This window comes from Nesoenas mayeri (assembly GCF_963082525.1).
Source record: "Nesoenas mayeri genome assembly, chromosome: 3".
In the NCBI taxonomy this organism is placed as follows: Eukaryota; Metazoa; Chordata; class Aves; order Columbiformes; family Columbidae; genus Nesoenas; species Nesoenas mayeri.
The window spans coordinates 86586636-86720275 of NC_137544.1; the positions used below are offsets into that span (position 1 = coordinate 86586636).

General features: G+C 45.6%; 4 protein-coding genes across 6 annotated transcripts; 1 reads left to right on the forward strand and 3 right to left on the reverse strand.

Moving 5' to 3' along the window:
* Positions 1–5608: 5608 nt before the first annotated feature.
* On the reverse strand, positions 5609–22996 carry FAM98A (family with sequence similarity 98 member A). Of its 3 annotated transcripts, none has more exons than XM_080342711.1 (9): positions 22954–22996; positions 22697–22775; positions 19582–19730; positions 18105–18239; positions 15076–15137; positions 13435–13515; positions 11975–12091; positions 8883–9050; positions 5609–7480 (listed from the first exon to the last, which is right to left on the reverse strand). In XM_080342711.1, exons 2-9 carry the CDS (start codon positions 22747–22749, stop codon positions 6722–6724), a joined length of 1524 nt encoding a protein of 507 aa, XP_080198837.1. In that variant the 5' UTR covers positions 22750–22775; positions 22954–22996; the 3' UTR covers positions 5609–6721. The 3 variants fall into 3 exon arrangements, with proteins under 3 accessions (XP_080198837.1, XP_080198836.1, XP_080198838.1); XM_080342710.1 differs by having other exon boundaries at positions 15076–15260; XM_080342712.1 differs by lacking the exon at positions 19582–19730 and having other exon boundaries at positions 15076–15260; positions 22954–22989.
* Positions 22997–33653: 10657 nt separating this feature from the next.
* ZNF318 (zinc finger protein 318) lies at positions 33654–66298 on the reverse strand. The gene is made up of 10 exons (XM_080341708.1): positions 65902–66298; positions 60570–60715; positions 49434–50067; positions 47403–48827; positions 43654–43753; positions 42557–42843; positions 39513–39716; positions 38932–39031; positions 37765–37883; positions 33654–37333 (listed from the first exon to the last, which is right to left on the reverse strand). Exons 1-10 carry the CDS (start codon positions 66271–66273, stop codon positions 33920–33922), a joined length of 6801 nt encoding a protein of 2266 aa, XP_080197834.1. The 5' UTR covers positions 66274–66298; the 3' UTR covers positions 33654–33919.
* An 8711-nt stretch (positions 66299–75009) lies between these two features.
* On the forward strand, positions 75010–90554 carry ABCC10 (ATP binding cassette subfamily C member 10; the record flags this gene model as incomplete). Its single annotated transcript, XM_080341621.1, has 21 exons — positions 75010–75200; positions 76145–77513; positions 78736–78963; positions 79081–79330; positions 80041–80180; positions 80660–80739; positions 80888–81059; positions 82044–82142; positions 82376–82565; positions 82950–83027; positions 83422–83613; positions 84041–84176; positions 84518–84713; positions 85476–85819; positions 85978–86147; positions 86448–86608; positions 87028–87281; positions 87603–87748; positions 88220–88317; positions 88495–88607; positions 90419–90554. Exons 1-21 carry the CDS (start codon positions 75040–75042, stop codon positions 90552–90554), a joined length of 4713 nt encoding a protein of 1570 aa, XP_080197747.1. The 5' UTR covers positions 75010–75039.
* A 2559-nt stretch (positions 90555–93113) lies between these two features.
* On the reverse strand, positions 93114–104380 carry DLK2 (delta like non-canonical Notch ligand 2; the record flags this gene model as incomplete). Its single annotated transcript, XM_080342067.1, has 6 exons — positions 93114–93891; positions 94429–94573; positions 95245–95375; positions 97340–97403; positions 98998–99099; positions 104308–104380. The coding sequence occupies 6 exons, from the start codon at positions 104378–104380 to the stop codon at positions 93114–93116; spliced, it is 1293 nt and encodes a 430-aa protein (XP_080198193.1).
* Between the last annotated feature and the right edge of the window lie 29260 nt (positions 104381–133640).

Here is a 133640-nt window from a genome sequence, read left to right on the forward strand (position 1 = left end):
CGTTGAGATAAGCCTGCTAGCACTTCATAAATGAAACGTTCACGTGCACCTTCATTGTTAATATCATGAAGGAGTTTTAAGCTGCATTTTATCTGTAGACCTCAGCCTATTTCTTGCAGGCACTTAAAAGTTAGGTGTAATTCTTGCTCTGAAAGGTACCTATTTCTGTCAGGCCCACAAACCATGCCCATCTTCATTTCATTGTTGGATAAGAATGGTTCTTGTACATAGTCTTACCTTCTCACTTACGTACTTCCCAATATACTTACAAGGTTCTTGCTTAAACTGTTTAAAAGGTAGGTGCTCTATATTCTTCAGAGAAAGGCCTTTTCAAGGGTGTTTAGAAAAACAAAAATAATCTCCACACACAAACAAAGCCACCACACAGTGGAAATAAGAAAGACTATATGTAAAATCTTATTTACAACCTCATCTGCAAATGCCAAAGAATACAAACAACAAGAGTAGGTGAAAAATCCACATGCCTGTAGGAGATTATTTGGCTATTTGAGCCAAACCTAATAGGACTTTATGTGCTTGTGTAAAACCTCTACAAAGCCTTGTGTTGCAAATAACAGAGCTTCAGCCTTGCTAACAACTTCACAGAGTAGCCCTGAGTAGTATGCAAGAAGTCAGGGGGACATGCAAAACCAGGTTTGAACTGCAGCTCTCTCCTCTGCTCTAGATCTCCTCAGAGTCTTGCCCCCCTCGTCTTACCGAGCTTTTGGGCTTTAAAAGAGTAATCCCAGCTCTACAAAGAAATGCTTTCCTATACACAAGCCATCTTCTCAGAGTCCTCCTCCCCAGGCAGGTGAAGTCTGAGGGAGGGGAAGTGGGGGAGACAGGGGAGAGTAACATGCTTGCTGAGCACGGATTTTCCCCAGCTGAGAAAAGTAAGCCTTTTGCCTTTTAATACAGAAGAAGATAAAGCTGAGATGCAGAGCAAGTGTAGGGGTCAACTGCTGCCTAAAATGTTACATTTTCCAAAAGGGAGGAGACTGGCTTCTTTCACCTTTGTGGACGATTGCTCAGGGACTCCTCTGTGGAAGCTAAAGGGACAGTGAGCCCTAAACACAGCCCCCAAGGTCTTCCTAATCAGATGCCTTTGGCTGAGACAGCCTGAGCTCCTTGCAGGAGGCTCCTTGCAGCCTGGGACACGAGTTCCAGAAGCTTTGGGTGTCTGTACGGGAAAGAGCTGCACGTGAAGGATCCTGGACACAGGGGAGAGACAAAACAAAACAAACCACACACACACAAAACCCAAACCACACAACAACAAAAAATGGAGAACAAATAACAGACAGATGGGGAGTAAGCGTGGGAAGGAGCATGCTAAGAGAGCTCTCCCTCTCTACGTGACACCAAGAATGGAAGGGGATCCCAATGGAAACCAAGCAGAGGGGGAGGGAAGGAAGGAAGGAAGGAAGCAAGCAGATCTGAATGCAGATTTCATAGAGACACAAGAGGCAGGAGAAACAAGGGCTTGTTGTTTCATGATCATTGTAGCCAAAAAAATCTAACCAAGGTTTGCTTAATTCAGCATCAGCATCAGCCTGCTAACTGATGGGCCTCTGTACAGCACAAAATATAGATCCCAGTACTTCTCAAGAGTGTCTTGACTACAGGCTTGGCTCACCCAGGGACACTGGAGAAATAGATGTAACTTTGGAACAAGTTTTCGAGTTACCAGCACTGATGCGAACTGGATTTTCAAAACAAGCACTGCAGCCAGCAGGCTAAACTTATTGGAAAATCCATGTGCTGAACTCTACAGTGCTGTTTACAGCTGCTGACAATCTGGTTCTAGGAGACAGAAAAGCCATCAGCAAAAGGCTACTGCTGGGGCAGTATGAAAGTTAGCCAAAAAGTCTGCTTTTTCCATGAGTTAAGCCAATGCCGGAAAGTTTAAAGAGTCCTTATCACCTTCATCTCTGCTTTATGTGTGAAAACGAGTTATGACCTTCCACCTGCCCACAGCACAGGCAGACTCCCTCTTTCTTCAGTTGTACAATAGTGTTTTCCTACTTTTTGTACTTGTTTTTCTCTCCTCTGTTGTGGGAAAGACCCACGTGGACAAGAGGGGAAATTACTGGACAATAAAGGGGAAACAATGACACCGACAGCACTCAGATCTGTAAAAAGCACAGAGTAAACACAACAGAAAAATATTTTTTCCCTTCTAGCCTTGTTTGTTAAGCCATTAGAGGTGCAACTTATTTTCAGCCAAAGAGGGGAGAAGGCAATGTTTACAGCTGGTAATAGCACTTGCTTTTTCAGTTTGTGTCCCTTTGAAAAGGCGTAACCCGAAACAAAAAAACACAGGAGTATTTTGAGAGCCTACACAGGGGAAACAGCAGTTCATATCCATCTCAGTGTACTGCTCTCCGATCACAACAATGCTGGTGTGATTCTAACCTCGGGGTATGCTAGGAGGCTGACAAAGCAAGCTTGCAGTCTAGTGTGAGCCAGCTTGTTTGAGACTGCTGATCACACTCAACACCTTAAAAATGTGTACATATTTCTGTAGCATCCCTGTTGTCTGAGGAAAATCAGAAGTTCAGAGAGGAAGCAGGATCACAAGCCTGGCAGTCTTTAGCAGAAGCAGCACCCACACTCTCTACTGCAGTTCTAAGTATGGCAGAACTAAGAATAAATCATGTGAGATGAGCAAACAGGTGAGGGCTTTTGTATGCTGGCCTTCATTAACCTAACAGGGAGCTGAATTGACTCCTAGTACTCTAAGAACTCACACAAGACCCAAACCACTCATCAGATCTTAGTGAGAATCCTCTTACTCCCCATTCAACTCTTCCCACTTCAACAGTTTAATTTTCATTTCCCAGGTGCATAACCCATTACAGGCAATAACTACTCTTAGGCTGCAGGACTTTTCAATCTCCAGCTGCTTCTCATAAATATCTACTGATGTGAATCTTGCTTCCCTTCTTCCCAGTTCTAGCTTAGGTATTTGACTGGTAAGTGTCTGGTTTCTAATTATGCCAGAGGTTGGTTGAGGCACTCACCACTTCCATTAACTCAGGTGCAAATAGCAGTTTAATGGAAACACATAGTCAAAGGCACATTAAAGGAGGTTACTCATATGCTCTGGCTGAGAAGTCTCACTGGTAGCTAGAGGAGCCTGTCTGGGGGCCACCAGCTGTAATAGCACATCACCATGGAGCACACACTTCAGAGCTTTGACCAGAGAAGCAGAGGAATCTCATCAAGTGAGCTGGAGGTTGTAATCTTTAGGATTGGTGTTGGCTGGCAAACTACTTAGGGAACAGCTATAAGCAAAAAGGTTTCCTGGGCTGAGTGATGCTTGGTGAAAGCTCCACTTGATGCACTTTCCCTTGTGCTACTTTTTCACGTACAATAAGGAATAAACTTTTATCCTTAGACCTGCAAGGAAAACCCAGCTGTGACCACAGTGCATATAGATCATGGTATTCTAAGTTACGTACTAATGTGCCTCATGTGAGAAGCAAGTGTGTATACTGCTCTCCACAGTTACTTCCCTACACAATGATGACACTTGAGAGAGGGTGATCCTAATAGATGGCATGGAAGGGCGATGCAAGTGAAGCCTTTAGGAAACAGAAGCTGTTAAAGAAAGACAGATGGGAAAACAAGGAGCCTAAACCTCGTGGAAGAAGAATGGCAAGAACAACCGTGGTTAAAAGGAAGAACAATTTGTTCCCCTCTATAAATGCTTACTTAATTGCTTTTTTGATCTGCTGGTGTTCTGCTTTCAATCGTGATGCACAATGAAATCACGCACATATATCCAATCCACCACAACCCTAATAATCTCCACAACCTATCTCTCTTTTCCCACTTTCGAGTTAAGAGATTCTTTCCAATGCAGCAGGAATCATGTTTGGAAAACAGTAAATAGTGGAGCATCATACAGACCATAACAAAGCAGTGGTTGTTTGCTTTCATTAATCAAAGCTTGTTTTCTCTGGAGAACAAAGAAGTCACAGCACACTAAGAGGAAACAATACAGTAAAGAAAAACAACAACAGCTGGCAGAAGCAAAGTGTTTTCTTTCCTGTTGGAAGAGTAAACGTCCTGTTTTGCCTTATTCTGATTTTTTTTTTAAACTTTGCCCCTCAAACAGCAATGAAGTGGGACTCAAGTTACCCTACGTCCTGAAGAGGGAGGACAAAAGTCATTTTGAGGAGAAAGAGCTAGCTGGAAAAAGGGAGAAGGGAAACTCAGTGCTCCTATCCAACCTCAGCAGCATTTCACCATGTCACAGTGTGCAAAAGTGAGACTATCCACTGCAGCAACAGTCACAGCTTGCAGAGAAACCGGCAGCTCTAACACAGATGTCTCTGAAGGTGCTGATGCAATTCAACCAGAGGCTTTCTTGAAGAACCTTCTGGGTTCCCTCTTGCTAGAAACAAGTTTGCAGCATTCTAATGCAGTGAAGGAAAACACCAGCCTCTTTACAGTGAGGAGTAGTGTGAAGAAAAGCAGAAGCTGTCAACTTGAAGATATTCCATATCCAGCAAAAAGGCTCTTTAACTTTGTCAGTCTCTCTACCTTTACCAGTCCAGGACTGACCAGTTGTAGGAATCTTAATTCTTTAAAAAGCCCACTAATAATTTTTGCACGAGGGCAGCCAGTCACCAGCTAATGCTCATGACAGGATATTGCAAGATAAGGGAGTTATCTCCCCTGGAGCATCCCACTGTAAGAAACCATCTAATACCTTTGTGAAGCAGCAACATTCATTTTTAGAAGTTCATAATTCAAACAGTATTATGCTGAGAGAGATCTGTATCACTGATCCTCAGAGACCTGGATATAATATGGGAAACTTTTCCCTCATCGGGCTTATTAAATTTGTTTGAAAAAATGAAAAAAAAATAGAAGAGACAAAGTGCCTTTCATGGAGACCTTTGCTTCCAACCTGTGAATCACTAGCAGCACCTACTGGCCACAATAAATCAAACAGGAGATTTTCAGGTTGACCATGCAATGAAATACAGGGAAATCAGTTCTTAACAGTGTTTATCAGCTTATTTACATGATTAGCTTGAATTACAGCAATACCACCCCTACACAGATTCTCTGAAATGCTCGTGTTATTTCAGTAATCCAAACAACTGCTCCTGCCTGCATCAACCTGGATTCAGCCCCAAGGGCACTTCAGGTAGCCACAGTTGCCATCTGCAGCCTCTGCTGCAGCGACCCGAGCACAGCAGCAGGAATCTACACGTTCCACAAGGCTGGATAGCATCAGCACAGTTCCCACAAGCAGCATACCATGTTCCCATGGCACGCAAGAGTGTAACCTGGGAGACAGGTGCTCACATAACCCAACAGTAACTTTACACAGTGACTCTCAAGAGAGAGACCATGCTGTGAGACCAGTTCAGGGGGAGGAACAAAACAAAACTCAGAGCAATTGAAGATCAATTCCATCCATCAGCTCCTGTTCTGACAGCTTCTCGGGGGGCAGAACGCACAGTATGGCCGGGATGACTACAAGATCTCAAATGTAAAAGAGATTAAGCAGACAGAAATTCCCACAAATTTCCAGCTACTGTAGCAACTGCTTTTTAATATCGAGAAAAAAAAGAAACTAAGGCAAAAGGAACATACAGATACTTTTATTGCTCACCTTTTATACAACAGCACACCTTCAGCCATTTTCTTTCACAGCTTGACAATGTTTATGTACACAAAAAACCCAGCAAGAAGCGTTATGTGGCTTTCAGTAAAGAAAAAAAAAAAATCAGAACATCAAACTCAGCCAGGCTTTGTTTTCTGCAGCAATAATAAAAGGGCTTTCTCCAGGCAGGAATTAGTCTTTCCAGGCCGTAGTGCATTTCTTTAAAAATACAACCCCCAAAACAAATTGCCCTAGATTTGCTGAGCCAATGGTATTAACTTGCAACTAAAAATAAATCTCATTTTGTCATTTTTTCTAGCTGATTTCAAGTAAAAATTAGGTTTGGAGGAGGAGCAACTTGTTTTGGATGGATGCAGGTCAGTTTGAATTGCTACACCTACCTACAGGCCTACACACACACTCAGTTCACAATTTAGCTTCGTTTTAAATGATCTTTGCAGATTTTGGCGTCAGTCAGTCTTCAGAGTTGAGCAGGTGGGAAAACTTTGTTTAGCAGGAGATAAGGCTACCGAACACGGCATCCACAGTAGAGCTCATATAAAAGACAAAAAACCTGTTTGTCAGAGGCAGTTCACTGTGCATGCATGCACACGGATGTAACACCTTCATGACTAAAACGAGAGGCCAGGAAGCAATACTCAGAACTGGTTTTAGAAAACATAATTGAACAAAGATTAGATGGAAAAATGCAGTTCTACTGTGTACTGTCATAGACAAATTTGACCAGACAGGTCTTGACATTTCTCCAAATCAAAGTGGAAGGCAAACACAGAAGGTAGTTTCAGAACAAAAGTGTTTTGAGCAGAGGGAACCTGTCCAACATCTACAAAGCATGGCTATTAGTTGATGTTTAGAGTGCAGTGGGTAGTGATGATGCATTTGATTCTGACAGGTTGGCAGGGTGGGGAGAGAGGTCTATAGAAAGTTGTACTTTGCTCAGTGCAAAACATCCCACCCAAAGAGCTGCCACCTGCCACGTACAAACCTGTATTAATTCAAGCAGTGATCAAGCCAGGCCTCTGAAACCAGGCTTCCATTATGTGAGCTCTGCTGAAGCGAAAGTTTTTAGCAGCCTCAGCTTGTGAAGTGTCTTCCTTGTCCAAAACCAGATTGATTATACTGATAACCTCCATGCTGGAAGTGCTGCTCAAACTGCCCCCCTTGATTAAAGTTTTGTCCACCTCTGCCCCCCCAGCCTCCTCCCTGACCTCCACGGCCACCACGACCTCCACGGCCACCCCTCCCTCCTCCACGCCCACCCCCTCGGTCACTGTGGGACCCACCATCTTGATATCTGTTGTCTTGCTGGTAGCCACCGCCACCACCCCCTTGGTAGCCACTTCCTGAATATGAAGACGACTGGTAGCCGCCATAGCCTCCTCCTTGGTAGCCACCACCACCGCCGCCACCATGGTAGCCACCCGTTTGAAAACCTGCATCTCTGTAGTTGCTATCCCTGTAGCTGCCATCCTGGTAGCCACCACCTCCACCATCTGTCCAGCCTCCTTGAAGCTTGTTTCCTCTTCCGCCTCCTCTGCCACCATGATCATAACCACCACGTCCTCCTCGTCCCCCTCGATCATGGCTTCCTTGTTCGTGACCTCCTCGCCCTCCATATGATGAGTCATAGCCTCCTCTTGCTCCTCGGTCGTGACCCCCATGGTCATAACCTCCTCGCCCTCCATATGAGGATTCATAGCCACCTCTTCCTCCTCTGCCACCGCCTTGTTGTGGACCAGCCTCTGGTCTTTTCTGCCATGGTGGCATCTCAGGAGGCGGTGGTTCAATTTCATTGGGTCTTCCTCCTCTGTCAGGCACTCTGCCCATTAGCACCTGTCAAGGGAAAGGGAGAACTATCAGAGGAGTTGTAACACCTCACGGAAGAGCTAAACGTACTGATACACATGCAGACTGCTAATCTCAAACAGCCACAAGTAAAGTAGAACACAATCTCTCTCCTAATAGTGCTCTGAATTGCTGTAGAAGCCATTGGCTTGGCAAACTAAGTGCAAATTATTATTTTTCAATAAGGGCACACACAGACAAATTTACACACCAACAAACAGGTGTCAGTGCTGACCAGAGGTGAGCAAGACTCTAAAAGGTCTTTAGCTGTCTAAGGATGCTGTGACATTAAAAATTTAGCAAGACTTAAAATGGGGCAGGACACTTGCATTGTTTCAAATTTTAAAGTGATTTAGCAGAAGAACTTAGACAGAAGCATGTTAATTTGTTACTTTACACTACTATCCTGGAAAATATTTAATATTGATAATGGAGATAAGTTAACAGGATATAGGTCAGCAGTAGGGCAGTATTACATTCCTAGTAAAACACACACGTGGTTCTCATGCCAGTTACACCTCTCTTCTCAATTTCTTTTACATCCCACACTCCAACTACAATAGAAGGTGTAAACATTATTTGGGGTATAGGGAAGGTGGTCAAATCAGCACACCACCATTCCATCCCAAATGAATTAAAATATTACCTAAGATACAATTGGAACCCAAAATGGAGAAAAGCATGCATATACATCCACAAATTTTGAAGTCCCATGTACACTGCTGTACATAGCTACTGAACTTCAAGTTCAGCACATGTACTTTTGTGAGCTTGTTACTCCTGTAAAATCATAATTTTTGAAACACAGGAAATCACTTAGTCTAAATTGTATTCTTATTATTCCTATTGTGTCACTGCTAAAACTACACACTTGGCTATAATCTAACATGTCAGATCCTTGCTTTGTGGTCTTAATACATTCAATTTACATAGACCAGAAAAATTTTTACCTACGTAGGTGTTATTTTAGACACGGTGACAAGAATTAGGTAGGAGTGTAATACCATCACTAATTCTGATACGACAGAGCAGGCCTATTTCCACTGAAAGTAATCAAAGATATTCCAGCCATTTTTTTTTACCGCCCCTAAGAAGGGGCACTCTGAACCTAAAGAGGTGAAATTGCAGTTCCGACAATCACAGAATCACAGAATCGACTGGGTTGGAAAAGACCTCAGAGGTCATCAAGTCCAACCCTTGGTCCAACTTCAGTCCATTTACTAGGTCATGGATTATGCACTGATGCATAATCTGGAGTACATAAACATCAAGTTTCTTATCCTTTATTTCCAAATTCCACTTAAAATCCTAAAAAAAGAGTAGGATTTATTACTACATTCAAACTACTTAAATATTTATAACAGAACAAGCTATTTGTCACCAAAGGTACCTTATTAATGGCACATGCGGTCTTCTCTCGGATGGACCCACTGCTTGTTCTCATAATCTTTGACAGATCCTGCCGAGCTGCCAAGAGATTTGCAACGGAAATAGTGCATTTAGTAGATAAGAGGGCACGTTTTGGCTGGTAGACTTTAGCCAGTTTTTCTGTTTGACTCTGTGGGAGAGAAAACCAAAACCCAGTCAGCTAAAGCAAAAGGAAAGCAATGGGACACCTCACCAAAAGAATCAAATCAACGCTGAAGAACAAGATGCTACTGCAAATAGGAAAAAAATATATATAAAAACAGTGAGAACCACCTTGTAACTAAGGATCACTGCAACAAAGCTAGCACTTGTCAAATTTCTTTAAGTAATACAGGAAACACTGTTCTGACTGAACTGACAAGACACTGATGATCTGGCAATTTTAAGATTAACAGTATATACATACAGATCGTGTTACTTTCAGACAAACAGAACAGAATTGTGTCATATAGTTATATGAATTACTGTTCATGTCTAAAAGACACCGAGAGTGAAACATGTCTGTGTCCAGCCTCCAGACCTCCTCCTACACCCTAACCTACACCCATTCCAGTCAGGCCAGCATCAGTGTATCTCCAACACTGTTTCAGCAGAAAAAGACTCTTCATTCCCATCAGCTTCTTCACAAATGTGATCATGATCCATCAAGAGGCACTGGCAGAACTAAAGTTCTCAAGTGCTTGTTCTCATTCAGTCCTGTATCTCGCACGGGTAGATAGATAATATATAATATTATATATATAAAATATTATATTATATATATTTTATATATAATAATACTATATGATATGTAATAGTATATATTATATAATATTATATATTATGTAATAATATATATTAAAATAATTATATATAATTATATAATATATAATATATAATATTAGATCTCATATATTAGATCTCATATATTAGATCTCATATATTAGATCTCATATATTAGATCTCATATATCATATAAATGAGATCCTACAAAGCCAACTTTGCCTTGTATGCAACCTCTCTTCCACTACTGCCTTTTGGCATTAACCATACCGCTGTTTTTGAACACCTCACAAGTATGACAGCAGTTTTTCAACTGACAGACAGAGCAGAAATCTCTGCTACCAGCCATGAGTTAATACATGAGTTACATCTACCTTTAGTTATCAACAGAGTACAATGTGTGATGCAGTTAGGATAAACCATACTGCAATCTGCACACAGACAGAAGGGCTGCTTTTTGTCTGGACCCCACATGACAGCAGTCAGGACAGGCAAACCAGGTTTTCCAAGAAATCTCTTGACAGGGCAACAATTTAGAAGCAAAATTTAAAATCCTAAAATCCTATTTTCTAAGGACAGAAAACTGGAAGTGGGGAGAATAGAAAGTAAGCATTTCCAAGTGAGTCAGTCGTACATTTTTAGAATCAGAAGCTTCTACTTCCCTATTACAAGTGGAACAGGTTTTATTCCAAATGAAGAAAAACATGCACATCATATACCTGATGTTGGCTAAAGACGGGAGAAGCAACAGTATTCACCTGAGCAGTAGTATATTTTTCCCTGAAGAGTTTTACTGAGCTCTGAGCAAAGTATTTTGGTGTTATGATATCATTCTTTTAGGTGCAACTTGAAATTTTAAAATTTATAGTCTATTATTAGGTTTGGGGTTTTTAAAAAGTTTTTACTGGTGTTTCTGCTATCTGGAGAAGTAACTATTTAGTTATACTACTGTATTCTGATACTTTTCAAATTAAAAAACAAGCAAAAACCATAGTGTATTAAAGCATTGCTGAAAGTTGCTATTAAACTGTATTGCATGTCTGAAATATTACAGCCACATTCTCCAATTTCATATTGTTACAGTCCTAGAAAATTTAGATTTGTGTTTCAATAGATATAAATGCATATATACAATTAATCTTGTTTGTGAAAGGATTTCATGTAGCTAGTCAAGTTCTAAACCATCTGAGAATTCTCCTAGGAAAAAACAAACAAACAAAACCAACAAACATGGATTTGGATGCCAAAGCTATAACACAATTAGAAGTCCCTGGTTTGCAACCTAATCAATACTTTTGCACATTTTCAGTCACTATTAAAATATCCAAACAATGAGACAGTTCTTAAATAATCTACTAAAAAACCTGAAGAATACAAAGTTTAAGAGAGAGAACACCAGTAGAAGTCCTGCTGAGGTGATGAAACAGAAAAGGGGAGAAGTCACAGTTCATTATTAAAATACAGTTGCTTTTTGCACAGATCATTTATCAAGAAAAAACATTTGATGATTCATGTGTCACAGTTTATCACTAATAACTCAGTCACAAACACTGCCAGCAGCACAATTAACAGCATGTTAGCAGATCTGGTCTAGTCCTAGACATAACTGATATGTACTGTTTTTTAAATCTTGTCATTCCTTTTTCACTATGCAATAGAGGATACAGGGAAATCATGTAATTATTTTTAAAAGCAAAATATCTATTACATACTCAAATAAAAGAGATTACATGTCACAGACATTTACACAGTTCAGAGACAAAACAAGCACACAAAATATTATGCTGTCTATGTGGTAAGAACAAGTAGTGCCTTAGCAGCTTTTCTCATGTGCATCTGTCGAGTTGTGTTTGCAGACACACTTTGAGTTAAGGAAATCTAATCAGTGTGGACAGTACAAAGTAAGTTAAGGGATGGTCAACAGGAAGATGCTTTTCTACTATCACACACACACACAGCACTTAAGTAATTCACATTATGGCACTCTGAATGCAAATCAGTAATCTATTACTATTTTTTCCAGTGGTCTATTTAACAGTATGTTTTGGCTTTGCTGTAGAGTTACGGTCTATCTCTTTTTATATACTGTTTCAACATCCAACAAATCAGTTTCAACTAGAATTTTTTAGTCATCTTACATTGTCCTAAACTTCTTCAGAAACTTAAACCAAAACAAGAGAACTCCTGTGGTTATTTCTTACTCATGAAGGATGAAACAATGAAGGAGTTTTGAGAGATACTTATTATAAAGAATTACTACCAAACCAGGACTTCACAGCAAGCTGTTTGTACCTTAGCTCTATCTGACCAGCCAAAGGACTGCACAGTGACATCCAAGCGTTTGACTAACAGTTTTCTTCGGACTTCGTACTCGTTGACTATGGCTTGATTAATTGCTTCAATTTTTTCCTGAAAGAAAAAATTTGCAAACATAATCTACAGGTTATAGATAAAATGTTTCTAATTAAGAGAGCAAACTATGTGGATGGAAGAGAATAAGATACAGAGAGATATTAAGCAGGGCTTAAGCCCACAATTATCTACCTTGTTAGCTGGGCTCACAGCAAGCTATGCCTGCTGACACTATTTTCCTGAAGGCTTCAAAGGCTCTGTTATCCTCACATTCAGCCTTCTACCATTCCTAACAGCACAGCTGTTTATCAGAAGGGACGTAAAAACAGCACACACTGCTGAGGCATTTCTCAACACCCACCAGGACAGAAAAGCGAAAGTGAGAAAACACTACATGCAACAGGCTGAAGGAGATGCAAGGACACAGGTAAGTCCTAGGGACAAGGGTGTCCTTGCCTTCTTAAAAAGTAGTAAGCTTAAGGACAAAGAGCAAATATAGAGGACTAAAAGTAAGTAAAGTACAGTAAGAGGATCTTGATTAAAGCACAAGCTGCATACAGATAAGACAACCAAGTGCCCTATGGGGAAATGCTATCACTAGAAACACACCTGGTGGCAGACAGTGGTCAGAGCAACATTTGAAATATGCACCATTGAAGAAATAATTTATGTATTGACTGAAGCCCAGCTGGGTGGGAGTGGTGGGGCGCACTTTCAGCCTCAACAATACAAACACTGAAGGAAGCAGGGTGCTGGGGGATGAACTTCAACCTTAAGCAAGAGACACTCTCAATCTTACGGCAGTAGCCATAGGTATGTGCTGGTGCAGCAGCAGTATCTAACACAGGCACCATCCTCCTAGAAAAGCAGGTGACAAAAATCCAGCTGGAGATGATTGTGCCTCTGTTGCCTGGTCGTAAAGCCTCTCCCAGCTTCCACCTGCACACTCACTGCTTCTTGGAGAAGAGACTGTGGAGGCAGCAGACCACCCCAACAGGAGTGGAAGAGAGGAGGAAATGATGGGAAGACCCACCTGGAAAGATGCCACAGGAGGGGATGTGACACTATCTCAGCAAGGCCAAGTCACACAGACAGTGCCGGCAAGGGGCAGAAGAGGAAGGCTTAAGCTACCACACAAGCATGCAGGTCAGCACCACCACTGTAAATCTCCTTTATTTTGGAAAGCTTTTGCCCACATCTGGACATACAGATTCATGAGCCCAAGATCTTACCAGTTACCAACCATTTAATGTACAAACATATATGTAAAATACTGCAAGAAATTGTCTTCTCATCTTCAGAAAGAGAAAAATAATTTTGCAACATTACACACAGAATCGAGATCAATACTTTATATACCTGAAAAAGGGAAACAGGCTCTTATACCTGCGACTACTTACCCAGTGAGCTGGTCCCAGCTGTTTCTTTAATAAAGGCTTTCCAACATGATTAGGTGGAACCTTTGCTAGGGTTTCCTTCAGCTGTTAGGAGACATATAAAAATATAAGCATTGGCTAAAAAAAAATATCAGCTTTTCAAGATTCAGATTACAGAAGAGGACTCTTGGACAGCCATAGGCATGACAGAGCAACCTCCAATACCAAATTGTTTCCTCTGGGACAGAGAATCAAGCACATTTATTTTGGAAAGCAACTATTTTCATATGTCTGGTAGTCTTGGCTATAATTATTTAAAAATTAGGAGAAGGGACTATAGAGTAGATGTACAGTTAAAATATAAACATTCCATGAGGCATAGCTCCCCTTGAATACAAAGGGATTGTTCTACACACCATCTCTTTCATTTAGGAAAAAACCAAACAAAACACACTTGTATCAAAAAGGTCGTATTAAGACTATGTGAAATATAAATATGAATAAAATATAACATGACCTAAAGAAGGACCCCTAACTTTGCAAGACAATATAAAAGACAATTAGTAAAACATAAAAGAATTCCCAAAGAAAGAAGATTTTAATCTACTTTGTATATTTTGTATTTTTATAGTCTCTTTCACCAGCAAAGTTTGCTAGCTTTGTTCATTGTTATGAGTATCTTCTACCTTTTTGGAAGCACAGATTTCTTATGTATGTAACTATTTAATACCCATGACAATGCCAAAACCAGAAAACAAAATGCTTCCATTCTACGCCTTGGACTTCTGCTGGAAAAAAACCAGCCTACTCCTCCTCTTAAACAGGTCAATCCAAACTGATTTCTTGCAAAGAAATTAAGCTCTAATTCAGTTGCTCAGATTTGCTTAAGTACAACACAACTAAAAGGCTAGTAAAAAACACTTCTCTGAAAGTATTCGGGGGAGCTTTGTAACCTTATCTGTTCTTTAAATTTCACAAAGGTTCTCTTCTTTCTCTTCTGCTGTTCTGCTGTCCCCTATTCTGCAAGTTAAGTTACTTAATGTAACTTAAAACTTCCTGTCCCCCTCCACTGGACAGTACATTTCACTTAATTTCTCCATTTTGTAAAAATTATTCAAACAAAAGTAAACTTCTAAAAAAACCCAAAACCAACACAACAACCCGGAGAACACATACATGTAAAGGAACAAAAATAAATGGAACCACAAGAATGGATGAAGCCTTAGGGAAAAGGTGTAAACTTGACTTTGATTACAACACCTTTCAACCTAAACATTTTTAAAACAGTAGTCTCCAGCAAAAATTTGTTTAGGTGTATTTCTTGGAATACATTTCTCCTTAATATTCTTCCTGAGGCCTAAGCTCAGTATATTCCATGTCTTCTGCAACAGGTGGTGACATTAAAACCTACGGCAGAGTAAGAAATACCTCACCCCCTAAGGAAATGATAGCAGTAGTCCCTGACCCCGTGCCTTGGCGTGGAAAAAGCCTTTAAATTCATTTTCAAAATCCTTGTGCTTGGCATACTCAGTAACCATGTTAACCCTCCTTCACAATTCAAACACTGGAGTTTCACAAGAGGCAAATCTCTTCTTGGTAGCAGAACTATTTTCCATCAAAACAGTAACATCATAAGTATTCTAGTTTTGTTGCCTTGAATCTTACTTTTTTTTCAATCCCACTGAAGAACTGGAACATCGTTATGTTGGCTGGAGGCTTGGACATGCCTAAAGCAATACATATGCCTTTTAGCTCCTGAAAGACTTCACTGCCACCTCCTTCCTGTGCTTTTTTAGGAGGGGCGTTCACACACAGCATTCTGGCAGCTTCCAGTTCTGAGATGAGGTACGCTGGGATAAGAAAAATTATATTTCATCATTAGATATAGCCAAGTCAAATTATTTCAGAACCAGTGAGAATGCAAGTTCTTACAACCAACAAATGTGCAAATGGTCTGTTTTAGAAAGAGCGAGGGCTATAATTTTGGTATCCACAGAATGCTCACATTTCTAATAAACACTGAGCCAAGTGCCAGAAATACAACAAACGGGAAAAGTTTAGTACAACCAAATAAAGCCTGCAAAAAAATCCCTATGATTCTGACGGGTATTAATCACAGAGTTCAAGAGAGCACAACTCTTTTCCTTCAGGCTTTGCCCAGCAAAGACAGGAGACTAGGAACACGCAAACAAGCAGAATGAGGGAGTGGGATATGCACTTTAAGTGAGACAAGCAAGCACTCTTTGAGGCTTTAGGAAATAGACCAAGAAAATGAATAGAGAGAAGCAAAATGTTTGATGAATCTCCTCTACTTCCCCAGGCAAGATGCAGAGTGAAAAAATAACCTCACTTTAAAGTACTATTGAGAATTCATGTTTATAATAATTCCAAAAAAGCAGGCAGTAACTGATTAAATCAGAGCTAGAATGCCTGCAGTGCCCTTCAACATGAGAACTGCAAGAACCTACCATCAAATTATAACTCCTTTATCAAACAAACAGAAAATTAAAATAACATAATTTCTGAACATGGTCTACACCCAATTTTTCAGCATTAGGTGTAGGCTACAGTGATATAAATTTGGCACACAGCCTTTGCTTGCAATTGTCACAATTTTAAAGTTTGAATTGAAAAAACGCACACGTTTAACAATAGTATCATGAATCATACTGAGTGACCATAACACTATTGTAAATAACTATTTCTAAAAATAAGGATTGAAAAATAGATCCTGCACTGATAAAGACAGACTTGTGAGCAGGGATGTAAACCCATGGCTATACAAAAGCAGCTTACTACTTATAAAATCGGGAGAGATCAAAAGATTAAAAAAAGAACAAAGCATTTTAATGACCTCTAGAATGTCTTCCGCTAAAGACACGAAACACCTTATAAATTATAAAATTCTTAAAATATGCAAAACAGCGAAGAATTCCTTGTAAGTGCTTTCAACAGTACTTTATACTTTATACAGATTTCTCTTATATGCAGCTTTCAATTATTTTATACCCCATTAGGACCTCCTGAGAAAGAAACTAGCAGAATTTTGTTTCAAGAACTGAGAGATTACATTCAAGCTACCTTCAGCCTCCTCTGATAAAGACTGAAATTTTTAAGTCTGTCACTGTAAGACATAAATGTTCTGCAGATAGTGATTCTTTTTTGCAGACTTTTTCTGAACCAAGGTGAAACTTTCATACTTGTTTTTTTTCTAAGATGACAGTACTTAATACTGTATTCTAGTGATGCTGCACACCAAGATAATCCTAACTACCTATGTTTATTTGGTGCCTTCCTCTCCCAGCAACACTGCTACATTTTCCAGTTGACAAACTGTGCCGCATTTCATCAACATGTAAAATACTCTGGTGTTCCACTGAAAAGGGTTACTCTGTTTTTCCTGAAAAAATCTGGTTTGATGGCTCACATACAACAGGATACCTAATAATTCAGCTTAATGTAGATAAAGCAAGCTATGCAACTATCATGGCAGACAAAAAAGGAGTTTGGCACCTATTTCAATTCCACATTTGACAGTAAACATACTATTCCTGCCAGATAGGATACCAGAGTTCAGCTTCCGAACATGGCCTTATATTACCAAAACGTACATCACAGAGGACATCTGGGATAAACTGTGTGTCACAGACAGGCCAAATTTATTAAATGGCTTGGCTTACAGAGAATAAGCTGAAGGGCAGATTGTTTGAGCTACAAAATTTTTAAATGCAATAATTACCTCACTTCATTTGACATTTTTGAACATACTATCAAAACAAATACAGATAAGTTTTACTACTCATCTTTCTCCTACATTCAAACACAAGAACCTAGTCTGCAATTTCTTTCCTACATCTCAGCTGAGGGTAAAACTAAATTTCTGTTTTGAAAGGTTAAAGAATCAGCAGTACCTGACGAAGCAAACAACACACTAATTTAAGATCAGATTAAAATTACTATTAAAATTTCTAAATCTGAGGTGTAAAAATCTTTTTTTCTTCTCAAATTTAACGTGAATCAACGTAATTCACTTTTTCCAAATTTAACTACTATTTTTTCTCCTCTAACATTTCCTAAGCAAGAGTAAAACCAATTTAGGTATCGAAAAAGTAAAGGGAAGACAACACTGTTGCTACAGCTAATTTATTTTCAATTAGCAGAAAGCAACATTCAAGCTATTTACTAAGGGAGACGATCAGAAGAATTTGGAGTTGATATATTTTCTCATTTCACAATAATTCCAGTTGTTGTGAGTGTAGGAAAATGCAAATTTTATTGCACCTTGCCAGTCATCATAGTGGAGGCTCCAAAATGATGATGCATCTGATGCCAGTGGTCATTTTTACAACCCTTCTAAACAAAGGTCAGTGGCTAAATCCTGTCAGAAGTCTTCCAATTATTCCCTCTTCAGAGTACCTTTTGAGAAGTAACAGGGCAGGCTTTTTGCTAGTGAGTGTGAAAAAGGTTAATACTCAGAATATTTTCCATCTTATACTGGCTAAAGAGTGACTGGCAAACTTATGAGGCCCGGAACTATATCCAGACACTGTAAATTACATGGAAAAACAATTCATCATTTTAGGTAGCTGTTTTTATACACTGTGGTAAACAAAACAGTATCTTATTAAGTGTAAGAAACAACACTGCTTTTTGCCCAAAAAAAACACTTGCTTGCAAGCACCCTTTTAACTTACTAAGCAGCAAGAGACAGTTCTTTTGATTATGAAGGCGTTTTGTCACATCTCCTGATGTTAATGATGCATATGGACAGTTCATTTCAGCCAGCAACCCACTCATTTCAAGTTGAAATTCTTCTGCTTCGTTTGGACCTTAGAAGGAAAAGAATAACAATTTGTTTACAGCTAATATGTATCTTTCCAGTTATGATTAGAAGGAATTGGCTCTTTTTAAAAATACGTAATAGCTCCAGTTGCTATTTAACATTAAAATGTGTTCTTTGGGTTTCTCAAAGACACAGCAGAACCTATTTGGAGCCACGATTTTCATCACTACTGTAAAATTACATTTGAATGACTACTTTTCCCCAGCTACAACAGACAGCCACTGGCAACTTCTACAATGAAAAGCACCATTAAAAACATCACAAATTTTACAGGAGCATTTTAAGTATCAAATAACTGTTCCCACTACGAATGTATTAGATAGTTCTGATAAAAGTCATGAATGATATAGTTTATGAGCTCTCATGTTTTACTGCTTTTCTCTGTAAGCTCACATTTGTCAACTGATCTTATTTTGTACCAATATCCTTTAAAAAAATAATGAAGCCATGTAAGCCAAAGCGTAGACTGATATTTGCATCAGAAATTAGTGAAACTAATATGAATTTGTTAAGCCAAGTTATGCAAAAAAAGAGTGATAAATGAGAGCTAATAGCTTTTCTTCTTTTGAAAACAGACTTCAACCCAAAATGTCTGTTATTTATAAACTCAAGTCACACAAAAGATGTGCAGGTAGTGCTTGATGGTACCACAGATAAAATGTGTCTATCCCTGTGTTTAGAGAAGCTCATAAAGGCATTATGAGTTAAGAGTCTAGATATTCAGAAGTAGGAGTTATCACACCAATTTAACCATTTCATCTGTAGAATATGACTAGTTCACTGAAATAACGTTTTTGAAAAACTAAGCTTTGCTTCCTTCACCAAAACAATAAACAAACATTTTCCGGCTCCTTCTCACAGTGTTTCACAAAGGGAAAAGTACATAGTAAGCACAGAGTGAAGGTAATGAACAATAAAAAGAAAATATGATTACTGTAGTCCTAAGAATGTTTCCTTGAACAGTAGGTATCTCTTACATCAAAAGTACAAAATGCAGCATTGAAATAAAAGTATTCTGATGATCTGATTAAAAAAAAAAAAACCCACTGTTTCCTTAAATCCATCTAAAAACTTTAAAAAGAAAGCTCTGTGGTTGAGTAATTAAAAGAAAAAACTAATTTCAGAAGAAGGACTGTTTGATCCTCACTATTATTTCAGCCTCTACTGGCTGTTCATTAGGCAAGTATGAGGTGGAAAATATCCAAAATCTGACAGCGTGCAGAGGATATTGCCTGGTACAACTGATTTAGCAATTGTCAGCCAATTCTTTATGGCATGCAAGAACATTCATTTAAGCGCAAGTTTGTGCTAGAGTTATGGCTACTTACTGTTAGTTGCCTGCACATTTTCCTCTAGTTTACAGAACAGCCGTAACTCAGACACCAACCAAGCACAGAGTTTGGTGAATTCAGGGGAACTGGCTCCACGAGAGACTGCCTGAGCCAGCGCTCCATCATCTAACAATGGACCTTTGTAACTGACAAGTAAAACAAAAGCACAATTTATTAACATTTGCTATGACTGACATCCTGCAATAGATTTATTTTATTCTGTATGCACACTGAGAGCTAGACCCTCGACACATCTGCAGTGCTGAATATCCAAACTGATAAGATTCCTGAACTGTAAGAAAGAGCATATTGAAAACATCTGAGTAAACCCAGTATTTCCATGCACATTAGCTTGCTGACAAAGAGACTGTCACAAAACATCATCATCAAAGGTTTCATCCTGGAGAATGTTACCAAATACAGCTGCAACTTCTCTGCCTCTACCTCTTGAAGATGTTACTTACAATATACCTATCTAGGGCAACTGCAGATCCAAAGTATCATTCTTGAACATTGCTTTACAGTATGTTGAATAATTAGTGCTGAACTAGGGCATCTTTTTCTGTTGTTTCCCACCATATATTAAAGGGTTGCCAAGCAAAACAAAGCCTTTGATACAAATGTTGCAAGAATGATCTGCAAAATAATATCCTGTTTTGAAAAATTACCTTCTTAAATGGGCACAAGAAAAAAAAAAAGTTAGTTTTTGCATAAACAAAATAAGCCAAAATCAGGCCTAGTGTAAGAAAGAGTCTGCAGATCAGGTTTTAGAAGACATCATTTTCAGGACATCTGTGTGCTGATACCCTGTCAGCGGGAAGAGGAAGAATTGAGAGAAGACTGTCTTATTAACCAGGCAGAAGCATAGAGTCAGAGTTTAACAGAGTATTTAAGAAAAAAATGCACAATACTATTTTGATATATTACACTCAAAACAAACATCCAAGAGTGAGCACAATCAACTGAAATACCTCTTTCAAACTTCCAGGTAAAGTTACCCGCTATGTCACAGCAACCCAGTGAGTTAAGTCAACTTTTGCCAAACCTCAGAAGTTAAAAAGAAAAAAGAAAAAAAAAAAAAAAAAAAAGAGGAAAAAAAAAGAAAAAGGAAGATCTCAAAGAGCAAACTAAAATGTTTTCCTCCACACTTAGTTCTTGTGTTAAACATCACACATACAGTGTTTGGTCATCCAACCAAAACGAGGAAGCCACACTCAAAACTAACTTCTGCCTCACAGAGCAGTTCAATGAGCAACGTGGAGTTAATCTACAAGCAGCTGATGGGAAGCTGTAATCTGATGTAGTATATCCCTACCACATCACCACAATGGGGCAGACAATTCCAACAGGCTAATTAAAGTTTAAGTCCCATCCCACAGACGTGCCAGACCTTGTGTATAGGAACATATGGGAACTTGGAACAGAAACATCCAGTTACAGATCAAAGCAACAGGGATGTGATGACAAGCCTTTTGCTTTGGCAGGACATGGATTTAAGTCACTGGTCATGTCAGAGGCCTGTTTTCTATATTTTTTTCTTTGACAGATACAACATCTTGACTGTATTATATCTGATAACTATGACTTAAGCTACACATCTATTTGGCTAGTAATCCAGCTTGCAGATTCCTGACTGCAATCAGCCTTTTCCTTCCATTCCTGCCAATGGCATGTGTTCTATAGCTACACTCCTCTTCCAGTAGCATTATGATGTCCAGTTTGTTTGCTTTTACAACAGTTCAATAAACTGACTTACAAAGGAAGAGGCCACTATTTGAGCACAAACTCAAAAGAAAAATAACTCTTTGACGTGTTATGCTATTAAAAAACAAAACAAAACAAAACCAAAAAACACAACAACAACTAATAAGAAATATCTGCTGTACCTGGTTAGAAAAAATAAGTTGAACTGTGAAAGATCATTGAACCACTGTCAAAGCTTAAAGCCTCAAACACCCCAGTCTCCCCAGACAGAAAGAAATAGAAGTCCTTTCTTGACATGCAGTAGTTTTCCCAGTTGTTACAAATACTGTTGAAGCCCCATGTCTTTTACCCCTCAAATTTTCTTTTCAACCACTGTTGCCAACACTGGTTGATACAACTTATTTTTTGATCTGCTTTCATTGTTCACTTTATTTGAGAACGTCAAAAACCAACAGCAACATTTTCTTTCTATACTTACACAGATAATGAGCCCAAATCACAACTGCTTCAAGCCAGTAATACCCTTTTAAGCATATGGCAGAAAAAAAAGAAGCTGATCATGATAAGTGCGTCATGGCAGAAACTTTGTCACATTTCAGTTGGAGAAATACCTGCCAAAACAGAAGCCTATTTGTCTAGCTTTGGAACTATCATCACCCGCTTAGCCTGGAAATGTAATTGTTGTGGCGAAAGCCATTATGCTCCAAGAAAATGATTTATGAGAATGTGGCCAATGCGAACAAATACAGCTGTTCGCAAGTGATCAGCAGCAGTAAAACTGTAACTGCCTCTAGCCTGAACACTCAAGAGTTTACAGATAAGAAAGTTTATAGCATGGCATGCTCTCTTTGCTGTCCCTTTCATATTTATATAACCTTTACCACCTCTAACAGAGTAGCAGGTTTAAACAAGTTTCCTGTGTTATATCATATTAAAAAAATATATAAAGGGAAAAATACTGTGTCATTTAGGGTTTTTTTTGCTAGTATTTTACACTAAATATGAAGCATAAAAATTCTGCTCTCCCTTGACTCCTCTTGAAAGGTTTTTTTTCTCCTTTGCCCAGGCTCAGCTAGGACCGCTGTGCTGAACAAAGGGTTCACAGATGAGATGGCACCACAAGAGTCACGGCGAAGGAAGACGCGAGACGTTTGCAAAGGATGAACAACCCGCCTGTTTGCCTCGGTGCTTTTCCCCTGCGCGGCCGGCGCCGCCGCCAGCCCCGGCGTGCAGCACCCCCCGTTCTGATGAAAAAGGACCATTCTAGCTGCTGCCCTGGGCCGCGGCGACTGCGGCCCGACCTGCCCGGCGCGGACACCGCCCGCCCGGGGACGCCACGGCCCCGCCAACGGCTGCACATCGGCCCCCTCCCCCCGCCACCACCAGCCCCGGGGCCGCGGGCACCTACCCCAGGTCCTCCAGCGACTCCAGCACGTCGCTCTCCAGGAGCTCGAACTCCATCCTGCGGCGGGACACGGGCGGGGAACCTGCGCGACAGCGAGACTCAGCGCCCCCAGTACCCGCAGCGCCGCCACCCCGGGTCCCCCCTCCCCCACCCCCACGAGGGGGCTCAACGGCCGCAGCCCGCTCCCGCCTCGCGCTGCGAGGGGAGCGCGCAGCCCCCGCGCGCCCGTCTCCTCCCCCCCCGGCGGCGGCCCCACGTACGCGGCTCGCACGCTGCTGCGCCGCCGGCTGCCGGGTTGGCATGTCCGGGCGGGGAGGGAGGGAGGGAGGAGCAGGTTCCCGGCCTGACCCCTCACCCGGCTTCTCTCGGGCTGACCGCCGCCGTGCCTGAGCGGCGCGGCGTCTCTCCGCGGCGGTCCCCGCCTAGCCGTAGCGCCAGGCGGCGTTGCTAAACCAAGAAGCGGATGCGAGAACGGGCGCCGGGGTGTTTCTGAGGGAAGGGAGCCCAGGACGAGCGAAGGATCTCACGTTTCTGTTCAGGCAGTGCTTTCGGCAGGCTCCGCGGAAGGACCCCACCACGCACACGCCTCGGAGCGCACGCTGGAATGTGCTGTGACGCTCCGTGTCGCGGCAACGGGCGGAGGGTGACGGAGCGGCAGAAGGGTCAAACTGCATCAGCGAGCGAGCGCTTCCCTACCGAACAAGACCACAACCCCACCCCGGGCACCACCGGGACCACAACTCCCAGCATGCACGCGCCGCCCCGCAGCCCTCGCGGCCGCCGTAGGGCTGGGGGAGGCCGGGGGCTGCAGGTGGAAATAAAATGAATAAACGGCAAGCGCTGCTCCCGTGGGGTTCCTGCTCCTTGGGTGGGTTCGCACGAACCGGTGGGTGCCGGCCTGTCCCCGTTGGGGCGGCTGCGGGGCCCCAGGCGCCGGTGTCGTCCTGGTGATGTGGCCTGTGGGGGTGCCAGGGCTCTGTCCCGTAGGCGGTGCTCTGGCAGCTTTGTTTAAATCATTTACAATTCGTCCTTAAGGCGGTGCTCTGGCAGCCTCGTTTGAATTATCTATAGCTGCCGGGGAGGTGTAACGCCATTTCTTTCAGTTGCCAGCGTCTGCAGACGGAAAGCCAGGCGCGTGCGTAAAGATGCATCGTTAATAACGGAAAACTGCGCTATGGGGGTTGACTTGGCTCCCTCTAGTTCTCTTGGGCGGCGTTTCCGCGCTGCCCGGGACACAGCGGGCCCGCAGGAAGCACATCGGGACTACAGCACAGATGAGAGAGCGCAGTGTGTCGTAGTGGCTGGGCCGTGCCAGGGAAAGCCAAAAGAGCTCGGGCCCAAAATAACCCCCAGTCCATCGACAGCAGCGGAGTCCCAGCTGCCTGTACTTCATGAAACGGCCTTGGGCAGGCATAAGGAACAGAAGTTGTGGTCAAATAAGGAGGGATCTTGTAGCCTCAGGATAAGTAGGAAGACGAAGAAACAGTGCCTCGAAGGGCTGGAAAGAAGTAATTCTTCGCTGTCTCTGTCACTGATTCTGATATTGTAGACAGGTCAATCTACAAATTATGGGGGAAATGACCTCCTACAGACTAAAAGCTTAATGTGAAAGAAATAGTGTAGGCATTTCTGTTTCTTTATATATGTACTTCTAGTTGTATAGTGGCTGGAAAAGAGTAGCAGTACGCTATTTCAGTTTTTTTAAAAAACAAAAGCAGATTAAAGCTTCTGGCAAGCTGCCATATCACTCTTGGGCTAAACTTGGCTGTAAGAATTTCCTGTCTTGACTTCAGTCCATTCCCTATGGATTCACTCACAGCATCTCGGATGTTCTGCCTGGGAGCCTTGCCTGGGTGGGTGTTCTAAGCTGGAGGTTTGGGGCATTGGATTTTTTCCTCACAGATTCAAAACTGCAGCTGAAGACTTGTGACACTTTTTTGATGTAATGGTTGTGTTCAGCACGGGCAGTATGCCCATAGTCTGACCTTGCTTCTCAGCTGCTGCTGCTTCTGGGCATAATGTTTACCCCTTATTTCTGATTTCCCCCCCCCCCCCCACCTCCTCCATCTGCCTTCTGTTCTTTTTTCTTTTTCAGTCATGCTAGTACAGCCAGATAGGGACAAGATAGAAGGGATCTTCTCCAGTCTGTATCACTCAGTTCTACAACTGCTTTGTTTTCTTCTCTGTGCTGTGGGAACCAGTGATTTCTTGAAAAACATATGGATCTTTTGGCTGAGGGAGAACAGCCCGAGGTGCGATGCTAACCCATAGCAGGCAGGTAACATTTCCCCTGAGCACAGGGAAGGCAGCGTTGCTTTGTCATTCTGTGTCTTGTCAGTTGTGACTTTTTTTTTCCTAGTTACATAGGGGTTTTCATCACCCAGATTTTAGAGGCACAGGAGGTCTGAATGGCAACTGTACAACAGCTTGGCCCCTGTAGAAGAAATTAACCTGGACACTGTACAGTTAGTTTTTGTTTTGCATACAACTGCTTCTCAAACTAATCTAGTTTGCAAGCACACAATGAGATCCATGGCCTTGCAGAAGGGTTACTTCTGGGAGCAGCAGCCCCTCAGGCTGTCACCTCACACTAGGGCTGTAACTGGGGCAGCCGATTTCCATGGGCTACCAAAGGCTCTGCAGAAGACTTGTCACGCTGCAGAACTGAGCTGGGCTCTCCTGGCATGTGTTCTCTCCCTGGTTGGGTTTGTCATGGCCCCTTCCCTCCCCACGCTCACTGGCAGGGGGCTGTAGCTTTGGAAGTCCATGTAGTCCTCAGGCAGCTTCGCTGCAGCGGCCTGGCTGGAGCTGTACGTGACTCCCTACGCTGTACCAGCACTGCAAAAGCTGTGTAGTACCCATTTCCCCTATGGGAAGAACCAAACCAGCCTAGGCTGCTGCTAGCCTGTCCACTGGACTCCTGTAAGCCCTTCCAGCCCCTTTAGTCCTGAAGGGATATGTATGGTAGATTTTGGTCAGGTGCTGTCAGGCTGTGACATATACCTTAAAGAAGTTTGCGGCCTTTACATGGCTTGAGGCTGTGCAGCAGCCAGAAATATTTATTCGGAGAGGTGTGAGGTGCTCTACTGTTCTGATGCCAGTTGTCATTTAACAAAGACAATTCATTTCCTGTGTATTTGCCTTTGTGATTGATTGCTTTGATGTCCAGGGTGAGGTGAGCTTTGAAGATAAAGGGCTTCCTCCTGAGGGGATTATCTCACATCTAATAAAGCGTGACCTGATGTTGCAGCCCCTCCTGCAGCTTTGCACCAAAATGACCTGCCACCAGTGTGGAGGAGGCTTGTTGAACTTGCCTGGAATGGGTCACAGAGTTTGAAGATACATACCCAGATGGTTTAAACCCCACTTCTGTAGGAAACCTGGACAAAGATGACAATGTTAAGGTGGACATTATTTCATTACAGCCAAATTATTTCCATGGTATTTACACAACCTCATCACAAGTCTTTCCTGTTTACTCTGTGGTTGTTAAAAATACCTGTGACAGAGGCATCCTGAAATCTGCACTTGTGGAGCAGCATGAAACACACCTGAGTGTTACAAAGTGCAGAGTGTGCATGTTGAAGTGCTGCTAATCACTTTCGTATCAAAATAAATTTTTTTGCTGATTTCTCCAAGGATGCTGCAGCTTTTACAAAGTGTGCAGATGCAGCAGCATCCAGCCACTGTGTTGCAGATAAAAGCCCACTGCCTGCCAGATGTACAGCTGTACGTACTGGAGGGACCCATGTTGTATGTATGTCTTTGTGTTCCACTGAGGACCTTCATTCCAGACAGAGGAACAGGATGATACATTGGTCCTGCTTCTATTTGCAGAAGCACTGTTTTCTGTTTTTATACGTGTTTATCTGTGTGGCTGGCCACATGTAAACACATAGGGGTGTGTGGGTGTGGTGTGTGTGCCTACTGAGAGGACACACTCAGCCTTGGTCCAGGCTGGATCTGGGGAGACAAGAGCTGCAGGCAGCTTCCCCTCTATGAGGCTACCAGGTTCAGCAATCCAACCACCACCTTCTCTCTTACTGCAGGCAGGGCGTTATTTTTGCTAAAGAATGAGGTTAAAATGCAGCCTTTGTGTAGCAGTTAATTTTTTCACTAGCTATACTGTACCATGTTCCTGAATACCTTACCAGCAGACATGCATGTTTATTTTATTTTCTGGAGTAGTGGGATCTCTGCTACTCTGCCACTTCGGTTACTGAAGAAAGGGATGAAGGTACAGGCAGTTTCTTGTAGACAGGGTATTCAAATCCATCCCTGGATTACACCTCTATTAGCCAAAGGATGTCAGCGCTACAGTAATTAGTTTACCAGTCAGCCTCTGCAGTAGCAAATAAAGGAAGGAGAAAGAGAAAGTTGATCTACGTATAACACAACAGCAACCTGAGAGCTGACAATTCAGTACTTAAGATTATACTGATGGGTAAGATTTATCAGGCATTGCTGCTACAAAACACATTAGAATTGTGTGGAGCTTGTGTGGGGAAAATAAGTATTTCTAAAGTGCTCTCCTTCCCTGAGCAGCAGCAACAAACTAGTTTGTGTTTCTTTACTTCACTACATATAAAGCAGGGTGAGCCTATCTACATACTGTAAAGCAAACTCTCACACATTATTTTCTAGAATAATCAACAGCTGTGATAAATCTGTGCAAAAAAAGCAGGCTGTCTGTTGTTTGCCTTTATTCTTTTACATGCTTGGTAGCTGCTGTCAGGACTTATTTTTTTTGTGAAACACGGCACCATCTCCCTCAGGTGAAATGATTGCAAAAAGAGTTAACATGGGACTTCCGTGAAAAAAAAGTTTGTATGGATAATTTAACATGATAGCCAAGTTAAAAAAAATAGCTGGAAGATTCTGGATTAAGTATAGAGACAGGAGTTTTAAAAAGCCTTTTTCCCCACTTTAAGCAGCTCTTGCAAGAGATACAGAAATGATGTTACTGTAGGGCCATAAGGACCCTATGAATGCAGGAGCTTCAGAATATAGCGCCCTCTATTGCCACTATTAAGAATTTGCACTTTTTAAATCCCCTTTGGAGAACAATTTTTAAACAAACAGCACTCATGATCCAGTGTTCTTTCATAAAAGTTTAATGTTTGTTTTTAACATATACTGTTTAATCAAGAGAAAGGAAGCATCCACACATAGACAGTCTTCTTGGATGCTGGCAAAAAAACTTACATTACAGACATAGCCACGAACAGCATGTTTAACCATTAAGAACATAGAAAAAGCCTCAGTGATAAATCATATTAATTATAATGAAAAGAATGTGCCCTCATACCAAAGATAAGAGAAAATTATACCATCCCATTCATGCAAATCTGCACCCACCTTCTCAGAACAGGGTTCCAGAAGTCCAGCAGTTCCAGGTAACATTTTCTTAGCTCCTGTGGAAATTAACCAAAAGCCAGCAAAGAGAATGGGCTTGTTACAGCAAACTCAATGCTCATCCTAAAATCCTGCTTGCTGAGCATCTGGTGGGTCTAACTGTTACATTCCCAAATCTGAGGCCCTTTTAATTGCTTTTCCCTCTGCATCAAAAGCTTTCAATACCAGAAGCTTTTGATGTAGTCTGGAAGAAATCTAGCAAGCGTAATACAAAATGAAAACAGGTGTAGTTGAACATACTGTGAACGCAGGTAGTTCACTAGAAGAGATTTCTGAAAACTAGGATAACTAAAAGCTATGTTTTGATGCTTTGATCTAGGATGCTTTAGAAGGTCTAAAGCAGAAGATTTCATCTTACAAACCTGAAATAAACTTTCAACATGTAAGCCCTTCTTGGGTTCTGAAACACAAATTCAACTCTCAGCAGAATAATTATGGGTCATTTAGTATCTTGGATGATCCCTCTTCTGTAGACATTGTAGCCACCTTAAAGCAGGCCGCCCACACCTGTATCTTATAACAAATGCTAGATAGATCAAACATGAATCATTAAGTACTGTAGCAAATGCACATAGGGATTTATTTTTCACCTAGGCCAAAATGAATCCTCTGCATGGATTCATGGCACTGAAATACAAGTGTGAATTACTTTTGTAATCCCATTTGGGGTGATATGCCTAGAGACACAATCAAGATACACTGGTTTTGAACCTCTCTCAAACACTTGCTAAAGCAATATAACCTGTGAAACTAACTGGCAGAGGACATAGTGTTTAAACAGTACCTGGAAAGCACCACATTAAATGGGTTTAATTGCATTAAGCCTTCAGTTCTTATGAGAAAAAGCAATGATTGATACTCCTTTGCTAATGGACTTTGTTATTTTTTTTCCCCACTAATGAAGCATTTCTAAATACTCACCTTTCGGGTGCATAGCTACATGTGTCCTTCTTTCATCTAATTATTTGGCATTTACCTTTAATTTGTTTTTTTCCATATCTGACAGGAGATGAATACAGCCTAGTGTGAGTACTGATGTGAGGACCTTCCTTACCATTTCTTTACCAGATTGGTGTTACATGGCTTTTAATACGTTAGTTTCTACATTCATCTAACATTTGTAAACAAATTAGGGTGGTGTCCCAAGTGACTGGTACTAACTTGAGTGTTGCTTAGGTTCTGGCTAAAGCTCCCCCTACAAAAGCAGTTACTTGAAGAAAAATTATATTTGATTAAGAATGGAAAACACTACCTTGTGTGTGTGCTTTCCTGTCTGTAAGACTCTTCAATCAGCTTACTGGAAAAGGGAACTGTTTCCCTGGAAGCAGCTCTGACACAGGTTTTATATCCTGCAGGTATTCAGCTGTTCTCCACCACCCACCTGAGCAACTCCAATGGCTCTGCTCTCTGCATCCCCCACTGCTGTACAGCTTTCATGGGAATTATTACAGCAGCTTGACTCATTTTACTGGAGCATAGAACTGCTAACATATGGTCATCAGCCTTCTCACTGCAAGCAACCAGACAGCCCAAGAAGTGGAGGTGGGATCACAAAACAAAACCCAGAAACCAACATGCTATGTGGAGCCTAAGTTTTCTAATTAAGGCAGAATTTAACAGTCCACAGCTGTCTTATTCTACTCAAGTTGGTTATAGTCAGGAATACAGCCATGCTGGTTGAAAATAGCTAACAGAAAGGATTGTCTAGCAACCATAACTTGCATTGCTCTCTCCTTCATGCTATGTAAAGGTAAACAGGGCAAGTAAAATCAGTTTTATGACTGCTCTATTCTCCCACAGTGGTGGCACACAGGCTGTTGGCACTTACTCTGTGCAGCAGGCAGAAGAGGACTGAATTCTGTCCCAAGGAATAATTTTGCTGCCTTTACCTTTCTGTAATATGCTGAGAGAATAATAAACCAACAGTATTACACCAAGTGCCACATAAAAACCTGCCTCATCTGGTTTCTCTTGCGCTTCATGCAAAAGAAATATAGCTTTATCTTGCTGTGTGATACACTAGTTTGGTGGGTGGTTGTGGGCTTGTTCTTTTTTTAAAGAGACTTCTGCTATCATTGCTTATTTTCAGTTACTATTTCTGAAACTGGAGTTTACTAGGCTAAAAAAGTAATGTCTTTGCCCACTTTCTTACCATCTGTTTCCATGGGCAAAATTTAAGATCTTTGTGCAGCTTCCCTTAGCTAAGAATTAGGCATTTATTTACACCTTTGGCAAGAATTAAGAAATGACAGAGACCTTATATCTTAATCTACTACTTGTACTTTTTACCACTAAGACACAAATGCATTTGGAAAAGAATTAATAACAATGCTGGTTGATGCATTTCTTTCTTACTCACATGCCATTTCAAAGTCCAAAACAAACAAAAGAAATGATCCCCCTGAAAGCCTATCTGCTGCTTAGTTAAAACTTAGTCAAATACAAGATTCCAGTAAGCTAGAAGCAAGATTTACCTGCCCAAGACACTATGCCAGGAAAACAAATTACTGTATTTTGTCTGAAACATTACCTTTGCTTTTAAAGATTTCTGCCAATCGTAAACATCTGAAGGCTGCTTCTCCTTTCCAAATGCACCCACAGATGTTAAAAGAAGCTGGAAGAAGTATTAAAAAAAAACACCTGGACTTAAAACGGACTGACAGAACATCAAAAGCTCTTCCATAGCTTTTCTTGCACTGCCTCTTAATAATGCTTGGTTTTGCAACAAACTTCATCCAGGAGAAGGGCCTTTCTGCCAGCCCCCGTCATGGCAAACTAGAAGTTGCAGCACCAAGTGAAGGCTCAGAGTTAATCCATTGTCCTGTCAACTTACCAGGTATTTGTGCCTGGTTTCAAGTAGTGTAAAGAAAGAAACGTTCAAACTAGGTTTATTTCCTCCCTATCAGCAGCTTTCTAAAAATCAGGAGAAAGGTTAACACCTTATGCCTTATGGAGCTTTTAGAGAACGAGGTTTGGAAGGAGAGGTAATGCTGTACTGCACAATTCAAACACACAAGTAAATCCCCTCCATTAACTCACCCCTCCTCCTGAGGATCTGGAGTCAAGAGTCCAAGGCCAGCCTAGAACTTAAGGCTTCCCAGTCAGTGCACTATGCTACAGCTCTGCCAGCACAGGGGACCAGTACAGTGGATAAATCATTTACTGCATGACTCTGGAAACCACAGCAAACAAAACAAAGGGAAAAAAAGAAAACAAAAAGCACATAAATAAAAATACATGCCATTTCCTGAAATTGCAAGACAGTGTTAAAGCCTGTCTACCAATCCACCCAGATGTCATCATGTACACCAGCTGTTTGCTTCTTGTCCATTCCAGCAGTTCCAGGAGTAAATTTTACTCCTACCTCAAAAAAGACCAAATTCATCTTTCTTCCAGTGTGGATCAGAGAGCCCTACTGCACTCAGGGATAGAAGAACAATTATTTCACGAAAGGGCATGAAGAGAAGCACTAATTAATTTGTACATAGGGAGGTTCAGCTTCTGGAAAGTTGAAGGCAAATCAGTTTCTCATTTGCAAAGCTCTTGCTTCCCCTTGGTGCTAGCTGCTCTCCTCTCAAGGCCAGCCAGGTTCTGCATTGAACACCACCACTACTTGTAGAAGCAACTGTAGAAGAGCCGTTAAAAATAATATTGGATTGATATTCATGTTCTTTCCCCCCAAAATAAAGTTAATCAAGAGGATGTCCCACACAAGTAACACAGCACTGAATAAGCTTGTCTGAAAAAGACGATTGTTCAAACATTTGTTTGCCGTTGCACGCACTGAGACCTTCATGAAAACCAGACTGCAAAAGGAAACTAGCCAGAAAGCACGTCTGCATTTCAAACAAGCACCATCTAAAATGCAGAACTGTGGAAAAAATCAGCTTTCCCTTTAATATCTCCCTTCCCTGCAATGATATCCCTCAATACAAGGTAAGCAAGAAAATCAGTTGACGACTTCTATGGTTTTACAAGGGACCAGGCATGTCACTGAAGAAATTAGAGAGAAAACGGGGAGGGAAAATTTAGCTGTCAAATGTAAACAACTAAACTCATATCTATAATTAAAAAAACATTTACAAGAGAAAACTGAAAAACAACTACAAAGGACTTTTTAATAAACCAGGAATTAATCAATCTCTACTCATTACCCAACTCCATTTAAAAAATATCAAAACATGTCAAACTTTTCTTTCTTTGGTTTTGACAGCAAATGGCTATTTGAAGAAAGTAGGGCAATGATAATAATGAAGACTTCTTATATTCAATGCAGCAACTGCTTAACATCATAAAAACAGTTCAGGGCCTTTCTCAAAACCCTCTTCCCTTAATTACCTTTTTTTTCTTGGTGACTTGACCATTTATACAAGATTCCCAAGTTCAGCTTAGAGCGTTCTTACATTTCTAACATGAAAATGACCATAATGATTCTGAGAAATGTTTCATACCTTCTTCACAGAGTCATGGAAATGGAAGAAAATGGTGATTTCTTTTTTTCCCCCGTCTGGAGGTCCATGTGCTGGTAGTGATTACAGAAAGACAAACTCTTCTTGGGTTCTGCCCCTGGCCCCCTGCCTTGAGCTTTACACATGGCTCAGACCTTCAGACAAACTTCCACTGATGACATTGACAGTAGTTCTTCCATTGACCTCAGCTGGGAAGAAATAATTTTTATATTGAGCAGGCTAACGTTTAATGCCTTCATCGTCTACAGTTTCTCAATTTTATCAGTTACTACAGGAGTTAGAAACTAACTGAAATCAAAAAAAGTCAAGAGGGAAGTTTTGTTGACCATCATATGTTTATTTTTTAAACAATTTACAAATAAAAATGTTATATTTATCCATGCAAACACATTTAATACTTTAGTCTTTAACAAGCTATACAAATGAAAACCATCACAGTAGAGCTTTTGATAGCTCAAGGACCATTCAGGGTGGGCATGCATGTGTCTTATCACATGAAGCGAGTCCAATTCCTGACACCAGGGTTCTCTTCTTCTGCTTCTTCAGAGCTGGTCAGCTGCTAAATGATTTAACACAAATAGTTACTGGATCACAATACAATGAAAGAAAGCCCATTTCAAATCATGTAAGTGACCTCAATATGTCTGGTCCAGGTGTCAGGCCAAAGAGCCTTACCGATTAGTCTTCTTCTCCAAAAGCCAGTCGGACAGATTTTCTCCCCTTGCTTAGTGATGTGGCATCCATACATGTGCTTATACAATACAATGAAACAACGTAGGTACAGATGTAACACAACAGTAATTACAAATCACAGAGACAGATAAACAAAAAACCAACTCTATTCACATTCTTGCATTTCAAACAATGAAAGTAAACAAAACCATGCATTACAGTTTAAAGAAATGTTCAGGTTTAGCTCTTCTGCAAGTCTCCATTTCCTCAAGTTCTAAATTGCTGTTCTCGAGCTTGAGTAGCTGGGCTACTCGTGGTGCTACTGACACAAACAGGGTGAGCTGGAAATCATTCAAGAATGACCAAAGAATAAAAACCCCCAAAATAAACAACAAAGACGCACGCATTATAAATGAGAGATTCCATTTTAATAGCAGAGTGTAGAAAAGAAATTGGCAAAAAACCCACATGAAAAACATTTTACACAATTAATTATGTACAGAATGAAGTATGTGTCTGGTTTCACTTCAGTCAAGTCCTACCACAGGATGCAAAATACACCCCAAACCCTCAACTGGAACAAAAAGAAAAAAAAAACACAAAAAACCCCAAAAACATATACATAATCCCAGCTCTGGCTCCTCAAATATTGGGACTGGCTGGGTTCACTTCAACCCACTGGGCTTTTTGCTAAGCTTTCAGCGATTCCTGAATTTGTAGCTTCCAAACTACTGTCAGCAGTTTCTGTTTGCTCAATCTTCTTGCTCCGAACAGTGCATACTCCCTTGTCTCCTGAGCCACTCTCCTTTTTGTGTGCTTGTTTGAGCCCAGGAGGGAAAGTTTCCATGCAGCCAGCAGCCTGACTTTCAGTGCTGCCTCTGTCACAACTCGGTGACAGCATTTCAACAGTGCCACCTTTACTCTCCTCCACTTGCAGAAGGATCTCAGACGTGGGAGAAATGCCCTGCATTTCTGGAACCGGCATGACCACTTCTGTATTGTCACTATTTAAGGACTGCAATCCAAGCTGTGGCACAGCTGTTTGGGAAACCTGTGTGCAAAATTTATCTTCCCGACTACTAGAAGTCAATGAAGTAAAATCAGTAACCTCTGTTTCATCCACTGTTTTTTCAATGCCCAGCTTCATAAGTTTACTGGACTCCAGCCTAATGGATGCAATAGTTTCTGGTTTTGAGACTTCTTCCATATTCTCATTTAAAAGTCCTGCTGTAAGGATGCTGCAGCATTCAGGTTTTACGTTTGTATGTCCCAAACTGAAATCAGTGCTCTTGGACTCAAGCTCTGCTTTCTGGGAGGGGCCCTTGTTCTGTTTCACATCTTCCGATGTGACTTTCTTGTTATCCACACACACATTTGCAGAGTGACCTTCAGATTGCTCAGCGTTCAATCCTGAGTGAGTGGTATTCAGATGAATGTCATTGGCTGCTGAGGTTCTTACAACCTCATGTTTTGTTTCTGGGGGGTAGACAGCTTCTTCTGAAAGATGCTCCCTATGGAAATCTGCTGATAAAGCAACTACTGACCCTTGGGCAAGATCAGAGTGAGCCCTAGAAAAGCCTCCAGTCTCTACTTTTTTTGCATCTCTCTTGACAAAACCATTATCTAATGTTGCATGAGATCCAGTGTGTTCTAATGACTTTTTTTCAACTTCAACTACTAACTCTACACTGGATCTCAGTTCAACAGGGTTTACAGAGCAGGTGTTGACCGATTCAGCTTCCTGCCTTTGGGTCTGGTTATCTAATACTGCATGGCCTGAAGGTTCAAGATGAACTTTTTCTTGAGCTTCTAATATGCTACTTCTAGTTTCTATGTTGGCAAGACACGTGTCTGTCAATTCTGAAGCACTAACTTCATCAGAACTAGTTTTTATTTCTACATTTGGAGGATCTGATAGATCCTGACCACTTTCAGAACAAGAACGGGTTGTGATGACCTGTTCCCCATTAGTAGCTCTGGAAGTGTCCCGTTCACCAGGATTTCTTGTCAATTCTGAAATCTTATTTTTGGTTTCTGAAATTCGGGAAGTTTTGCCAAGGAGTCCAGGCTGAGATACTTCCAAAGCTACACTTTTCAGTTTTACATCTTTTAAGGAGGCATCAACAGAAATCTGCTCTGTCATTACTGCTACTAAAGCTTTTTCTTTTGAAGTGTTTTGAGAATCACAGAGCAAGTCTGGACTATAAGTTTCTGAGTGAGTTCTACAGTTATCACTTAACTTTTCTTTTAACAAATGGGCATTTCCCAAATTTTGAATTTCAGTCTGTGCTTCAGGTACCAAAGTCTTTGGATGTAAACTAAACTGAGTCTTTACTGCTTTTACTTCCCAGTCTTTCATCTTTGCATCTTTCTTCAAGGTACCAGGAACATTTGTGTTAGTAACCACAGTTTTATTTGCATCTTTCTGTCCAACTTTCTCTTGGACCTCTGTATCCTGTAGATCACAGAACTCCTGAGTGCCTACCTGCTCTCTACCTCCTATATCCACAAGTCCAACTTCTGCAGGCATCTGGACACCAGGAACAGTTTTTGTTCCTGGTAATTCTGTGACTGACATTTCTGACAGCTGCAGCTGATGTGGTTTCTTGACAGCCTGATTCTCACCAAGAATGCAACTCCCCGTTACTTGATTATTACACTGTGGGGAATCTCCTTTCAATTTAGTCTGAACATCTGTTGCAACAGGCATCTGAAATTGTTGACCTACATCTTTCTGAATACCATTTTCAATGTCATGGCTCATCTCAGTATGAAGTATTAAAGTCTCCTGAATATCAGTTTTCTCTAGCTCTGAGCTTCTCTCAGCTGAGTGGGCTTGGTTAACTTCAGTAGCCACCTTCTGAGAATCCTCTTTCAAGGAGGATGAGTTATTATTTGTTTTAGGGTTCACGGATAAGTCTGCAGGTTTTGTTAGGTTAGAGTTTTCTCCATTTGGAATTGTAGAACTTGCAAGCTTGCTGTCAGCTGAACCCTTTCCACCACTACTGTAGAAAATATCATAGAGATCTTTAGCATTGGCTGTGGCCAAGCAAGAGTTCCGTTTCTCTATCTTTTTTGCCTGTTCACTGAAAGCAGTTGAAGGTGGTGGTGGTGGTGGTGGTGGTGGAGGGGGTCTCACAAGCATTGCCAGCATTGTCTGTTCACTTTCAGACACACCTGGAGCTACTTCATCTGCAGGGATGACAGCTGCCTGCTGGACTGCTGGTGGAGGAGGGGGTGGAGGTGGTAAATCAGAAGTCTGAGAAGACTCACTCTTCTCTGTTGCTTTCAAATCCTCCTCTACCCCTTTTAAAATTACTTCTTCTCCTCCAAAAGCTTTTGAGATGATATCCGGAGGCAGCAGAACATCTGCATTGGTTTCTTTTACCACAGGCAGTGGTTTGGTTGTAGTTCCAGAGGATTTAATGGATAAAAAAGTGTTCAAAGGTGCTGGTTTGCTAACTGTTGTAGTAGTAGACTTCCTGAAAATCATGGTGGGGACTGGTAGATTGGGTAGTATTTTTGTTGATGTTGATGTGGAAACAACCGGTGTCCATGGGCTAGTGTGTGGGATAACAGTTTTCCCAGACAGTTTGATTTCAATGGGCTTGACATGTGGCTTCCCAGACTGACACTTGTTCTCCTCTTTGTTTCCTTCTGTACTCTCCTCCTTTGGAATAGTTCCTCCTGCGGTTTTATCCTCTCTCTCAGTCTTTTTCCAGCTGAATTTCCCAAAGGAAGTCTGGCTTGGTGATTCCTTTTTAGACTCTTCTTTCTTTTCTTCTTTTTTCTCCTCCTTTTTCTCTTCCTTCTTCAGCTTAAGCTTGATACCCATTTTTCGTCCAGCAGAATCTGTTTTGCCTTGAGTTTCACCAGTCCCTTCTCCAAGCTCTGGGATGCTCTTTCCTTCTTCTTTCTTTATTATTTTTGGCTTCTTTTCATCCTTCTCTTCCTTCTGTTTCTCGACTAGTTTCCGTTTCAGCTCACTCTGCCGCCTGCGCTCTGTTTCCAGAACTACAGCCAATCCAGCTTGACGGTCTAGATTTCTCCTCTCTTCATAGAGTGGGTTTTCATCTATGTATTTCTGTGGAAAGAAATGGCATAATTTTAGCCACTGTTTCCATGAAAAGTAAATAAATAAATTCAGCTCTGTAACAGTTTTGACTTGATCAGTAAGAGCTATCTCAACACTAAGAGAGCACAGAACTTCTTCCTACCAAGAAATTGAGATGCTACAAACTCCACCTTCTGTAACTTACTGTGAACTGAGTGGTGTCACTTTACAGAAAAGTTTGAAAATCAATACTAGGACTTAAACACCATTTCAACCTCATGCAGACAAAAGATTAGTCTCTATGTAGTGGCAAGTTCTGCTTATTTAGTTTAGTAGAATGTAGTGAAGATAACCAAATACATATACTCTGAGTAGTCAAATGTCATTGTTCAGGAAAGGAAGACAGAACAAGTAGAAACTAACACAAGGAATGACTCATTCCTGGTACACCAGTTACCAACCTTGTATTTCTCATTGTGGGGATGACTTTTCACATGCTGCTCTGCTGAGATTTGATCTCCAAAAAATTCATGACAGAGCTGGCAATAATATCCAGTGATGGGAATCAGAAACTCAGAGCCTGAAAAGGCCGAAGAAAATGATCAGAGAAACAAAACTTAATAAATGCCAAGCTCTTAACAAAGCCAGATAGACATATCAAAGAACAACAGCAAAATCTCCAGCAATGTTCCTTTAGGAACAGTTAATGCTGCTCTCCTTACGCTTACAGTATATGAAACACCACTACCAAGAGCAAACATGTAAAGGGAAGAAGCTTGATTTCTGTGATTCAAGAAATTGTTTTAGTGCCCTCCATCATATCAAGGCTATCCCCTACTCAAGTAGATTAGCTTTTCCTACAGTTTTAATCTATTTTCTATCTTTGTGGTATAGTCTGCTTGAACACTAAACACCTGGTTTATGAAAAGAACACAAGTATTTTCATTGAAGTTCAGCAAGACTACACCCTTGTGCCTACAGAACCAGCTGTGGTTAGCTAACACGCTGCAGATCCTCCTTTAGCAGGCACTGGTAGAAGTATGTACAGATTAACAAACAAGAGATTGATCACTGGCAGGCCTGTTTAGACATTCAGATTTTAAATCTCATATTAATTTTCGTATTACCTACAGCCACATCCATATGGCTTTCTCAGATTCTCTGTATCCACACTCTACCAAGTGCTCATTAGTGATTCTTCAGGGAACCTCTACTAAAAATGTATTGAATGGAAGAGTCTGTTGCAAGACTGTGTGGAACAGTGCACAAGATCTGCCAAAACACAGCAAGCTCTTCTGGTCATGTTCTGAATTCTAATATGTGAGCAAAAATCACTTCAGAACTACAATGGAGAAAAAGTCACCTGGTATTCAAAACTAAAACTAAAACCTAAACTCTAAAAGAGAAGAGAAGGAACCATGCTATGTCTTCCTATGCTCTTGCTTCATTACCTCTTCCATAAAAACAACCAGGAAATAAAATCTTTTGCCTTCTACCTAATAATACAGTATATATATATATGTGCTCCTATAACAAGGTAAAGTTTTGAAATTCCTTTCTCTGAGCAACTGAAACCTGCTGGAGGGCAAAGGGAGATGATACCCAAGTTAAGAAAAAAATCAACCTACCTTTTGCAGGAACAGTTATCTTATCGATGCGTTTTATGGAGTCTTGTTTGGTCTCACTCTGGGTCTTCGAAGCCCAAGGTCTGTTGTAAGGATCCAGGGTCTATTTGCACAGTGACAGAGGTATACAGGCTCATATATTACACTAGCAAGGCAAGTACACTTGTCTTTTTCCTCTTTAACATATTTTCAGAACACTGAACATTAAAATCAACGTGCAAATATTTATAAGAACTATGTTTTCCTCTCTCTCCCCTCCCATTTTGCAATTTATAATGAGAAAACAACCTGTGAAAAGGGTAAAATGTAAATGATAGCAAAGGACGGGTAAACATAGGAAACACAAATACCAAATGCTAGTTCCCAAGAAAAATGAACACAGGCCCCCTTTACACTAGTCAGAACACACTGGTAGCTGCACAAACTGCTCAAGTCACACAACAGGGAAAAAGAATTTGGTAAGCAACTTCCTGGGTTCATTATTACTTCAGGTTCTCTTGTAAAATGTAGTTCTGTGATGTATGTTTTCGTGTTAATATTTACAGCAATATGAAAGCACTTAGTGAAGGAAGCCTGCAACATACCTGTCTGTGTTTCTTATTATGCATGTGTGTGAAAAAGTCAAACATGGTCCCGCAGATGGTATTGCAGTCTTTGCACCAGTGGTTCCCTGCATCATAATATTCATAAATATTGGCCAACTGGAAAGGATGTTTGGAGGACTGTGAAGAGGATTCTGCTGGCTTCGGGCTTCTACCTCTGGATTTTTCATTAGTAGTTTTTGATTCCTAAATTGAACAAAAGGAAACACTTCTCTAAGACAAGGAAGGACAGACATAATGCTCTATAACTCAGAACTCTGCCTCCAGCAGAAGCCACACACACACCAAATAAAAAAGAAAAATAGACCAAAAAACAAAACATCACCTGCTTTTCAGCGCCCAGGCTAATTCCACTGTTTCAGAGAGCTGGTATTGCCGATTAAGATGCTGTGTGGCCACAGTGAAGAGCTTCCAATAAGGCTCCCAGATGTAATGGCTGGATGGTTGTAGGCAATCAAGGAACCAAATGAACAAATTCCCTATAGCATGCACCCTTCCCACTTTATGGGTTTCACATAAAGATCTGAATATTAATTGTTCCAATTTACCATACTAGCCAAACTGCCCCCAGGAGACCTAAAATGGTTCCCCTAGAAGCATTCAGAAGTTACTGTAAAAGTAGCTTGGATGAAATCAGAATTAAAAAGGAAGTAAGAATTAGTGGATTACAAGTATTTAACTCAGTCAGCTTTATCAGACTATTTGAGAGTTCCCGAATTCTCCAGAAGACTCGTTGCTTAGCAATAATAGAAAGGTGGTGTTTTGTTAACTACCTAAGTATATAAGATGAAGTATCTTGTGATTTAAGCACATGATATTTACACTTACATTGATTTGTACAGAAAGACGTCACACAGTGATAAACAGACATTTCAGGACTCTAGCCAAAATTAATACTACACTAACATTGCAAGAAAAACAAAACAAATAATCCCCGGAATAGATAATGAATGAGCCGTGATAATTTAGATTATGATAGTAGTAGATGTATTTTGAGTTACATTTTCCATGGCTGAAAGCCCATTATGTTATCATTTCTAACCTGCATGGCAGTCTGGAAAGAACAGACTCGAGCTGGTTGCATGATTTCCAAGTCATTCACTACTGGTGTTGAACAAATTTACTTAAGCAAATTCAAAATTATTAAATAGCATCTGCCTTACTTGACATTCACTTTTATAAACACGGATGGATTCTCTCCTATGAACACCAGCCCACGCAACACAAACAATGAAGAGACACCCAGGCTACTTCGCACCCTACAGATATCCATATCCCAGTACAACCTGTTTCTTGGTAACAGAATAAGAAGTCACCCAGTGAATATTTGCATATATTCTGTCTGAAAGAACATAGCAAAGCCAACATTCTCTTAATGAGAAGATCAACTTCTGGTCCACAGAAAGTGCATGGAAAGATGTCCATGATGTCTGAAAAGTCTCATTGTTTATGTTATTTACACGCACACACTGAACATACCTTATAAAAATGCTATCTCAATTGGAACTTTAAAAAGACAATGCTTCTCACACAAACAGATGAAAGCCAACTCTTAAGCCCAGTTTGTGCTTAACCCCAGCTCAAAGATGCCTCTATAATTTGCTGTTATTTGGAGCCCAGAAGGGACAATCCATCTGTTCAGTACAACAAGGTTAGCTTCACCTCTGCACTGACAACCTAACTGCAACATGCAGACACAGGTTCAGCAGAAAGGGACCACAAGGTAGCTTGTAAATATGCAGAAAGGCATACAGTTTTGCCCCTAGGTTGGCAGAGTCAACCAATCTCTGTGTCAAAAGGCCTGCACCATCTTTCTTTTCATTAAGAAGAGTTAACAATCAGAATCACAAGGTGAATCTTAGAAACTAAAGGCAGTGTCCTGTGTGCCTACAGATATCTAAAAATATTAAATGTTCCTGGCCAGAACTCAGAATTTTCCATGTTAAAATAAGGAACTATGAAAAGAGGATCAAGTCATTATGAGTTTGGACAATACAAACAATGAAAGTTAAAATAATGAAAAATATATTCACACATGCCATATCTCAAGCAAAGAAAGCAATATAACTTAATGCAATGAAGAACAGACATTGTTGCCTATTTAGATTTACAATGTGGTGACTGAAACAAATTATTCATAAAAGTAAGTGGATAATAAAATGAAAGACATCTAATGAGTTCTCTGAATCAGACCAGGACGAAGCATAAGGGAAAGTTTACAGTATACACAGATTTGAGTCACCTTGGAACCTCTTACCCTACTAACATTTTCCTCTCTGCAAAAAATATACAGTAAGGTCTAAACAAAAAGCATCTACCACCTCTCATCAGCTATTTCAGTTACATATTTGAATAAAAATCTGAAATGCAGAATAATTAATGTCTTGAATACACACATAGCCTTTCAGATGTTACTATCGTACACTATTTCCAAAGTAAAAACTATCTTCTGGAATGCAATAAGCCTGTTTTGGTACATCCAGCACTCAGTAGTATAGACCACGTCAGAGAGACCATACTGATGCATACTGACATTTTTAAAGAGAACATGTGCCATGTACATAATTATCATGTTAGCTGACAATCATACATAAGTCTCGCGATTTGTTAATATCATCACCCAGTGTGAAGACCAACATGCTCCAACCTTGCAGAGAGCTTTGCTGCTACAAACACTCCTCCTTGAGAGGCCGTGCTAGAAACAACGTAGAGAAAAAGGTTTGTCCTCCTGGTGTGGCACTGAGACCAAACAGCTACAAACACTCATGGCACTGTTCAATCCAACCAACACCTCAGCAAAACCAAGATCAAAAACAGTAAATGGAACTGAACCGCACCAACTCTGAGGGAAATTATGAACACTGATACTTTGACTCTCACCTGCATGCACCATCAAAACCAGCATATGAGATGTGGTAACAAATGATATTGAATGGTCCTCTAGTAAGTGTATGGGAGCAGCTGTCTCCCCAGTGTTCTCTTCTCTTAGTGGGAAAATCATTACCATACAAGCCAGAAGACTTTACCTTGTTGGAGGAAGATGTTTTCTCCAGACCTTTTGTGTTTTCTGACTTGCTGTTCTTTTCTGAGGAATCTTTGGTTTCCACAGATGGTTTCCGGGGCTTTTCAAATATGTTAATCCCCAGGATTTGTGCTACTTTGTCAAGCTCAGACTGCTTCTTGTCAGCTGCATCAGATTCTTTATGCAGCTCTGAAATCTCTTTAACAATATTCTCTTGTAGTCTGTTCACCTCAACCAACAGGGGGTCTTTGTGTCCATCTTTCTCACGACGCTTTTTCCTCAACATTTCTCCTGAGCCAATCAAGAAAGCAGAAGAGTTGGAAATGCAACAGGAAAATTATCTTAAGATCTGTACAGCTATTTCAGCAACAAGTAAAATGCTAACACAAAATACTACTGCTAAATATTGACTAGAGAATTGTAAAGATGGAACTGACTCTCAGGTGCAGCATCACTAGATCTGCATGACCCATCTCTGTACAGATTGCCTTAATATACACCCCCAACAGAGGCACCATAATCCTCAAGAGAGAGAATCAGTTTAATAATCACTATTTACCTGTGTGACCAAACAAGAAAAAGTTAATCAAACATTCTAACCTGAAAGTATTCTTTTCCAAAGGTGAGGGAAATTAGTATTTACTAATTAATAACTAGTATTGGTATTTCCTAATTAGTATTTACTAATTAGTATTTACTTGAAGTTAAAAAAAAAGAAGTTAGCTCTGCCTAGAAAGGACTTTCCTTTCTCCAGATCAGATTCATGAAAAATTGAAAGGCATGCTGACATGTCTTCAGTTACTACTTCTCACTTCTTCTAAAGAAGAACTGAAACACACAGTGTCATTTCTTTAACTTATCAAGCTGCTAAAGAATATGCAAGAGCAACTGTTTGCTTCAGTGTAACAGCCAAATTTTAACACAATTAATTTGAATATAGTAAATAGGTCACTGGTTTCTCAAGAGCTCTGCATTGCTTGGAGTATGAAAATATTAGTTTTAAGCCACAGACTATTACTATTTTGGTCTTCACTTCTCCTAGCAGGTACTGGGACTTGTGACACATCTCAACGGAAAAAAAAATGTGGGAATGCACTGTACCTTGCTGTTTACGAAGTCTGTCCAATTCAGTCTTGAGATAGTAAAGTTTCTTTTGCCGTGCTTCTCGTTCATTCTTCAGTTTTTCTCTCTCTTCTATCACCTAAATGGATTGGAAGGGGACTGGATTTTCTTCTCTTCCCAACACAAATTGATCAGTCTTGCAAGAAGGACAGCATGACCTCAGTTTGCTGGTCACAAAACACTGCTCTGAAAATGTTCTTGAGGATTTTAACACCACAAATACACCTCTTCCTCTGCATCTGCAGGTAATTATATCATGTGCCCCCACTTCAACCCTATATGAAGGCAATTCTTTTCTTTTGGGCAATATATTCCCCAAAACTGCTTTGTTTGTTGCGCCATTTCCCAAGCACTTAGGCTGAGCTGTCTTCTACAGAGGTGAGCAAGATCAATGCTAAATGGCTCTTCAAAACTCATGCAGTATCTCTACAGCTGGAATGTTCCACCAGTGATGAAAGACTTCACAGCCCTTCCTGTTACCTCCTGCTTTGACTTTGGCCCATTTTAGCTATTATTTGGGCTCCTGCCTCAATCTGATTGTAACTCTATCACCAAATATATTTTGCAGGCATTACTGTTTGGAATTAAACACCTGTATGAAGTTTGTTTCTTGCTGAATAAGATAAACTCTGGTGTAAGGAGCTCACAAATCCACTTTTCACTAGTTTTTGTTGATTCACAGAATCACAGAATGTTAGGGGTTGGAAGGGACCTCAAAAGATCAGCTAGTCCAATCGCCCTGCTGAAGCAGTAACACCCAAATGAGGCTACACAGGAAGGTGTCCAGGCGGGTTTTGAATGTCTCCAGAGTAGGAGACTCCACAACCCAACTGGGCAGCGTGTTCCAGTGTTCTGATACCCTCACTGTGAAGAGTTTCTTCTCATATTTAAGTGGAACTTCTTTTGTTCCAGTTTGCACCCCTCTTGTCTTACCATTGGTTGTCAAAGAGAAGTGCCTGGCTCCATCCTTGTGACACTCACCCTTTAGATATTTGTAAACATTAATAAGGTCACCCCTCAGTTTCCTCTCCTCCAAGCTAGAGACCCAGCTCCCTCAGCCCTCCCTCATAAGGGAGTTGCTCCACTCCCTTCATCATCTTCATTGCTCTTCGATTCTAACAGAAGGTAACCTGGCAATATGGTAAAACAAAATCTGAAAAGTTCTTTCATTTTCCTTCTCAGCTTAATTTTTCAAGGGATGAATATACTTTTCTTTTTTTACATCCACAATGCTCTTAAAGTTTACTACTGACTTCTCCCTTGAACAAACAGCAACTGACCCAAGGCCTGCCTTGACTTTCCTAGAGAATCACTGCTACTATGGCAACGTAAATGATGGCAGCATGCCTAGATTCTGCCCAGAGTAAGCCCTGGAAGGAGTTCTGCAAACACAGTTAGACCACATCTTAAATGCCACAAGGTGGTTTTTCTTGTACCTTTTTTTTTTTTTCGGTGGTGTTGGTGGTTTGCTGTTATTTTTTAATCACCAAAACACCATTGTCTCATTCTGGGCTTTCTGCCAGCATAGAGGCACCAACTGGAGCATGCAAGTTTTATACTCCAAGCCATCTCAGGAAAAAAAAAAAGGGGGGGACTAAGCCCAAGCCAAAGAAGCCTGTAGTGCAGACGCCCTAGAAGCTCTGCCAAGATGTACAGGTGAGTTACCAGGGTATGTCACAGCAGGAGAAAACCACACACCTTCAGTCAACAGTGCTCCTCCAGAAGTGCCAAGTTTCATTAACAACAAAATGTCAACCATCTCAGCTGAAGAAATTATTATTCCTGCAAGCACTGCAAGCTCCCTTATCTGCTGTTGTAGCATTTTGTGTAAGTACTCCTCTTTAAGTCACTTCAAACAAAATGCATAGTGGTTATCTCAGACCAAAAATTTAAAGTGACTTCTTCTGAGCCTCTCTTGGATTCAGCAGTCCATCTTTCTATTGCCTGATTTGTTCTGAGAAGCGTGATATAAATGGGGAGGCAAGAAGCTTCCAGGCTCTGCCATGTGCTGCTCTTCCACTAGCACATCTACCAACTCAATGTACCATTAGCACAGCTACACCAAAAGAAATGTCTCTAATGTAGATATGCATATGTAGACGAAGAATGGACCGTGCTCAGCAGGTCAAGGGAGGTGATTCTCTGCCTCTACTCCGCTCTCATGAGACCTCACCTGGAGTACTGCATCCAGCTCTGGGGCCCCCAGCACAAGAAAGACATGGACGTGTTGGAGCCATGAAAATGATCAGATGGCTGGGACACCTCTCCTGCAAAGGCTGAGATAGTTGAGCTTGCTCAGCCTGCAGAAGGGAAAGCTCTAAGGAGACCTTATTGTGACCTTTCAATATATAAAGGGGGCTTATCAGAAAGATAGAGAAAGACTTTATACCAAGGCCTGCCGTGACAGCACAAGGGGCAATGTTTTTAAATTAAATAAGGACAGATTAAATTGTACATAAAGAACAAATTTTTTACAACGAGGGTGGTGAGATACTGGAAGAGTTTGCCAAGAGAAGCTGTGGATGCCCCATCCCTGGAAGTGTTCAAGGCCAGACTGGACAGGGCTCTGAGCACCCTCATGTAGTAGAAGATGTCCCTGCTCACTGCAGGGGGGTTGGAACTCGATGAGCTTTAAAGATCCCTTCCAACTCAAACCATTCTATGAATCTATACCCTTATTTCAACAATAAAGTTTGAAAACCCAAACAACTTTGAGGAATCTTCCAGTCCTTTGACAATCATATAACTACGGTTTCCTATTTTAAAATACAGGGTATTTCAAAAAGATGGACCCAAAACACCTTGTGTTGCAGAGTTGCCATCTTGCAAATGACTGAGGCCAAGGGCTGTTTGTGTGCTGGGGGAGACATCTACTGGGAATAATTTGAAACTATGCCACACCCTTTCAAGTGGTAAGAGTTTCATTCATGGGCAGTTTGTGGTTGCAGATATATAGCGATTTCAAATTGGGTCCATCATTTTGAAGCACTCTGTATGTTCTTCCCCACTACTCTTTAGATTACATACAAACCAAGGTAACTACAAGAGGAAAACATTAACGGCCATAACCTAAACTGGTGTTATATGCACCAAGTAAAAACTAGTTTCCTTTTAAGTTCTTTTGATTTTGTGATTCTTAGAAGAGATAATTAATACAAATGTAGAGCAAAAAATGTATGCAGATGTGAATGATGACATCCTTTAGTATGTATTTAAGAACGCATAATATAGGTATAGCCATGGTATTATTGTACCATGTACCATGTTCAGATGGAGCCTCCTGTTTGTGCCCATTACCTTTTCTGCTGCTACTGGACACCACTGAAAAAAAGCCCAGCTCCACCCTCTTTACACCATTCCTTCAAGTATTTATATCTAGATATTTTCAGGTGTTCCAATATCTACGGCTCAGTGGAATAACGCCAAGCTGTGGCCAACATGGAATTTTTCTGCAAGATTTTGGCTGGCCCAAAGAACTTCAACTGTGTGCTTGATTTCATCTGTCCAGCCATAAAAGTACGGGTGTACAACTCTGGGGGATTTTAAATACATTTAATTGTCACAGAGTAATTCAGACAAATGCCTAGAAATCTTTAAAAATGCAAATTTAGTCCAACTGTTTTTAAAGCAGAGCCACTGAGGAAAAAAAAAGCACAGTTGAAGAAAAGCTTCCATCCCAACAAACAAGCAGTTCAACATATTTTGATGTATTTGAATAGATAACATACCTTCTGCTTCTGAGCTGCTCGATTTTTTTCATCTGACATCTTTTCTGTGGTATTTTTGAGAGGATGTGAAGACAGACGAATGGGTACTTTGGAATTAGCAGGAGTGGTAGGGACACGAATGAGTGCAGAACCATCTCTTTTTACATCAGGGACATCCTTTCCCATAGAGACTGTCTCAATCACCCGAAGGTTGGGACGCGCAGGGTTTGCCGACATGGCCACAGTAAGAAGACCATGAGCTTCTGGCAGTGTAGGATTGGGCTGCTGGGCAGGGGGGTACATGGTCCAGCCAGAGGCTGCATAAGCCATATAGTGCCCATATGCATCATATCCTGGAGGAGCCATTGTGGGAGGTGGATAGTTTTGGGGCATCTGAGCAGCAGTGAACTGGGAATAGCTGGGAATTTGGTACTGGGAAACAGAAGTAGGTGTAGGTGGCAAACTAGCAGGAGCTGGTGGAACTGAGGGAATGAGAGAGACAGAAGGAAGAGGCTGTTCTGGTGCACATGGAGGTATATCCTGTCCCACTGGCTGGTTCTTAGTATATTCTGATTTCTGAAGAGAGGATGCATCTTTACACTGCTGGAAAGAGACTGGAGGTGATGCTGAGTGCTGCTGGCCTGACTCAGGAGAACGTGTGTCACTTCGGCTGCGACGCAAGTCCCAAGATTCCAGTCTGCGGTGATCTGAAGAGCGACGATCAGGAGAACGAGATGCCAACTTTTTGCCATGGAGGCGTTCCTGGGTACGAACAGCCAGTTTTCCAATTTCAGCAACACCAATGTCAAGTCCAATGGTTTTGAGTAAGTCATGGATCTTTGCATACTCAGCATTAGGCTCTTCTAAAGGATCCAGCTTGACAGCTGGAGCAGGAGAAGGAGGTGGGCTCACTTTCTGGCTTATTACGTCATTGCCACAACTCAGCAGGGGCTTCTGAACAAGGAGAGATTCAGTTTTGGTGTCTTCATCCTCATCACCATAAAGAAATTTCTCTTCATCCTCAATGTCAGGAAAACTACGCCTCCTTTTCTCCTGAGCACTGACAGAGTCAGCCATCATGCCCAGAATTCGGGAGAAACCACTGCCATCCTGACTAGCCCTCTCATGAGGCAGCAAGAAGTCAGTATGGTGATCAACAGGCTCTGACATGGGTTCTACCTTTTCCTTGTGACTTAAGAAGCTTCCAAACTTATCTTCAAATGTGAAAGCGTCTTTGGGAGCCCCAGCAAGTGGGCTCCACTCATATAAACCATCACGCAACTCCTTGGTTGCAGACTCCACAACAGAGTCTTCGTTAAACCGTTTGAGAAAGTTTTCCACTTCAGAGGCAAAAGGAGCCGTGTTATTGCTCTGGGGCAAAGGTGAACAACTAGAAAGAAGAGGAAGATCCTTGCTGGGAGCTGGACTGCTTGAAAATCCCTCAGGCTGAAAGAGAGAGAAGTTACTATTTACTACAGCACCTTCTGAGGGGACTATGTACCTCACCGAAGAAACAAAGGAACATGTTAATTTCTCCTTGAGTTCACAGTTGAAGAAAAGAGTCAGAAAAGACAATATACAGTTGAAAGAGAACACAGAAAACTACAATACAAGTGGCCTAATGATTCTGGAATGTTATGTCCAGCAATGAATGCTTATCTCAGATAATACACAAAATCACAACTATATTTCAGTAATTTTTGCAAGCATAAGAACTGAAACTTTTAAATTGAAACTCTGTAACATAAAATTGGCTACACTTCAAGTTTAATCACAGATAAATAGGATTTCAACAACTTAAGACAGGTAAAAACAACCACACTGTGGTTATTCCCAGTCACTTCTTCAGATATGCCTAAGTAATACCATGTTAAATAGGATTTCCAATAACAGGTACAGAATGGGATCCTCAGTATTTGAGTACCTCCTGAGATAAACATGTCACTGTCAAACCAACACTGCTTTTCTATTTTGCAAATCAAACTAACATTCTATATCATGAAGTGACGGTTTTGGAGAGTAGAAACATAGACAAACAGACAGAGATCAGACCTGAATAGAAGACTCTACTTCCATCTCCACTCGTTTCTTCAATATAGATTTTTTGGGCATGGATGGGATTTCCTCAGGCCTATATGTATACCGAGGCTCAGAAGTCTGTAGTGTGTTAGTCAAGCCAGGGATCACATAACCACTGCCTGAAACATCATGATTCAAGTTTCTACTACGCTCTTCTTCTTCTCTTTTCCTCCTCGCACGGTCAAGCTCTCGGAATTCTTCACTTAGGTATGATGGGCTTGGGCTTCTACTGCGGCTGTGGCTTCGTCTGCGATAGTTTCGCGTTCCTGACGAGAAACTCTGATGCTCTCCACTCACACCATGCATCTTCTCATCCTTTTCGTACCGTGGACGCTTTATTTCTCGTCCCCTCTCTTCTGGCCTCAATGGGTAGGAGGATTTCCTGAGTTTGTCACCATCTCTGTCAGATCCACGAGGCAGCTCTTCTCGACGACCATAATGCGGACTATAATCAGAACGATGAAGGAAAACATCTCGGTTGCGGTAGTCTTCATCATGTCTCATGATGAAGGGACTTGAAGGCTGATCTTCATGCGATGGGTATCTCTCAAGGCCTCGAGAACATGAGAGGCCTCTAGTGAATATTGGACCATCAGCCACATCATCCCTGTATAAGAGAAGCATAGAATAAACATAAGTACTTGAGTCAGAGTAAACTAAGTCTTACACCTACTCAGGAGTAAGAAATTTCCAAATCAGTTTCAGAACAACATCTCCATCACTAAACTTCACATCACTTTATGTATTTAAAAGGCAAAGGAGAAGGGGAAGACTTATTTGAATGGTAGTATAAATCCCTCCTACGAAGTCACTTGCAAACACAGTGATGTGAACAATACAACTCATACTACAGACGGAGAGCTGAAAAAAAATGATAGGATGGATTTAATTTTGTGAAGAAGAAAGACTACATGTTTAAAAAAAAAACGTTACTATCATATTTCAGATCACAGCCCTTTTCCTCATCTCTCCCAGCAAGATGTTAAGGTCACATTTCATATCACAGAATCACAGAATGTTAGGGGTTGGAAGGGACTTCGAAAGATCATCTAGTCCAATCTCCCTGCCGGAGCAGGAACACCCAAATGAAGCTACACAGGAAGGTGTCCAGGTGGGTTTTGAATGTCTCCAGAGAAGGAGACTCCACAACCCCCCTGGGCAGCCTGTTCCAGTGCTCTGTTACCCTTACTGAGAAGAAGTTTCTTCTCAAATTTAAGTGGAACCTCTTGTGTTCCAGTTTGAAACCACTACCCCTTGTCCTACCATTGGTGGTCAAAGAGAAGAGCCTGGCTCCATCCTCATGACACGCACCCTTTAGATATTTGTAAACATTCATGAGGTCACCCCTCAGTCTCCTCTTCTCCAACCTAAAGAGACCCAGCTCCCTCAGCCTTTCCTCATATGGGAGATGCTCCACTCCCTTAATCATCTTGGTTGCCCTGCGCTGGACTCTATCCAGCAGTTCCCTGTCCTTCTTGAACTGAGGGGCCCAGAACTGGACACGATATTCCACATGTGGTCTCACCAGGGCAGAGTAGAGAGGAAGGAGAACCTCTCTCGAACGACTAACCACCCCCCTTCTAATACACCCCAGGATGCCATTGGCCTCCCTGGCCACAAGGGCACAGTGCTGGCTCATGGTCATCTTGCTGTCCACCAGCGCCCTCAGGTCCCTTTCTCCTACACAGCTCTCTAATACGTCATTCCCCAACTTATACTGGAACCTGGGGTTGTTCCTACCCAGATGCAAGACTCTACACTTTCCCTTGTTATATTTCATTAAATTTTTCCCCACCCAACTCTCCAGCCTGTCCAGGTCTCACTGGATGGCAGCACAGCCTTCTGGCGTGTCAGCCACTCCTCCCAGCTTTGTGTCATCAGCAAACTTGCTGATAGTGCACTCTCTTCCCTCATCCAAATCATTGATGAATATATTGAATAATACAGGCCCCAGTACTGACCCCTGAGTCCAACTAAACTCCACCCCATTGACCACGACTCTCTGGCTTCTTTCCTTCAGCCAGTTCGCAGTTCACCTCACTACTCGGTTGTCCAGACCGCACTCCCTCAGTTTAGCTATAAGGATGCTGTGGGAGACTGTGTCAAATGCCTTACTGAAGTCAAGGCAGACCACATCCACTGCTTTGCCATCATCCATCCATCTTGTTATGTCCTCATCAAAGTCAATGAGGTTGGTCAAGCACGACTTCCCCTTGGTGAAGCCATGTTGCCGGCCCCTAATGACCCTCTTATCCCTGATATGCCTTAAGATGGCACCAAGGATAAGTTGTTCTATCAGTTTCCCAGGGATGGAGGTGAGGCTGACCGGTCTATAGTTACCCAGGTCCTCCTTCTTGACCTTTTTGAAGACTGGAGTGACATTTGCTTTCCTCCAGTCCTCAGGCACCTCTCCCGTTTCCCAAGACTTGGCAAAGATGACGGGGGGCGGTCCAGCAACGACCTCAGCCAGCTCCCTCGGCACCCACAGGTGCATCCCGTCCGGACTCATGGATTTATGGATGTCCAGATTGCCTAACTGCTCCCTAACCCAGTCCTCATCAACCGAGGCAAACTCCTCCATTGTCCTGCCTTCCTCTGGGGCCTCAGTGGTACAAGGCTCCTCAGGACAGCTTCCGGCAGAGTAGATAGAGACAAAGAAGGCATTCAGTAACTCTGCCTTCTCTGCATCTTCTGTCACCAGGGCACCCACCTCATTCATCCGTGGGCCTGTGTTGCCTCTGGTGTTAGTTTTATCTGCCACATAATTGAAAAAGATATTTCTGTTGTCCTTGACCCCTCTTGACAGGTTTACTTCTGAGGAGGCCTTAGCTTTCCTAATTGTCTCCCTACACCCTCTGACAACAGCCTTATATTCTCCCCAAGTGGCCAGCCCCTCCTTCCATGATCTATAAACTCTCCTCTTCCACTTGAATTATTCAAGGTACAATTCAGTTTTACACTGGTGAATGCAACCATCTTCGCATCTTTTTATCTTCAGCTGTGAACAAGGATCACAAATTCTAGCAACATTTTCTGTTGCAACAGATCTGTAGATAGGACTGTCACTAATCATTCAAACCACTACTACTTTTTTATAGGGTATCTACGAACCAGGGATAGTAAATGTAATATGGGTTGATGCAAAAGTAATTGCGGTTTTGGAGTGTGAATTTGAAATAATTGTAACTAGGCTCAAACACATCTTTATTAATCAAAATAGGAACCACCACAATCAATACATTTTTGCCAATGAGAAATAAGTTTCCTTATTCCTGTAGCAAAAAAATTCATGTTTCAGAATTTGACGAACTCTTGGAAAGTGTTTTCTGCCTCCTCCTAGTTGTGGAAGCATTTTCTCTGCAAAAAGTTGTTGAAGTGCTTGAAGAAGTGGTAGTCAGTTGGCAAGAGGTCAGCTGAACATGGCGGATGGGGAAAAAACACTGTAGCCCAATTTGTTTGACTTTTGGAGCATTGGTTGTGCGACGTGCAGTCAGGTGCTGTCATGGAGAAGAATTTGGCCCTTTCTGTTGACCAATGCCACCTGCAGGTGTTGCAGTTTTTGGTGCATCTCATTGATTTCCTGAGCAGACTTCTCAGATGAAATGGTTTCACCGGGATTCGAAGAGCTGTAGTGGATCAGACCAGCAGCAGACTACCAAACACTGACCATGACCTTTTTTTGGTGCAAGTTTGGCTTTGGGAAGTGCTTTTGAGGTTCTCAGTCCAGGCACTGAGCTGGTCATTGCTGGTTGTCACATAAAATCCACTTTATGTCGCATGTCACAATCCGATCGAGAAATGGTTCATTGTTGTTGTGTAGCATAAGAGAAGACGACAATTCAAAATTATTATTTTTTTGATTTTTGGTTGGCTCATGAGGCATGCACTCATTGAACTTTTTCACCTTTCCAATTGACTTTAATTGCTGAATGACCATAGAATGGTCGATATGGAGTTCTTCAGCAACTTCTCGTGTAGTTGCTCTCCACTGGTCGTTGGCAACTTCCGCTGGCCAGCCACTACACTCCTTATCTTCGAGGCTCTCGTCTCCTTTGCAAAACTTCTTGACCCACCACTGCACTCTATGTTCCTGGGCCAAATGTGTTGTTGATGTTGCGAGTTGTCTCCACCGCTTTACGACCCATTTTAAAACATGAATAAGAAAATCACTCGAATTTGCTTTTTGTCTAACATCTTTCCCATAGTCTAACATAAATATAAAATAAACAGCAATAGGTGAATAGTAAAAAAACATAAAGCGAGAAAAACGCATTAAAATGATGTATATCATAACCACATTTATTTAAGAATGTATTCCAATATCAAACAGCAAATTTCAACAATGCAAAAACCGCAATTCCTTTTGCACCAACCTAACAGTATAATTCCTTTGTGCCAGCCTCTGCATTATTACATACAGTGGATGTGCAACTGGCACACCACCAGAATAACTAGCTACATCTCTTGGAGTATCTTCTTTTGGACCAATTCCTGTACACACCTCCAATTACAAGCACCATTTTAACTAAGGCCTTTTTCCTCACCCCTAAAAACTTCTCTGGGACTGTTCTTTAGACCAGGCAGAAACAAACCACACCAGCCCCTGTTTTTACTCACAGGTATTTCAAAAATACAGCAAGATCCTCCAGGAACCGGAAGCAAATATGCTCCTTAAGTTAAATGAATAGGACGGAAACACTAGAGAAATGCCTTGCCCAAGTGATCGAGACATCAACTTGAGATAAACTATGTATTGTTGCCTGAATCCTCAAAAATCACCTCCTCCTATGGAGAAAAGTCCCTCCATAGATCTGAGATGGGACAAAACAAGTCATGCCAGATGACATGTTCAAAAAAATTTGCAGATAAATTGTAGCCCGAGTTTTTAAACTCATCAGACTAAAGAATAACAGACATAAACAGACAGCATCTTTTTCTTGGGTATTTTCATAATTTACATACACATATTTAAGAACAAAACCAACACAAAACTTCACTTTACCTCTAACCAGCATCGTTGCAAAGCATTTCATATGTTATTAGATGCTTTATGAGTTCAACGCATCTTATAAGACAAGCATGGCATACAGAAGTACCCACAGTATTAGATGGCATCTTTCCAGTTTCCAGCAAACTACACATATCCACCATGTCCAATAGCACCAAAATATCTAAAAAGCAGCTAGAATTAAAATTCATATATTAATGTTGCTGTTTACAGCCTACATAAGGGTACATCTAACTCAGTGTCACTCTCTTATGAGAGCCTGTTAAACCTGTACAAACTGCACGAACACACCTGGTGGGTAACTGATGTATTTCACCATACACCTTCAGCTGATTTTTGGGCAAATAATGTGTATGCATGCTTGCCAGGTGTCACCTACAATTCAAATGCTCTGACTGCAGTAACAGAGCAATGGGAATATTTAATTATACTTTGGAAAGAAAGGAACAGCAAACCTACTATACTTAAAACTAGAAAGATGTTCCAAATACACTCTGAACAGCTAAGATGCACATTTTAAACCCAAAGATTAAATACAGGTGTGAGGAAAAGGATTACTTGCCTTACATAAACTAGGATTCTTTGAAATATGTTTTCTGTAAATACAGTCCAACAGAGATATGTCCCTCTTAGCTGGTCTGGGTGCTTTTAGTCAGCAATGTCCACTACAGGCTATTGCATCCATGAGAGAGGACACAAGGTGGTACCACTGTGACCATGCCAGTTCCTTCACCAACACAGAATCCATGATTTACTGGAATCCGCAGTTTCACAGGAGAACAGACCATAGACTACATATACATAATGCCTCAGAGAACTACAACTAGTTTAAAGTAAGTTTACTTATTTGCCACTTTCTTCACATACACAGAAACAGAAATAAATAAAGGTATTTTACTGTCAGCAACCAATAGGACTCCACCTTAACAGACAGTCTTTGAATAGGAAGTCAGATGAGCCGCTCATGCTCAAGCCAACTGTCACTCTTGATATTATGCCAAAAAAAACCCTATTTCAGAGCTCAGCTTAACACAGACTGAGCCTGTGCAGTAGATATGCTCTAACCTTTTGCATTAACCTCAGAAGAATTAGTGGGATGCTCTGTATAGCTTATGCCAACTCAGATAGTAGTAGAATGTCTTAAAAATACTGACAGAAGGAGAGATGGAAGACAGGGAGAGGCATAAGATATATTGACAGACTGAGATTCTGGAGGACAAAAAAATACTATCTGTTGAAGACCAAAGCTGCTTAGGTGACTTTGAAGTCACAGACCAGAAGTATTCAGTATGCTTACTTAAACATGTGCAGGAGGACAGCTAGAAACTCGGGGCAAATTCTTACAGATGCTTTAGGGTGGATCTGAATGTGGACATACACCTTGAGAAATTCTCCTGGGACATCCTGAAAATCCATTGCTGCAGGAGAATGCAAAAGCATCCTTGATTTCCATCCTTTGGTATTTTATTTCCTTTATAAGCTAATGAACCTCTCTACCATCCCATGGTTCTGCAAAAAAACAGGTCAGCAGGAGAGCACCTGAAGAGCAGCACAAAGGAATTCCAGCCACTCCAGCCAGTAAGTCAGCTTCATTTAGGGGCCAACTGAAATGTCTCTATGCAAACTCACACAGGACGGGGAATAACCAAGAGGAGCTAGAGACGTGTGCCTGCCTGCAGGGCTATGATCTCATTGGCATCTTGGAGATGTGGTGGGATGACCGGAGTGTTGGAATGGAAGGATAAAGGCTCTCTAGGAAGGACAGGCAAGGGAAACAAGGAGGATGTGTCTCCCTCTACGTCAATGACCGTCTGGAGTGCATGATGCTCCCTGCCTGGGGATGGATGAGGAGTCAACTGAGAGTTTATGAGTCAGGATTAAAGAGAGGGCAGGGACAAGTGACATTACAGTGGTGGTCTTCCACCCAACCAGAAAAACCAAATGGATGAGGCCTTCTATAGACAGACAGGAGCAGCCTCTCATTCACAACCTCTGATCCTCATGGGGAACTTCAACCAACTCGCTATCTGTTGGAGGGACAACACAGCAGGGCATAAGCAATCCAGGAGGTTCCTGGAATTCCTTGATGATAACTTCATTCTCAATGAGGAGGAGTTGGTGAGGAATGTGAAGCTCAAGAGCAGCTCAGGCTGCAGCAAATATGAAATGGTGGAGTTCAAGATCCTTAGGGCAGCAAGGAGGGTACCCAGCAAGCTCATTACCCTGGACTTCAGGAGAGCAGACTTTGGCCCCTTCAGGGACCTGCTTTGTAGAGTACCATAGGATAAAGCCCTGGAGGCAAGAGGGGCCCAAGAAAGCTGGTTAATATTCCAGGATCATCTCCTCCAACCTCAGTAGCAATGCATGCCAACAAAGAGGAAGTCAGGCAAAAACACCAGGAGGCCTGCATGGATGAACAAGGTGCTCCTGGACAAAGTCAAACACAAAAGGGAAGCCTACAGAGGGTGGAAGCAAGAACAATTAATCTGTGAGGAACACAGAGAAACTGTCTGAGCAGCCAGGGATCAGGTTAGGAAAGCTAATGCCCTGATAGAATTAAATCTGGCCAGGGACATCAAGAGCAAAAAGAAAAGTTTCTATAGGTACACTGATGATAAAAGGAAGACTAAGGAAAATGTGGGCCCTCTCCAGAAGGAAACAAGGGACCTGGTTACCCAGGATATGTAGAAGACGGAGGTACTCAATGACTTTTTTTGCTCCAAGAGCTTTAGCCACATCACCCAAGTTGCAGAAGGCAAAGGCAGGGATTGGGAGAATAAAGAACCATCCACTGTAGAAGATCAGGTTGAGACCATCTAAGGAACCTGTAGGTGCACAAGCCCATTGGACTTGATGAGATGCACCTGTGAGTCCTGAGGGACCAGACAGATGAAGTTGCTAAGCCACGATTCATCAGATTTGAGAAGTTATGGCAGTCCAGTGAAGTTCCCACCAACTGGAAAAGGGGAAACATAAACCCCACTTTTTAAAAGGGAAAAAAGCAATGAACTACAGTCAAGTCAGTCTGACTTCTGTGCCCAGCAAGATAATGTAGCAGATTCTCCTGGAAACTATGCTAAGGAGGTGATGGGTGACATCCAACATGGCTTCACAAAGGGCGAATCATGCCTGACAAATCTGGTGGCCTTCTATGATGAGGTTACAGCACTGGTACATAAGGGAAGAGCAAGTGATATCATCTATCTGGACTTGTGCAAAGCATTGACACTGCCCTGCATGACATCCTTGTCTCTAAATCAGAGAGACATGGATTTGACAGATGGACCACTTAGTCAATAAGGAACTGGCTGGATGATTGCACTCAGAGTTGCAGTCAAAGGCTTCATGTCCATGTGGAGACCAGCAACAAGAGGCATTCCTTAGGCATCCATATTGGGACTGGCGCTGTTTAACATCTTTGTCACCAACATGGACAGTGGGACTGTGTGCACCCTCACCAGGTTTGTTGATGACATCAAGCTGTGTGGTGTAGTCGACACACTGGAGGGAAGGGATATTATTCAGAGGGACGCTGACAGGCTTGATAGGTTAAGTGCACGGTCCTGCACATGGGCCAGGGCAATCCCAAGCATAAATACAGGCTGGGCAGAGAATGGACTGAAAGCAGCCCTGAGGAGAAAGACTTGGGGGTTTTGGTTGATGAGCTCAACATGATCCAGCAATGTGTGCTTGCAGCCCAGAAAGCCAACTGTATCCTGGGCTGCATCAAAAGAAGTGTGACCAACAGATCAAGGGAGGTAATTCTCCCCTTCTACTCCACTCTCATGAGACTCCACCAAGAGTTTCACATTCAGCTCTGGGGTCCCCAATATAAGAAAGACATGGACCTGTTGAAACGAGTCCAGAGGAAGGCTAAGATGGTCAGAGGGCTAGAGCATCTCTCCCGTGAAAACAGGTTGAGAGAGCTGGGGCTGTTCAGCCTGGAGAAGAGAAGGCTCCAGGGAGACCTTAGAGCAGCTTTCCGGTGCCTAAAGGGGACCTACAAGAAAGCTGGAAACAGACTTTTTACAAAGGCATACAGGGATAGGACAAGGGCTAATGGCTTTAAACTGAAAGAGGTTAGATTTAGATTAAAGGAAGAAATTCTTCACCATGAGGGTGGGGAGACATTGGAACAGGCTGCCCAGAGAAGCTGTGGATGCCCCATCCCTGAAAGTGTTCAAGGCCAGGCTGGCTGGGGCTTTGAGCAACCTGGTCGAGTGGAAGGTGTCCCTGCTCATGGCAGTGGAGGTGGAACTTGAAGATCTTTGAGGTCCCTTGTAATTCAAACCATTCTATGATTCCATGAAATTACAGAGAATAATTTGAAAAAGTGATTGCTTGAAATCTCTGAGTAGTTAGCGAAAATAGCTGAGAATAACTACATTAAGAATTATTTGCTCCACTTACTTTGAAATTTGAAGAGCCATCTTCAGAAAATACTTTTAAACTTTTTTTTAAATGAGAATGAGAATACACCATATGTTAAATAAGAATGTGATATGCTAAATATAAAACCCAGTGATGATTCACAATAAGTGGGCAGTGGGCACCACTCAGATAAGTGCAGCCAGCACAAACAGATTAGACCCAAAGGAAAAAAAAAGTAAACGTAACCACATGGAGTTCTGGCACACCTACACTACAAATATATGGGAAGTCACTTAAAAACGGAAGTCTACATGGTCTCACTTTCTCTTATTCTCATTCTGATTCATTTGTTGTTTTTTACACCTTCTCAGGATTCTATTCTGACCATTTTTTTACATCTTTGGGTCCTGTAACTGAGATAAAGTGTTTTTCATCATCTCCACACTTACGTTAAAATAAACTCCACTGTGCCCGATGTTACTTCTAACCATGCATCATAACCACAAAACAGCTTAAATATAAAACCTCACTGGAGAAAAGGAAGCAATGGGAGAAACACCCCCTGCGCCGCATGTTCTTAATTTGCCAGAGCATGCCAGTTCACCTACCTGCTATTTCCTCCTCCTCCAACCACTGTACTCTCCCTGGGCACACGCACTCATTTCATTCAGACGACGGCAAGCTACACAGGGGATTTACAAATCGAACACTGATCCCAGGAGAACTGAGGTAAAGCCCTAAAAGTGACAGTACTGAAAACTAAACATTCGGTTGGTTTTCCGCACCTGCTTACACTTGAGAAAGACAGGAAATTCACTTGTTCTGCTCACTTCCCTCTTTTCTTTTTTTTTTTTTTTAACCGTTGGGGTTATTTGCATAAAAAAATTGAAGTCATGGCAGGGTGGGTTTTTTTTTGTGCTGGATGCTTATCCCTGACCTGAAACTGCAATTGTCTGCACTGGGGCACAAACTATGGCCATCTTTAACTTTGCAATTCCAGACAAAGAACACAATTTTCTTTGCACTAAGTCTTCCGATTTTACTTCTTTTATCAGATTATACCTGTTCTCCTCCTGAAGACAAAGATTCCCAAACAGTATTTACTAGTAGTTATTTCTCTCCAAATTCCATCAAGGGACCCCAAGAATTCTAACTCTTATTTTATCATGTATGAGAGACCGACATCGTCTGATGTCTGACTATGCTCACCTCTCTTCTGCAGTGTTTTTAGAGTAAACGTTGTTTTTTTCTTCAAGCTACAGTAGAGCTTTCTACTGGACTATTCTCAAAAATTGGGAAAGTAGATTATTCCTCCCAATAAATGAAGTTAAAGCCTTATGCTATCCATAACCTTCCTTTTATTCAGGACTAGGTAGGTTCATAGGAAACAGAAGAAGGTGGCTGAAGCTGTGAAATGTCAAAGGAAGCAGCTGCCTCTGGGCATTTTCAGTTTATATGAGTTTCAGAAGCAGCTGACAAAAATCAGAGAAGAAAAATCTGTTTAGAGTTACTATGAAAACAGGCAGTGATTTTTGTTCAGGAATCCACTGCACCACGACTTGCTGGAGGCTGGGGATGTATTCCAGGGAAGCATCACTACATGCTTGCCCTCTTACCCTCATTTCTTAGGAACTCACTGGGCTAACTAGATGTTTGGTCTCACCCAGTACCACCATTCCCACATTCTTACTGTTTCACGCACTCGAATCCCCATCTGCAGAAGACCGTACCTGTCACTCAGGTTATCAATTGGTGAGCCCAGTCTATCAGGCAGCCTCCTTCGTTCTGGTGTGCCAACACAATACCGGTCATTACCAACAGTAATCCGCAAACTCTGTTCCAGTGAAGACTCAAAGCGGAGACTCGGAGAACGCCTCTGTAAATTGAAGAAAGAGTGCAAGCCCATCAATCACCGAACTTTAAACTCAGCTACAGAAAGGCAAGTGACTCTGTTCTGTTTACCATATGAGACTTGGGGTGGACAACTTAATTAAAAAAAAATCAAACTACAAGAACAATTGTTCCAAATATTTCAATTGTCTTCAGTTACTAAAGAAAGGGAAGGGGATTGACTGCATTTTCTTTCTTATCTCAGCTGCCAAAACTACACTCTATATTTACATTATCTAGAAGGGAAATTTCCAGCTCAAAAATAAATTTCATAAAGCACCATTTTGGGAGGTGGAAAAAGAGAGAGAAGCTCAGTAAGTCCCAGATTTGCTGCTGTCTTCCTTTCTTTACAGAGGACAAGCAGCTAAACAAATATTGCTCTAAAAACGGTGCCAGAAATTTATTAATAAAAGTGTCTCAATTTCTGGCCCTTTCCAGCTTCAGTAACAACATGAACCAAAGTGGAAACCAGTGTAAACAAAATTTTTCAAGCAGTGATGGTTACAACAGTTTTCCTCACCTTGTGCTGCTTTCAGCAGATAAACACAAGATAATATTAAAAATGCCAGTGACTATAGAAACACCTTCTATAATAGAATTCCCACTGTTGTTATTACTGGTAGAGCTAAATCAGAGCTAAATAAAGTCACATTTGAAAAGACTACAGCAGAGAAGGCCTGAGCTAACTGCGTCTGCACAGACCTTCCTTTGGACACACACTCAATACAGGAAATGTCATTAGTGTAAGTTATGCTTAACTAGTTATGCCTCACATCATTCTATAGAATATGGCACTAGAATACAGGAACAATCAAAGTAAGAGGAGTTCCATAAGAAACAGATGAAACTACCTGAAGACAGAGACATCTGATTTACTTTTTTAAACCAACATAGTTTAGATTCTGCCTAACAGGAAGCAATGAACCAGCTTCAGTTCTGCCAAACCAGTCATGTACTGCATACTGCTTTCACTGCTGAAATCTGCAGTAGTGAGCAGCAGGTGCACTATGTTGACTGCATCCACCCTGAGAAGACGCAGCAGATTCAGCTCAATCCTCCAACAGACTACAAGAACAGTATGTAATCTTCAACAAGAAAGCAAAAGAATTCCCTTGCAAATTTGCCTGAACAAAATCTAATTGCAAAACAAACTTGCACTGGAATTCATGATGCACATAACCTTGTCCTAAGGTCAAATATTAGTGATTTCTGTTTTGCTCCATTAATCTGAATACTGGCATTTATCAGAACACATTTTAATTACTTCTAAGACCAACTGTGCTGAACAGCACAATACAGTCCTGCAACACCCCGTCTGACATCCAACGTATACAAGGCGCATGTGCCTCATACAAATACACTCTGAAGGCTCACATGTGCCCAGTGTAACACTGACTTTTGAGGGCTGCCTCAAAAAGTAATTATTTTGAAGGGCATCTTCTTGTCATCAAGACTGTTGGCAAGTTGGGCACACACATGACAATCACCTCCAGGAGCTGGAGACAGAGAAGTGATGGTTACATCTCAGAACAAACTTCTGGGCAAAGGAAGGAAATAATTTACATTTAGAAAGTTTGGGATGTTAGAATTGCCTATGACTAACACACAGATTGGCTAGAGACAACAGTACATAATTGAACAGCAGTACATAATTGATCTTCATTTTTTTTCTTTTTTTTTCTTTTCAGTTTGAGCAATTCCAGTTTTAACAGCTTTTTCATTTGGAGCACAGAACACCACCACTAGCCATTCCTATCTATGCACTGCACTGCATATTCCTCTCTTCCTGTTCTGGCGCCTAAACTGCAGTTATCACTGCCATATTAATGCACAGGTTGCATAGCAGCTTTTCTTCTTTATCTGTTGACTCAACATACTCCAGTCGTCTAATTTCAGCCAATTTTCTTACAAGGATGCAAGGAAGCTGAGAGAAACTATAAAAAGCACAAGCATGCAGGTCAGCAGGGACAAATAAAAGCAGCAAGTGTCAGCCTTGCAAGAACAAATAAAGTCTGCCAAAATTTCTCACTTTACAGCCCTGGCCTTCCTCTACTCCATTACATTTTTCAATACTCATCCCAAACCTTTGCTGTCAATACATGCTCTTCCAATTCCCGCTGTTTTCCCCAGCTACTAAGAAACTAACACCATCCATACTTATAATGTCCAATACACAGCTCCGCTAGCAGTCAGCATCCCAGTTAAGCATCAAAAAAATGGGCAACAATACAAATAACCTGGGAAAGCACGCACTCCATCTAACGAACAAACACCAAACCAAACCAACAACAAAACCACAAACAAACACAAAACCCCACACAAACACTCACAGCTCCCAGAATCAAGAAAAGGTAGTAAGAAACCTCTAAGTCTGTTCCTTCCATACTCCAATTCATATGAAGAGTAGAGACAATAACTTAAAGCTTGTACTCAAAACTTTTCTCCATTTCAACCACATGCACCCGTCCAATCAGTGTTTTCATTCCACATCCTGCATCTTCCATCCTTATACATAAACTCGCCTCTTCCAAGTCCTCCTTTCTTCTTGCAGCTTACATTCCCCCTCCTGAGTCTTCTGTCTAATTCATCTCCTTCCAGTCACAGCTCCAAAATGCCGCTAATAACACATTTGTGTAAGTCCCCACATTTCCACACTTTATATCCTCAAACTGCTGGAGAGGAGATCTTAAAATCAAACAAATCTGAAAACTTCATTAAAACTTCACCCAATCATGCTGATCCAACATATCTGCTGTTTGCTTTGTTTTGATCACACTTAGTTCCACTGTTTGGAAAACACCAGCATAATCCTGCCTTTTATATTTTTCTAATTTATGCTAATTTTGTAAACAGTACTTTTAAAAGTAAAATCAACCCGTATATGCATTGTACGCTTTATAACATCACTTTTAAAGGAGAACTAGTGTTTGTCAAACACTTTTTCATGGATAAAAACTTCCATGAAAAAAATGTGCACAATATACACTCCAAGACTTACTTATAATGGCCTTCAGCATATGCAAGAGACAGCACAACACAGGTTAAAGAGCTATACATCATTGCCTTAAGATCCTCCTTATTGTAAGAGCTGCTTCCTAGAGAATGCTTTTCCTTAACTGCAGTTAATATTCTCGTAAATAAACAAACAACCTATTTGGCTCAACAGTTCAGCACTAGCTAACTTGCTAAAGCCCTACTTTATTTGATTAATAATTTTTAATCCTCTGAAATTAGAATAGGCAAGAAAAACATCAAGAATCTGCAACAATTTGCTGAGAGGACTCCTGTAACTTGAGCCAGAAGGGTGCAAAATGATACTGGAAGAATAGCATTTGTCAAGAATAGTGTTTGTATAAAGTGGGGGGTTTTGATGGTGTCCGCCCCTCCCTTCAGGAGGAGTGGGAGGCTTCCAGTCAAAAACTCCTAGTTCAAATTTCTCCAAGTCTGAACCACCAACACATTTGGCACTGGAAGTTTTGTTACAGCCAGCACAGGTTCACAGCCTATTGTGGATTTAGTGAAAGAACAGACTGAGTGATGGTGAAGTCAGTTTAACAAAGTTCTGCTCCTGCATCCCAGTTTGTCATCCCCTCAGTTGTGACCATTTAACTGTCCGTGGAGCCACAACACAAACTGACATTAATCAAATTTAAAATTATCTCCTTTTAAAAGATTACTGATTTTCAATCGGGTTCTTACTAGCAATGCAATTTACAGGGCTACTCCACAGACAGCTTACAGGACTGACAGAACAGTGAAGCAGAGCCTAAAAACAAATGACCAGAAGCAAACTTGTCACCCTGGCTTGGCTTAACTGTCAAATACAACATTATCTTCCCATATCTTCAGGACACCTCACCTTTAAATAACAAACAGCAACAATAGTTGAAATTTTACCTCCACTACAATCACCTGTGATCTCTTCTATAGCTACAACTCCAACAAAATCGAATAACAACCTGTATTGCCATGAGAAAGGGCAATCCTCATTCTCTCTTGGGGTCCCATCATGCAATAAATCACAGCAGACAACATATTTTTGTTGGATTGACTTTCAGTCACATCGTGTCCTCAAATCGGCACACCCTGCAACTTCACAAATGCCAGTGTGAGCACAAGGGAGGGCGGCAGAACATACTGCAGAGTGAGAGGAAAAAGTGAGTGTACCATTTTTTTTAATTGTACACATGCTGGATTGAGTGACCATAGAACCATAGCTTAAAATATCCCTGTATGAAAATCTCTTCTTTCAGCACAATACAATTGCACAATGAACCTATTATATATCACAGGTAACTGTTATCAGACAAGACAACCACTGCACCAAGGATTAACAAGAGAAACCCTAGGTGAGCGAATGTTGCTCAAAAAAAAGTACAGCTACACTTTGATTTAGTAAGAAGGTGTCTCCATCCAAGACAATATCTCTCCAGATGCCAAACCAGAGTTTCATGTGCCCAAATGAGATTTTGCCAAGCCTGAGAGAGAAGACTGGAACACCTTGTGCATAGCTCCAACTACGAAGCAGCACCTATCAAATCATACCTCTCAAAGACATAAATCTGTAACAGAGTCTCTTTTGTATGCCCATGACAGCAGGAAGAACTCAGACAAAGTACTCATTCAATACTCCATGAAAAAAAAGTTCCCATGAATTAAACGATATTTGTACAATAACACAAATCGGTGTTAAAATGAGGAAAACGACTAGCTACATCCTTTGCCTTACCAACAGATAGCATCGTCTTTGAGCCTTATCTAAAATGGCTCCAGCTGATAAGAAAGAAATAAAAATGTAACGGAAACTTAAGAAAAAAAAATTACTTGAATGGAAATCGATGGGTTTATTTGCATTTGCCCAAGGGGCTGGGGGTAGGAATTGCCCTCCTCTCTCCGCACAGGGAGAGCCCGGGACCCCTGAAGTTCTGCCAGCCCTCCCCCGCGCCAAGTTTGGGGCCCGGGCCCCGCTGTCCCCCGCTGACCCCAGGGCGCCACCGGGAGCTGGGGCACCGCCGAGGGGCGGCCGCAGGCGGGACAGACACCCCAGTCAAGGCGCGGGGGGCGGTGGCCGCCGTCGCCGGGAGCCGCCGGGGACCTCCTTGCGATCTGACAGCCCCTACGGGAGAGGGCGAGCCCCGCACCGAGCCCCCGGTAGCGCCCGGCGGTAGTTACCCAGCTGCTGCTGCCGTCTCCGTGCTCGCTCCCCGGGCGGCCCCGTGTCCCCCCGGGCCCCGGTCCTCCCGGCGGCGATGACAACCTCCTGCTGCGGTGCGGTGACGGGGATCTGCGGGAGACGCCGCGGTGGCCTGACGGGGAGCGGTGGCCTGACGGGGAGCGGTGGCGACGCGGCGGGGGACGGGGCGAAGCGGAGCGCGGCGGCGAGGCGGCGGCGGCGGGCAGCGGCGGGGGAAGCCGGCCGCGGCCTGGCCCCGGCCCCGATGTGCTGGAGCGGGAGGCGCGGGACCCCGACGAGCTGCCGTCTTTCAGCCGGTGCGAGTAAGAGGACGACGAGGGGCCGGAGCGGCCGCTGCTGGAACGGTACATGATGGCGCCAGGGGTCCCGGCGGCCTGCGCGGGCGCCCCAGCTCTTCTGACCCGGCCCCCCCCCCGCGACTGCTCCCCCCCCCAACACCCCCCCCTCGGCGTCCCGCGCGTGCGCGCCGCCGACTCTTCCCTACGCGCGCTCCCGAGCGCGGCACCCCCGGCCCGGCGAGGGGGCGGGGTGAGGGGGGCCGGGGGGCGGGAGGCGTTGCTTGGGGCCGCCCGCACAAAATGGCGGCTGCCGGGCTGCGGTCACGTGCGGCGGGGCGGCCCGCAGCCCGGCGGGAGGTGGGTGTTGCTGCTGCCGTTCCCCTCCCCGTTCGGGTCCTCCGTGGCACTGAGGGGGACGCGCTCGGGTGCGCGGAGGCGGCTGCTCCTGCATCCCGTTCGCCTCTCCACCAGGGTGTTCCGCCGCGCCGTCCCGCCTCAACGGGAGCCCTCGCGGTCGGGACAGCGGGCGCGGGGCGAAGGCGGTGGGGAGGGAGAGAAGGGTCTTCGCCTGAGAGGCCGGGGGGGAGACACCGAGGCAGTGGGGCCTTGCAGCTTCGCCGCAGCTTCGTGTGCCAGCAGCCTCCAAGTTGAAGCCAAAAGCAACAGTGCTTTGTGGTTTTGGTGGTTGGTTTTCCCGCACTGGTCTGTGGTGGTTGTTTGGTTTGGGTGTTGTCCTTCAGCAGCGGCGTGTTCAAGCTGTGAAAAATGCAGTTGTGATTCGTGCTGAGATGTTTAATGTTTACAGGTATAGCCAAATGAGGCAGGGACTCTGAACTTGGAAAAGGGAAAGGTGGTTAAGTTCTATGTAAAAAGTTATGAAACTTGTTTAGGAAGTTATATTGATAGAGGGAACTAACATTTTAAGGCTTAAGCAACTATATAATAAGGGCCTACTAACAAGCTAACATTTTTAAACCACATTATTACTATCTAGTTTAGAGCTGTATGTAACTAATAGTGCTTAAAAAAGCAGGACTTCATTAAATGCCGAGATAAGAAGTTTTACAGCACCAGCTGCAACCTTGAGGGGACAAGATAGCCAAGATTTACAGCAAAAAAGGGTGCGCTAGTCTGGTTGCAGTCGGTTTGGTACCTTGGGTTCCAGCCAGTTCCCCCTAATGAGCCAAAGGTAAAAAGTCCACTGTGACGAAGCTGAAAGAGCCTTCATCCAAAGACCCCTAAAGACCCTTCCTCAAATTCACCAAGTGACACTGCGCAGGTGCAACAGGGGAGGGTCAAGGAGGGGAATATGTAAATGGTTATCTGAGACTCGTTTTAATAAAAAGCAGGAAAGGTCATGAATATGTATAGGCGTTTCTGAGGTCATTATGAATATGTAATACTGTGCCGTATTTAAGCACACTTCTTATTGTTAAAAGTGTGCGTGTTGGGCGGAGCGAATGCCCCGCGCACCCAGCGCTGTTTTGCTTATGTTCTAATGAACACATGTTTAAAGAATACAATTAAGGAATTGGATTAAACGTTGCTTCTCCATAGAAAAACCCTAAGTTATTTATTTCAAAGCGCAGCCCTTGGCTGCTCGGTGAGGCGATGCTTTGAGCCCCAGACCCCAGCTCTGGGAATTTCTGAACAAATTTCATTGCCGTGGCTGCCAGGAACTGCGATGCCATGATAAGAAAGGAATCTCTTCCCACCTCCTTCCTCTCTTCACCTCAACACCCGCTAGCGACCGGGCTTAGTGCAGGCAGGTGGGGATGACTGTTTCCATTCTCAACAGTGAAGCATGAAACTTTGCGTTTACTTCATGCTGGGGGCTCTCTCCGGAGAGGAGGAGAAGGAGTGTTTTCAATTTGCTGAAATGGGCTAGCAGTAGAAAGAAATGAAAGCAGAGAATTGAAGGCTCTGATAAAATTCCTGAGCCTTTGTCTTGTTTAGGAACTGGGAGAAGTTTCATGCATTAGATAATATATATATATATATATATATATTTTTTTTTACTAGCTAGATGACATGTGAGGGCTTGTATTTGAAGACCCAGTCAATTTTTGTGGCGTTAGATGAAATGTTGCCTTTTTTGCGAATGTATTTGCTGGAACATAACACATTATTTGAAGCGTACTACTTAGAGCAGTGGCAACAAAGAGCAGCAGACTGATGGGTCCATGTGATACTATAATAAGGTATTTCTGCTGGGAGTGGTTGGGTACAATTGTGTATTAAAACTAACTGCCCCACCTTGACATTTTTTGAGTGCACTGCTACACAGGCTCAGGAAACACGCTCAGTTATACCAATAATCAAAATAAGCATGAGCTATATAAAGACTATCTGATTTTCTGTTACCATTGTCCACTCCTCCCTTTCTCTCCTAAGGCTGATAATGTTCATCAGTGACCTTAATTCAATTACAAGTGTCATGGGATAAGAATTTCATCTTTGAAGATTCCCAGCAGACTGTGGATCTGCTTGTGGTGTGAGCAAAATCTAATGATGGTGGAGGCAATGGATACTTAATCTGTTCCAGCTAACTACCCTAAGCAGTAGACTTGGTGACACTCAGGCAGAGTTGAGCTTTACAATAACTCCAAAACTGATGTGTATCTAGGAGTTTTCTCTTTAGTTTTGTATTGTAGGTCACATCCAAGTAGTTTATCACTATAAGGAATATACTATAATGTGTTTTTCATTAAAAGGAAAAAACCATTTTCATGCATTAGTGTCAGGCATCTGTATCAAGTGCTCCGTTTCACCAAGTGAAATAAGTAAAAACAGCCTAGCAAGAGGAAGAGAATGGACTTGTTTTGGTTTGTGACATCTCTTTCATGCTGTTGCCTCCTTTACTTCAATTTAAAAAAATAGTTTTAAATCACGGTTTGGTTTCAAAACAGTCAAGAGTACAAAGCCACAAATCCAAGAAACCCAGCAATTTTTCTTCTGTCAGAGTTTTATATGAAGATATGCACAGAATGTGTAAAAGCTCTGCAAAATGCCAGGACATGAAAATATTTTAAAAGTTCTTATTGCCTTGTATCCCAAAGAGGTCTATAGGAGATGTTCTGGTGGTAGGTTTCAGTGGCATTTGGAATGTGGAGGAATCCAGATACCAATAACTAATCAGCAAGTTCATTAAAACATATATCTGCACACAAGTAAGTAAAGTGCTCAAGGGAGGAATGGTAAAAAGAAATCACACCACAAACATGCTGTGGTATTGAGTTCAGAAGAGAAAAATTCCATTTGTTGGAGATAAATGCTGGACTGATGAGTGTTCATTAGCATTTCATGGCACCCTGTCATCTTACTGAGCATTTCTTTACAATTGCAGCTTATAAACTAGTGCTGTGCCAGCTGTAGCGTCATCTTTCAATCACAGGCCTGGTTTTAAAGAGGTGGAGCACCCATACTGGGATTCAGTTAAAATATTCCTAAAATCAGTACTGAAAGTTGGGCCCAATGGTGTAGAGCAAATTGAGAGTTTTCATGCCTTTTCAGGAGGAAGTGCTACAGTTTGTCTTGCGGATTGAAAAAGTCAGGCAGAGTCCTTACCTGCCTTGCAGAGGTTTTTGTAATACTCCTGTGACTGGTGATCCAGACTCTCACTGGACAAAGGATGTGCCAGTCAGTCTGCTCTGCTGCAAGTTCAGCTCCCAGACTCCTCCTTGGAATTCCTGAGCTCATCTTTGAACTTGCAATTAGCTGCTGCTTGAAGAGATTTTAGCTAATTGGATGCTGAAGGTAATGCTGGGCTAATAAGGTGTCTCCGAATTCTCATTAGGCCTCAAGTAAGAAGGTCGTAGGAGCAAATGACATTGGGAAAGAACAGAAAAAGTTAGCAGTAGCTCAATATGAACAAGTAAACAGAAATCAGAATTAAAGTTTATTCAAGTTGGATTGTTAGGTTAAAAAGCAGTACAGTAACAGAGAAGAACATAATACCTTAATTATAAGTTTTTACCTTCTTACATCTGACTTGAGACTAGATCCAAGGATGGTGCAGAATGAATTTGTACACAGCTTTGATTTAGCAACAATTTAGGATTTACTGAAGTAGATCACAAGTTTAATATATGATTTCTAATAATTCCTAATCAACAGTTGATTGACAAAGTGATTTAAAACAGTTCAGTGGGATTTGTTATAATCAGTGACATGATTACATATTTGAAAATGACAAGGATCACAGTATAATTACAAAGAGAGAAATCAGATCAGGTAGACATGGACACAGATATATGAATAAAAATACATACAGATGTATAAAACATGCGCACTTGTGCACATTAATCCATGGATACTTGAATATATGTGAACACACATGCACATTAATCCATGGGTAATTAAATATATGTGGAGGTGTACCTGTGTAAAAATTTCCCTTTTGAAATAAGCAAATTATTTACTTTAATGCCTTGGCATTATCAATGGGCGATTTTTGGGTCTCAATAAATATATCTTTGCCTGAAGGCTTTGCAGCATCATTTCATCATGTGGTGACTCTGGGGTGTCCCACCCAGAAGGAGATGGGAGGTGACAGCCTGCTGCCACCCCAGAGAGCTCACCAAGTCTCACTTGGGATCACTGTTTACAGGGTCATGAGATCACTGACTTTAGTCAGTACATTTCTACTCTGGCCATGCTTGGGATGAGTTAATTTATGGTGTTTTCCACCATTTATCTATGTCTAGAACTTCCAGATCATCTGGTTCTGCACCATCCCACTTAGGCTATGATCCAGGTAGCAGGTGCATTAGGTTGCCAGCAGGAGCGGATTGTTGTTACCTTTCTCAAGCGGAAGGGCGTCTTTTCCCATACAGTAGGAGCTCCAAGAGCACTCAGGGAGTGCCTTTAGCTTCTCATCTCACTACACTTGCACAATGGGGATTGTTTTCCCCCACATGCCCTGTTTGCCAGGCTATCCAGGTGCTCCAGTGGCCCAGGGCAGGTTGCAACCATCACAGGGGACGTGTGACAGCCATGCTGCACTCCTAATGTTAAATAGCTAGGCTGCTAGTAAGAACAAAGACAACTCCTGTGGTTTTTGTGCCAAAATTAGTGTTCTTCTAAGAAGGTGCAATGGAAGATATTCCTCTGTCTTCTGAACTTTGTGTTATTTTTTTCCTGGAAAACAGGGCATAATATGTATGTTGTGTCTTCAGGTCCAGGCAAAGCAGCCTGTTCATGAAAAATTTTGGACTGAGCCAGGTAATCAAGCCTTCCTTGGTCATGACATCATGGAATTTGAGGATGGTTCAGCTGATAGCAGAGCCCTGGCTGGGAGCACAGAAAACGCATCCAAACAGACAATTGCTTTCAGAGATTTTACATCTATAATTACAAGGTTGATATTACTGAATTTAAGGCTTGCCTAGGCTGGCTTCTGTTTTAGCTCAATATTTACTTTTAGCTGGGAAGTGGAATGGGCTTGCAGCCTACACTCATTCCGAGTCCTGGGAGGGGTATTAAGTAATCTGTTACAAAATAAACTGGTAAGAAGAGGGGGAGGCCGTCTCACTTTGCCAGATAGCTCTTCCTTCCTGTGGGTAGATCAATCTAGAGCATTAAAAAACTCTGGATAATAGACAATGAATAAAATCTGGCCTGCATTGGCCTGTGGGGGTGGATTAAATTAAACCCGATGTGGTTTTTTTTTCCATTTTGAATGCTCTGATTTTTTTATAAATGTCAGGTGTATGATTATTTATAGTACACTAGGTACTTTGTAAGCAATATATCCATGAGCCTGTACTCCATGTGTCGCACATCTTAAATCAGTCAAATACATAACAGTAAATGTCACAGGCAGCAATATTCAGAGAGAGAGGAATAGCCAAAAGGAAGCACAGAAAGGCAAAACACCGATTTAGATTCTTGCCTTGCTCCTATTTAAATGTACTTATGCAGAACAGGCACCAGTGATTTCAGATCGGTTAGCGTGGATGTGTATTCTCCTAAGGTTCCCTTTTTAAATACCTTTTATGTTTGTTTTCCCATGAGAGTGTGGATAATGCCACCTGGAGCAAAAAGGGATTTGTGGCATATGTAAGCTATCCGTCTTTCAGCTGAAGCAGAAAAGTTTGTGATTTTGAACATGAAGAGGTTTGGAGAGATGAGCAAGGAGAATGCAGTACATGGAAAAGGAGAATGTTAGAACACAATGTGGCTGAAATGGAAAAGCTCTGAGAGAGATTCGCTCAAGGAAGAGAGGATGGTCTTTGTCCTGATATCTGAGAACTTCTCTGGTGTCTTAGTAAGTCAGGAGAAGTAGTTGCTTGTTTTTTGTTTTCATTGGGAGTAAATAAGACATCAGAACCACGAAATATGAAAGTTTCACGTGTGTGCAGCCCATGCTCCAGCCTCACATATCCCTTACTTTCTGTCTGAATAGTTTGCAGCTTACACGGCATTTTTTGAAGGGAAGCTTCCTTGACCAGAGAGGACATAAAACTTTTTATCAAGGCCTCTACAGGAAAGTTTATTCTAATAACCTTTGGATGACCTTTGGAGAAAGAGCAGACTGGCCAAGTACACAGAGTATACAGTATGAGTAGCTACTTGGTCTGGAAAAGGCAGCCTTGCAGCTCTGACACAGGGAAAGATTACTTTCAGGGCTGTGAGAAAACAGAATCCTCAGAGATAAGATTTAAACAAGGCGATATAGATATATATTCATATATAGATTTAGGAAAGCCACTCTATCCTCCTGGACCTTTCAAGGAAGCTGTAATTGTGAGGGTGCTGTGGCCTCCAAGCTATTGCTCTTATCTCTGCTGTTTCCCTCAGCCACATAGCTCTGTTTTCCCAGATGGGAATGTTACTGATATTTTCCTTCCTCAGCACCCCACTGATAACACTTCCAAGCTCAGAGAAAGCTTTATTGTATCTCTGAGGAGCTGTGTGTTGAAAGTAAAGTTTGCTATCTGTGATCAATTATTTACAGGGATATGCTGATTTTGTCTGGCAAGAGAACATACTGAAGTATCTGGATCATCTGCTATAAAATCAAGTAGCAACTAAATTTGCTAGGCAGTGGGGTGGGGATGAGGCTGGATGTCCTCTCGGGTTCATGTCCTCTCAGCTGGAAAGTTGAACATTTATTCACCGCCCAGTGAAACATGCTCTTGGAGTAAAGACCGAGTGTCACATTTGGAGATGCAGTGCATACATGTATGTTGACACTCCAGATAAACACAGTCACTGAGCACAATACAGGTAAAACTCAGTGCATTTGTTTAGCTTGTGTTACTCAGATGGTTGTATTTGGTTAACAATTATGTTGCTTTTATGTGGTTTTAGTGTTACTGTGCTGGGAGAGTTCTGCCGCTTTGCCTTTACTCATCTATTGTTGGCAAAGTGCTCGTGTAGTAGTATCAACAAGCAATTAATGTTGTACCCATAAAAGCACTTTTATACCCCTAGAAGTACTGCCTCGGCAGCGCAGGGGTGTGCATGTGTTTGTGTGCCTGCTGTTTGTGGCCATAAAAATGTTCACAGAGCACCAGCCACTCCACCTCCACACTAGGAGAAGGGATAAATAAGATCACCAGGAAGGAGCTATAGGAATTTGGGGGAAAAAATCATATTCTTTCATAACCGGGGACTGATTTACCTCGAAGTCCGCTGGGTTCGCCATCTACTTGAGGGCGCTCCGGCGGCGGAGCCGGAGCCGCTCGGGAGGCGCCGCCAGCTGCTCCGAGCGCGGGACCCGTGCGCGCCGCCCCCCGGCCGGCCTGCGACCGGGGCCTGGGTGCTCCCGCCTCCGAGCCGCCTCCCTGCTCCACATGGCCTGGTCTGACCGGCCTCCCAGTTTCGCTGCCCGCCGGCTGGTGCTTGGCCCCGGGCCCCTGGGCACCGCGCTGCCCGCCGAACCCTCCCGGCCCGGTGCCAGGGCTGCAACGCGTCCTCCCGCCCCGCAGGGGTCGGCCCTCCGCCCGCCTCCGTCTGCGGGGGGGCGCGGAGGCGGCGGGCGGAGCGAGCCGAGGTACGGCGCGGGCAGGGGCCAAGGTTCGGCGCGGGGGGTAATGGAGCCGCTGCGTGTCGCCCCGCTGGGCGTGGCCGGGGTGTCCCGCCCGCTGCGGGCCGTGTCTCGGCCCCTCTGCCTGCCCCGTGGCCCGGCGGGGCGGTCCCCGCGGTGGGCCGCAGCCAGGGCTGACCGGTACCAGCGCTGGACCGGCGCCGGCCGCCATGCTAGGGCCCATTCCCCCCGGCTCCTGTGGCTCTCAGCCGGCCCCGGGCTGGAGATGGGAGCAGCTGCTGTGAACAAGTGTCTGTAAAGCCGAGGCCTTCGCAGGCAAGGGCTGAGCCCGGCCGGCTCCCCGCTGCCGTGTGGCTTGGGGGTGCCGCCGGCTTTGCTTAGGGGTGTTAGTCCTGCACGCCGTCTGAAGGAGTACCACTGGGAGAACTGTTTTGAAGATGGAAGTACATGTCGTAGATTATTGTTGAAGCAACTAGAAATATTTTTCAGAGCGATCATTAGTCAAATGCTTCCTGATGTTAGTTTCAAAGAATAAACTGGCCTTGGGAAGAAATCACCCTGGAAATAAGCAGAAAGCTTCAAATGCTCAGAGCATTGAGGTCCCAGGGTGACTTTAAAAGGACAAACAATTTGTTTTAAGGTGGATCAAGTAGATGATGTGACAGCAGGTGCATAACAACAGGGCCTGGACTGTGTGACCCAGGAAGTTGGTTCTACCCTATATTCACTTCTTACCGCGGTTCGTGTCAGACGGGGGCTGTAGGTTTTTTGCTTTGTACCTCATGCTGTTTTTTTCTTTTCTACCGTAGGAGCTCACGTCTCTCACATTCAGTTACCAGCAAAAGATGGAGAAGATCCTGGCTGACTTGTGTGGGACCAGCCCAGAAGATCCGCTCCCTGTGTGGGTTCATGGTAGTGTTGGCCATTGCTTTAATCAGCTGACATTAAATGTGATTCCTCATGTGATCCTTGCAGTGGTCAGTGCCTGCTTCCTTGGCACTCCAAGGTATGGCAACTAACTTGTCTAGCTCTTGATTATTGTGCAGGACTGGAGGTGGGCTGGAAAGGTTGGAAATTAGATCTTCCTCTAATGTGTTAAATATGTAATTAAAGAAGGACACAATAATATAATGCTGTTATATTTGTCAGCATCCATCCTAATTCGGAGTATGGTGTACAGCCCTGGTCCATCCATTGCAGAAAGGAATCCAGAAAGAACAGACAATCACATAAAATAATGCAAAATATTTCAGTGAATGGGGATTGGGAAAACTGGGAATCCTCTGGGAGAGGATATCAATCCAAAGTGGCATGGAAGATGTATACAAGGAAGTAAAAGGTTCAGAGAAACCAAAAATTGTTTTTCTGTTTACCCTCTTCTGAAATTTGTAAACATGGCAGTGTTCAGTAATATTGAAAGGCCACAAATGATAATGAGTTAAGTGATAATGAAATATTTTGTTGGGCAATAGATTATGGACTTTACCTACACAGCATCACTAAAACCAACAGCAATAAAGATAATATTTCTGGACAAAATATCAAAAAATAAGAGAAATCAAGGATCAGAGATGTGACACACAGAATTTGATCCTGCAGAATTCGTGCTAAAGAGGTTAATTTTCTTTTTCTTTTTTTTTTAAATCCTCAGGGACTGGAGTCTGATTTGACCACAAATACCACAGTTTGCAAACAAATTTCTGTAGAGAAATGCTATCATTTGGTAGCATCTGAATCTCTGGTTTTGATCAGAAACTGGGCTATATTGACCTGATGTATTTTAGCAATGCCTACAGTCTGAAGAGGTTACAAATCTAGGAAAGTGAATCCAGGAGGTTAAGTAAGCGTGAACAGATAAAGTGGCGAAGAGGGGAGGAAGAAAGGAGAGTACTGACTGAGAGGTGATGGAACTTCAGGTGTAAATTTCTTCTCTGCTCTTTCCTCCTCTAGGTCCGGCTCCGGGGTGCCTTGCAGGCCAGGCTGGGGATGCAGAATCACCACCTCCTTCGTACTTGCTGGTCTATTCCTTGCTGATACCATCCCAGCCACAATTTCTCAGCAGGAGCTGGGCCCTGTATACCTGGAAGTGCTGGCAAATGGCACTGCTGCCCTGACGTGGCTTGTGCATGGCCTTGCACTTCTCATTCTCTTCAGGTCCATTCACAGCTCTACCAGGGGTCCCGTGGCCCTGGCTCTCCTCGTTCTTTTATCCCTACCTTCCTTTGTTATCACACTGATGTGGTACTGCCAAAGTGGGACAGCTTGGTCCCCTGCCCACCCTGCTGCCTCCTCCAGGTTTGCCATTCTCTGTCTGCAGCTGGCCTGTCTGCTTGTGTACGTGATCGGCTACTTCTTACCCACCACTGGCAGGCAAGACTTCCTCTCCATCAATCACTCCTGGCAAGAAGACCAGGTTGTCTCAGAGCCAGGGATCCCAGTGCCTGATCAGCAGAGAGTGGCAGAAGATGGTGAGAGCTGGCTCTCACGCTTCTTTTATGTTTGGATGAACCCTCTTATGAAACGTGGCTATCAGTGGAAGCTGAAGCAGCCACAGGATGTCTATGTCCTTCCTCGTCAGCTCCAGGCTGCCAGGGTCTGTGATCGGTTCTATGCTTGCTGGCACAAGAAGGAAGCTCAGCACCAAGCAGAGGAAGAGACAGTGTCCCTTACTAGCCCAATCATTGCTGGAGGCGATGTGGGTAGTGATGCCCCAGACAGCTCACACCGTGCCCAGGAGGCCGTGCGACTCTCCTCAGTCCTTCATGCAGTCTTTGGGCTTCATTTCTACTCCCTTGGACTTCTCAAGCTGGCTGGCAACCTGCTGGGTTTCACAGGTCCTCTTCTTCTCAACCTGCTGGTAAACTTCATGGAGTCACGGCAGGAGCCCCTGAGCCAGGGGGTGCTCTATGCTCTTGGGCTCTTTGCTGGCTCCTTCCTGGGTGCTCTTTTGCGGAACCAGTTCAGCTACGAGGTGAACAAGGTGTCACTGATGGTGCGAGCAGCTGTCATCTCTGCCATCTACCGCAAGGCTCTGCATGTCAGCAGCTCCAGCCTTTCCCGCTTCACTGTGGGGGAAATTGTCAACTTCATGAGCATGGACACCAGTAGGTTGGTCAACTTCTGCCTCAGCTTCCATGAGGTGTGGAGCCTGCCTTTCCAGTTTGCCATTGCCTTCTACCTGCTCTACCAGCAAGTGGGGATTGCCTCATTGGGAGGCTTGGTCCTAACACTGCTGCTTGTGCCCATCAACAAGGTCATAGCTAACTGCATCGTGATGAACAACAAGGAGATGCTGAAACACAAGGACTCACGAGTCAAGGTGAGGGGCAGCTGGTGGTTCTGAGTTTTTTACTATATTTTCTCGCCATTTGTCCCTACAATATTGGCTTTTTGGCTGCTTGTCATGATCCAAAGCAGATTCATTGAATTACAGCTGTTGGGAAGAATACTAGAGGGGGCACACAGACACACACACACAGAGTTCAAAAGTGTCTCAGAGTGATGCACTTTCATCACCCACAAGATAGTGAACCTCTAGTGCTTCTCTTGTCCCTTGGTCTAATTTAGGTTCCCTTGAGCATTTCTGTGTGTAGTAGTTAAGGTAGGACTCCTGATGACTCCATCTAGAGATGCTTCCATCCTATTGGTCCAGTAGTACTGTCAGTAGTGGGATGGCTTGCAGTCTGGACAAAGGTAGTGATCACGGACATAGTGGTTTTATATCATTCCAGGCTTGGCACCCTCAGTCGTCTTTTCCACTGCCTTTTGCATATTGGCAGTGCCATCTCTCTCCTTGCCATGTGTCAAACATTTGATTCCCACCTTTTAGCCTTGGTGAGGAGATCCCACTTTCCCTCACCAACTCCATGTCAGAACTGTTAAGAGCTTTAAAAACATTTTGCAACAGAAAATGTGTCTTGTGTATGGGGTATCTAGTTGTATGGGGTATGCTGGACTTTCTCCAACTATTGTAAGGCTGATTTGCTGAGTGAACTGCCTCTTGTTAGTTTTCTTTCATGTTGGATACAGACACATCTTGGCTTCCTCTGCACATGCTGATGTGAGAGCAGGAAGGAGAGAGCAGCATGATGCAGGGACACCGGAGCTGCTGGCTGTGAGCCAACCAGGCTCTGGACACAGACTAGTTGTGTCATGGCAGCACCAGGCCTGAGAGTCAGGTGTTATTATCTCAAGGCGCTGTCAGACCAAATCAGGTAAATGGCATCCAGGCTGGAGTTAGTAATTCCACACATGCCTTCATCTGTGTTGCACATCCTTCATTTGGGAAGTAGTATAATATTTTGCCTTTTCCTGAGCCATACATGACACGCATGGCTGAGGAAGCTGATGGGATGAGCAAGAGCAAAGTTCCCAGTAGCCACCACTTGACTGTATGTCTTTGTTAGCAGTAAATGGTTCCTGGTACCTCTAGCCTGGCCCTTAGCAGGAGGTAGCTGCAAACCTGGCCCCAGCCCAGATGCCCAGTTAGGTCCATTAGGCAGTCACTGTTTGCTTTATGTGCTTTTCCTCTTTGCCTGCAGCTAATGGCAGAGTTCCTGCGTGGCATTCGTGTAATCAAGTTTTACACCTGGGAAAAACACTTCAGCACCAGGATAAATGCCTGCCGGGCGAAAGAGCTGCGGAAGTTACGAGCCATCAAGTATTTGGATGCTGTGTGTGTTTATCTGTGGGCAGCACTGCCTGTTGTTGTTTCCATTGCCATCTTCATCACCTATGTCCTCTTGGGTCACCAGCTCACTGCCACAAAGGTAAGTAAGTAGTAGGGAGAGCTTCAGCCTTGTCTTGTGCCAAGGACAAGTTGCATTGGGGCTGCAGTCCTGAGGCATTTTCTCTGGGAAATGAACCCAACCTGTGTTTCCCCACAGCTCTTCGAGCTCTCACTGGTGAAGCTGTTTGTAGAATACAAGGTGCGAGGGAGTTACTGCCTCCAGTTCATGGCTGTTTCCTTAACCATGCAGGTGTTCACAGCACTGGCCCTTGTTGGGATGCTCATTCTTCCCCTCAACAGCTTCCCATGGGTGTTGAATGGGACCTTGGAAGCCAAAGTTTCCTTGGATCGAATTCAGCGTTTCCTTGAACTCATGGACCAGGACCTGGAAGCTTATTATGCCCTAGGTAATGGAGAAGGATGCTGCTGGGCTTCAGACCCTGGGCAGGGGGCACGGAGAGCAGAGAGCTGAGGCATGAGGCCTAGGGGCAGTACTGGAGGGGAGGTGGCTGTCACCCCATGCTTCAAGACATTTGATTGTCAGAGGCAGAGTGAAGGCACTTCATTTCTGTGGAAAACAGGAGACAAGACAGTAACATTCCTCTTTATCAACCATAGGCCATTGCTTGTCACCACAGAGCCTTGCCATTAGTGTCCCTTTAGAAGAAACTGCTCCCTCCTCTATCCAAAGTTCCTCTGACACTGAAGCCATCAACAGCCTTGGTTTTGCCTGGCAGAAAGGCTTGAGTGGGTGCCCCTCTCCTAGGCCATCAGGGCTCCCTTCCCCCCTCGCCTTTTGCTAGCTCCCTGTCATTCTTTCACCTTCAGCAATAATAAAACCAGGTTATCCTCATAGTGTCTCCCAGACAGCCAGCAGGTCACCATGTGTGTCTAGTGGGAGCTAGAGACAGAAGGGTTGGAGGAAAGGAGATATAAGTTTTGGGGCAAGTCAGAAGGCAAGCATCTTATTCTGTAATTGGGTCTAGGGCATCATAGTGGTGTCCTGTCCATGTCACATCCATTTCGGAACAAAGCTGATAGTACTTGTGATGCCAGATGGCTTTCATTTGATGTCCTTCTCATAGTAGTACAATGCTGTGTGGCTTTTCCCTTGCAGATAGCCCTTCAAGTGCTGCTGCTGCCATAGAAATGCGATGTGCAGCCTTCTCATGGGCCCCAGTTGAGGAGGAAAGAACCAGGCAGCCATTACCCACAGGCACTCTGGAACTGCATATTGAGAACCTGTCAGTGAGAAAGGTGAGCAAGGATGCAGGAGTAATGGAGAAGAATGACACTAGAGAAACCAAATAATGGACCAAGGCTGGCATGTTTTCATGTTTTCCTTGTCTTATGCGCCCTGCATCAAAATCTTGTCTTGGTCAAGGGGCACAGGGCACCCATCACATCTCTCACAGCTGAAGGATACTGGAGGAGATCAAGGCATGGCTTGCAGACGAGATGAACCAGCACCCACTGCTTTTCACCACTGTTGCAGCAGAGGCCTGGGCAGGGAACACAGCTGGGCTCCAGAGTTAACACTCCTTGCAGACTTGTGTCCTGCCACATCAGGAGTCTGGTTTACACAACTACTGTACCCGGCTCTGCTGCTGAACCTGTGAGATAGACCTAGTTTAAGACAGCAGTCAGCTTTCTTACAGGCTGTGAGTGGCTCAAAAATCTGGACAAACCATACAGTATTAGCGCATCAGGTTGTTCCTTTTCATTTGGCTTTGCAGGGGATGCTCCTGGGTGTTGTTGGGAAGGTCGGCTCTGGCAAAAGTTCCCTGATATCAGCCATCACTGGAGAGCTCATTAAGTAAGTACCCCAAAGACTTCTCCCTGCCTGGTCCTTCCATGCCGCAGCAGGCAGGGGCTATCCAGTGTTATCGCTATTTGTAGGCCATTTTGATCTGCCAACAGTTCTCTTTTGTTGCACTTTCCACCCACTTCTGGTGTGCTTGCAGACAAGGTGGACGAGTGTATGTTTGTGATCTGGAGCAAGGATTTGGTCTGGCCACTCAGGAGCCTTGGATACAGTTTACCACTGTCCGTGAGAACATCCTTTTTGGGCGGGAATATGATGCCAGGCTGTACAAGGAGGTGGTGGAGGCCTGTGCCCTCACTGAGGACCTGAATGTGAGTGCCTAAAGTATAAACCTACCTGGGCCTTCTTGGCCAGCTTTTGTATCCAGCCTGGTAGCAGTTCTCATTCATTGAGGCTGCAGATTGCTTGTCCAATGTCCCAATCACGCAGCATTACTCTGATTACCAGTCCCAGACCATACCTGGCTCCATGGTTCTTCAAGGTGTGAAGTCACTCTGGTAGCACTTTGGGTGGTTTCTTCTGCTGCTGAGCCAAAAGTTCTTGATCCTGGGGAAAGGAGATGTTCTTCCAGAGCTGAAGACTGCTGAGTTTTTCAAGCAGAACCCATCAGCAGCTGATGCTTTTTTTGATCAGAAGGAACATCCTTGGGATTCGGAAGGGCTGAGTCTATAGTTGTCCTGTCGGTAATACAGATATTCTGGCTTTGAGGCTTATGGCTGTATTAACCAGTAAAGCTGACTGTTACATATGGTAGGAAGCCAGCTGCCTCCTACCAGTTTATAACCTGATGCCCGATTCTTTGAAGTGCCAAGCACTAGGAGCTCTTGTTTGTTTTGGCAGGAGCTATGAATACTCTGTAAAGGCAAGATATTTATTTGAGTAGTAGTAGACTATGCCTATGCTATCAAATCAAGAGGAAACTCCAGTGACTGGAACTCTGTAGTTTTTACTGCTAAACTGCTTGGATGGGCCCTGACATGACTTTGGTGCAGGCACAGCTCTTGCTCTTCCAGAAAATTCCCCAGTGCAATTTCAGAGTTAGACCAGAAGTTGCTCTCAGTGGGTAGTTCAGATGTGGCCACCCTGTTCTGGAGTGCAGGAAAGTTCAGTTGCATAAATGCCAAGCTTGCCACTTGCCTGCAGAACCAGTATATAGACTGTTGCATTGTTTAATTTTTGGTAAAGTGTCACCCTAAGGAATTGCTGCCAGAGGAAGGAGAGGGGCCCTAGTGCTCTGGTTTTGGGTCCCCAGTAGTTTCCTGTCCCTTCTAAACGGATTTTCTTGAATGTTTCAGATTTTACCAGCAGGTGACCAGACAGAGGTGGGTGAAAACGGTGTCACACTCAGTGCAGGACAGAAGGCTCGAATAGCTCTTGCCAGAGCCGTTTACCAGGTAAATAGCAAAGCAGTCATGCTGTGGCAAATTGTGCCTACTGCCAAGTCAGGTGTAAAGAAGCTGGGAGCCCCCAGATGTACAGTGTGCTCTGGCAGCATGTCTTAAACCACGTCATGCTGGCCTAAAGATGCTGGCGGTGTGCTATACAGAGGCACTTGCACTTTTCTCTGCAGCACTGCCTGCTGTGGCAGGGCCAGCACCTGTATCCTTCTCTTTTGTCTCCCTCTCAGGAGAAAGAGCTTTACCTCCTTGATGATCCCCTGGCTGCTGTCGATGCAGATGTAGCCAACCATCTTATGCAGAAATGCATTCTTGGAGTTCTCAAACACAAGACCAGGATTCTTTGCACCCACAGGACGGAGTTTTTGGATAAGGCCGATGCCTTGTTGTTGATAGACAATGGCACTATAATTAAGACAGGTACAGTGGCTGTCTTCTCAGGCATTCATTTGTGCCTGTGTGCTAGTTTTGGAATGGCTTGAGCAAAGATAGAAATAATGGAGTAGGATTAACTAGCAGCAAAGCTGATGATGAAGAGCTTGAGGATGTTGGATGTGGGCGAAGATGCATTGGAAGGGAATGTGCAGATGCACAGATGAAACAGGACAGACCTTGAGGCTGGGAGTTGTTAAGGCAGAAGGCCATAGCTGGTTGTTTGGAGCAGGTCCTTCAAGGGTGCAGGTGCTGTGAGAGAAAATAGGAGATGTTATGAGAACAAAACTGGGCCATTTCATAGCAAGAGGCAGTGAGTAGCGGCATCTGTTCCTCACATGCTCTGAAGCATTTGCATGTCTCTCTTCACAGGCACACCAGCTGATATCCTGCCACTCGTGGAGGCCTTCCCCAAGTTCAAGGATATGGTCAAGAGACAGAAGGATAAAGGTCCATACCTGGCAAGCTTGAGGGTGGCTGGGGCAGCACAGCTCAGCTGAGCACCCAGACAGAACCTGTACCTGATGGCTGCAGGCCTCAGAGCAGAGCTCCCATCACCTTGCTCTGCTGTGGCAGTGCTGATCTGTGGGTAGTGTGTGCACAGAGGGAGAGGAGACTCATATATTGTTGGTTATTGGTCTGGAGCAGTATTTGAATCTGTTGTTCCACTTCTGGTTCAGCTTTGGATGAAGGTATGCCAGGATTGGTGCACCTGACTTGAAACTGGAGAGAGGAAGGAAGAAAAGTCTCCTTCATAGCCTAGGCTTGCTCGATTCACACCAAGGAACAGCTGCAGGAGGAACTTACATTTCACTGACCTTTGCTTTTGCCTCTATTCCCACAGCCCCTGATGAACAGGGCCAAGAAGAGGTTGTAGAGACAGAGGCAGAAGAATCAACCCAAAACAATAATCTCGTCCACAAGGAGGAAGAGAAGAAAGAAGGGGCAGTGGCTTTTCAGGTGTACAAGACATATTGGCTGGCTGTGGGCAGCTGCTTGGCATTATCCATCCTCTTCTCACTGCTCCTGATGCAAGGTGAGGCAGTGGCCCAGCAGCACATCTCCCTTTAGCCATTCCTCTTCTCTCATTCCCTGGTTGTGTGGAGTCCAGGGGAAGAGACTGGGGCTTAATAGCTCTTCCTGCAGCAGGAAGACCCCTTTTCTCATCCCCAAACTAAAACAGTGCTGTTGGGAGGGGGCACATGTGGGAACAAGATCTGGTGTCTTCACTGCTGCAGTCACATGTCTGCTACTCTAGCAGTGCCCTGTCACTGCTGCAGCTCAAGGATATCCTGTTGCTCCTGCCCTAGGACTAACAGTGGAGAATGAAGGCAGGGGAAGACAAGACTGGACAGTGACACAATAACAAAGCTTGTCCAGCAGATTCCCCTCCAGCTTTTCTGCTTCATATTTGCTGATTCAAAACTTGAATCCCTCTTTATGCAGTCTGTCTTTTTCTGTAGCATCCAGAAATGTCTCAGATTGGTGGCTGTCACATTGGATCTCCAGCATATCCCAGACAGCAAATAGCTCTGTGACTGTCAGCTCAGCTTCCTCACCTTCCCCAGAGCTGCTTCTCTTCTCCATCGTTGGGCTTGTGTAAGTGAATGCTGGTCAGAAGTTGCCAAAGGAAGGTGGAGATACACTTCTATTTTGCCCTTAGTGCATTTCCTGTGAAGATCTTTGTTGAAAGCAAGGTAAACCGACCACCCTGCTGCAGGGGATCTGACCTGATGAGGTGCCTAAAGGGCTGATGGAAAACTCCTAGCTGCATAGTGATCAGTGTTTGTCCCAGTATGCCAAAGGAGTGTCTCTTATGGGAATATCAGGTTGAAGTGTCCTAGTTTCCCCTTGAGTAGGCTCCTGAGTTCTCATGACCTGTGAGTTTACTGTCATGGGGACCTCGGCAGATTCACGACCTCTCTCCTTCTGTGTTCCAGCTCCCCCATGCAAGCTCTGGACACCACCCCAGTCCCTTCCAATGGCTCACTAGATGTGAATTTCTACCTGACAGTTTATGGGAGCATTGCGGTGGCCAACTCCCTCTTCACCATTCTTCGAGCCTTTCTCTTTGCTTATGGCACTATCCGTGCTGCCACTGTCATTCACAACCGACTGCTCCAGAGGGCTCTAAAGGTAAAAGTCAGAAAGTCCAGGGCAGGTTGGGGCTACTGCGAGTCACTCTGCCCTGACATTCTTACAGTTGGGAGTAAGGCTTTGAGAGGTGGATTAGGGTTTCTGTTCGTATTAGCTGATGAGCTCCCTGTAGGACTACATCCAGAAAGGACTGCACCACAGCCAGCACAAGAGGACAGTGAGCAGGGGTTGTTTCATTCCATGGAGGGGTCTTTTACAGCTGCTGTCTGCATCTGTTCACTCATTAGGCTTAGATATATAGACAAGATGAAGGCCTATTGAATCAAAGTAGCTTTTGTAGGATCATGAGCTCAGATTCAGATGAGATGGGAAGGAGTCATTCAGCAAGATTTAGGGCCAATGCTGGCATGTATCAGTTAACTTTCTTCAGGATTTGGGCTTCCTTGGGTCCTAGAGTTAGGATTAGAGGATTGTAAGATAGGATTGGAGGCTAGGATTAGAGGATTGTACTGGTGGGCCAGTATGGAATCTGAGTGGCTGGTGTCTTGGTAGCTGCCTGCCATTCGCCACAGAAGGGCTTATTCCTTTTACCATGAGAATAGCACAAGTTGTTTGGCTTTGAGTGGATGCTGGCTTTGGAGTCTGAGATTTCTTCTCCAGATGAGGAAAGGAAGGGGGTTCTGGTGGCCACCCCTTCATGGCCTTATCTGTTCACATTGGTGCTACTCTCCTGGGCACTGTTCTGTGGCTGGATCTTGCCGCAACTGACTGGCTCTTACTTTCTGGTTCCCTTGTTGCCAGGCCACAGTCACCTTCTTTGACACCACGCCAACAGGCCGGATCCTGAACCGCTTCTCCTCAGACCTGTACTGTGTGGATGACAGCCTGCCATTTGTCCTCAACATCTTCCTGGCCAACATGTACGGGCTCCTGGGCATGCTGGTGATAATCACCTATGGCCTCCCTTGGATTGGTCTGGTCTTACTCCCTCTGGCTGCCCTCTACTTCTCCATTCAGCGCTATTACCGTCACACATCCCGGGAGCTCAAGCGCCTTCACAGTGTCAGCCTGTCTCCCATTTACACTCACTTCTCGGAGACTCTCTCGGGATTGAGCAGCATCAGAGCCATGCGGGCAACACAGAGGTGAGTGGAAAGAAAGAGCACCCACAGAGCCAGAGCTTTGGCTTTATAGACCAGGATCTTCCTGATATGAGGCTGCTATAGGGTGGCAGGAATGCCTCTGGTGTGAGGCAGTAGGAGTGGAGGTTGAGTGGTGCAAACCTCTGTTGTACACCTGCCAGGTTTGAGTTGGAGAATCAGCTGCGTCTGGAGCAGAACCAGCGCTGCCTCTTTGCCAGCAACACAGCGGTGCAGTGGCTGGACATCCGCCTGCAGATGATTGGGGTTGCTGTGATTACCACTATCGCAGGATTTGCCATCATCCAGCACCAGAAGCAACTGGGAAATCCAGGTGGGCTGCCAGGGATTGTTATATGCCTGCTCTTAGGCTGTGGCCTAGGGGTCCCTCCTCTCCTAGTCCAGAGCTGCACATCTCCCTACACCAGAGTGGGATCCAGGGCTCCTGCTCCTCTCCCTCTGCAAGTCACCCACAGTGTAGTATTTCAGCTCCTGTCTCTTCCTGTGTGTCCCATCCTAGAGTGGGATCCCAGATTCTGAAGTGCTGACTTCTCCCTTGTTAGTTTGTCCTGCCACCAAGATCCCATCTCCTCCTCTGCCAGTAATGTTCTTGTTTATGCTTTTGTCCTCACAGGAGTAGTGGGCCTCGCACTCTCATATGCTCTGTCTTTCACAAACCTGCTCTCAGGCCTCATTTCCAGCTTCACTCTGACAGAGACCATGATGGTGAGTGTGGAACGGACAGAGGAATACACCACAGACATCCCCATGGAGCCCCAGAATAAACTGGTCCAGGTAAAAGCTCAAATATATTCTCCAGAACTGGCCCATCTTCTGGCTCTGTGCCCTGCACTTGCTTCCTGGGGAGATCACAGGGTTCCAGTGGATGGGTGGAGGGCCCTCACCCACAGAAACCACCTTGATCGCTCATCCTTTACCAGTACCTTCCCTGCAGGGGATGAAACTCTGGCAGGAGTCAGTGAAGTCTGGAATAATGTGAAAGGGTGAGAGTGCAGAACAGGTCCTATGTCCAAGCTGTGAGAGAAAAATAAGCCTACAAGTGGGCTGCAGATGGAGCTGGGCTGTGCATTGGGTCTGCTCAGAAGCCAAGCAACCATCAGAAGGGATGGATGGGACTTGGCCTGTGGGAAGGTGAGGCTGAAGATGACAGTGGGTCACGGTCATACCATGTCTTACCCTGGTATCCCTCTTAGGTTGCTGTGGACTGGCCAAGCCAGGGACTTGTGGAGTTCCAGCAGGTGGTCCTGGTCTACCGAGCAGGACTGCCCAATGCACTCGATGGCGTGAGCTTCACTGTTTACCCTGGAGAGAAGGTGGGGATTGTGGGTCGCACAGGATCTGGAAAATCTACTCTTTTCTTGGCCCTTTTCCGCATGCTGGAGCTGAAATCAGGCCGGATTCTCCTGGATGGTGTTGACAGCCAGCTGGTGGGCTTGGAGGAGCTGAGGTATGGAGGGCCAAACAGAGTGGAGGGCCACTGGGGGTTCTGGAGGCTGAGAACTGTCAGTGGTTGGATGTCAAACGGAAGAGTGAGGAGTAAAGGACTTACTGTCGTGGCACCCTCTTGTTTTATTGTGGCAGCTTCTTAAAAGGTGGTCTGTTGTTTCTGAACAGCTGTGCTAAGGAAAATAGATTGGATATGTGACCCATGTCTCTGTGCCTCCAAGATAAGCAACAAGCCAGGACACCCCACCCCAGGGAAAAAGAAAAGGCTTTTACTTTTCTGCAGCACACACCCCATGAGACACTCAGCTCTCGTTTCTTGCAGATCTAGGCTGGCCATCATCCCCCAGGATCCATTTTTGTTCAGTGGCTCAATCCGAGAGAACCTGGACCCCCAGGGTAAATGGACAGATGCTGAGCTCCATGAGGTGTTAGAGCAGTGCCACCTGCGGGATGCCGTTACTCAGATAGGTGAGTCTGAACCCAGTGAGGAGAAAGTGGTGGTCCCTCTTATTGGGAGAGGCCTCAGCTCAGTCAGGGAGCTGAGGAAGAGGGGCCAGGTGGATGCAGCAGGGAGTTGGTTAGGTGAAGCCACGCTAGGACCAGGGTGGGAACAGGTCAGTGGGACTCTGGTGGCATTCCCTGAGATTTAGTGGCATGAGACTGGCAGGTGATGGATTGGGTGGTGGGATCTTGCTGATGAGACCAGGCCCTGGTGGATGTTAGAGCAGAGCCTGAGAGAGAAGCCAACCTCTGGTCCTAGGGGAGTGTGTCATCTCTGTGCCACTCATTGTCTCTGAGCAGAAAGGCTCCAGCTCCCAAGGTCTGTACCTGAGCAGGATTAGGATTTTGAGTACTGCTAGAAAAACCCCAGACTGGGGAGGATGTTTGGGCACTCTGTGCAGAGCCAGGTGGGGTGGCTGCTGAGCTTTACTTATGCAGGTGGACTGGACAGCGAGCTGGGAGAGAGGGGAAAGAGCCTGTCCGTGGGACAGAGGCAGCTGGTGTGTCTGGCAAGAGCCCTCCTGACACGGGCCAAGGTGAGTGCGCTGCCTCTATCAGACCGAGGGGGAGGTGAACTGCTGATGGTCGTGTTCCAGAGTTGGGGTGTAGTGGGAACAGACAAACCTGTGCTATCATTTCCAGCTGTCCCTAGGCAGGAATTGGGGTCTTCCCTGTGGTTCGTGGGAGCTCCCTTCACTCTCTGTCACTGGCAGGTGCTGTGCATCGATGAGGCCACAGCCAGCGTGGATCAGAAGACAGACCAGCTGCTGCAGCAGACCATCCGCCAGCGCTTTGCTGACAAAACCGTTTTGACAGTTGCTCACAGGTACAGAGGAAGCAGCAGTCTGTGCCCAAATTCATCCCATCACTCACAAGGAATGGTGGCTGCGCCTGCCATGCCTGGGCCTTGAGCTGAGCAAGGGAGGTCTCTGTGATGAGGCTTTTCAAGTGCAAAAGGCTGGATCTTGCCTATTTGCCTTTCCTGCTTTATTAGCCCCTGGATGCTGGAAAGAAGGCTGTGAAAACATTGTAGAAACTGGAGGACAGCAAAGGGCAAGACACCATATTCTATGGCAGATGGCTCTTCCTGGGCACTGTCTACTGGGACCAGGGGAGTGAATCGGACCTTGTGGTTCTGCCCAATTAGGGCAAAGAGCAATGGAGAACTACCCTACGGGAAAGAGCAGCATGGAGACTGGGGAGGAGCGGGTATCTCTGCCTCAGTAGAGGGCACTGCAGGACAGCCAGCAGCAAGAGGCTGGAGCCAGCTCTTGGCCAGGGGAGGAAGAACACACAACGGTTCTGTTTTCCAAAACTCTGAGTTTTGGTCCCAGCCTGCACCCAGTGCTGCACCCAGTGTTCACCCCGCAGCTGAGCGATTTATTGTAAGAGTGAAGGCAGTAGATGGGTACAGGCAAAGGGAGGAGAGAAAAACATGTATACTGTGGATACTGGGAAGGGACGGGTTAGTATTAGGCAGTACTCCCACTTTTGCCGAGTGGAAGAGAATTTTGAGGGTTATGCAGTTGTATGGAGGGTGTTTTCAAAGCACAAAGGTTACCACAAAAATAAAAATCAAATGAGCAGATGGCAGGGGCTGCTGTCCTGCACAGAAGTGGGAGTGACGGATGACAGGCAGGGTGGGCTGGCACTGACAAGTGAAGCCAGTGGGTCTTTTAAATACATCAGATAGGAGCAAGGCAGGAGGGGTGAAGGGAATGTGGTTCCTGCACTAGGGATGTTATGCATAAATAGAGTAGAAAGGTAAAGGCAGTGTGGGCTGAGGTGTGTGTTTGCGTTGGGTGGGGTAGGCCACCTCTGATGGAGGAGTAATTAGACAGGAGAACCAGCAGAGGAAGGAGTGGCAGAAGGCAAGACAGCAAAACTGAGTTGGAGATCGTCCCAGCCCCTCTTCCACTGTGATGGAGGGAGAGGTGGTGATGGGGTTGTTTTGTACCCATGGTTCTTCCATGCTACCCAGCTTCAGCTGAACCTTTAATTGGATGGGTGAATTCTAGGATGGCAGGTGACTCAGTACTTGTCCCTTGCCTATCAAGTCACTTCCAGTGCTGCAGTCTGGCGCTCTTTTGGGGATGCATGCTAGCAGTCTGGGCAGAACTGGGCATATACGTGTACTGTGGCTGCTGTGGTTGGCATTCTGGAAACTACAAATCCACTAGTGGTGGCAGCATAAACAAAGATGCCAGACTGCCGGGGAATGGCAGCTGATGGTAAGTCCATTTCTGCTGCCCTCAGAAGGTGGCAAGTGGGGAAATGTTGGGGCAAACAGAAGCAACTCAACAACTCTCCCGTGTGAATGGAGACATCTTGTGCAACCCCAGAAACTGGTGTGCCCTGAGCTCTCCCTCCACAGAGCTTCCCTCTGTGCTGGTGCCATGCCATACCCAGCAACTGGAAGGCATCACTGTGCTCTCCTAAGAGGTGTGGTGTGTTTCAGCAGTGTGCAGAGACAAGAGTCTGGGGAGCTGGACTGCAGTGTGTTACAAGTGCACAGGGAGAAGTTCTGCAAATCCTGCTGCTGGGCATGTCTTGGGCCACCCCTTGACAGCAGGGGAAGCAGTATCTGGGTTTCTTCTCAGATCCACCAATGTGTGTCCTGCTGTTTGCTCTCCACAGGCTGAACACCATCTTGGACTCAGACCGTGTGCTGGTGATGCAAGCTGGGAGAGTGGCAGAGCTGGATTCACCCACCCGTCTAAGCCAGAAAGATGGCTCCTTGTTCCAGCACCTCCTGCACAGTTCGCAGCAGTGACCTCCCTCTTAGGCTGAGCCCAGGCAGCTCTCCTAGCTCTGTGGCTGGCCTTCCTCTTGCCTCAGCTGCCAGCACTGTCCCTGCAGGGCCAGGAGCAGCTGAGGTGAGGGCAGGGGTTATACCTGCCTGCAGGCATCAATTGTGTCTTCAGGGACAGGAGCATGGCACTGTGGCCCTTCAGTAGGGAAGATGGGACCTGGTGTTGAGGGCCATGCAAGCCTGGCTGGTGGGATACTGCTCCCCTCCAAGGCTCCCCTTTGAGATTACAGAGGGCTTTTCTGCTCACTGAAGAATCAGTGACTCCTAGTCTGAGACTTAGTGTCACATATGCAATTTAAAATAAAGTGTAAGCATCCTTGTGAAGTTCTGTTATTCAGATTTCTGTCCCCTTTTTCCCCCAGACACAGACTTCATTGTGAGATACAAGAGTGGTGCCCACTCTGCACAAAGACAACCCTTAGATGCTCTGTCCTGCTTTCAGAGGGCAGTGACCTTTCCAAGCCCAGGAGGTTGCACCCAGGGACCTTGCTGCTTTTCCTCCAGTTTACAGTGGAGAAGGCCTTCTCCTGAAGGGCCAGAATGTGGTTACACTAAAGGCCTCTAAGGCTAGTTTAAGACCACTTTTACAAGGGAAATTCCCTGTGCCTCCTGCCCTGCTCCGAGCTGCACAAACCCACAGCTGCTTTCAGTTTTAGGATCAGATTGCTCTTCCCATGGGCACCCTTGGACACAGTCTTGGACTTTCCCCTTCTCCCTAGCACTGAGGCAACACCTAGCAGGTGCACACCTTTGCTATACTGTCCTGAGGCAGGTCCCACTCCTCCTGAGACTGCAGGAGCCATCTCCACACCTGCAGCCAGAGCATGGGGCAGAACAAGTCCTGAGCCACAGTCTGGCTTTGTATTTTTGAGGGAAGTGATGGAGATACTAATCCAGAACAAGTAGCTGAACAACCTGGTCTAATTGGAACTGCTGAGAGCAGGAGGTTGGTGTCCAGAGGTCCCTTCCAAACTAAGTTATTTTATGATTCTCTGATACACTTTTTCTGGGCTTGTATTTGTTTTATTTGATAAAGGTACATCATCCATGTATTAAAAAAAATAATCTTTCTGATGAAGCCCCAGTCCCCTCTCCCAGTTCTCTCTCCTGGCTGAGTGCTCACTCCTCTCTCTGCCTGCTCCCTTCATCTTGAACTCAGCTCTGCAACCCTACAGGCCAGTAGTAGGGGTTGGGTTGCAGGTTTTTTACCCCACTGCTTAGCCCTCTGTGCCCAGAAGGCATAGAAAACCCTGGCCCTGGCAGAGACACACTGATTGCTGCACACCGGGCCAGCACAGGCAGGAGCAGACCTAGTAACAAAGGTGAGGCGACTTGGCCATCTACTGCTCATAGCTGTGTTTTAGAAATGCTGGAGCAGGCAGTGCCAGGTCTGCTTCCTATGGTCATTCCAGGCTCGGTAGCCTCTCCTCACATCCACTGTGGGGAGCTCAGCCTTTGTTTTATCAAGAAACACTAGAATGGTTGATTTGAGGTTAGTCCCAGCTGTCTGCCTTGAAGTGACTGGGAGAGGAAAGGAGGACCTGGATCTTGTATTGCTCCTGAACCAGCTGCAGCACATCTCCAGTCTTGTCCATCTCCAGTTTCACATATGAGAACAACCAGCTAAAGCCCTGAGGACCCCAGAGGGGAGCAGGCTGTGCTCCTCTCCATCAGCAAACGATGAAGCAGAAGTGCACACTGGACAGGGGAAGGAGCTTTGTCATTTGTGGCCAGGCCAGAAAGGATGGCTCGGTAAGCTGGGGGAGAAGACCCCTGGATCATCAGGAGGAAAGTACAGAATGTGTTTGTAACCCCAAGTTTGACAGCAAGAGGAGGGGACATCAACCAGGGCAGAAGAAGGGCATGAGGAAACCCCAAACAATCTCCAGAGTCTCTTCAAACTGCCTCACAGAACCAGAAGGCCAGGGAGTAAAGGTATCTCCTTGCTCCTTAAGGACATGGCATCTGAAACTGCAGCCTCTAGAAACAGCCAGGAGCCACTCCATCCAGTACCAGGGCACAGAGACCCCTGTGGCCACAACCGTCCTGAAGGCCCCAGAAGCAACATCCCAACACCAGTAGAAATGAGGACAAAGACCCTTCCAGTAGTCACAGAGAGGAGTTGCACAGGGCCTGGCAGAATCTGGGCTTGCACAAAGGCTCTGCCCTCCTCCAGCACTACCCATCCCGTTTTGAGAGCTCACGTCAGCGCATGTCAGGCAGTGCCGGTTCTGCATGGTGTGGGCTGCCATAATGGCCGCTCCCCTGCATGGCTGGCCCAATGCAGCCCTGATTTTGGATGCCCATGGGTGCCGGCTGCACTGGCTAGGCAGGAGACAGCTCAGACCCAGGTGGGGCCATTGCGCCAATGCTTGACGCCCTGGACTTTCTTTGATGCTTTTGCTGCCCTGGGAGCTCTTCTCCGCCACCCGGCTTGTGCCGGTGCCACTCCCCAGGGTGCAGTTCGAGGGGTTTGCCAGCACAATGACCTGCCAGGGCCCAGCTCCAAGTCCCCACAGCTCACAGCTCTGTTGTCTTCCTGGGCTCAACGAGGATGGTGTTGAGCATGCCCACCTGACATTCCTGGTCTTGGAGTTTCCTTGCAGCCTGCGAAGGGCTTTGGCACCAGTTCGACCTCTGACGACCCCTGTGCCAGTTCCTCAGCATTAGCAGGACAGTGATGAGGACCAGTGCTGCCGTCAGCACCCCAAACACCAGCACCATCACCAGCTGGGCTTCGCTCAGTCCTGAGTCCCTTTGGGTCACCACCTCCTTCACAGAGATTTTCAATAACCCTCCCCCTGGCTCTTTCTCGCTGTGGTTGGCCACACGCCGCCCTGTGACCACAGTCCTGACAGGCTCTGGCTGTGTCACCCCTGGCGTCTCGCTGGTTGTGCTTTTCACCACCCCACCGTTCTCATGGTTCGCAGGGTAGTAGTGGGGAGCCCAGGTGGGCTCAGGTATGGGGATCTCGCAGGTTTTGCCAGTAAAACGGTCGGGACACAAGCAGTCATAGTCATTGATGCGGTCGTAGCACTTTGCCCCATTTTTGCATGGCTGGCTGGCGCAGTCGTTGATGTTGATGGTGCAGAAACGTCCTTCAAAGCCCACCTGGCACTGGCAGGTGAAGCGGTTGATCCCATCATGGCAGGTAGCACCGTTGGCACAGGGACGCATCAGACAGTCATCCACATCGTTCTCACAGAGAGCCCCCACAAAGCCAGCAAGGCACCGGCAGGTGAAGTTGCTGGCAAAGCCGTTGTCATCTTGACACTGTCCCCCATTCTTGCATGGAGACCTGAGTGGAGAGAGCAAGGACAGGTCATGGCCCTGGAGATCAAGCAGAAGATCCCCCATCCTAGGAAGGTAAATACACAGCTGCTCGCATGGCCAGTCGGTCCAGCACCAGCTCTCAGCATGGGCCAGCTATCTCAAGGAGAAGACCGGGCAAGAGTTTCCATATCTCCTAATGAGAGGCTGTGGGACCTCCTCAAAGGCTGTGGCTCTGCACAGACCCACCACCCACCAGGGAGGGTCTTCAGCCAAATCTAAAGGGAAATGTGCCCTCCTGATTCTCCCCAAAGCCATGACAGGTGTCACCTCATCACATCTACAGCAGCAAGGGATGGGAATCTGTTCAAATTGCAACAAAGACCTTGTCCCAGAGGGACTGTGCGGTGCACACAGCTAAACCAAAGCCAAAGATGGTTTTGGCTTAAATCCATTAGCACATGGGAATCCACGGATAATGAGCCAAGCTGGGCCACCGCTTGGCAGTGTGTGACCCAAAGCTAATGCTGTCTGTAATCTCACTGGTCCCACTGCCATGTCTCACCCTGCCTTCTCACATGGCCCTGTCTTCATCCCACAGTCCTTCCCATGGAAGCCTTCTGGACACAGGCAGGAATATTCCCCATCTCGGTCGTAGATGCACTGAGCCCCGTTCTGGCATGGGGACTGGCGTTCGCAGATGTGTATGTCTGAGAGGAAAGAAAAAGGTGGGAATTAGCCAAAATGAGGGGCGATGTGGCCAATTCAGTTCCCATGCAGCCCATCCAACCCAGTGGGGATAGAGAAATGGCAGGAGCTTCTGCTTCCCTGCCAATGGGCACTTGCAGCAATAGAAGTGCAGCACCTACCTCCCAGCTACAGTCCACAAATGCACAGACTAGGGGGTGCAGAGAAAGCAAATTGTCCTGCAAATTTGCTCAGTGTGAAGATGCTGTGCACACCATCTGTCCACCCAGTGCAGACCTTGTGGCACAGAGGAGCTGCATCGGAGGGCAGCCGGAGGAGGGGAGTCCACTGGCCACCTGCTGAGGGCAGGAAGACCCAGGGGAAGGTGGAGGTGCTGCCTGGAGCACCGGCATGGAGTGGGAAAGGCAATGAATTAATCTGCTCCAATTCCTGAGGCGGGCCTGTGTCATGGCAGCTCTTGCCATACAGTCAGGGAGCAGGTGCCAGCAGCCTTATCTCTTCTGCAGGAAGGGGATCATCCCAGCTGCAGCAGCTGGGCAACATCTCATCTCCTGAGCGGCCCAGGAGGCATCACTCAGGTGGCTTCTGGCTGTGCCGGCTCAGTCAGCCATGCAGGGTGTACTGAGCTTCTGCCTTCAACACCAGAGGCTGGCGTGTCCTGCGCATGACTCACCTTTGTCACAGAACTTTCCAGCCCAGCCAGGGTGACAGATGCACTGCCAAGGCTGGTGGCAAGTCCCATGGAGACACCCTGGCATCCGCACACACTCCTCGCAGTACTCGCCCTCCCAGCCTGGATCACACCTGCAGGAGGACAGGGCATAGCAGCGTGATAAAACCCAAGCAGGGGCAGCAAAAAAGCTCAAAGCTTGCCGTGCAGTCTTGCCACAGGTACAGTGGTGCTGGGAAACCCTCCCAAAGTCCCCCATGAACCTACTGGCTCCCAGCTCCAGAGGTCAGTGCTAGTATCTCCTCTTCCCAAGGAAGCAAGTGGACAGGGCGGCAGCAGACTCATCCTCTGCAGCCAGGGAGGGTGAGGGGCAGAATCAGAGCTCAGCAGCTTTGCTTTTACTGCCCACATCCCACTGCTCTCCCCCAACGAACCACTCTGTATACACCAATGCTTTAGCTCAGCAATTGCTGCACCTTCCCCATTGCACAGCCACTCTGATGGGCAGAGAAAAGCCCCATCCCTAACCCTGAACTCCCTGAGGGAAAGGGACAAGAGGTCCCCGAGACCCACTTGTTTCATTGCGCCCCTTTGCATTATAACGTGTGTCATTTTTTGTCCGAAGTGAACCATAATACAGCTGCAAAACCTTGCTTGCTGTGGCTGGCATATGGAGCAGGCTTATCAGCCAGCTCACAAGGGCAGTGTGGTGGGAAAATCCGCAGTGCACACCATGCCTCCTGGCCCCAGAAGAGCGGGGCAGCGTTGATGGCCAAGTCAAGCCAAACCGCGTTGGTTTAGAGGCTTCCCTCAGACCTGCCAGCTCCAACGGGGAAAGCAAGTGACAGCAAGGTGAGAACAGCCAAGTCTCCATGAGTTGGGGATTATTTCAATGGGGTACTGCCAAGCTGCTGAAGGTCTGAAATCTGGAGCCGCAACTCACATATGCCTTCACCAGAAAAACCTGCAGCTGGGCTGCCCGCCACATAGGGAGGTGCAGCAATTCTGGCCAGGGCTTTGCAGCACTCAGCTCCCCCAACCACCCACAGCCACTGAAAGGGCTCGGGGAGGAACAAGCTCCTTGCAGCAGCAACCGAGGACCCAGCAAAAACAGAGCTGAATGCTCCCTGATGCAGCAGTCAGTGTGGTTATGGTCACCGCTGTCACGTCTGCTCCATTAGGCAAGAACGAATGGCCCAGGCGTGGTGTGATGCTGGGGGCTGTGCTATGAAAGGGGACGGAGCATGTCCCAGTGGGGGACAGGGCAGTGGTGGGCAGTCTGTCCCCTTGCAACACAGGTGTCCAGGCCAGCCCGTAGCAGCCTGCTCCTCCCACGGCTGCCCTGTGGGATAGGAACTCTGGGCAGCCCTGTGGTGGGACAAGAGGCAGCATCCAGGGCTGTGGCTTCCCAGGGCAGCCACAGGGCTGCTTCTTGGGCTGAAGTACAAGGTCAGGCTCCAAGCCCTGCCCCTGCAGGAACTGGGCAGCAGCCGGAGCTGGGACGCCTGGGAACACGTGTGCACTCCTGCTGTGGGACAGAGGTGGCCCCAACTTGCTGGCAAGCCCTTTATGAAAACACCCGGAGATCCCCATGCAGCCCAGGCTTCTCAGAGAGGACCCTAGATGCCCTGAGACATCTACATGCACATCAGCAGCTCTTCTTCTCCACACCTCCAGGGAGAACATCCTCACCGAACATCCCCACCTTAAACAGCAAGGAGGCCAAGCATGCTGGCTGACCCCAGGCCCACACTGCTGCCTAATGACTTTCTTCATCATATCTGAGCCTGAAGGCTCCTTTCCATCATTCAGGCATGGCAGGCCTGTCCCATGCTCCCTTCTAGACAAAAAGGGCTCAGCAGAATGACATTGGTCAGGGCACAGTGGGGCGGACCCTGGAAGCACTGGAGCAAAGGCTGGCGGGGATCTGCAAGGGGCTGAGTGATCAAAATCTCCCATTGGGTAAAAAGGGAGCAGAGTCACCAACTCCCGGTGCCTTCAGCTTGGGGCAGGGATGCAGGCACTGGGGATGCAGCATCAAGGGAGGGAGAGCAGCTATAGCCAGGGGCAGCAGGAGCCGGGAGCTACAGACAAGTACCTGCACTTCCCATCCTGGTCACAGCCACCATGGGCGAGATTACAGCGCTCGCTGCAGTCATCACCTACAAGGCAGGAGACAGGCGGAGTTAGGTTAAGCAGAGACCGTAAATGACTCCAAATCTGCACACAGCCCTGCTGGCTCACGGCTTTATTTTTTCCTTCCTAAGCACTCAGCCTGCCATTCCCCAGAACTGTAAGGTGGGGGACTTTCCTTTCAGTGGCTGGTTGCCACATGAGATGAAGATTTTGCAGTCACCCAAGCAGGGATTACACTGCCTTTTCTGAGAAATGGGACCCCACTTCAAAACTACCTGGTCTCTGATCATCCCTCCCACCCCTTCTCCTGCTGCCTCCCTTACACTTTGGGCCCTTCTGGGCAAAAGCTGGGGTTGCCTGTGCATTAAGGCAACCTGTGCAATAGGGCCTGACTCACCTGGGACCCTAGTCCCATGGCTGCGTGACAAGCACAGTGGGAAAGCTCAAGACCAGATACTGCAAGTGGCAGAAAGGGACTGAGGATGGACCCTCTTTATCTCCCAGGATGTCCTCAGCCCCAGGGACAGCTACTGGCATGGAGAGTTCTGGTGGGGATCCTGCCCTCCACCAGGACCCAGCTGCCAGCATTGCCCCTCTGTCACGGCGAGGCAGGAATGGGCATCACACAGGGCCCAGTATCCAGTTCTGTTTATTTATTTAAAGGCTGCAGAAGCTGTAACTGAGCCATGGCCTCACCGTGCCACTTCTCATACCTCTCTCAGTACTGGCTTGCTTTCTCCAGCCAGGTATCCCCATTCATCTCCACCTTTCCCTCCCCGCCATCACCAGCTTGCATCTTAGCCCCACAGGGAGCTGGCTCGCTCTGGCTGCATGGGCAGAAGAGCCAGGGCAAATGTCAGGAGACAAAAGGTTTCTCTAGCAGCCCAGCATGATCCCAGGCCAGGCCCAGGAGATGAACGTTCTTTCCTGACTGAGCCTCTCCATTCTGGACCAGGGTAGGTTAAAGCCCCTGTGCCCAGAGGTGTGCTCAGGCTTTACCCAAACCGTGCAATGCACTGCCTAGGGAGCAAGCAGGGGGAGGAATCCCTCATCTACATGCACACGTTTTTGCTGCAGTGAGGCAGCAGGTCCCACTGCTTGGGATAAGGGCCTCCCAAAACAAGCCATGACAGACCTAGAGCAGGATCCTGGGACTGCTCAGCCCAAGCCTGGATATTGTCATTTTTCCTATTTGTAACCATCTCTCCTGGCAGATGGCTTTGGGAATTAATCGCTTATCCAGAGCAGGAGGAGAGCAAACTAATCTTTGGGAAGGGATTTTGTCTCATGGGATCCAGGATTAGCCATTCAGTTTTGGGATCTTTTTTCCCCCTCACTATGCCCCTTTGAACAGGCTCATCAGCTCAGCAACCCATTCGCCCTAACTGCAAGAGACAGAGCAGCGGGACCCCTAACTTCCAGTCTGCTCAGGCACCACCACCCCCATGGGCACCAGAGCAGGGGTTTCTGCGGTTGCCAGATGATTGAGCAGCATTTTCTGGTCTTCCAGATAAGTTCAGCTCTATTTTGCATGGAGAACTGAGGAGACTTCAGCAGTGCCAACGACAGGTTTGGAAAGATGGATGTAAGACAGAAGGACCCACATCTACAAAGACTCACCTTGGGCAAGCTGGTGATGGGCCAAGAGGATCCAAACCAAGGACATGAGCTGGAGACAGAAGCTTCTGAGCATGGTCAGTGTGGCCCCACCGAGATGAACACCTACAGATTGAAAAAGAGCAAGCTCAGAAAAATCCCCTGGCTCACACAGCAGCTTCATTTCACGCATCCCTTCCTCTCTGCTACCTGGCAGTTTTGAGTTGAAACATTCAGTTTTGTACGGACTTGTCACCTCGCTCGTCTCTGTCCTTCCAGGCTCTGTCCTCTAAGGTAATGTTGGAGCACTAAGAATCGAAAAGCCCTTTAAAATGCATCTACAGGAGAACAGAGTGCACTCAATCCCGAGTGTGTAATAGCTCAGGCTGTTACTCTGCATCTTAGAGACCCTGACCCTGCTAGCTGCTGTCAAGAGAGCAGAAGCCTCTAGAAACACCAATCCAGCTGTGGGGACCTTCATTTTTTCTCCCTAGGTCTGAAAAGGTTAATCTTTCAGATCCCTCCAGTGTCTGTTCAAAGGAATAGATGGGCTGAGTATTTTTATAGCACCTGGGCTGCTTTTCAAGCCCTTCAGGAGGGCAAGGAGTCCAGTAGATCTAGTAGATGAGAGGGTGGTAAATGGCAGCAGCTTTCACTCTAAGGGAGTGAAGTGATAGGCACTAAACCTGAGCTGCAGCCCCAGCTAGGAAAGGCAAACATGCACCTCTCGCTAGGTATGGTCCTTTTCCTCAGCTGTCCTGCAGAGAGCCCTGTCAGCCCAGGGTTCCTGCACCCATCTATTTCCCGACCGCCTCCTGCCCTCTTGAAGTAACATCAAATACTTTCTAAAAACACTTAATTCCCTCCCAGCCTTCTGGGGTTATTAAGGGCAGGAAATTCGAGGGTGATATCATAAATATATTACTATAATGAGATGGGAGGGGTTAAACAGTTCTGCTACGAGAGTGATGAAGGTATGGGGCAGACTCCATTAATCTGCGTGGGTGTAATGGACAGGGTCCATTCCATGTTCAGCTTGACTCTTTAGCTTGGGAAGGTAGTGTTGAGTCAATAGTTTCATGAAAGACTACTCAGATGGAGAGAGAAGTCCTACCACCCACATGTAGTCATGCATTGCAGGAAGAGGTTTTGGGGTCCCTGCTAAGGACTTCACCTGCATGGACCAGACAAAATATCCCACAAAAATAAATGATGTTTCTCAAAGCATCTCTCCAGCAAACAAACCGTCATCTTCTGCAGCATTTTCAGAGGGGCAACTGGGTGTTACTGTCACTGCTCCAGCCAAACCTCAGTGTGAACCGCTGCAAACTCCCTCCACATGACCCCCTTGTCACCATGCTCATAGGACCCTCCTTCGCCTCCTTTCCCAAAATGCTGGGCAGTGGCAAAGAGCTGCTGCATTTCAGGGGAGGGTGAAGCAATTCCTATGAAACTTATGAAATAATTTAGGGCTGAGAGGTCAGTATCCTGTTCTTTCAGGGCTGTGAGAAGCTCAGCCTCTGACCACATGTCATTGCAAAGGTTGTTTCCCTCACAGCTCCCCACAGCCCCCTCACTTGAGGCGCAGGCTCTCAGACCTCCTGGTGTAGCCATCTCAGGGGTGCTGCTCCTAGCGCTCACCCAGGTGTCACCTTGGACCCCGGAAATGTGCAGGGGGCATCCTGGGGGGCAGCCAGTGCCCAAGGGAGGTGTGACCAGCACCAGGGCAGGCCTGGCTCTGGGTCACAGACACACAGGGGAGGGAGCTCTCCTTCTCAGTCCCACTCCTTCTCTACGGCTTGGCCGGGCTGGGGGCTACCAACCTACCCCGGCTGCGGGATGTTAGGGACCCCCGTGGGAGCTATTAATCTGCCCTCGGAGGTATGAGGCACCTTCGTACGGCTGGGGGCTACCAGGGACAACCTCAGGAGGGGAGCTATCAGGCACTGCTCCCTAGACTTGGGGCTAGCAGGGACCCCATCAGACTAGGGGTCTAGGGGCAGGGGTGGGGACACAGAGGATGTCGCGCCGCTGCGGCTCTTCCCTCCTGCCCGCACCCTTCCCGCGGCGCCGAGACCACCCCGAGCCTCAGAAAGACACGGCCGCGGGGGTGCCCGCCTTCCCCCTACCCCCCGGCCGGCAGGAGAGGACGCTCCACGGAGCCCCGCACCGCCCCGGCCCCGCCGGTCCCCCTGCGGCCAGGGCGGCTGCGGCGGCGGAGGGGGGCCCCGGAGGGGGCTGCGGGTCCCCGCTGCGCTCTGTCCCCATTCTCCCGTCCCCCTGCTCACCTCGGCGACGCGGCGGGTCGTGAGGCTATCGCGGGGCGCGGCGGCGGGGGGCGGCCATGCCCGGCGCGGCGGCGGCGGGGCTGGGAGGCGCGGGGCTGCGGAGGGAGCTGCCGCCGCGTGTGCCGCGCCGCTCCGCCTGCCGCCGCCGCCGTGCAGCCCCGGCCGCCTGCCAGCGGCTGCGTGTGCCTGCACATCCCCGCTCCCTCCCCGGGACATCCCGCCTCCCGCCGCCCCAAACCGCAGGCAGCCCCCGGCCCGGCCCGCCCTGCCCGCTCACCCCTGCCCTGCTCCCGCCGCCGGGGGCGGGGGGGGCGGCACAGCCCCACGCGGGCCCGCCTGCTCCGCGGGGGCTCCATTTGTGAGGGGTCACCGGTCCCGTCCCCCACGATCGGCCCGTAGAGTCGGAGGGGAGCCCCGTACTGGGGGTGCCCCCTCGGGGCGCGGCCCTGCTGGGGAGACCTCCACCCAGGGCTCAGGGGGCTGCGGCGCTCGCCCCCCTCGCGGTTGCACACACACGCGTGGGTAGGGGCAAGGCTCGGCCCCTGCCCGCTGCTGGGGGCCTCCCGTGAGGCACCTACACCTCACAGCCCAGTCCTCTCTCAGAAATAGATGCGAGATGATCCGAGCCCTCACTTGGCTCAGATCACCCAAAATAAGCAAAAACGCCTCCTGCAGCCCCTCCCTGACAGCTTAAGGGGCCACTTAACACACCTCTTCTGGCAAACTGTAGGGTTAAGAAGCCCCATCCTAAAGCAGAGGTGCAATATGGGGCAGTAATCCCACAAGAAATAAGCCATCCAGTGAAGCTGTGGTTCCCAGCATCTCCCTCACTGCTGCTCACAGCCGTGGACATCAGCACCTTGGTGAACAGCAAGATGACCCTGGGAGAGGGGCTAGGCTGTCATATCATCAGGAGCAACATCTGCCCACTCCTCACCCTGCACGGACTTTCTGCTACTTAACAAGACCGTATCCGTCACCTTCAAAGGTCCCAGCAATCCTTAATGGGATTACAAATTCACTTCAGCCAGCTGTCTTCTACCCCTGTTCCCCACAAGTTTTGCTAGGAATGAAGAAGAACCACATGCTCCTGGCACTTACATAGGATGCTTCCACATCCCATCTCCTCACCTCACCAGACAAAGCTCACCCCATTCCTTTTCTCACCTTCTCCAGTCCCCCTGGCCCACTGTGATTCCTGACAGCCCCATCAGCACCATGCACCCTGCAGCAGCTGTGGGTGGCACTGCAGGCCCCGGTGTCCCAGGACAGCTCAACAACTAGCATGCCCATCAAAGCCTAGCTCTCTTTTGGCTCTGGCTGTGGACCCCTGTTTGCTCCATCCTCGGCAGATCTGGACAACACAACCCTACCGAGCAATAAGATGGGAGCCCACTATTGCAGGAGCTGCCTCCTTCCTGCCTCTTTCCTGCTCTCCTGTTGGCCAGGAGCACTGTTCCTTTCCTTGCCTGCCTCCCTCTACCTCCATCACCCCACACAACAGCTCCAGGGTCCCTGAGGGCCAGAGAGGTCCAAACCTCCTGCTGCTCAGGCTGCTTTGTCAGCTTCTTGGATATTTATGGGGCAGGTAGGCAGCAGCTCTGTTCTGAGATGCTTTCTGTGGTCCCATCTATTCGTGCCCCCATTCCTTCATGTCAAGCTCAGCCTGCTTCTGAGGTCTTAGTTCATACCATATCCAGGGCTTGCAGCAAAAGGGAGAAAGGGAGGCTGGGGGTAAAGCCTCCTTGTGCTTTGTTAAAAAGCAGACAGCCCCTCCTTCAGCCACTGCTGCTCCAGGACCTGGGAGAATCCACCTTTCTCCTCTGACCCACAACACCCTGTATTGCACTCTTTGCTCTGCCAGCCATGACTGGAGGCCAATATTTTACTGGTGACACCTCCAACATTGAGCTTAGGCTGCACAGCCTCACCCTCACCTCCTCCTTGCAATCCTACTGCCTACACCAACTGTCTCAGATACAAAATTACCTCCCACAACACCCTCACCTGCTCTTGCACTCTTCTGTGGGAACTGCCCTGGTCCTGACCATGCTGCACTGCAACGCCATTGTACAACCGTGCCTGGGTGCTCTTAACCCTCACTTGGTTAAACTTGCTTAAGAAACCCCCCTGGATGCTGTGTGTGCATTTTAATGAGCAGGTAAAAGAGCGCTTGCAGAGTGGTCCCTGCACGTGCTGATATTTGTAAGTGTCTGTATCCACAACATGAGCGCTGTGGCAGAGGGACACAGGATTAGGTTGCAGTCAGTGGAGCAGGACACACGGTTCTCCCCATGCCGCTTTTCTCAGAGGTGAGACCCGTGGCTTGGAGTGAGGGCTGTCCAGGCAGAGGAGGTAAAGTTGGTTGCTGGAGATTTGAATGCTGAGGCAGTGGAATGTGGAATGGAAACCAGGCTGGGATTTCACAGGGGGTGAAATGGGCATATTTGAGGAAATGAGGTTTAGGGTTTGAGGTTTGGTTTTGCATGTGAGTATCACAGACAGAAGTAGGCAGGGATGGAATGGAGTAAAAAAGGTGGGTACAGAGGAGGGAGAATGGACCAGAAGGGAACCCGAAGCACTGTGGACCTTGGGTGTGCTCCTTCCTCAGCACTGAAGGGCTCCTGTCCTGTCCCTGGGCACATTCCTGACTCCCAGGCTTGCTCTGGCAGTCCCTGGGCTGCCCAGGGTGATTCAAGCAGAGGAGATGTACTTGCAGACCCAAGAAATAGGCATTGAGGAGGAGATTCCTGGACTTGGCTTAGACCCTGCTCTACTGGGCTCTGATCCCTGCCATGCCATCCCTAGAGGCGTCTCAGATGGAACAGCTGCTGGGTCAGAATTAGGAAGGATATTTTCCTAGCCATAAGAGTCCCTCCACTGCTTTTTTGTCTACTGAAGGAAATCCCACAAAGCAGCGACCTGGAGTGAGAACGAGAATGACCTGTCACCACAGTCTCCCCCTCAATGTGTGGCAGCCACAGGCTCCCTCCCCTGCCCTCCTCCCAACGCACCATCACCGCTCCCAGCCAGAGAGAGGAATTACCTGTCAAAACCAGCTGGAGCTGCTTCCCTTTCTTCCGACGTCTGGAACCAGCACCTTGGAGGCAGCCGGACATCAGGGGCAAGGAGCAGATGCTGGGCTGAGGTAACAGGTGATGTTGCCTCTTCTCCTCCACAGAGGAGCCTTCCCCAGAGCAAGGATGGAGAAACTCTTCCCTGTGCAGAAGCCTGGAGAAACTCACCCCTTCCTGCCCACACTAATCCCTTGAGGGAGGCAGAGGAGCGACACAAACCAGCTGGAGAAAGACCCCAAACACCTCTGAGCTGCCAACTCAAATGATCACCCTCTCCCACAGCTCTCGCTTCAGGTCACCCTCTCTGCCTTACGCATGCCACCAGCCCGGGGGCTCTGGGTTAAAACAAATGTTCTCCCCCATCCAACCCCCCTTGCTTTTCCCATTCCACCCCAGCCCACAACAAACATCAGCAGCTCGCTGGCCCTGCAGCCATGTAACCCAACCCCGGCCATTGTTCCCCCTTCCCCAAGGTCTATATTTGACTCTGCGGCAGCACCGTGGCTGTGCGTATGTGTGTGTGTGTGCGCTCACTGCACACGCACGCTCCGATATTTGTTCAAAGCCTCATTCCCCACATGCCCGGGATTGCTTAGAAATAGCTTCCATGGGCAGTAGGTGTTTGTGCCTGCAGCAGGGAAGTGGAGGGGGCAGGCAAAAGAGAAGTAAGGGAGAGGGCGAAGGTCGAAGGTGGAAAACCTCTTGGCTGTTCCCTCCCAGTCTGCACCATCTTGATGATCTGCCACTCTGTGGAGCGTGGCTGGGTTGATAGACAACAATTCATACACTCAACAGCAGGACTGGTGGCAGATCTGGGGAATGATGGAGCAAAGGCCAAGATGTGGTCTTGATGAATCCATCCTGTGTCACCCTGCCCTAAGTTTCACTCTCTGATGGTAAAAGTACAGTTTAGCCTCTAAAAGTCCTTCAAACCTTCCTAGGTCTGGTGGCTGAGGCCACAAGAGATGGCACTGGGGAGGGAAGTACCTAATTCCCTTAGCCTGGTGGCTCTGCAAGGGGTACCTCAGTGGGAGCTGCCCTGGGATTCACCCTCCTCTGTTGCAGTAATGCATTAAGGGTAGCTACCCTGGGCTACCCCAGGATGTGTTTTGTGTTTTCCCAAAGCCTCCAGGAATGCTGCCCAAGCCCAGTGTCACATTCCCCATGACCCTGGAGTCCCTGGGAACACTGTTTAGGCTTGGCATGAGCCTCCTTTATTTGCATCCTTTGCAATCTGCCAAGACACACAGCAAAATCAGAAATAAGTACAGTCAAAAAGAACGACAGGAAGGATCATATTTATTTTGAACACTGATGATCCAGGGGACTCATTGCCACTGGGTAACAAGAAAAGGCATTCATTTAAAAAATGACAAGACATTTATGTAGATAGGAAAAAACTCCAAAGAGCTGTAAAGCCTCTTGCTCCAGGCACTGAAGATGAGCCATGGAGTAAGGAACAGCTTTCCACAAGGGCAGATTCTTCAGTAATTTTGTGCAGAGCAATGTTTGTACCTTCTGTTGAGCCACGCAGACCTGGCCCTGGGAGAGGAAGGATGCTGGGCACAAGGAGGCACCATCCACATATACCCACTGGACAGAGGGGTGGCCTGGCATATTTCTCATCACCAAGGCCAAGAGGGGATGGACTATATGTATGCTCCAATGGTGCCTGTGAGATGTCCTGGAGAGGTGATTCCCGCGTGTTGAGAGCCAAGTGTTTGCCTCCATCCACACCTCTGACTGCCAGCTCCTCCGCTCCGAGCCAGCTGTGGGGAGTCCCTCACCATCTGGGCTGCTGCTACCTCTGCTGGGCTCCAGGCAGCTGTTCTGTTGGATTACCTAAAATCTGTCTGCTGGCCTGCTCCACTAAAACAGATCCTTCGGGTGCAGGAGAGTGCATGTGTCGTTGTAGTGGATTTGAGTTCAGTACCTGGCGGCTTCCAAACCTGCTGCAAGGAGCTGGACAAGTAAGCCTAAGTTGCACATTATTTTCAGATACAGATTTGCTGAGCCCACCTTCAGTACTTCTATCCAAGATAGGACAGAGCTATCAGGAAAAAAACCAAAACAGAACAAAATAAATTTTAAATACTGGAGGCAAAAGGAATCAGACTTGAAGAGAGAAGGAAAGAGACAGAAGTACATATGGAGGGTGGCTAGAGAAAAGATGTTTTACCTTGTGTCCCTACAATTCAAAATTTGAGTAATTCCCTTCAAAAAACCGCCATGAGTTCATTAAGAAGGTGTAGGATCTTGTTTTGCCCTGTGATTTCTGGCTTCCCCTCACGTGCTTGACAGCTAATGTCAGGGCTCTCCCAAGGGCACAGACTTCAGGGGTTGTACCCATTCCCCCTCCCACCTCCTGCTGCCGGGAAGAGGTCTGGAAGGACTGGAGCAGGAAGATGTCTGCCAGGCTTTCCCTTTGCTGGCACGCGCCTGGGGTTGCTTCGAAACCCACCTTCAGCCATGCCCTCTCCTTTTCCCTTTCCAGCTGGCAGCTCTAGCAATGAAACCTCCTCATCTCACCGGGAGCATGCAAGCATTTAATGGGAGCCTCTTGAAGCAAATGTTTTGTGCTTCCTCGGTGCTTGCCTCTGAGCTTGCTCCTGGGTATTTACAGAGGTTGACATATCTTGGCGTTTGCAGAGAAACCTTGCAGGAGAGCCTGTTGCAGTGAATTTCAAGGTCATTTTAAGAAACTATGGCCTGTGCTTAGAAAGGCTTGAACCCTGGGCACAGAGGAGTCTGTAATTAGCAGCCCCAGGGGCTGTGGACCAGAGTTGGCGGGGGAGGCTAATTGCAGACTGACTGGCTCCTTGGCCTTCAGCAGCTCCCGTGAAGCAGGGAAGCAGTGTGCTCAGCCAAGCACCAAGCGTGTCCTAGGGAAAGGTAATTCCTCCCCAGCCTGCCTGGACCCATCCCTATAAACAATGAGAGCTCCGCAGAGAGAGCAGTGCGGCAAATTTCACACACACAAAAAAAGTCTCCGTGAGCTGGAAACATGCGCCAGGCACACAGAAAGGCTCCTCGAGAGACAACACACAGCCACGTGCCTGTACCTGAAAGAGCCCTCGAATCCTTGCTCTGCCCTCAGTGAGCTTGGGGGATTAGGTCCTACCTCCCTCCATTTGTGCACCCTGGTGAAATGCTGTCCCTGACATCCTGGTGTGCAGTGTCCTCCCCTCATGTGTGAGTGAGCACTCTGCCCCACACCTGGATGAAGCCACATCTGCCAGCACCCTGCTTAACCCCTCTGCCACCTCTCCACGTCCTCAGCTGAGACATCCTCCCCCTTTCTCTCCACATACTTTTAACTCAGTTCATTTCAAAAGCTTCATTAGCATGACAAGCTAAACAAGTTTTGACAAAGGGGAAGGGAGGCTGAGCCCCTGGAGACTCAGTCTGAGGCTGAAAACGTGCCTCCAGCCTTTGCCTCCCATGGGCTTTTGCTGTGCATCAGAGCAGCCGTCCTGCCCATCAGGCACATGTGCCATGTCTCTCTGCTCCTTCACCAGGCTAAACTGTCGGCATGGGACTCTGTTGCACAGCAGCACCCATGCTGGATTTAGCACCCATTTTGGGGGAAGGCTTTAAAAGGAAGAATCGGTGGGGCTTGGGTGAGGCTGCTGGGAGGAGAAGCTGTGCAGTGCTGGGGCGCAACTGCTACAAGGAGCTCACCCTGGGGAGAGCAGTGGTATCCACGGTGTGGGTATCAACCAGGAAACGGCTTTTTCTGCCAGAACACCCTGTTTAAGGTCACAGCCCAGTACCTGGTCCCTTGGAGAGCCCTAGAGCGAAGCAGAGTAAGATTTGGAGGCACCTGTGCAGGGCTCAGTGCAGGAGGTGGGATCGGTTCACTGGGTGTGTCATGGAGCTGGTGGTGAGCAGAGAGATGAGTGGGATGCCACAACCAGATATTTGAGGAGTGATGCAGCCAGCACAAAGCGAGTGCAGAGAGTACAAATTCAGTGCTGCCAGGCTCTGTGTTCCCTTCCCCACAAGAAAACTCTGCACCAGGGACAGGGCAAGAGGCGAGATTCAGGTGTTGCTGTACTCTTTTATGACCAGTTAGAAATGGCCAGTAGGGGTCACTGATATCTATTTATTTTATTCTAATTTTATACATATGTGTTTATACATATACAAAACACGCATAAGCAGCAGTTGTAATGGGGAAGTGTTGATATGCAATGTATTAATCAAGTATACAGGTTGGGCACAAGTGCCCCTATGTACGTCTGAAATACCACTGTGAGCTGTGCATCCCTTTCTGCTCAAACCCCACGATGGTGTGAAACCTCAGAGCTGTGCCAAGCACCAGGGTACTGCAACAGTGGGTTTCTGTCATTGTTCTCCAGTTCTGCCCTCATCCTCCATCCTGTATTGGCAGAGAGATTCAAGAGATTCAGAGATTCAAGCCTCGAGGGCAGGATATTGTATCTGCTTGTCTTTCTGTGCAGTACCCAGCAAAATTACATCCCAAATGCAATGGGTGCCTTTAGGCAGCCCCATCAAACAGCACTTTGGGTTGGGATGGGTCAGCACAGTTCTCTTATTCAGCTGTTGTTGCTGGGGATCCTGACAGCAGAATGTTTGCCTGTGAAAAAACTCCAGGAGTTTTTCGAGGGTTGCATCTTCATGTTAAAATTGAGCCCCAACACTCATTCTTGTGTGGCGGGATGGACTGAATTGTAGACACGCATGTTGTTAGCAGCTGCTTTACTGATGGGTTGTATTTTTCTCATAGGTGCATGCTCCAGGCATTCTGGCAGGATGTGTTTGGCTATCCAATTCTGCATCTGCAGACTTGTTTGGCTGTCCCTGGTTGGCTGTGCTTCTCTAATCTTATTGTTCCTGAGATGCTGTTGGTTTTGGGTCCTCTTGTACTGGCGTATCCCAGAGTGCAAGCTCTGCTCAAAATATGTCTCAGCTTTTTTGGTTTTGATGGGCTCAGCCCATACATGAAACCTCTTCTGCCTCTGAGGGTTTCCTGGCTGAGGTCTACTGGGGAATCCTCTGTGCAGCTGCAGTCAGAGAAGTAGCAGAGGTGGTGAGTGTTTGCTAAGAGTCCCTTCAGGACTGTGGCATCCAAGCTGGGGGGAATGGGATTTCACACAACTCTCACAGGTGACAGCTTCTGAGTCAGCCACCAAAGGGTGGTCTGGCATTTGCCATCTTCCTTGCTTGACCTGGGAGACGACCAAGCCTGCACTGCCTTCTTCTGGTGGGGAGACATTATTTCTGGCATCTACTTTGCTAGCCAAGACTGCAGGCACTTTGAAGGGATTGGTCCCTCCACAGGGTGGCACCTGCCCCTCCGGGGGTTCCTTTTATACAGTTACAAGGGTCTATATAAAGTGCTGCCAGCTGGAAAGTATTTTGAAGAGATTCCTCCCTGCTCTTCACTAAGGGTCATAAATTCAGCTGGTATTTGAGAGAATCTCAAATGTACTTCCAGGACTGTTTGCAGAGGGCTTTACATCCGCCAGAGGCCCCTTAAAATAAAAGGATTATTGGGAGTCAAGTGTTAGATTACCTGGTGTTTGTTAATTGAACTACAGAGGCTTTAGCGAGCAACTGGCTCTAGCAGGGAGCAGCACTTTGGTATTAATGGTGTTATATAAATGAATATAATGTAACCTAACGTCATGCTTCCGCATCATGTCACATCTCTGGGCTCAGGGCAGTGGTGAGTCCAGCTCACAAGCATACTGGATACAGGAAAAGGCAGGGTGGATGTGTGTGGAAAGGGAGAGGGACTGGGAATTAAGGTCTTTGGGATCTGAGGGAAAGTGGGTTTTGATGCTCAGAGCAGGTGACTGGTGTTCATGCATCCTGAGTTCAGTTCCTGTCTCCCTTTGGCTGTCTGACCTTGGGATCAGATTTGAAGAAGAGTTGAGTTTAATGGAAGCAGTAAATGCTGAGACCATCTGAAAATCAAATTTCCTCCCTCCTTTGGGGCTTATTTCACCTAGACTTGCAAAAAGCATGAAGATTCTACACTGACAGGTCACCAAAAGAAAGCAAAGAACTCTAATCATTGCTGCCATCAGTGCACACCCACGGAAACCTGAACAGACCACAACTGTGAAAGCTCCAAGGCACCAAGGCCTGGTGGAAATGAGAAACCTCATCAGCTATGAAAATTTCATCAGCTGGCTCTGTGGAAGCAAGAATCTGGAAGTGCAGAGCAGATGGGCAGCCTGGATTCTTGGAGCCATTGTCCTTCTGCTTGTTATCTGACTCCAGCACAGGGAGGATTTGGAGAATTTATGGGGGCACAAGTACCAAAGGCTTTCTTGAAATATCCCTGGCTGACGTGTGGCATGGTGCAGACAGCACTTGTTGGGTGTGCAGCAGACGTTTTTGCACAATATTCCCAAGGTCGTAGAAGTGGGGTCCTGCTGAGCACCTGTCTTTTATTGTGTAAGAGAGGGGACCATTTGGGCAGAGTTTGCAGAGCTGTGAGCCTGGTATTACCTGAATGCTTCATAAATGTAGTACAGCAAGGAACGTCATCCAAATGCTATCAGAACTTTTCTCGACTATGTAAATTTCCTCTGGACTAGGCGTTATTATTTATCATGTGAATAATCAACTCAGAAGTTTGTGAAAGAAATTATAATAGCGAAGGGGAGCAGAGGGTAAGTCTATGCACCAGACATGAGAGGCAATAGACAAAGTACCCGTGTGAGTGCAGAGTGGAATAAAGGGGCAATTTGACTCCTTTAAGAAGATGGAAGTTGTCCTTGGGGTTTTTAGGTGGATTTTTCCATTTGCTACTGTTCCCCTCTCCTTCTCCACCCGGCCCCATGCATGGGGTTGTACTTTCCTAGCGACAGGCTGTGATATGCCCCAGCCTGTCAGGATGTTTCTCAGAAACTCAGGTACGTAACAAGGGGAAGAAGCTGATCCCAGACATTGGCCCCCAGTGAATTGTCCTAGTTGGCAAAGACCTGAAGAAGGCAGTTACTGTGAGCCCATCCCGGGGTCCTGAGCACACTTATAGGTTCTAATTGCCATGACCAACCTGTACTATTTATTTTCTGTCCTCTTCATCAACCCATGGGTTGAGCTGCCTCTTTTCAAGGTCTGCTCTCAACTGTGTAACCTCGGAGGTAGCCTACGAGGTGACCAAGGGCTGTAGCCTGGCTGTTCTGATGGAGCCTCCAGAAGCAAGCACATGGGCAGGAGCAGGGGTGGGTTCCACATCCTTGCCCAGCCAGGCGAGAGGCCTCTGCCAGAGCCATGCAGTGAAAGGCAGCTAACAGCCTGCTGACTCATTCTGTGTCCAGAGAAAGGCCATGAAGTTGGCGAAGGCTTTAGAGTGGAAGCTGTATAAGGTTCAGACTGGATATTAGAAGGTTCAGATTGGATTAGAAAAAATTCTTCACAGAAAGGTTTGTCAGGCATTGGGACAGGCTGCCCGGGGAACTTGTGGAGTCACCATCCCTGGAGGTGTTCAAAAGGCATTTAGACGAGGTTCTTAGGGACATGGTTTAGTGCTAGAGTTAGGTTAGGTTATGGTTGGACTTGATGATCCTGAGGGTCTCTTCCAACTCAAATGATTCTATGATTCTAGAAGCAGCTAAAGTCACTTGGTTTGTTTAGCCTGGAGGAGACAGAAGGGAGACCGCATAGTGGCTACAGCTTCCTCACAAGGGCAGGAAGAAGGGTAGGTGCTAAACCCTTTTCTTTGGCAACCAATGACAGAACCCAAGGGAATGTCAGGAAGATGCGCCAGGGGAGGTTTAGGTTGGACATTAGGAAAAGGTTCTTCCCCTCGAGGGTGCTGGAGCACTGGAACAGGGTCCCCAGGGAGGTGTCACGGCCCCAAGCCTGACAGTGTTCAAGAAGAGACTGGACAATGCCCTCAGACACATGGTGTGAACTGTGGGGTTGTCCTGTGCAGGGACAGGAGTTGGACTTGATGATCCTTGTGGGTCCCTTCCAACTCAGGACATTCTATGATTCAATTATATGGTTACTGAAGTGCAGCAAAACCTTGAATTTATGGCTCCAGGGGAGCTCCCCGGGAGCACGGGGGAAGGCCTCGCCATGGGGCCTGTCAGGGAAGCACCCGAAACAGCTCGGCAAAGTTTTCCCACATAAACGCGGACCTGCCCGAAGCTGCCACCCATCCCTTGCTACCACGGCCCCGGAACCCACCAGACCGCACGCGTTAACCGAGCCCGGCCGGCAGCGCAGCCGGAGAACCACCACCCGCTTCGACCCCTCCTGTCCCCATCCCCCATTCCCCGCCGGCACTCGGGTTCGCTCGTCCTGACCCCCCCCGCGCAGCCCCGTTGGTCTCGTCCCGTTGCCCCTGTCCCCCACGGCTCTCCGCGCCCCGCCCCTCCCCTCGCGTTGCCGCGGTGACCGGGAGACGCGTCGCGCGCCCGCCATGCGCCTGGCCCCGCCCACTCCCGTGCTGCCCGGTGACGCAGCGGCGCTGCAGCGTGGGGATTCCGCCGGATTACCCGGCGTGCCCCGCGGCAAAATGGCGGCCTGAAGCGAGAGCGTGGGGCCGGGCCGAGCGGGGGCAAAGTTTGGGGCGGGCCCGAGGCGGGGCCGAACCGGGGCAGAACCGGCCGCAAAGTCACTGGGACCCCGGGTGGAGCCGAGCCCGACCGGGTCAGAGCCGGGCTGGGGCCCCAGGGGTGGGGAGCGGGGAACGCGATCGACTGGGGACTGATCCCGGGCCCGGGCGGGGCCCCCTGCGCCCCCGGGGCTTCCCGGGCGGGCTTCGAGCCGGTGCTTTGCGAGCGGGGGGTCTCCCTGTCCCCCTGTGTGGCCCAAGGCCGAGAGGAGGTGTCGCGTCCCCGGAGGACAGCGGGTCCGGGCGAGTCGCACCGTGGGCAGGGGGATTCAGCCAGGGGGGCGGGAGGCTGGGTGCGTGAGCGTGGGGGAACCGCAGCCTCGGTCCCGGCGAAGGAGCCGTCCCCGTGCCGGAGGGTGGTAGTGCCACCGCCTCGGCCATCAAGGAGCCCGCTCTCCCTCCCTGTGGAGCAGAGTGGGCACGGAAGCAGCAGGCTGAGCTTGGTCCACGCAGGGTGTAGCCTTGTGTGGGTGATGGAGAGGTTGGTGGTGTGGGGGATGAGAAAGCAGGATCTGTGCAGAGAGCGATGCTGGAGTAGGAGCTGCAAAGTGGAACAAGTCTGGGCCGGCATGCGTGTGTTAAAGAACCAGAATATGACTGACAGAGGCAGAGTTGGAAGGGAGGGAGCAGCACTCCCCTGGTGCCAAACCTGGCCGGGGGAATGGGAAATTCTCTGCCAGCCTTGAGACCCTCTCTAGTGCAAGAGATGCTTCATACTATAGAATTAGTGAGTGATCCCGGGGACACATGGGAGGACTTTAAAGAAAAACCGGTGAACAATAAATACTGAACTGGCTCTGGGCTTCAGCATACTGTGTGGAGCAGAGTAAAAGACTGAGTGCTAATAAGCAGATTTTCAGATGGGCAGGAGGTTGCATTGGTAGGCATCAGGGTATGCAAATGATATGCGAGTCTGGCAAGGCTGGGAATGACCTAGATCTGAGAGATGACAGGTGGATGTTGTCCGCTGAAAAGAATCATCCATCAAACATAGATAGCTCTGTGCCAGCGAAAGCTTTTCAGAGGTATGCATCTCTGTTTTACAGATTCAGAGAAGGAACTGGGATAAAGGGCCTACATAAGGGGAAGCAATGAATCCTTGTTGAAGCATCAGACGACAGGTAAGGAAGCCAAGAATGAACTGATGCTGAGTCAGACTGTTCTTCTGGTCCCCACACTTGTATTTTTTGAGAATATGTGAAACACATACCTGAAAAACTGTCCCTCTCTGTGCTGTTCTCTGCATTTTCACACACCTGTGTTGCCTGAATTGAGAGGCCAGGGGCATCAGTGAAATGGAAGTGACCCTGAAAAATTCAGTAAGAGCTCCTGGAAAGAAAAGTTCAGTTAAAAATGTAAGCCAGTGCTCTTTGCATGCCATCCAGAGAAGCAGTCTAAAATCTGTTATGTCAGTGCTGAAGTAGCTGTGTTCTCTGTGTAATCACAAGAGGTCTATGTAGCCAGGATCCCAATGAAATCCTTTCTGATGATCCAGCTTTTGCAAGAATAGGGGTGCCAAAGTTAGGTAATTCTAGTGATTCTCTGTTCTATTAGGTTATTTCTTCCACCGCGTTGTTTTTTCCACCTGTATTTTAACTGATCCCCTGATGGGCAGTGCAAGTGTACTGCTGGTGTTTCTGTCCTCTCCTGAACTCACTGTGGAGATCCAGTTTAGGGGGACAGCCATTTGGTACCCAGCAGCTGGTGATTTGATCATGCCTTTCTTTTACTTGTCAGATCACTTTTAGTAAAACTTCTTTCTCTTTTCTTCACTTCTTACTGAATCACTGCAGAAAGCATGTGTATCCCAACAGTGCTTTGCATACAGTATGTTTCATCTTCTGGATGTTAAATCAACATTTAAGCTAGCAGGCCTTAGCTATGGTATCAGGAGCTTTTGGCTTTTCATTCCTTCCCAGGCAGCCAGTGCTCTTGAAATCATGGGAATGCATTTTAGCAAGGCCAGCAGAGTTCCAAAGTGCAGCCCATGGCTATCTTAATCTTTAATATTAACAAGGCATTGGGTCAGGAGGGGATGAGTTACGTGCCAAGACACGTTGCCTCCTCAAACCAGCCTTCTGAACCAAAGATGACCTTACATTCTTTTCCAGTCTGTTTTAAGATGTTGGCTGCTGCGAAGTTACTTGCTTTGCAGCTTTCAGACCCTGAAATCTTACCTCTGCCATCCACTCTAAGTACAATTATGTGGCATAGTATGTAGGAAACGTAGACTGGAGCTTTGAAAGAGATATAGCCCTTTGCAGATCTGTCCCATTTTGTACCAGAACAGGACAAATAAAGTCAGATGGAATGACTGATTTTTGGTCATTTTGTTGATGTTAATGGTACAAGAGCTGGCTTGGAGAAAGAACTTGTGGCAGCTGGTATAGCATATAAAGTGCTTTTAAAAAAGTGAAGAAAGCCAAGCTATTTGAACAATAGCAAGATAAACAAGTTTCAGTAAAATGCGACTGTATTCTTTTGTAGTTGTTGAAGTAGACTTGATGCTTCTGAGTCATGGAGACTGATGATTTTTCTGAAGGTGAGCTCCCTAACCTGCTAAAATATCTGCTGTGTTTCGTGGAAGATCCACTGAAAACTGGTACAGCATAGTGCTGTGAAATAGTTCTGGAGGTTAGATCATAAAGAATTAACCATATTGCGTACTTGTTTGCAGGGGCCTAGCTTTTACAGCACAGTGTGACCAGAGTAATGCAGTAGTGGCTAATAGCTCTCCACTTTTCATGTTGCTGGGAGAAATACAATGTGTAGAGGTCTCAGATGAGTCTGCATGTGATACATTTCTTCCTTCACGAAGAAATGAGGATCTGGCTTGACACCTTTTGACTCATCTCTGCTCTTTTGATTTGGGATGTCAGGAACTGGAGTTGTCATAATAGAGCAGATTTTCTTGGCTGTTCAGCTTGGTTGATGCTTTGAGAGTAAATTCAAGGTCCTGAAGCTGAGTCTGTTCATCCCCTTGCTTGAAGGCTTTGCTTGTGAAGAACCCCCTTTTTGTATGATACCTTAAGCTACGGAGAGAGTGTGTTCTGTAGCATTTGTGTTAGCTGTGTGTACTCCAAGTCACTAGTAACTGAGTAAATATAATCCTCTCTGAATTTCATTTTACACGGGACTGCAAAGGAAATATGTGTGTAATCCGTGCAAACAGGGCTGATGCCTTAGGACACACAATCATCCATCCTCTTTCCATGCCAGTTCCCCTGCCTGAGGGCTTTTCCTTAGATCTAGATTGGCTGGGTCTGTAACTGTAGTATGAAGAATGTTACTTTTTAAAATTGAAGTACTTTTACAGCTGGTTGGAAAGGAAGGATGACACTGCAGTCAATTCTGATCTGCAATGTAGGGTGCCTAATTTCTGCCACAATTTTATTGTGTGAACATGCTCAGATCACTACCATTGCTCTTCTTTGGTTGCAAAATACGATTAATGCCCATCTTATTTGGGATTTGAGGAAGAGCCCATAAGTGTCTGTAAGATGCTTGGATACTGTGATGTTGAATGCTTTGGTAATGCTTGGTGGAGGAGGGGTGAAAAGGATATTGCAAGCCATGACTTCAAAATAAAGCAAGCACCTGTGTGATCCACTGTCCTGTGTATTCTGTAGCGTGTTAAATTTGCTATACAGTGCAAGTCTTGTTTAAGGCAAGTGGACACTCTGGGACCTGCTCCCCCCCTTTTTTCCCTCCCCAGGAGCTGTTTGATTGTTTCTACAGCTTGTAACGCCTCATCTGGCTGAACCTTTTTGACTTAAATTAATATTTTTTGCTTTTTGCCCCCTCGTTTCTTCCAGACTTGGAAATTGGTCTTTTTGTTGTCAGAATGTTCCCATATTTTAGGTAATATGCTCAGACAGAGAGGACAAAGAGTAGCAGCTTGCAGGCTGTCTCATATTTAGAATGACATGAGCCACCCTCTCTGGAGTGTCCTCCTGGGAGCTGTGCTTAGGAAGGAAATGGCATGGAAGACCATGTAGGAGCGTGAGAACAGCATTGCGATGGTTGGAATGCAGGATAAGCATCACTTGGGTGAGCTCAGTTTTCCTCTGCTTTTTAACAATGCTGGGTGCCAAGCCTGAGGAAGACTGCTGTATAGAGATGAAGGAGCTGGAATGTATTCTTCAGTTGAGGTGAACGCAATTCAGTGAAACTGATAGGCATCAACCTGAATAATGATTTTAAAGTATTTTCACATGATGTCTAATCTGTGGAAATTCACTACCACATAATAGCACTGAGGCTAAGAGCTGAGCGGGATTCAGAAAAGATCAAGCACTGATGAGTGGAAATGTTCAGACTTGCTTTAGCTAAAGAACTTGTTTTAGAAGGTGTATTTTTCAGACATCACCCAATCTCTTAACAGTTAAAGGTTTGACGAAAGGGCAGTTTGTTCCATAATTGTCCACTGAGGCTTCTTGCTCTGTCTTCTAAACCACCTTGCACTGGCCTGTGTTAGAGGCAAGGTGTTGAATCACTCTTATTTGCTATATTAGGTTCCCCATTAACCTTTCTTTTTGTGATAACTGCATTAGGGGAAAAAAAAAACCTAAAACCACCAACCAAAACACAAACCCACAAAGCACTCCAGCTGCTCTGATTGGGCCTGGTAGTTGAGGATTTAAAGCTGGTGGAGAGGAAAGGTAATGCAGTCCATAGACAAGGACTGTCTTATTCATGAATGCAAAGACATAAAAGTATTGTCTCTTCGTGCTGAGTGGTCAGGCAAAGCTGTTTGTGCTTCTTGCCTTTGCTTGTAAGAGGAAAAAGAACGTGTGGAGTTTGACCTCTCCACGTTGCAGCCTTGTAGTGGACTTTAGTCTGGAAGGCGGCTTAAAGGAAGGGCTTTAAGGCTGTTCAAGTGAGATCCAGTATGTTGTCATGTGAGCCTCAACATCCTAATGTCTGGGAAGACATAGTCTGTGTCCTGAGGTCATGTCCAGTCTGTGTTGAGGATCAAAAGAGTCATCAGTGCTGCTTGGTCAAGTAGGAATAAACATGGTTTAATGGATAGGCTAATAAAGGTAAGTGGCAGCGATATGGAGATACATATAAAGCATATACGTTTGCCTAAATGCAAGGGGAACTCCTGAGGGAAAGTTGGGGGGCAGACTTTCAGAGCTAGGAGGAGCTCATATCAACCTCAAGACATCTGTAGGGATACCCTCCCTGTGGGCTGTTCTGGGAACAACATGTGCTTTAGGGTGCAACATAACTCTTTTGTGGCAGGCGTAATGGCTTTGAGTAAAGGGTTACTGACTCTCACAGAAGTTTTGTGATGCTGTGAAAGTGAAATGGGTCAGGATTGGAAAGTAAGGTTTCCTGCGAGGCTTAGGCTGGTTTTTAGGCACAGAGGATCCGACTTGCTGCTAGTGACAGGAGAACTGGTTTAAATTTCTAATTTCTAGGGGTCAAAAAATTCAGAACTGAAAGTCCAACAGTGACCACTGTGTCTTTGATTGTGTTCTGTATTTGTATTTTGACTCTACGGTAAAACTGGCTTTCGTGATGTTATAGGAGTCATAACTGGATCTTCTTTTGTGTTTAAAGTCTCGGTTGTGCAGTGCATTAGCGTAACACTCATGCATTAATGGCTCTCAAATGAAAAGGGACAGATGAGGTAGTTTCACTGACTATTGGGGAATTACACTTAGGCTCATAGAAAGCCTTAGGCGAGTTTTACTTTATAGCATTTGTTTCAAAGTAATATAAGTTATTTTCCTGAGACAATAATTAGATAATTGTTGTGGCAGTAAGGTTTTTGACCATTATTTTAGCATATGTTACTTAGGGTAACTGCATTTAGACGTGGTTACGTCTTGCTGCACAAGCTCTGTACAATTCCCAAAGATGCCTTGCCTCATTGTTTCTTAAATCAGATTTCATCCTGCAGCTTTGCTCTTCATTAGTGAGGACTCTGCTGCTGTCCAATGGGAAGGTTACAAATATTCTAGGGAGATGGGTTGAAGTCTGGTCTGTCTCACACAACTGAAAAGTGATTGCAGTTAATTCTACTGTTCTGTTTTTTTCTCGTGTGTTTTTATTTATATTTTTTGTTGTTGTTATTGAGAACTCTTCCCACTTCTCTGTTACCTGTGGAAGATCCATACCCAATGTATTGTGCACAGCTCTTCCAAATGGGGGAAAATAAAATAATGAAAAATGGCAGGTTATTTGTTTAAAGAGTTGTTTTAAGGAACTTTTTTGAGAATGGACTTCAAATTCACAACCTACCTTTAAGTGGCTTTAATTTTCTGAGCAGAAAGCATCTCATGCCCTGAAGTATGCAAAATACATTAATTGAACTTTTAGAATTGAATTTCTAAGCTCTGCTTGCACTATGGTTATGTAAATACTATGCTCGGAAGGATTTTCTCAGGTAACTGCCATTTTGCTAGCAATACACTCGGATAGTTGTCTATGTAGACACTGAATCCAATTCTTCTAGGGCTAGTACAGAGTGACATTTTTGGGAAGCTTCTTGCACCAGTTGGATTGATTTTTCTAGAGGCAAATCACCCTTGCTGGGCTGCAGAATTTCTGTAGAGTTTACTTATAAGTGTATCCATTTTAGCTTGATTAGATGATGCCTTTGTTAATAGGTCCCCAGGTGTATCTGAAATGGCTACAACAGAATTCATTGTCATCAAGGCTCCAGCTGGATAGGGAGAGCTGTATTACTATGCAGCTCCAGGGATGATTTACTACTTGACTGACAACTTGCAATATAAACATTAGTCCAAGCATGATCTTGTCCCAAAACCCTGCCTACGCAGGGAGCCAGGAGCCTTCCTGCCACGCGCCATAAATCGTTTACGGTTTGCTCATGCCCATACATTTGAAAAACAGCTGCGTATTGGGGATTAGCAGTTTGCAGAGGGCCCGTGCGGGGCTAAATTAGGGTCCCTTGTCCTGGTGGTGAATACCGGTATCGGCATAGCGCGAGTGCTTCTCTGCATTGGAAGGCAATTTACTCTGGGAATGGGAGGCGAGTGCAGGGTATCTGTGAGGGTACAGCAGCCGGGGGAGAGCGTTGGATTGCAGTGCTCCAACTTGAGCTCAGATGCCTGATGGGTAGCTGCTCAGCATGGGCTGGGGGGTTGAACCATTCATCGTTAGCTGTACGGGGTGTTTTTTTTTTTAAAAAAAAATTAGATATTTATTATTTCTATATATTTTACATGTGTATATATATACACACAAAATTCAAGCAGACTACTGTCTCCTAGGAGCTGAAGGTTGATAGGTTTTGGGTCTGTTTTTTTTTACAGTATGAAGAGTGGTTTCCCTTTTGCTAGCCCAGGATAGCAGAATCAAATTATATACAAGGCCATCTGGGGCTTCACAGCTAATTTTCAGCTTTTATAAAAAGTTGTACTGTGTCACTTGGATTTACTAGAGCTTTGCAACTTCAACTCCCAAAGTAAAATTATTTTTGTGCTGGCTGCGATAATTTAAATTACCTCCAGGAGCTTCTAATGACTAACTTGTGTTTATAGTGAAATGTCCTATTTGCCCAAACCCTGGAAGCACAGTCTGTTTGATAAGTCTAAATATATTGATGCTTTTACACTGGTGCCAAGTACATCAGAGCCTAAAGTCAGTTGGTACCTTCAGGTCTTTCTGTAATAAAGAGAATATGCAGATTTTGCTGTACAAATGAGACTAGACAGTACAGTTCAGATACCTCCTATATGCTGCTGGGAAAAGCAGATACAAGTAGACCATTTTTAGCGGGATTGGTGCCTCCATCAACTAGTCCTTTATTGGGTGGGTTGGGTAAGAATCTGAGTGGAATGTGTCAGCAAGGTGCCCCCTTCTAGATGCATCAGCTCAACACAAGTCCTTCCAGACCGTACCATGAGTATCCATAGGGCCATGGGCAAAGCTGGTAGGCTCTGGGTAAAGCAAGTGACTTACTTCCAAAATGACACGATTAGAAGGGATCTTACTATGTTTTTGAAGCTGCTGCATTTCCAAAATGACACGATTAGAAGGGATCTTACTGTTTTTGAAGCTGCTGCATAGGCATCGCTCTGATGTAAGACTGTTTTCCTGGAGCTTCCTGTTATGCTCACCTCTCCTCTGTTGTAGGCTGGAGGAGAGGAAGGGCTCATGCTTGACTTTTTCGAGCCTAGCAGTTGCCTCCATTTTTCTTATTACTTTTGGTGAAAGGCTGTGCTGTCTATTTGATTCCTTGTGCTTTGCTGAGATGGAGGCCAGATAGCACCAAATACGTTTGTGGCTGTTTGTGTGGGCATTTGAGATTCGGAAGGCACCTGCTAATGAGTTGTAGGTCATGTCAGATTGGCTAAGTTTCCATCAGGCTGGTTCTTTGTTGCGGCAATGCATATGGACTGTGTATGCTTGGGGATCCCTATTATCTATCTCAGAGTGGGAGGGCTTTCCTCTTGTTCGCTGCCTCTCTCCCCACAGGAAAAACAAATCACTGTGTTCTGGAGAGCTGTCAACCTCCAGATTGAATTAGATGATTTGCTGCTTATACATAGGCTTTTCCAGATACAGATGGAGGTTAGAGAGGAGCATAGGTATGTGACTGTATTTTGAGCTTTCCCTCCTTCTCCTTGTTTTTGATGCCACTGTTGGAATTCACCCTTCCCTTTTCCTGGGAACTGTGTGAAGGAATTGCTGTCACCCAGAGCAAAGCTTGCTCCGCTTGCCTCAGGGTCTTACCTCTCCAGGTTAGGACTTTGCCCAACTTCCATGGGCGAAAGTTTGTTCATGAGCTTATGTTACCCGAATCTTCTGGGGTAAGTCTGAAGGCAACAAGCCAGAGCAGTGGAAATCTCAACTCAGAAATGCTGGGATAGAGAAGAGAAGGAAAGAAGAGAGTTAGCAGTACAGTTAACTCTTCCACACCCCCCCTCCTTTTTTCCCCTGTTCCCTCACCTGCCCAGCTGTGTAGTAGGTTAGCAGTACGTGTCTGTTCTTATTCTTATGAAAGTAGACTTTGTTCTCTGAAGACTGCTAATCATGCCCCATGGGGGTGTAATCAGTTATAAGGTATTTAATACAGTGCAGGCGGGAACAGGCTGCCTGGACGGGCTGGCAGATTGCAACACTACAATTATAAAGGGCCCCTTTCCCCCACTCACCCGCCCACCGGTGGCAGGATGAGGGTTGTGCCTTGAAACGGTATTAAGTCTATGAAAAATAAAGATATAGTGGGGGAAGGGAGAGGAGAGGCTGAAGGGACAGCTCCTGTTCCGGGAAACAGGCAGACTTGAGTTCTGCGACAGCCACAGCCATTGCAGGTTGCACTCTTGAGACTTGTGGGAGCTTGGGTGGTGTCACCATTGAGGTGGGTTACGCAGTGATGGCCCTTGGCAACCTGTAGAGAGCAGCAGGGGCTTCCGTCCTCTCTGAGATGTGTTTTCTTGTGGTGGCTGGGGTTGGAGAGGTATGGAGTGGTTAGAACTGGAGAAGCCATTTCTCCTGCATGCAGTGATTTAGGCACCTAATCTGTTTGGGTGCTTTTGTAAATCCTGTCCTGCTTCTATTTATGTCTTTGGATATAAATCTGTTGGTAAATCTGGCCTTTCACACCTCCTCCTTCCAAGTGCTGGAGCTACTGCAGCAGTTCACCTTAGTGGCTAAGAAGGGAATAGGTAGTTTGAGGCCTTGAATTTTAATGAGCATGGGAAAGTCTACTGGACCTAATCTGGTCTAGTTTTGTTACCTAATACCAGACCATTCCCCTTTGAAATGTGCTTTGAAATGCACGTGTGGGGTGTGGAACAGCTGGGCCACAGCCTTATAAACCATCCCTGCTCAGGCAGCTTGCTAGATACATTGGCACGTTTCTGAGCTTGTAGCTACACTGACCTTTCCCCTTTCAGGTTTCCCAGAGATGACAGCGTTTCAGCCCTTCGACAGCGCTCTCAGAATTTGCTGACACTGTTTTGTGTGGTGACAGCACAGGGCTCCCTCCGTGTGTGTGCTGTTTGCTTCTTGGAAAGTAGAAGGAAATCTGTGTTCCACCACATCCATTTGTGTTAAATAGCTTCTGCCATTTTTGCCTTATGAATTTGTGTTCCTTTCTGACATCCCTGTGCTTTGCTGAAGTTTGGAAGCTACTCTGTGAAGCACAACAGATAGAAGCTCTTTTTTTGGCCACCTTGGGGATATTGGTGTAGATTCAAGTGCAGTATATTCTTGCAACAGTGTTAGTGACAGTATTGGTTTCCTGCTTGGCCCTGAGAGAACACTGGCTATCAAGTCTCACAGTTGGCCATTAGCACTGGACAATGGGTTTTTAGGAGTGGGTTGATGTTTAGTTGTATTGCACAAAGTAAGCGCAGTTTCAGAATGTGGGGGGTTTGCAATACAACCGTCCTTTCATGGGCTTGAGAATGCTGCTGACAACTTCACCTCCAGACACATCCTCATCTTTTTCCCTTCAGAGTAACTTCGTGTTTCGGAACTGTGAATTCTTTGAAGAGCTTTGGGATTTGAAGAAGTGCCTCATGAAGGAGGAGTAGTGGTTTTTTCTGACTAGAGCACAGAATCTCTGTGACTCTAAAATAGTGAGATTCTGAGGTGAAAGGTTATGTGATGTCTTGGGTTTTTGTACATTGAGTCTCTCTTCTCTTGATCATGTAAGTGACCAGATGTCAGTGCTGTAGGGGGAGAATAATGTATAATGAAGATCAGATCTGTTTCTGTGGGCAGTGGGGACAGTGTTTACAAAAGGATTTTTGCGTAATGAGGAAGTGCCTGCATCTCAGAGCAGTTGCTTGACTCAAGGTAGAGTGGTTTCCTGGGGCTGGAAAAAGGCCTGGATCCTTCCAAGCCCAAAGTCAGCTTTTTATTCAGCTCTGCCCCCTTAACTCAAGTCATCTCAGTGACATATTTGACCCTTGTCTTACAGGAAAAATTGGGGAAATTCCCTTCCCAGGCTACTGCACAGAGCTGTTCCTGCCCTGGGACATGGTTACTTCCCAGCCATTGTGGTAGCTCTTCTCCTCCCTGTAGCTTGCATGCCCAGTTGGTACCTCTCCTGCCTTGCTCTGTTTCTCTTGCCCTATAGCCCAAGTAGCTGCCTGGAGAACTCAAGGACTCTCCCACAATTGAGTTTGAGGCTGAAGCTCTTGTTGGGGTCCTGGCAGTGGCAGAGCTGGCATGCATGGGGAGCGTGGCGGGTGTCAGCGCTGTGGGTGTGCGGGCTTGCTGCTTGTTTTCCTTCCCTGCCTGGTGAGGAATGCAATGTGTTTGCCTTCCTTGGCCTGTGGTTGCAGCCACATTCCTGCACTGGGAGTCAGCACGGCGGCGGGCGGCGTGCTGTTCATGCCCCCCGGCTACATGCTTTCAGCTCCACATCAAAGGTGTGTTTAGTGTGTAGCTTGTGCCATTCCTGGCCACACCTGGTGGCCTGCAGGCATGCAGGAGGTGGAGTCTGGCTGTGTTTGCAGATGGCATTCAGGGTTCAGACTTCTTACTTGTGGAAAGGCTGGAGCTGAGTCCATGCTAAACAACCCCAGGAATGCAGCAGGAGAGCTGAGCAGCACAGTCACTCCAGGGGCATGTCCTAGCAGCAATGTTTCCTTTATAGCTGCAGCAAAATAACTCATGCCTGCTTCTCCAAAGGAACTGTTTGCTTGGGTGTGTTGTAGGGTTTAATTTACACCGATAAGGACAATTAAGGTTGGCTCATCCCCCCCTGCAGCATTTGTGACCTTGGCAATCAGTAGATGATTGAGTGGCTCATGCCATCAAGCTCTGCTCAGTACAAACTGTGCATGAGATGTCTGCCTGGAGATGGAATGGCACCTGGATATAACCCCGGGCAGGAGTGTTGCCCACAGTTGGTGGGTGTTATGGTTTAACCCCAGCTGGTAACTAAGCACTATGCAGCTGCTCACTCGCTCCCCCTGGTGGGATGGGGGAGAGAATCAGAAAAGTAAAAGTGAGAAAACTCCTGGGTTGAGATAAATACAGTTTAAAAGCAAAAGCTGCACACATGAGCAAAGCAAAACAAGGGATTCATTCATTCCTTCCCATCAGCAGGTGGATGTTCAGCTATCTCTAGGAAAGCCGGGCTCCGTCATGGGTAACAGTTACTTGGGAAGACAAACACCATAAGTCTGAACATCCTTCTTCATCCCCCTGCTTTATATGCTGAGTGTGATGTCATACAGTATGGAATCTCCCTTTGGTCAGTTGGGGTCAGCTGTCCCAGCCAAAACCAGCACAGTGGGCAAATGTTTTTACATGTATGTGCTGCAGCTGAACTGCTCCAGCTTCTTCTGGAAAAGCTTGCTTTTTCTGGCTGGTACCTCAAGAGATGAGGGCATGAAGCTTGGTGAAGGATGGCAGATCAGGATGCAGATGCATTATTTTGGGATCCTTGACATGATGTCTGTGAGAAATGGTCACTAGTTTTCTGTGTCTCTATTATGCAAGCCATCCTTGTCCTCTTTATGTAAGTCCTTCATTTGCCTGGCGCAGGGAAATGTGGTCCGTTTTGACCGTGTCGGTATGGGCAGCCCATAGGCAAGGCTTGAAGGAGAACACCTTCTGTGTCTTGGGTAAGTCCTGGGCTGTTGACTCCATTACCCAGTTTGCTTTGATCTTTGAGACTTGAACTTTCCCTTCTGGCAATTTCTAGTAGCCTGAAATTCTGTGACCTCCCAGTCATTTCCATTTTAAAGTTAGTCTTCTGCAGAAGGCCTCCTTACTGCCATCTTTAGACAGTAGCAGGCATGAAAGATTTGGCTTTCGGAAGTGCTCTCTCTGTCTTTATAGCGTAGTTTTTGCCTTTTAGCTGTTGCCACACTCTCTGGGTCAGTTGCTGCAGAGCTGCTGTTACCAGATTGGTCCATGCCACACTCTTTTACAAAGCAGGATCTCATTGATAGGTGATTGGGAAATGTTACTTGTTGCAAAAGACTCTTACCGTTGTGAAATGGTTGGAAATTATTCTGTTTGGGCTCTCTTCTCTATTGGTTTCATGTAAAATGTGCATTTTGTTTCGAACTCGTTGCCACTGACTCCGTACTTGACTTTTAGGGCTTGGATGTTGACAAGAAAGTGTGTTACCTGAACCTTCGTTTTCCTTCCTCTGTTCTGCAGTGCCAAAGTGAAGAATATGCCCTGTGGCAACATGAGGTGTAGCAAAATATAAGTAAGTCTGAAAACAGGTTATGTGGAATGTTACTGATAGAACATCTAAGCGTGTACAATCATTCGGTGTTCCAGCTTTGTCATGTGATACAGGCTATGGCTGCAAAAATGTAGTTCTTGTTTAGGATTAAATGCTGCTTCTGCTGTCACTCTCTGATTGCCAGGAAGGGAGTAAGGGAGCTGGAATGAAACTGGTGTGACATTGGCTAAGGAGTAAGGAGGGCTGATTCTTGACCTTCTTCTATTCTGTCAGTGAGTGTTAATATGTTGTGGAGGGAAAATGACCAGTTCCTTGTTTTGATTTCCTTGCTGGCCTTCAGGACTGTGTAGGAACCGAGATCAATGTGCTTCTGTGTCCGGTCCCAAACACCTCAGCCAGGGAGATGTGCTCCTCCGGCTAAGAGCAGTAACCCTCACCGAGCAGCTAGATCTCCCCCTGGTGGGACAGGGTGCAGAAAGCAGGGCTACAGCTGGACAGTGAAATTTGGAATTGCCCTGCTCCTGGGGCACCTTGAGCCTGCAGCAGATGTGGTGTTTCTCCAGTTGAGACATTCCTTATGTCAGAGTCACAGGCTCTGTAGAGCTGAGCTCATGCAGCTGCATGAAGCTGAAGGCATGAGCGAACAGCTTGCTGCTGGCACTGGACAAACACCTTCTGTTTGCAACATCTGCCTGCCTATACACTGGCATTTCTCCATAGTCTTTTTGCCCTTAGATGAGCACTGATCTGCTAGCTCTTTGAGTGGTTTAGTCTGACACTTGACCAAAAAAGAATTTAAAAAAAAAGAGTACCTGGAACATGATGGCTTGCTTTCTTTAGAATATCTGGGTCCGATCATCCTCTGCTCTCGGTTAGAGCCCCTTTGAGGACAGGTGACTTCACTTGCAGGTGGACTATCTCTCATTCCTAGCTTGTGCTCTGAAGGAGCTGCACAGAGCTTACTTACCTCTGCAGGGAGGAGCCATGTGGAGATGAGGAGCTTGTCTTCACTGCTAGAATGGAGATGTTTTTCCTTAACTTCAGAATAATTAACGGCCTTATGGTGTCCCAAAGGATAACAGCGGTAAAGGCCTGGCATTTCAGTTTTACAAGAGCAATGGCAGGCAGACGATGTAGTGCTAGTCTGGACAGCCTGACCTTGTGGTAACACTAAAAGTGCTGAGCATTCACTGCAGTTGCCCCTTGAGACAATTTATTCTCATTATTAGCTCCAGCTGAAGAAAACCAGTGGGTCTACCAGTAATGACAAATGTGGAAGGAGATGGTTGGTGAGAGCTCTGACTCTGCCTGAGGAGATGTTGTATCTGAGGGAAGAGCTGAAACAACCTTGCTTGGTCTCAGGTGGAATGTCTTTGGTTATCCCCACCAAAGGAGGAAGGTGAACCTGGGAGGTACAATACAGTACATACAGAAGGACAAGCAGTCCAGCCTGTGACTGCTGGTGACAGGCAGCCTCCTCATGTACAGCTTGTAGGGCAGGGGCTGGAGGTGTGCTTCACCTCTGCTGTGGGTAGGATCCAGCTGTTAAAAGGACTGACTGGAGCCCAGGTGAATGGGGAGAGAAGAGTCATAGCCAGTTGCCTGCTTTATACAAGTTACCAGTGAAAGACAGGTGGGTGGATCTGTTTGCTTTTCCTAAACTGGATTAAACTGTGTTGTATTTCTGTGACTGAACTCTCAGAATAAAATCTCTTGGCAGTTCAGTGCTGCTGAAGACTAAGAAAATCATTAAAAACAAAAAACCAAACCAAAACTAAACTAAAAAAGAACACAACAACAACAACAAAAAACCAATGAGGTAAACTGAGGCCAGATCAACTACAGGGCCATACCACAAAAAAGAGAGAAGAAGCTCCAGGGTTACATTCTGCTTCAGGAGCCATGCTTCTCTATTGTTTACAGAGTTCAGACAAGTTTTGTGCCTGTTCCTGCCCTTGGCTCAGGCTCTGCATCTGCTGGGCCCAAAGCATGTTTTTGAAAGCTGTCTCCTTTCCTTGTTCTGCCTTTGTGGCCTGTTGAGACAACTGCTGCCAGTGTGTAGGTGTGGGTGCTCTAACACTCCACATTGTGCCTGGGTGCAGAGGCTGAGTGGAAACTGATGGGGAATATTTGATGTGGTCTCCAGAGTAAGCAAGGGCTGTGACTTAAGCAGGAGACATCTGTGCCTGGTAGGGATCCTGCTTTGCAAAGGAGTCAGTAGCAACATCACTCGTAACTTCCAGGAAGGGAAGGTGGTGAGATTTGGTCAGCTTTGGGAAAAGGCTGTGAGCCCTTTTCAATTTTCTCCCTTTGGCTGGACTGGTTTATTCCTCTGCGATAATTTCTGTTTCTCTCAGCGCTACACTGCTTTTCCCTGCCAGCTTGTAACGAACTATTGCTCACTGTAGGTGAAGCGAGGATCAGGCAACTCGGTTGCCACTGCTGTCCTTGCACAATGCTGGAGTCTGTAATTTTACTTCATTATTCTGACTGCTGTCTGTATTGAGTGCTATAAAGATCATAAAATATTTCTGTGCTAGAAAATCTCTGATGAATAGCACAGAGGATGGCTCAAGTTTCCATGGCAATGCTTCTGAATGTGCTTCTGTCACCAAAGAAAGAGGGACTTTCAGTTGATTAAGGTTTGGGGGTTTTGTCTGTGAAAGGGGATGGTGGTGAGACTGCATGTTAGTTGTTTGCCTGCCTTTGGGTAGTGCCTCTGACTGATACATAATCTGGAGAAAGAGAAAGCTGACATTTGTCTAATGGCAGAGACGGACTGTGTCGTGCAAACTACAGGGGGACTCCTGGACATGCTTAACTGTTCAGCTACAGATGCAGCTGCACAATCACCCAACAGTTAAGCCTGTACCATTCTCTGCCTCTCACATCTGACCATCTGCTAGGGAAAAGCTAATTAAACCAAAACGATTCTTGCTGGGATTAAACCCCAGCAGCAGAGAGAATTGAGTATAGTACAAATATTGTTCTCCTACTACTGGATCAGGGTTACTGCTTTATTTGTACTTATAAAGAATTGCAGGCTATTCACCTCAGTTGCTGTCAGGTAGGTGTTTAGCTCATGCACACTTTTCTTCTCTTTTCTATCCCAGGTCACTCTTGTTTTAGGTACAAGAAATAAGTCTGTGTCTTGCTGAACTGTCCTGCAGTTCCTTTCTTATGACAGCTGAGGCTCTTTAACATGAAATGTCATGCAAAAACAGTGCACAAAACTGTTGTGGTTTTTTTTTATTTCTTTCTCCCTAGTGCCTCCATTTCTTTCCCTATGGAATGGAAATTGTTCCTGCCTTCCTCCTTGCATGTATTTGTGGTGAGCATGAATCCTAGAGTTGGTGTGGGGCCACATAACCTTATAATTGCTGGAAGGTACCAGTGTGAATCTGAGACTCAAGACCAAACAATTTATTACAAAAGTGTGCCTGCAGCCCTTTGAGAGTTGAAATTTAAATCTCGTAAAATAGAAAATGTGGATGTGTGGTTCCCTTAGCAACTGAACTTTTGTGTGTACCTACAGTCCATGTTGTCATGTGATCAGGTCTTCAAAATAGCTCTTTCCAAAAAATACTAAATTAAAAGGACTTACAACTCTGGTTGATTTTTGTGGCTGCTCCTGGTGCTCAGCAAAAGTAACAGCTCACCACCGTGTTCAGAGTTGTGGCACAATTGAGTGCTAGGGATTTAGTTCTTTGCAGGGGGCTCTGAGAGGATTCTTGCTATTGTCTTTCTGTGCTGAGCATGGAAAACTTGTACTGAAGAGGAAGTTAGTTCTGCATATGGTAATGCAGAGATGGCAGTAGAAGGCAACAGTGAGGAGGTGATGGTTGTGTTGCTGGAGTGGATGTGAGGAAGGCTGGAGTGAGCATGAAGAGACCGGATTGAAGAAGCTGATAGAGATTAAAGTGAGAGTGCTAAAAGAATGAAGATAAATTAAGTCTTGATATTTGGGAGGAACAGTTCAAATAGTTTTGAATGAGGAATGGGGAAAAAACCCCAGTAATTTTGGAATTACTGGAATTTAATTTTGACAAATACATTTCAAGGGGAATTGCTTTGGGAACTGTGAGGAGATGAGATGTGATTTTAGAGTGTGGATTTGTAGCATGTTAGGTCTGTGACCTCAGGCTTGTTTTGTGTATGTGTTTACCCCACAGTTAGCAAGAAGACTTCGTATTTTGGTGGAGGAAGGGCAGTTAGTAAGGCCATTCCTGGGGGCAGTTAGATAATGTGCTGTAACTCCACACTCCAGTTTGCTCAGATAAGCTGTTGGTGAGCCATACCCTTAGGAATGAGTGAGTGGGGAACATTGCCTTCCTGGTGTCCCAGCTGTTCCAGGTGTGTTGGACATCAGCAAACAAAAGCTGTATGGCTGTATGGAAAGCAGGGCACAGCCAAAGTATTTGTGATCACCGTTCCTCCTTTGCTTGGGGAGAGTAGAGAAAATGTTATGCCGTGCTGGTCTGAGCATTATTATTATTATTATTATGTTTAATTGGCATAGGAGTAGTGAACTTTAAAGTCACATAAATATCAGTACCTTTAATACCTTATTATACTTTGTGTACTGTGGTTAGCTTATATAGATTCTGAGAGAGAGATGTCACTCTGGGTTTTTTGGAAAGAAAAAAAACCACAAACACAAAACCCAGCAAAACCTTATTTGAAAGTAGAAAAGGGGAAAAAAAGGGTTAACTTCAATATTGGTAAGGATTTCGCCATTGCAGGGAAGTTGTACTGATTTAACTTAATCAGATTAGAAACAGCTGTGATTATATTAGTGCAGCATTCTTGTATAGGCATCCTTAATTTAGTTTCTGTCTTGTATCTATCTATTTAACTTAAGTTGATTCAATGTAAAGTGCTCTTAAACTGAATTAGGAACATTTACCCGTGAGGGTTATACTGCTTTATATTATTTTCTAAGTCAATTTAATTTTGTACAGTGTATATGTAGACAAGACCTTGGGGAAAAAGCTGATCCATTTTATTACTTGCTGAACAGTATGTCATGTTTGGCTGTAGCCATGTGATCGTGGGATGAAAGAGCCTCTTGTGGTGCATGTTGGTGGAGGATGGGCAAACTGATCGTTGCAAGCCTTTGTACAACTAGGTCGTTCTTAGCCATCGTGTTCAATTAAAGTAGATTACTCCTCCTTATAAATTAGGCTTTTTGTTGTATAGAACAGATGTGAGACCCCTGAAATGTTAAAATTCCTCCTCAACCTGCCAATAAAAGTGCTGTGTAAGCAGTGAAAGCAACATCTCAAAACTTTTGCACGTTTAATGTTTCAAAAGATTCAGATGGCTGAAGAGGTTTGAGCTGGACTTTTCTACAGATAGGTAGATCTTGAAAGAAATTTCACCCAATTTTGATAGTTTCCCAGTTAGTGTCTCCCTCCAGTATGTACCTCAGTTTCTATGGTGACTTACCTACTTAGAAAACTCATGGCCAAGGAAGGAGGAGTTACTATGTAAGTACTGCAGATGTCCATTCTCTGTCTTGTTGAAAAGGATAAATCTAGTCAATACATCTTGTGTTTTCTGCTTGTGGGTGAAGGCTCTGTGGGAACAAAGCTGGCACGTGAATTACTCTGCAAGCATGGTTGGCGTGGTAGCATTTCAGAATAAAGCTGGCTGCTGTAAACAGCCATTTCATTTATTGGAATTTGCTTTTGCCAGCACCTGCAAGCATCAGGGCTTGACTTCACCCCTCCTCAGCATTGCAGATGCTCTGTAGGCTGGGTCACTGCAACAACTTGTCCATCTGTCCTCTGTAAACAATGCAAATAATGAGCTCTGCTCCATTGTCTGGCTGTGTAGGTACTGCATAGTGTGTTAGCCATCTGTGCATCACTGCGATTCACAGACAGAGGGGATGTTTTGTAGGGCGTATTGAGGCAAGTATATAGGTTGCAGTAATGGAGCATTCTCTAGCAGTGCTATATTCTCTGCTAGAGAGACAGCTTAGTGACACTCAGTCCCTGGCACTGAGGAAGTGGAGGCTGTAGAGTGCTGAAACCAAAGGCTGAAACAAGAGGACTGCTGATATGAATTGCTGAGGTTTATATGTGACTTACAGGGGATACTTACAGGGGCTGAGAGTTTGCTTCTCAGTGTTTGAAGAATTTAAGCTGTTCCTATCTTGTCCTAGTTAAAGCCTTTTGATTTTATGCTCTAGGAAGGTAATGTATGATTTTTTTTTTTTTCTTTTCTTCCCCTCCTACATAGCGCAGGAGCTGACAGTAATCTGGGGAGGGAATTCCTACATGTTGATGTTATACAGAAATGTTCACCCACTCCCTCCTTCTCTTCTCTTCAAATGTTTCCTTGCTGTAGCCATTCCCTACCTTGTGTTTGCGAAAGTTTAAGGCTATGGCTCCCAATTTGCCTCATGATCAGCTTTTTGCCAGACACATGTTGTTAGAGCATCAAGATTTGCTTTTTCTAGCAGAGCCCTGACAGTTATTTTCAAGAACTTTTGAGAGTTCTTCTGATCTCCATGAGTTGTTTTCTAATGGCTTTGTATACCTCTTTAAGTATCTGAGAAACATGCTCCAAAATTCTTCCAATGGAAGATCTTAAAAGAACACAGGTAAGAAGACCGTTTGAGGAAGGACATGAAACCCAAGGTGCAAAGACAAACAGGCTCTGGAAGTTTGTAGCCTAAACAACCTTGTGAGAGTTGAAAGGATCACTGAACAAATTGAAGAGATCAAACTAACAGGATCACTGAACAAATTAAACAGGCTTTTGATGTATCAGTGTTTCTGGATAAGAAGCTCTCATTAGTCCCCAGTGTAGCTGTCAGTGCTAAAGGTAGCTTGGCAAATGACCTTTTGCTTAGCTGGTCCTTGTGCAATTTCAGATGTAGCCATTAAAGGTGGTTCTATGTTTTTATATGCATTAGAAAACTAGTGTTCATTTCCTGGTCAAATCTCCCCTGGGTATTTTTATTCTCCATTAACATTCCTTCTGGGGATTGGATTTGGGTCCTTTGCTTCCTGTCCTGTTCAGATGTTAATCAGCTGTTGCATTCTATTCCAGTTACACGTTAGCAATGGTTATGTTTCTTGGGCAATGCCAATCTGTCCTGGCTTTTATAAAAGAGTTATGGAAACTAAGCTACCTTTAACACAGCAAAGATACTAGAGAATAAAATGCATACTTAAGGATATGGAATGCAACAGAATTAGAGGGACTGAGATCTTTGTATTGTGGAAGGAGGGAGCAGGACTGCAAGAAAAGTGCGATTGTGATTGCTTTTAAGAGACTTCCGCAGGCCGTGATGGGTATGACAGACACATGATATGTCCGGTGGTATTTGCATTCAACAAGAACTATGTAAGACTGTAAAGTGTAGGCATTTCATTTTCTTTGGAAATATGTTAGGTGTTAAGTAGGGCTTGTTACAGGGACTCTTGTTCAACAGCTATAGCGTGATCCCTTTTTCTTGATAGCTCTTGGAATTGTTCCCATGCAGGGAACAGAAGTTTTTGCCTAACAGTCAAGGTTAATTGGTATGGAAAATCAGGAATGAGCAA

What these genes read in the sequence shown, in the direction of transcription:
- FAM98A (XM_080342710.1), bottom strand. Translation starts at nt 22,749, where the DNA reads ATGGAGTTCGAGCTCCTGGAGAGCGACGTGCTGGAGTCGCTGGAGGAC. An exon ending in AAATGTGCAGGCAACTAACA is followed by an intron (nt 18,240 to 19,581) that starts GTAAGTAGCCAT and finishes TTTCCTTCTAAG; the next exon opens with GTCCAAACGAAGCAGAAGAA. An exon ending in CCGCATGTGCCATTAATAAG is followed by an intron (nt 7,481 to 8,882) that starts GTACCTTTGGTG and finishes TTCCCTTGACAG; the next exon opens with GTGCTAATGGGCAGAGTGCC.
- ZNF318 (XM_080341708.1), bottom strand. Translation starts at nt 66,273, where the DNA reads ATGTACCGTTCCAGCAGCGGCCGCTCCGGCCCCTCGTCGTCCTCTTAC. An exon ending in GATAACTGTTCCTGCAAAAG is followed by an intron (nt 37,884 to 38,931) that starts GTAGGTTGATTT and finishes CGGCCTTTTCAG; the next exon opens with GCTCTGAGTTTCTGATTCCC. An exon ending in CCCACAATGAGAAATACAAG is followed by an intron (nt 37,334 to 37,764) that starts GTTGGTAACTGG and finishes TTCTTTCCACAG; the next exon opens with AAATACATAGATGAAAACCC.